The 140,254-nt window shown below is 47.2% G+C and overlaps 5 protein-coding genes and 1 pseudogene across 9 annotated transcripts in view; 4 read left to right on the top strand and 2 right to left on the bottom strand.

Moving 5' to 3' along the window:
• MLXIPL (MLX interacting protein like) overlaps positions 1-7,038 on the top strand; it is an 18,496-nt gene extending 11,458 nt beyond the window's left edge. The window contains exons 8-17 of one of the 2 annotated variants that reach the window (XM_070362493.1): positions 1,499-1,668; positions 3,132-3,672; positions 3,875-3,942; positions 4,021-4,168; positions 4,335-4,447; positions 4,551-4,670; positions 4,826-4,953; positions 5,037-5,160; positions 5,853-5,982; positions 6,268-7,038. In XM_070362493.1, coding sequence (XP_070218594.1) covers positions 1,499-1,668; positions 3,132-3,672; positions 3,875-3,942; positions 4,021-4,168; positions 4,335-4,447; positions 4,551-4,670; positions 4,826-4,953; positions 5,037-5,160; positions 5,853-5,982; positions 6,268-6,386 — 1,661 coding nt within the window. In that variant the 3' untranslated portion in view covers positions 6,387-7,038. Of the gene's footprint in view, positions 1-1,498; positions 1,669-3,131; positions 3,673-3,874; positions 3,943-4,017; positions 4,169-4,334; positions 4,448-4,550; positions 4,671-4,825; positions 4,954-5,036; positions 5,161-5,852; positions 5,983-6,267 lie in introns of both variants that reach the window. The other variant, XM_070362492.1, reaches the window with a different exon arrangement.
• Positions 7,039-14,151: 7,113 nt separating this feature from the next.
• TBL2 (transducin beta like 2) lies at positions 14,152-19,453 on the top strand. 3 transcript variants are annotated; one of them, XM_005892843.3, is made up of 7 exons: positions 14,152-14,334; positions 15,850-15,980; positions 16,239-16,423; positions 17,047-17,198; positions 17,518-17,644; positions 17,991-18,143; positions 18,380-19,453. In XM_005892843.3, exons 1-7 carry the CDS (start codon positions 14,205-14,207, stop codon positions 18,840-18,842), a joined length of 1,341 nt encoding a protein of 446 aa, XP_005892905.1. In that variant the 5' UTR covers positions 14,152-14,204; the 3' UTR covers positions 18,843-19,453. The 3 variants fall into 3 exon arrangements, with proteins under 3 accessions (XP_005892905.1, XP_070218393.1, XP_070218394.1); XM_070362292.1 differs by having other exon boundaries at positions 14,196-14,334; positions 15,757-15,980; XM_070362293.1 differs by lacking the exon at positions 14,152-14,334 and having other exon boundaries at positions 15,852-15,980; positions 16,201-16,423.
• Positions 19,454-26,067: 6,614 nt separating this feature from the next.
• Positions 26,068-43,951, top strand: BCL7B (BAF chromatin remodeling complex subunit BCL7B). Of its 2 annotated transcripts, none has more exons than XM_070362288.1 (6): positions 26,068-26,308; positions 29,397-29,472; positions 39,340-39,436; positions 41,615-41,785; positions 42,560-42,639; positions 42,885-43,951. In XM_070362288.1, the coding sequence occupies exons 1-6, from the start codon at positions 26,217-26,219 to the stop codon at positions 42,975-42,977; spliced, it is 609 nt and encodes a 202-aa protein (XP_070218389.1). In that variant the 5' UTR covers positions 26,068-26,216; the 3' UTR covers positions 42,978-43,951. The 2 variants fall into 2 exon arrangements, with proteins under 2 accessions (XP_070218389.1, XP_014332825.1); XM_014477339.2 differs by lacking the exon at positions 26,068-26,308 and adding an exon at positions 26,615-26,743.
• A 3,886-nt stretch (positions 43,952-47,837) lies between these two features.
• Positions 47,838-102,866, top strand: BAZ1B (bromodomain adjacent to zinc finger domain 1B). The gene is made up of 19 exons (XM_070362779.1): positions 47,838-48,298; positions 58,854-58,970; positions 61,326-61,470; positions 64,951-65,152; positions 68,351-68,472; positions 70,460-70,657; positions 78,714-80,415; positions 82,301-82,439; positions 82,930-83,063; positions 84,686-84,791; positions 85,510-85,608; positions 86,570-86,747; positions 88,609-88,791; positions 94,921-95,068; positions 96,102-96,249; positions 98,047-98,159; positions 100,395-100,540; positions 101,676-101,779; positions 102,034-102,866. The coding sequence occupies exons 1-19, from the start codon at positions 48,192-48,194 to the stop codon at positions 102,389-102,391; spliced, it is 4,449 nt and encodes a 1,482-aa protein (XP_070218880.1). The 5' UTR covers positions 47,838-48,191; the 3' UTR covers positions 102,392-102,866.
• LOC138985565 (large ribosomal subunit protein eL42-like) lies at positions 74,093-75,232 on the bottom strand (annotated as a pseudogene).
• A 5,090-nt stretch (positions 102,867-107,956) lies between the features above and the next one.
• Positions 107,957-110,311, bottom strand: FZD9 (frizzled class receptor 9). The gene has a single exon (XM_070363104.1). It carries the CDS (start codon positions 110,074-110,076, stop codon positions 108,307-108,309), a length of 1,770 nt encoding a protein of 589 aa, XP_070219205.1. The 5' UTR covers positions 110,077-110,311; the 3' UTR covers positions 107,957-108,306.
• Positions 110,312-140,254: the final 29,943 nt, after the last annotated feature.

Here is a 140,254-nt window from a genome sequence, read left to right as displayed (position 1 = left end):
CAGGGAGGGCTCCCTGGGTGGCTTGGGGCTAGGAAGTGACTTCTGCCAACCTAGGTAGGGTGGGGACCGGCTATGCCCAGGGGACCCTGGTGACTCGGGCCGGGCTAAGCTTGCTGGTCTGTAAGCCCCGCCTGATTCTGGGGAGTGGGTGGCAGCTGTGAGGGGGAGCTGCTCTGAGACCCTGAGCATCCCCGTGGTCCCCGTGGGCCTGGGGGTGCGGGGTCTGTGGGCGTTCACCCTCCACCTCCTAGTCTTTCTGCTGAAGGGAGGCTGGAGAATCCTGATCTCGTGGCTGAGAAAGACACGCAGCCAAACACAGACACGAGCATGGGGCAGACATGTACACGCCAAGTCACACCAGGGCAGGTACACACAGGCTCAGACAGAGCAACCAACGGCAGGAGGCAGACAGGCAGACGCTACGTGAGACGGACACAGGCGGAACCAGCCGCCCAGCAACACCTGGGCCCCACCGTCCAGTAAGACGCACAAATAAGACCCCATTGGGCTCGCAGCTTGATGCTGGCTTATCCCACTCCTGGGTTTCCTTCAAGGGGCCCCTGGGAGAAAGCCTGACCGGCTGTCTTGGCCGGGGTGGCTGGGGCCAGTGGGGTCGCCTCTGACCAGACCAGGAGGCCTTGGGAGCTGGTGCAGACAGAAGGCTGCTCAGGGTCAGAGAAAGGTGCCCGGAAGGGAGCGGGTGGGCAGGCGGCGACCAGGCCCGGGATGTGGTTAGGCCGCGGACAGCTGCTTCCCAAAACCAGAATAGCCTGGGGCTTACACAACCCCCACCTCCAACAATCTGCCTCTCCCCCACCCCGCCAGCTCTTTCAGGCCTTCTGGCGCCCCCTCACCCCTGCCCCCACTCTGAGCCCCCCCTCTGACCCTGCTCAGACCCCTGTAGGCCTCTCACCCCCGACTCCTGGCCTCCACCCTTGGAGCCCTACCCACTGATCTTCCAACAGACCCAACTTGTCCCAGACCCACTGCCCTTCTGACCTCTCTCTCCCCCGACTCACTCCGTGACCTCCTGACACCCTGATGATGCCCTTCCCCATCGTAGACCTCCTCCCCTTGGGACCTCGCCCTCTCTCTCCCTGGCACTCTGTAATCACCCCCTCTTCCCCCAATACACTTTCTGTGTCCCCAGCAGGCGCAGACAAGGCCTGGGGCTCCCAGGTCTGGGGGTGTGGAATGGGGTCCTCAGTTTGGGGACCAGTTTGGGGGCTCGGTGGGAGGGCTGCTTCCTGGGGTCCTGCTGACACCCCCACGCCCTTCCCCAGCTGTCTCCCACTCAGGCCCATCCCACTCAAGCCTCCGCCGCTGCTTCCCCTGAGTGAGACAGAAACTCTCCCAGTTTCACAATCTCCCCTGGAAGGCCCCCTTCTCTTGCCAGCCCCCACCCCACCGCCAACCCAGCCCGGGGACAGGGCCAGCCCGCTGCTTCCAGCCACGGCCTTAGCCCTGACGGCTGCCACCCTGTGCGTCTGAATTCCAGATTTCTTCACCAACTACCGCCCCCCACAGACGCCTACACCGTCAAACTTCCCAGAGCCCCACGGCTTCGGGCCCATGGCTGACCCCGTCCTCGGCAGTGGGATCCTGGGCTCGGAGGTGCCCCCTGCCTGCTCGGGCATGACCCACCTCTCAGGGCATAACCGCCTGCAGGTGAGCTCACCCGCCTCACCCCACCCTGCCCAGCTCACCTGCCCATGCCCAGGAGGCCTTCAGGGTACTTCCTGGGTATGTTCTTGGTCCATCAAGAGAGAATGGAGGCATGGTTCAGCTGGGGAGGAAAGACCCTCGTGAAGCAGGGCTGACAAGATGGTTAAGGGGGGGAGGCTGAGGACAGAGGAGCATGGGGCTGGGCTGCTTGTTGGAGGGCTTCCTAGAAGAGGGGGCAGTCCTGGGCTTGGTGAATGAGTCAGGTTTGAGCAGAAGAGACCAGTAGACGGTATGCCGGATATGAGGAGAAGCGTGAACTCATGGAGACGGAAGCTGGGCACATGCCTTTAGGAAGCTATGACTCTTGTCAGTTTGGCTCAGGACCTCCAGGCCCAAATCCGGTGCTGCCCCCCCCCCCAATGCTAGGGTAGCTGCCTTTTTCCTCCATCATCAGACTTTCCCGGCACTGTCCTGGTTTGTTGTTTGGAGGTCTGTCTACTGGACTAGATGGTGGGCTCCTTGCTGGAAGCGCTCTGCTTCACTCACCACATCCTCACACTGGCTACATTGCGTCTTCCCGTCCTGAGCACCGTTCATAAGCACATTCACAGCAGGCAAAGATGGTTGCCCAGTGATTGAACAAGTCGGTGAATGGATGAGTCTGTGAATGGGTGGGTGTGTTGGAGAATAGATCGCTGGGTTGTAGATGGGGGTAGATGCTTGTACAGTTGGTGTATATATAGCTAGGTGAGTGGTTGGTTGGGTGGATGTGCTGGTGGATGGATTTGTAAATGAATAAGTAGTTTCGTGGATCAATAAAGGGCTTCTCTGGCGGTTCAGATGGTAAAGAATCCACCTGCAATGCAGGAGACCCAGCTTCATTCCCTGGGAAGGGAAGATCCCCTGGAGGAGGGAATGGCCACCCACTCTAGTATTCTTTCCTGGAGAATCCCGTGGACAGAGGAGCCTGGTGGGTTTACTGTCCACGGGGTTGCAAAGAGTTGGACACGACTGAGCGACAACCACGTGGTACATGGTGGATCAATAAATGGGCTGGTGGATGGATATGTAGCTGGTGGATAGATGGAGGGAAGTATAGGTGGTTGTATGGATTGGTGAATGGGTTAGTACCTGGAGGGCTGGTGGAAATATAGGTGGACAAGCTAGCTCATAGATGAGAGAATAAATAGGTGGATGGATGGATGGGTTGGTGGATGGACTGATAAATAATTTAGTGCATGAATGAGCAGGCAGAAAGATTGATGCTCTTTCTCGTGCTTAAATTTGTGTATAAATGCGCCCTACTCTTTCCCCTCATTAGATTGTAATGTCCCTGATGTGTGTGTCTGAGGCCAAGGACTATTCAACTCCCACAGTGCCCAATCCAGAGCTCAGCCAGGCAGGAGGCTTCCTGGGAGGCCCCCCAAAAGGCCAGCTCTCTCCCCTGCTCTTTGTCCCCCAACCAGGCTCGGAGCAGCTGCCCTGGCTCCCTGGACTCCAGCACCTACCTGAACTCTGATTTCCTCCTTCCTGAAGACCCCAAGCCCAAGCTCCCACCCACTCCTGCACCCCCACCCCTCCTCCAGTACCCTAGCCCTGCGAAGGGGCTGGGCTTGGAGCCCTGTCCCCCGCCCCCCTTCCCTCCCATGGCCCCGCCGCCTGCTCTGCTGCAAGAAGAGCCCCTCTTCTCGCCCAGGTTCGCTTTCCCTGCCGTCCCTCCTGCCCCGGGAGTGTCCGGGCTGTCTGCTCCCACGGCCTTCCCACCCACCCCGCAGCCTGGCCCAGGCCCCGCCCCCTTCCCCATAGACCTGCTACCCTCCGGCTATTCGGAGACCCCATTTGGGCCTCACTTCCCGGTACCCCAAGGCACGCGGCCCAGAGGCAAGCCCCCTGCCCCGTCCCCCAGAGGGCGGAAGCCCGGCGCCCCCGCCGTGGCCCCTGCCACTGCCAGCCCCACTGCCACTGCCGGGAGCAACAACCCCTGCCTCACGCAGCTGCTGACAGCCGGTGAGTGGGGCCACCGGCGAGATGGGGACCCAGTGCGGACACCGAGAGCCTGTGGGATTAGAGGGTGGGGGGTGAGGGGCTGGCTCAGCCAGAGGTCCTGGGTCCTTAACCCTGAACCCGAAAGGGGTGTGGGCTATTAGGAAGGGAGGGGTGGGGCCTGGGAGATGATGGATGGGGCCCCCAGCATGCTGTCTGTGCACAGCCAAGCCTGAGCAAGCCCTGGAGCCACCGCTTGTGTCCAGCGCTCTCCTCCGGCCCCCAGGGTCACCGGTAAGACAGCGGGCACTGGGAGGTGGGGCTGCACCCCAGGCCTTCACCCCGACTCTCTGCCCTTCTCCACCTCAGCAGGACACTCTCCCCGAGTTCCCCTGCACCTTCTTTCCCCCGACCCCGGCCCCCACACCACCCCGACTGCCTCCGGGCTCGGCCACCCCGGCCCCTCCCAGGCCCCTGATTGTCCCCAAAGTGGAGCGGCTCTCGCCCCCAGCGCCCAGCGGTAAAGAGGGGTTGAAGGAGCTGGTGGTGGGGGGGCGGTCTGCGGGATGGAAGGAGGGGAAGGGGGATGTAGGGGACGACATCTGGGGCCAGGATAAGAGGGACAGGGCCACAGGACTCTCTGCCCTGTGTGGGTCTGTCTGTGAGTCCATCTGTCCCCGGCACAGGTGGTGAGCGGCGGCTGTCTGCGGAGCTGACCTCACTGCCGGGCCCGGGGGCCCTGAGCATCTGTATCTCTCCCCCACAACCCATGCTGAGCCGGGGCCGTCCAGACAGCAAGGTGGCACCCGTTCTTTCCCTAAGGTCTGTTTGCTCTACCCCAGGCCCTCCCGTGCTCCCTCCCAGGCTCACGCCGGCTCTCTTGCCTCTCCCCCAACCGCCAGACAGAAAACCGGCGCATCACACACATCTCTGCGGAGCAGAAGAGGCGTTTCAACATCAAGCTGGGCTTTGACACGCTGCACGGGCTGGTGAGCACACTCAGCACCCAGCCCAACCTCAAGGTGAGTGCCCAGGCCCCCCAGCCGCACGCGGACCCCCACCCACCCACCCAAGGCCAAACCCCCAGGCCCTCCACACACCCACTGGCCTCCGCCCCGCCCAGTGCCTCACCCCGGGGCCCCAGTACCCAAGGCCACCCTGGTTGGTGCCGCCGTAGATGAGCAAGGCCACCACGCTGCAGAAGACGGCTGAGTACATTGCCATGCTGCAGCAGGAGCGCGCGGCCAAGCAGGAGGAGGCCCAGCAGCTCCGGGACCAGATCGAGGAGCTCAATGCCGCCATTAAGTAGGTGGGGGCAGGGAGGGTGTGCAGGGCCAGCAGGGGGCCTGCTGCCTGACTCCCCGCCCTGACCCACCCCGTGCCCCCAGCCTGTGCCAGCAGCAGCTGCCTGCTACCGGGGTGCCCATCACACACCAGCGGTTCGACCAAATGCGAGACATGTTCGATGACTATGTCCGGACCCGCACGCTGCACAACTGGAAGTTCTGGGTAGTATCCTTACTGGGCCAGCAGTCCGGTGTGTGCTGCAGCCAGATCAAGCTGTACCTGATGCAGTCCCTGCTCCCCAGGCCAGGCAGGGTCTCAGGGCTGCTCCTGGAGGAAGAGGCTCCAGTTCTACCCTCTCCTGCCAGCCCCCTGGCACCTTGGCCAGCAGCATTGCCTGGTGATGGGCTGGGAGTGGAGGGAAACTGAAGAGGAGCCACTGGGTGAGAGGACCACAGCCCTGCCCTCAGAAGGTCCTAGGGGCAGTTTGGGAGAACCCAGTACTGAAGAGGGTAGCCATTCCCTTCTCCAGGAGATCTTCCCCACCCAGGGCTTGAACCCAGGTCTCCTGTATGGCAGACACATTCTTTACCATCTGAGCCACCAGGGAAGGCCCAGACTCTGAGTTAGATGACTGGGGTGGACCCTCAGGAAGACTTCAAATCTCTCACTCCCTTACCTGGTCAAGCCCTTGACTGAGCCAGAGCAGGAAGCCCACGGATGGTGGCTAGCCCAGGGAAGGCCATGGGGGAGCTGGCGGAGGGAGCAGAGAGCTGCGGGAGGACCTCGGCAGACGGAAGGGCGGCTTCAGTAGGGGTCCTTGGGGTTCAAGGCTGGACAGTGGTTGGAGATCAGGGCTCCATGTGAAGTGGGTGAGGGTACCAGCCAGAGGCCAGGCCTGCTCCTTGACCTGGCTCCAGTTCAGCATTCTCATCCGGCCCCTGTTTGAGTCCTTCAATGGGATGGTGTCTACAGCAAGCCTGCAGAGCCTCCGCCAGACCTCCCTGGCCTGGCTGGACCAGTATTGCTCCCTGCCTGCTCTCCGACCAAGTATGTGCCTGCCCAGCAGAGTGTCCAAGCCTCAGAGCAGGGGGCGGGGGGCCCACCCTGCTCAGACCGCAGTCCAGCCTGCCCTCAGTATAGCCTAGACTTTTGTCCATCCCCCACCACGCTCCGGGGTGGACCACTAGGACACCCGCAGACAGAGCTCCTAGGAGGGGCTGACTGACAGTCTTGCTAACTAGTTCCTCCCCTGATCCTTTTGTCTTTAGCATCCAAGTGTAGATTGACCCCTGACCCCCGAAAGTGTCTCTCCCTCTCTCTCTCTTTTCCCAGCTGTTCTGAACTCCCTACGTCAGCTGAGTACATCCACCAGCATCCTGACGGATCCAGACTGTATACCCGAGCAAGCCACACGGGCAGTCACAGAGGGCACCCTTGGCAAATCTTTATAGTGCTGGACAGACCCTGCTGCTCACTCAGCTACCCTGGGGCTACTTTCCCTCCTGCCCCGAGTCCTGGCTGTCAAGCAGGGTTCCTTCTCATCTCCCGGAAGCTGGGAAGAACCGTGTTCCAGTCCCTGTTCTACTATAGCAACTAATGCTGTGATCTGGGCGTGGGTGGTGGGGGTGGGGGGTTGCAGGGGCGGGTAAGAGGGGCTCTTCCTCCCTCTTTGGACCTCCAGTTTTCAGTCTGCAACATGGGGATGGGGAAGCTTCGAATGGAAGAGGATCTCAAAGCCTTAGCAGCTGTGGTGCTTGGGAGACTAACCTGGCAACTCATGGAGTTTGAAAGAGGGAAGGGGGTGATGCTTCCTTGTCACTCCCACCTGCTCCCCCACAGGTGGGGCCCCAGCCTGTGTTTCTAATCAGGGAAACAAAGGAAGTTCCTTCTCTGTGCTCCTCCGCTGGTAGGGGAAGAGGCCACAGGGTGATGTCCCCGGATGAAGCCAGGAAAGTCTGATCCCAGGAGAGAGTGGGCAGGGGGGTGACCAAACCAGGGCAGGTATCTGGTGTGTGTGTGTGTTTGTGTGTGTGTGTGTGTGTGTGTGTGTACGTGTGTGTATGTGTATTTTGTAAAGAATTCTTGATCAATAAAAACAGAAAGTGTCAGGGACTGTCAGTGTGTCTCGTTCTGGGATGGAGAGAGAATGGTTGTGGCCTTGTAGAGGGCCTCGCTGGCCACGAGGGGACCTTAGCTTGTCCTCTGAGCTGGAAGCCCCTGGAGGGCTTTGAAGGGTGGGACAAGATCAGAGGGACCTTAATGGGATCCCTCTGGTGGAGAGTTGAGAATAGGCTGCAGGGAGTAAAGGGTGGCAGTAGGGAGACGCTTCCCAGGTGGCACTAGTGGTAAAGAACCCTCCTGCCAAGGCAGGCGGCTTAAGAAACTCGGGTTCGATCCCTGGGTCGGGAAGATTCCCCTGGAGGAGGGCACAGCAACCCACTCCAGTATTCTTGCCAGGGAAATCCCATGGACAGAGGAGCCTGGCGGGCTACAGTCCACAGGGTCACGGAGTCAGACACGACTGAGTGACTCAGCACTTAGCCTGGAGATCCTCCCTCTGTGGTCCCGGGCAGGTTCAGAGAGGCTCGGCACCTGCCACGCATGAGGAGGGCAGGGCCGGGACCACGGGGTGGAAGCGACAGGGCCGTCCGTCGGAACCGTCCAGAAGGAGAAAGGTGCCTTGGGGGGTCGTGACCACCCCACCATGTGAGATAATGCAAGCAGAGGGTGGGTGGTCGCCGGGTCTGGATGTCTTAGCAGGAACTGATGCTGCAGATGGGCAGTTGGGGTAAATGGCCCCAATACTTCAAGCCTTTCATTGATCCTTTTTTTTTTAGCCACACCACGTACCTTGAGCCGTCTTTTAGTCCCCCGACCAGGGATTGAAGCCACGCCCCCTGCAGTGAAAGCATGGAGTCCTAACCCCTGGACTACCAGGGAGTTTCCTTTCATTGACCCATTTAACAAGTATTTTGGTACTTGCCTAGTGGTCCAGTGGCTAAGACTGGATGCTCCCAGTGCAGGGGCCCCAGGTTCAATCCCTGGTCAGGGAGCTGGATCCCACATGCCAGAACTAAAAGATCCTGCATGCCACAACTAAGACTCATTGCAGCCCAGTAAATTAAAAAAAAAAAAAAAATTTCCTGAGGGCCCACTATGGACCAGACAGTGGCCTTGGCTCTGAGGAGTATGTTCACAGCTGTACTGCTCTCTGCTGAGAACTATCATTCAAGCCTGAATCCTCGCATGTCCTCAGGCCATCCAGAGATGTTTGCTGGCTAGAAACAGGAGACAGTTTTCTGGGGGCTTTGACATTTATGTAGAATAATAATAACAATAACAGGGCTAGCTACACCGTTCATCGAGTTCCAAGCATGATTCTAAGCGTTTTATGTATATGCGCTCATTTAATTCTCATCTCACCTACCTCAGTATGCCTGCAGTGAGGACTGCAGAGTAAATATACATACTTACCACAGTCCCTGGCGTAAATCTGATGGAAGAGTTGTCATAATGATTACTATCTACTATGGTCCCCACTTTACAACCGAAAATTTGAGGCGTAGAGAAATTAGCTAGCCCAAGTTCTCATAGTTCGCGAGCTGCTCACCCAGGCTGTCTTACTTTTAGCCACTTTTTACTGTGCAGGTAGAGCTTCCCTGCTAGCTCAGTTGGTAAAGAATCCACCTGCAACGCAGGAGACCCCGGTTCAATTCCTGTGTCAGGAAGATGCCCTGGAGAAGGGAAAGGCTACCCACTCCAGTATTCTTGGGCTTCCCTGGTGGCTTAGACCATAAAGAATCCAACTGCAATGTGGGAGACCTGGGTTTGATCCCTGGGTTGGGAAGATCCCCTGGAGAAGGCTACCCACTCCAGTATTCTGGCTTGGAGATCCCATGGGCACGGGAGCCTGGTGGGTTACAGTCCATGGGTCACAGAGCTGGACATGACTGAGTGACTAAGCACAGCACTATCACAGCAGGTGACAGAGGTACCCAGCCTTTAGGTGCTATTTGCTGCTGCAGACAGAGGCTTATAGGCTCTCAGAAAGGTCAATTCCTGGGAGTTTCTGCTCTGCTGCTTTCACTCACTCATCCTGCCAGAAAGGTCCCCAGAGGACATCCCCTTGACCCTGTGTCCCCCTCTAGATGCCACCTTCCCTTAAGAGAGTCTACACCTGCCTTCTCCCCCTCCTCCCCTCCCACTTGCCTCCAGCCCCTGCCTTTGGGCTCCTCCTCCCTCCCCACTTCCACCCCAGCCTCACCCCTGCCCTGACTCTGCTCTTTCCAAGGTCACTTGGCTCCCTCACTGCCAAATCCAACAACCACTCTGCAGTGCTCCCGGGGCCTTTGGACCTCTTTCTTTAAAAAAAAAAATTTTTTTTTACTTTATTTGGCTACGCTGGGTCTTAGTTGCCACACGTGGAATCTCTAGTTGCGGCATGTGAGATCTAGTTCCCTGACCAAGGATTGAACTTGGGCCTCCTGCATTGGCAGCATAGACTCTTAACCCCTGGACCAGCAGGGAAGTCCCCTGGACCTCCTTTTTGAATCACTCTTTTCCTGCAAATCCAGGCTCTCCTTCCTCCCCGCTGGCAGTGACTTCCAGATCCTGCTGTGGGAGCCTTTTCCCCCAGCTTCACCCCCGGTCCCTTCCTCAGCCCACTTCCCTTCTCACGCTATGGGAAGCTCCAGGCCCTGCCATTGCCTCCAGCCTCTCAGCTGAGGGCTTCCTCTCCTGAATCTGTGCTGCCCTCTCTCAGAGCCACACCCTAACCTCCCCCTCCCCGAATGTACCACAGCTCCGTTAACCTTGAAGGAGCCAAAACAGCTCAGCATTCCCAAGACTACAGTTCACAGTCTTCACCCTCTAACCTGAACCTTTCCATGCTCCCCAAGCCCAGGAAGGGCACCACTATCCAGACACTTGTGCCCTCGGAAAACAGTTGTCTTCAGCTCTTCCCCAGTCCCCACTGCCCTCTGGTGTGTTACCAAGGTCTGGCCAGTTTGCTGCAGGAAAATGGGGCACAAGGAGACGGTCATGTCCCAGGCTTGGGTGAGCCTCTGGGTCAGACCCCCAAGTGAGTGTCCTTGGCTTTGCGCGGGAAAGAATTCAAGAGTGGCCCGGGTAAAGTGAAAGTAGGTTTACTGAGAGAGGTACACATTCCATCTGGAGTAGAAGATGGCAACCCACTCCAGTATTCTTCCTGAAAAATCCCATGGACAGAGAAGCCTGGTGGGCTACAGTCCACGGGATAGGGTTGGACACGACTCAGCGACTGAGCACGCACACACGCACACATTCCCTAGGCAGCATGCAGTCTGCCTGGTCTGTCTCAGAAGGTGAGAGCGGCCTCAGGGCGGGGGTAAGTGGGAAAATGAGAGCTCCCCCAAATCTGGGGTGGTTAGTTCTTTATGGGCTGCATAATTCCACAAGCCAACGAGTGGGAGGGTTACTCCAGCTGTTTTGGGGGAAGGGGTGGAGACTTCCAGGAATTGGACTACCCCGCCCACTTCATGGCTTGAGTGAGTCTGTCATGTAGCATATGCTAACCTATCTCAATGAGTGAGCTGTATTGTGAGGCTCCAGGTCCGCTGGAAGTTGGTTAAATCTTCTGCCATCTTGAGTCTAGTTGGTTCTAACCAGTTTTTGTTGTATCCTCAGTGGCTATGTCATCTTTTTAATGGTTGTACCCTGCCCCCTTCCCTCGTCACTAGTTGATCTTGTAAGTATCTCGTGGCCATGGCCACGGCCCTGGTCTGACAAACATTACTTTTACACGTGGACTCCTGCATTAGTCTCTGGTATCCCTTGCAGCTAGAACGCCAGCTTAAATGTACATCTTAATAAGTTGGGCCTTTTCAAAACCTTCTTGAGCAGGTCTAGTCCAGGCCAATTATATCAGAATACCTGGCTGTGGGAAGGAGACATAAGCATTTTTTTTTTAAGTGATTCCAGTATATGTTCAAGGTTAAGAATCACTGTAATAGAGTCTGTGAGCTGCAAATAACCTACATCTGGGGTTCAAGTTAATTTAAATCGTTGGTTCTTACACTTCAGTGGGCATCAGAATCACCTAACAAGTTGTTAAAATACAGATTTCTGAGCCTTGACTTGTGATCCAGTGGCAAAGACTCCACAGTCCCAATGCAGGGGGTTTGGTTCTGGGTTTGATTCCTGGTCGGGGAACTAGATCCCACATGCCACAGCAAAAAAGATCCCATATATGGTGACTAAGATCCAGCACAGCTAAATAAAAAACAAAAATAAGTATTAAAAAATAAACAGCTTGCTGGGCCCCCACCTCTGGAGTGTCTGAGTTAGCAGATGGGGGGTGAAGTCTAAGAATCTGCATTTTCTAATGATGCTGGTCCAGGGCCCACACATTGAGAACCGCTACTTAAACGATGAGGAAGTGTATCGTTTTACCTGACAGAGAGGCCAGGGGTAGGGAGGGAGGCACCAAGCAAGGCCAGGTGGATCTTCAATTGCAAAATGAAGTTGGGCTTCCGTTGCTTCTCTGGCTCTTGCTCGCCTCTGATGAGACCAGGTTTCTAGCAGATGTTCAAGGTGCCCTGTGACTGACTCCGCTACCCCTCCAGCCGTACCTTTGCTCATGCCTTACTTTCCCTCCTAGAATTCCGTTTTATCCTGTTTCACCTGTTCTAAATGCCCACCCTTAAAGGTACAGCTGAATTTCACTGCCCTTCTGAACCCATCTCCCCCTCCCTGATCTGCCCAGTTTTCCCCCGTTCTGCTTTGTGTCACCAGTTGTCCTTCTGAGGGTTGGTTTTGGATTCCAGTTGGGCTGTAGGACACTTGGGGGTAAAAACAAGGCCGTTACCACAGCCCCATGGCAAGGTCAGATGGATAAGGATCTCAGACTGTAGCAGACCCTAGTTGGACTCTGGGTTTGATTCCTGGCTTCCTTGTTGATGTGGGGTAAGTTACTTGACCAGAGCCTAGGGTTTTTTGGGGGGTCTGGTTAAAATTATTTCATAGCATCATCTGTCTTAAAGGATCAACTGAGTTCATGATGTCAAAGAATCCTGTACTCTCAGCTGAACCAGAGCCCTATTCCTGCTTCTCCTTGTCCCCCACACTGATATATTAGTGTCATAGACCTGCATGTGTCCCCAGGTTCACTCTTCATCTTTGTCACCTCTGGAAAAATCACTTAGTGAGCATCTCTTAGAGCATCAGTCCCCTAATCTGTGGGATGGGAATGTGAGAAGATTCAAAGAAATGCAAGCTCCCGGATCAACAAATGTCATCGGCAAAATGCTTGGTGAATGAAATTCTTAAAAGAACCGAGTTGTCTCTAGGTGGTGGAGAAAGTGGTTCAGGACTGGGCCTTCAGTTCTAAACAGCAAATTAAGGAGGAAAGGCCCCAGAATGCTCTGGACAACCCCCTTCTGGCCCTCCCCACCCCACTGCCCATAGCTGAGTCAATGCCAGTCTCCCCTTCTCCCCTCACCAAGGACAAAAGGGAAGGAAATGAGGCCACTTCATTTGCTCTCTGAGTGGATCTGTTTCCTCACCCGAGGTTGTGGGTGAGTCTGTCTGTCCTCTAGTCTCTGCAGCAGCCTCTGTGCTCGGAGGGTCCTTCTAGAGCCTGAGGGCCCACACTGCCAGGAGAGGCTCCCTGGTGGCCAGGGAAACGTTTGAATGTGGCAGCCCTGACTCTGGTACTTCCACTTGTTTTGGGTTGCGGGGCTGGGAGGCCCATGGAGCACGTTTGTTTCTGGGAACATTCCCTCTACAGCTAAGTGGGTCTGGCCTATCATTAGTCTTTCAGAATATCTTTTTGTGTGTGTGTGTGACTAAATTCTGCCAACTTCCTGGTTTTTGATATTGCACTATAGTTATGTTGCCATTGGGGGAAACTGGGGGAAGAGTCCATGGACTTTCCTGTTTTTTTTTTTTTCCCAACTCCTTTTGAATCTATACTTCAAAATTGAAAGTGTGTTGTTAAAAATATTTCCAGGGACTTCCCTGGTGGTCCAGTGGCTAAGATTCCACACTCCTAATGAAGGGGGCCTGGGTTCGATCCCTGGTCAGGGAATTAGATCCCACATGGTGCAATTAAAGATCCCCCATGCTGCAAATAAGACATGGAACAGCCAAATTAAAATCTTTTCAGCTTCCTTCCTTCCTGAAGGAAGGTGGACTCGGCCACCCCCGAGTCCAGGCTCTTATCACCTCCGTCTTGGACTCTTGCAACCACCTCTTGGCTTTCCTTCTATCTTTGTTTGGTCTTGGCACACACTAGTCCACCCATAGAATCTCCAAGATACCAATTTTGATCTATTTCACCCTGAAATGACTAGCAGAGGCTACTGTTTGCTGGGATGAACTAGCACTCAAGGCCCTCAAACACCTTTCCAATCTTGTTGTTTAATTGCCGAGTTGTGTCCGACTCTTTTGCGACCCCACAGACTGTAGCCCACCAGACTCCTCTGTCCTTGGGATTTCCCAGGCAAGAATACTGAAGTGGATTGCCATTTCCTTCTCCAGGGGATCTTACCGACCCAGGGATCAAACCTGCATCTCCTGCATTGGTAGGCAGATTCTTTACCACTGAGCCACTTGGGAAGCTTCCAATTTCACCTGCTACTTTTTTTTTTCTTGCCTGCACCGCCTGGTTTGCCAGATCTTAGTTACCAGACCAGGGATCCAACCCATGACCCCTGCGATGGAAATGTGAAGTCTTTCCAGTGGTTAACTGGCCTGCCAGGGAATTCCCTTACCGGCGTTTTATTTTACTCATACCCTGCCTCCGCACAGCATCCTCCTGCTCACGTCTTTGCTGAGGCTGTGCCACCCACTAATTCCAGAACTACCCTTTCCCTTCTTCATTAACAGTAAATATTCATCTGAATTTCCCAATGCTAAGACTTTCCCACCTGTTGAACGGGAGTAAAATTTGGACCCTTGCCTCCTTGAAAGGATCCAGTGTGATGACGGCTGGAATAATGCCTTTACTAACGATTATCAGTAAAGTAGTCAAGGGAAGGCCTGAGCCTGGACTACATGCACTACATTACTCGCCCCGAAACGCTTCCGCGACCACATAGCCTCAATGGCCAGGCCCCGCCCTTCCGGGGGCCCAATGATCATGGCCCCGCCCCTGGAGACGCACCAACGACCAGGCCACGCCCCTCGGGACGCGCCAACGGCCGGGCCCCGCCCCGCGTGCGTGCGCGGCCTCGCGGAGACGTGCAGGCGTCCGCCAGGCCAGAGGCTGAGGTGGCAGTGGTCCTGCGGACATGGAGCTCCCGCAGATGCCGGAGCTGATGGGGCTGTCGCTGTTGCTCGGGCTGCTGGCCCTCGTGGCGACGGCTGCGGTAGCGCGGGGGTGGCTGCGCGCGGAGGAGGAGACGAGCGGCCGGTCCGCCGGTGAGTGTGGCGGGGACGGGTAGGGGCGACCCGCGAGACCTCGCTCCCCGGCCTTCTCGGGGGTCCGACGCACCGTTCGGGCTTGTGGGGGTGTCAGTGACCTGCCCTCCCCGCCTCAGTTTCTCCTCTTATGACATAAGTTTCCCTTCCCGAGAGTAGGGGCCGCCTTGCCCGGCCCATCGCGCCCCTTTGGGACGATCTGTTAGAACCTGGGTCCCGCGCGGCAGTGCGCTCTCTGCGTGGCCGAGACCAAGCCGCCTTCCCTCGGAGCACAGCTGAGAGGCCGCTCGGAAACTCTTGCGCGCGCTCCTTGTTCGTTATTTTATGAAAACGAGGAGGAAGGGACAGAGACATCCATTTGTGAACGCTCTGGTCTACCGACATACAGCATTTATTGAATACCTACTACCTCCTGTAGGCTTTGGGGTCTTTTCCTTTGGGGAGTCCATTGTCGGGTAAAAGAACATCCGAAAATGTAAGTGAAAAATACAGTGTCGTGGGTTTCATAGAAAGATCAGTATCAGAATACTAGTACTAGCTCTGTAGTAGTACTCCCACGGGTGGGAGTGGTCAGCCCCGCTTTTGTCGGTGGTGGGCGGGGGTCAAGTAAAGAACCCTGAAGAAGGGGTCTTCAAGGATCCATGTGTAAGGATTTGCCAGGACGACCAAGAGAAGGAGAATACTCCTGGCAATAGCAACGTGCAGGAAGCCAAGGAGTCCTGAAACAGTGTTTGGTTTGACTGTAATGTGTGAGGAGAGAAGTGGGCTTGTTAGACAAGGCTGGAGAGGCAAGCAGAGGGCAGATCTGCCCTTGTAACTGTGGCCTCCGGAGTTTTCTTCCTGTAGGAATTGAGGAGCATCTGTAGTGATCTGACACATGCCCACTTTGCACCTGTCCTGATTCTCAATTAAATTAGCTATTTTATACAAAAATGACTGGCACCCTTTTCAGCACAGGGGACGTGCTCAGCACATGGTGACTACCTCTCATTGCCCGGTTCTCTCTGGGATTCCCTCTGAGCCTTTTTTCGTGCTTGTTCTGGGTACTGTGCTTGTCATTTTGTATATATCATCTCACCCAGTTCTCAACTTTTCTTTTAGAAAAGCCAAGGCCCAGAGCAATTAAGTAACTTAACCTGAGACCAGCGCCAGCAGCTTCTGTAGTGCACATTATCCCTCACTTACAGAGGTCTGGTTAAGAATCTGCTCCCCACTGGCCTTTTTGTGAACCCACTGAGCTGTGCCTGCCCAGAGAGGGTGCCTTCTCTAATGTGCAGTGGGGTGCTGTATGATTATGTTACATATGCTAATAGCAAGCAGCCTCCCCAGGATCACTCAGTGATAGAGACATAGTCCATACCCAGCTCTGATTCCAAAGCTTCTGTTTTTTTCCCCTGTATTCCTCTCTCTTCTCGAGGACAGGGTCATCTCCACTCAATGCCTGGCCAGTCATCGGTGGTCACTGAGTGATGACTGAGCGAGTAAATGGATGGTTGACCTGGCCCTTCCTTATAGGCCAAAAGGCAAACGGATGTCCACCTGACAAGTCCTTGAAATCCAAGAAGCAGAAACTGCAACAGCGGATTCGCAAGGAGAAGCCTCAGCAACACAACTTCACCCACCGCCTTCTGGCTGCAGCACTGAAGGTACACGGGTACCCAGCACAGCATGTATATATAAAGACTCATGGCCCCGCAGACTTCTCCTTTGTAGGATTCTGTGCATGTTACAGACTCCTCTGCCTCTGACCCAGATCAGGGGAGACGCCCTGTCCCATCTCCTCCTGACGTCCCATCAGGAGTTTGCTGTTGATCTAAGCAACAGGGTCCCTGAGTCATGGTTGCACGGGTTTCCACATTTGCCCAGGGGGTTCCTGTTCATACCTGCTGCTGCCCTTGCCCTAGAGCCACAGTGGGAACATAACTTGCATGGACTTCAGCAGCAATGGCAAGTACCTGGCTACCTGTGCAGACGACCGTACCGTCCGCATCTGGAGCACCAAGGACTTCCTGCAGCGGGAGCACCGCAGCATGAGAGCCAACGTGGAACTGGACCATGCCATCCTGGTGCGCTTCAGCCCTGACTGCAGGTGGGACAGGATGGAGCCCCAGGTGTGCCTGCAGAAGCCCTGACCCAGGCCTAGGTCCTTCCCACACCTGGTTTGGGATACTGAGGGGGGGACCCAGGGTCTTCCTTGTGGTGGCAGAAGGGAACATCCAGACAGCTTGAACACTGTCTGAGGCTCCCTGGAGGGTTATGCAGCTACCTAACAAGGAAGTAGCAATGGCAACCCACTCCAGTACTCTTGCCTGGGAAATCCCATGGACGGAGGAGCCTGGTAGGCTACAGTCCATGGGGTCACGAAGAGTCGGACATGACTGATGTCACAGTTAGCAGCAGCAGCAGCAACAAGGAAGTAGAGTAGGGAAAATCTGTTCCTATTTGGGAAGTACCAAAGCCTGACTGATTTCCAGATTAGTCTTGGAAGCTCTCATGGTTTTCTAAACCCTAGAGAGAAGCTAAAGGAGCCAGAACTGAGAGTCCTAACCTTCTAAGGAGTTTTAAGAGATTCTGAATTAAGGGTTATGAGGCTGGACTATAGGTCCTGAAGGGAGATCTTGATTCTCCTTAAAGCCTGCCTAGCGTAGGGCCTCACACACACAGGTCTCTGTGTCTGAAGGAGTGAGAGACTTGTCTGCTCCTCGTTTCTAGAGCATTCATCGTCTGGCTCGCTAATGGAGACACCCTCCGTGTCTTCAAGATGATGAAACGAGACGATGGAGGCTATACTTTCACGGCCACCCCGGAGGACTTTCCTAAAAAGCACAAGGCACCCATTGTCAACATTGGCATCGCTGACACAGGTGAGAGGCATTCAGAGGATGGAGCTTGGCCCAGGCAAGAGGGAATGGACTGTTATATTCACTGAATAAGTGAATGCAGCCTGAGAGGTATGCTCAGTTCTGGTGTGACAAAAGGGACCTTGTTTGGGCTCCCCTGGAGTTCCTGGGAGCCACAGCAAGTCCCTAGGAGAGGCAGGTAATCGCCAGTCTTCAGTCATATCCTTATCTGTGGCGACCCTTGGTGCGGGAGGGGAGCATGATATGAAGGGCAGCAGAGGCCTTCATAAGTCAGTTGATCAGGTCATTGACCTCAGCTCGTGTTACGCCCCCTCACCTCCAGGGAAGTTCATCATGACTGCTTCCAGTGACACGACCGTCCTCATTTGGAATCTGAAAGGCCAGGTGCTGTCCACCATCAACACCAACCACATGAACAATACATATGCTGCTATATCCCCTTGTAGCAGGTAAGGAAGAGGGCACTCTGGCATTGGATGTGGGCTGAGATTGGAGCTGGGGGCTAGGGTGGAGAGAGTAGAGAGCCAGCTTCAAGTAGCAGAAGGAGCAGGCATGTGGAATCAGGATATCTAGATTCAAGGCCTTAGTTTCTACTTATTTAAAGCATATAAAAAGTTGGGGCAGGGGTACTGTGTATCTTATAGCTGTGAGGATGAACTGAGGTCATGTATAAAAGCACTTTTAAAAGACAGTGTTATTAGATGCACGATTATGAACTCTCTCAGGAGTTTAGTGGATCTGCAGAAAAAGCTGCCCTTAAAATTAAGTTTTAAAGCAGCCTGGGTTGTCTGGCAGGTTTGTAGCCTCGTGTGGCTTCACCCCAGATGTAAAAGTTTGGGAAGTCTGCTTTGGGAAGAAAGGGGACTTCCAGGAGGTTGTGCGAGCCTTTGAACTGAAGGGCCACTCTGCAGCCGTGCACTTCTTTGCTTTCTCCAATGACTCCCGGAGGTGAGTGAATCCTCTCTGAGTTCTTACCAGTTTCTTACCAAGACTCCCAGCCCCTCTTGGCAACCAGGAGCCTCCAGCCATTCTGTGCAGCAGCTGTGCAGTGGGGGGATTTCTGGCCCTCAGCAGAAAGTAGACATAGCAGTGGAGTTGGCTTCCCAGCTAGCGTCCCAAGTGGCGTCCCAGCGCCCTCCCCTCCAGGGTGTGTGAGGCTAGAGCCCTGACTTTCCATGCTGCAGGATGGCCTCTGTCTCCAAGGACGGCACGTGGAAACTGTGGGACACAGACGTGGAATACAAGAAGCAGCAGGACCCCTACTTGCTGAGGACAGGCCGCTTTGAAGAAGCGAGCACCGTGCCGTGCCGCCTGGCGCTCTCCCCTGACGCCCAGGTCTTGGCCTTGGCCAGCGGCAGCAGTATTCATCTCTACAACACCCGGCGGGGTGAGAAGGAGGAGAGCTTCGAGCAGGTCCACGGGGAGTGTATCAGTGACTTGTCCTTTGACATCACTGGCCGGCTTCTGGCATCCTGTGGGGACCGAGCAGTGCGGCTCTTCCACAACACGCCTGGCTACCGGGCAGTGGTGGAGGAAATGCAGGCCCTCCTGAAGCGAGCCTCCAACGAAAGCACCCGCCAGAGGCTTCAGCAGCAGCTGACGCAGGCCCAGGAGGCCCTGAAGAACCTGGGGGCCTTGAAGAAATAACTGTGGGAGGAGGGACAGTAGGAAGGATCTGACCTGCTCTTGTCTCCACTGCTGCCGTTTGCCTGGTTCTCCCCCAGTGGAAGCCTTTTGAAAGGAGTGTCCTGATTTTCCTAATGGCAGCTTCTCTCTCCTTTTCCCCACTGAAACTATTCTGGCCTACTCAGATCTCTCTCTCTTCTTGCTGGTGATGATTCCTGGCCCACTTAACAACCTCCCAGGCTAATGACCAAGGTGCTTTTCTTTTTCCTGGGCCCAAGGGGTGGAGTCTCTCTTCACTAGGCACGGAGGAGAGTGGTAATTAGAAGAGAGGGAGCACATGGTCTTTGACCTTGGGACAACACACCCTGCTATCCAAAGGAGGCAAAACCCAGGGAAGACCTGAGTGCTAAACAGCAGTCTTGCAGGGGTGGGAGACTGAGATTCCTTCCTATTCCAGAACTGGGGAGTGGCTCAGGGAAAGGCTGATCTTAACCCAGGCAAAGCGCCTAACTTCATCCAGAATTACGGGATTTCATTCTGTGCCTCAGTTTTCTTACTTGTCAAATGGAGAATAATTATCTTTTGACCTTCCTAGATTTGAAAGAAAAATGGAAAAGAGTCATAATCTGTTATCTGTTGTCGAATATCATTTATTAACTACTGAGTAAAACTGGGACTCAAACAGGGCAGTTTGAATCTCTTGGGAAAGCTAAGCTTCTGGGATTTGATTGATGGTACATTTCATATCTGCTTCTGCTTTAAGTTGGGTGGAGGAATCACAGAATCCCAAGGTAGGGCTCTTCTCTTCCAGGAGGTTATATCCTGTTTGAGGAGAACCTCTTTTCAGGTCATCCAACATTTGCTGGCCTATTCTGTGCCCAGTGCAGCACGGACACTGGAGATAAATATGAATAAGACATGATTTCTGCCATCGAAGATGGCTGGTGGACGAAAGGTACACAAGTCTGTGAAGTGATTTTTGTTAGTTTATTCACAGCTGGAGAAGGCTGTGGTAAAAGTCAAGGCAAGAGAGAGGACTGAATCAGGACAGAGGCAGTGGCGTTGAAGGGATAGATTGAATAGATTGGGTATTTAGAAGTTCACATTTTTGGACTTTGAGGACTGCTTGGATGGGAGAGGTAAGGGAAATGAGGAATCTAGGCAGACTTGAGCCTCAGCAAAATTTATCCAAAATAAATTCTTCCCTCTCCCTAAAACTTGGACCTCCCCTAATCACCCCCAACTCATATAAACATGTGAACAAATCACAGCATTGGAGTTTTCCTCAGTTACTCCCTTTTCTACGCCCCCTCTGCCCTACTACACGATTACCATCCACTCCACCAGAAAATTCTTTGGGTTACATGGCAGTAAATGCTGAATCTGTTACTCCTCTCCATCTCTTCTGATACCATCCTGGTCCTAGCCACTGTCACCTACAGGGCCACTATAATGTAGCTTCCTCATTGGCCTTCCTGCTTCCTGGCTTGCCTCGTTAAGTCACTCTTCTACATAGCAGAGTGATCTCTGAAAAATGTAAAGCAGATCACATCATTCCCAAGTTAGAAACCCTCCCAAGACTCCTCCTCACACTCGGAATGAAATCCAAGATTCTCACTGTGGCATACAAGGCCCTGTGAAACCTGGGTTCTTCCTCCTGTGATCTTGTTACCACTCCCAGCCCTGCCACTCCTCCAACCAAGCCAAGTTATTTCCAGCTTCAAAGGGGACTTGTGCCTCTGTTCTTCCCTCTGCTTAGAAGCCTTTTTTTCCCTTCTCTTGGCAGACTTGCCATGCTTGTCATAATTCAGTTCTCAGTTTCAGTTACACTTTAGAGACCCTCCCTGACCACTCAATCTGAAGTAGCCCTTTCCACCAGTCATATCACATTAGCTCATTATATTTTAGTTTGCATTACTTAATGCTATCTGAAATTATTTTGTTTGGATATTTGTTGGCTTCAGGGGTGTCAGGTGGGTAATAGAAGTAGGTGAGTTGGGCCACAGTTGTCTGGGTGAAAGACAGTAGGAAAAGGTGGGAACTGAAGTCATCTCTAGAGGACCTTTGTCCTGGGTCAGGGGCAGGTGTGGCTGTGACTTAATATTCTGGAATCCAGTAGAAGTTGCCCATTTCAGAGAAGCTAGAAGTTGGCAATTTATTATAAAAAGAAAAATGTTAAGCACTGTAGGAACCAAACAAAACACTAATGGCAGGATGCAGCCCAGCAGTCTCTCATTGGCAGCTTTTGGGTTGCTCATTAAGCCACTGGAATGTGACAGGAATCCTTGTCAGATTTGCTCCATGTCCCACACACACTGCCTGGAATAGAGTAAGCGCTCAATAAGTGTTGAATTCGAACCAGGCAGCTAACAGAAATGTCAGTACCCTCTCTGCACTGCAGTTTGACGTTCCTAAGAATAGACTTCTGACTGATAATACTGTGCACCTGGGTCCTGGTGAAGCTTCGCTTTCTGGTTGTCAGAAGAATGAGACTAAGACACTTTGCATTCCTGCTTGGCTCTGGCTTTGCTCTGATTGCATATCCAGGAGGGGCAGTGATCGCAGGATGTTGAGTTACTGAAGTCAGAAGTCTTTGGTTCCAGTTTCAGCTGGGGCACTTGTTGAACAGACACATCACTTCACCTCTCTGAGTTTGTTTCCTCATCTGTAAAATGGAAATAAATCTGGCCCTTCATGCCTTGCCAGGGCTATGAATTTCTAATAAAATGAATGAAAACACTATAGAAGAGTCATTACAGAGATGTCCCGGGGACAGAAAACAGCTCCTCTCAGTAAAGATGAGGCTGCTTCCTTGTCAGCATGGCGAAAGTTACCTGGATATTCATGTAGCCCAGAGGCCACTATGTTTTTTTGATAAAAAATCCTTGTGTGTGAAGGCAGTGTTAATACTTTAATATTACTATTTCAATTTATGTGGGTTTGAAAGTTTTCAGAATAAAAATTTGGGGAAATTTTAAAAAATGGTATATAGATTATTTTTATCAGTCATTAAAAATAAAAATACTTAAAGCGCAAAAGTGCACATCTGAAGGTCTGTTGATAGTCTTCATCAATTTCAATTAAGGTAATAAGACTTGTCTTTAAAAGATGTTTTATAATTGGAGATTACAGCAGGTAAGTAGGAAACACACACTGTTGTGTTGAGTTATCAGTGATGGTATGCTATAGACCCAGCAGTGCCCCCAATTGGCCATGTGTCTAGAAACTTAGTGATTTGGGATTCATGTTCTCTACAAAATTCCAGAAATGGGAGTCTTCCAGGTGAGCATGACTTGGTTTCAGCACACAGCTCTTGAGACTGAGACCCACTGATGACACAGGTTGGCACTGCAGAATTAGCCGTAGACACTGAAAGCATGATTCATAAACACAAACCTGGGGACGCCTTGTGAGACTGTGACTGTGTGAAGCTTGCTTGCTTCAAGCTTCCAATTCTGATCCCAGAGTTCAGGGCAGTAGGAGAGTGTGCTCTCTAGCTGCTCTCTGTTCAGCAGACACAGTCTGAGTGTGTTTGCATTTTCTTGTTCACGTTAATAGTGGCCCACATTCAGTGCTAAGCCTTCAATCCCTACCATCTCACTATTGTTTCTGCCTCAGGAAACAACCCTATCTTAATGTTTACCTGGTGAACTACCACCTCCCCGAATCTTTACAATTTTTAGAGGATAGGCCTTGACCCTCCATGAAAGGTGAAAGTGTTAGTCGCTCAGTCATGTCCAACTCTTTGTGACCCCATGGACTGCAGCACGCCAGGCTCCTCTCCATGAAATTCTCCAGGCAAGGATGGTAGGCATATAACCAATCAGCAAACTCCTGGACTTTGCTGGACTTTAGAAAAAAGTGAAAATATGTTTAGTTTTCTGCTAGAATTGCTTAGTAAGTAGAATGTAAAGTTGTTAACTGTGTAGTCCTGCCCAAGAATGAAGCCAACAGGAAAGCAGCCAAAGAGACTGCAGGCTGAGGATGCTTGTTTCAGCTGCTGGATCCAGACACACCTGAGGTTGCCACCACTGGACACCAAGTTACTAAGAGCCAAGAAAGTCCTGTGTATGATTGTCAATTTGAATTGGGATACTCTTGCAACGGAGAGAGCCTTGACATCAGCATTATTAGGGAGTCTAATTGCCCAACACACATAACCAATAAAAGGCTTGCCCAGATCTTTGCGTTTAGGCCTATCTAGGAACTCACACAGAGAAGGTGATGGTACCCCACTCCAGTACTGTTGCCTGGAAAATCCCATGGACGGAGGAGCCTGGTAGGCTGCAGTCCATGGGGTCTCGAAGAGTCGGACACGACTGAGCAACTTCACTTTCGCTTTTCACTTTCATGCATAGGAGAAGGAAATGGCAACCCACTCCAGTGTTCTTGCCTGGAGGATCCCAGGGACGGGGGAGCCTGGTGGGCTGCCATCTATGGGGTTGCACAGAGTCGGACACGACTGAAGCGCTTTAGCAGGAACTCACAATAAATACATTCACACAATAAAATACATTCCTTTAACCAACGTGTGTACAGCCAGAGACAAGAATACAGATGGAGAGCCACATGCTGTCCAAGTGTTACTACCTGTTATAAAGTAAGGTGAGCTCCAGTATGTGCTGCCCTCCTACCTTGATGCAGCATCCTGAAAGGCCACGCTCAAATTTAGAACTCTCAGACTCAGGTCTGTGCCGCAGTGTGTTGGCAGAGGTGGCCGTCCCATGATCAAGGCTGCTCTCCTTTTCCCACCGGGTTCTTTTCCACATTTCGAGGAACACCCCAGCCCACACCTCATATGCCATCATATCCCTGCGAGACAAACACCCGCCCCTTGGCCAACAACCACTCAGGCCTCAGGTTGTGCGCCGTGGCAGTGCCACCTCTGTGAGGATGGACCCAGGGGAAAGGCTCGTACAAGCCCTTGAATCAGGCTTGCATCTGTTTGGACAAGGAGTCCAGGGTCTGGTGGATGGGATGGCAGCCGTTTGCACCAGGTGGTCACATCTCCCTGGTCTTTCAACTGTGCCTCGTGGAAGGGGCATGGCAGGGCAGGGCCAGGATGGGTCCCTCTGGAGGAGTCGTCTTGCCCACATCTGACACTGTTAATCATTCTGTTGACCACACTTCATCTTTTCCCTGCAGTTTCAAGTTCACTAAGCTAAACTCTTCTTAACACATCAGAAATGAAAAACAGTATTTTATTGTGAGTTCCTGAACATTCAGCCAGGTATGTATCAGAATTTTTCTTTCTTTTTTTAATGGCCACTCCACATGGCATGAGGGATCTTAGTTCCCCAACCAGTGATCGGACCCACATCCCCTGCATTGGAAACTCAGTCTTAACCACTGGACTGCCAGGGAAGTCCTAAGGGGAGACTTTTTTAAAGAGAAGTATGTCAACAGAGGGCATTTGTGCAGGCTTCGGGGAATAGTTGGCAGTTGCTCATTTTGACCACTCTCTTACACAGAGCTTCGATGGGAGGTAGGTGGGGAATGTAGGGCTAGGTGGACAGATGTGAGCGGGAATCAGGAGAATCGCTGGGTCTTCACAGTGGGGAAGGCCCGAGGAAGGTGGCGACTGACAGGATGGGCTGGAGGAGAGAGGGGCGCAGGAGGCCAATGCTGCTGGGAGGAGCAGTGGGCTGTGGAGCAGAGAAGCTATAGACGAGAAACCTCAGAGGGGGAGCTGGCCAGGACTTGGACAGGGTGAGAGAGAACTTCCTGGGGCTGTGTGCCTAGACCAGGGGGCCCTAAGAAGAGAACCAGAGAATTCTAGAGAGCTGGCCTCTGTCACAACACTTAGCATGCTCTGCCTTGAGTTTTCTTTTCCTGTTGCTTTCCTTATCCTCACCTAAAAGGCAGGGAGTGTGTTTTTCTCATCCTTGCGTCACCCACAGTGTCCACCGCTGTAGGGCATGTAGCAGATACTCAAGATAGCTCTTTGGTTCGGTTTTTTTAATCAATGGCTTTGAGAAACGTGCCACCTTTGATCCCACTATTAGCAGACCCATCCTTCCCTCCACATACTAGTTCAGCTCTTTCATTCCTCAGATGGGCAGACACTATTCCTGGGCTCCTCATCAGCAAGATGATATGTGCTTATTGAGCCATGATATTGGTGGATGACAGAGGGGGAACAGTCATAGACACTATGTCAAGTTCGGGGTTAGTGAGACAGTTCTCTGGGTACACAGAAGGAAGTTTCTCTAGAGGTGAAAGAAGTGGCCACTACCAAGCACTGCAAACTGTCAGCTGCTTCCTTTCTGTTTCTTGAAGTGGTTGCTTCAGGGCCCTCTCTGCATACCGAAAGCATGAATGCCTGGGATGACAGGGGAAGACAGGGAGCTGCAATGAAGACTGAATATTCACCCAAACATCTATTGAGCATCTACAGCGTCTGTGGACACAGTGAGGACTTAGAGCAATTGCATCTACTGTATTCTCAAAATTAAACTTCAAGGTCATTTTTTTCCCAGATGCCTCTGGACACTCTTCATCTAGATCAGGGTTGTCATAGCACCTTGTACAGTACTTCCCTTTAACCTAGCATTTATAAAATGGCATTTGAAATGCTTGTTTTCTGGTCTGCATGGTCTGCTCAACTGGAAGCTCTTTGAAAGCAAAACCCAATTTTGTCCTCAGCACTTTGCATGCCAACTTGCACAGTGCAGGCATCATTTAATCAACGATTGCTGAATCAAATGAGACATTGATGTAGAGTGTCAAGTATGGACAAAGTGGCACCTCAGGATTTCAGGGGGAAGTCTTGTTGGAATTCTAACTGAATGTTGGAAGAGTAAGTGGTCATCAAGAAGAGATAAGAGAATTCCAGGTGAGAACAGAGGTGCGCAAACGTTGGAAGGCATACTGAAGGTGTGAAATTCTCTATAGTTGGAGCACATTGGTGTATCTGGGGAGCGAGGGCCCCAAACAGGATAGCAGTACAGGATAGTGTAGAACCTCGGTAACATTGGTGTCAGTCCATAAAATATAGATTATGGTGGCAGCCTGGCCAGAAAATTAAGATGTTGTCCTGGGAAAGAGCCAGAGACCCCACTGGCAGCGCCTCGCACCTCACCCTGCACATAACACGTGCTGCCAGCTGGCCCGCAGACCCTGGCCCGCTTGGGAGCCCAGTGGACTCTCAGATTCCCAGGGTGGGGCCTGTGGGGTGGGACGCCCAGGGTGGGGCACCTGGGGCGGAGCGCGCAGGCGCGCTGATGCCTCGAGCCCCAAAGGGAGGGCGGGTGCGCGCACTTCTCGCGCACGCGCGCACGGAGGGGGCGACGGCTGCGGTGACGCTGCTGCGCCGGGCGGGCGGCGGCGCGTGAGGCGCGCGATTCTCGGTGTCTTGGGAGCAGTGCCCCGGCCCCCGCCGTTCCCGCCGCCGCCATGTCGGGCCGGTCGGTCCGGGCCGAGACCCGCAGCCGGGCCAAGGATGACATCAAGAAGGTGATGGCAGCCATCGAGAAAGTGCGGAAATGGTGAGGGGCCAGGCCCAAGGGTGCTGGTGGGGGAGGCCGCCGGCCCAGGTCCAGAGCAGCGGCGAAGTGGCGGGCGGGGTGGGAGCCCACCGGCAGGCGCTTGGGGGAGGGGGGAGCGGAGAAGGCGGGAGGAGGGAGCCGCTCGCGTCGGCGTGAGGTCAGAGGGCGCGCCGGCCACGACCAATCAGAGGGCTTCCCGGCCCGCGGGCCCGCCCACCTGCTCCCCCGGCAGCGCGGCGCGGGCGGGGATCTGCCGGCTTCCGGCGACGCCGGGTCTGAGGGGTTTGTTTAGCTGCGGGTCCGCGCGGGCATGCCTGAGGAACCTTTTGCGTTCTGAACTGTCCTGTATACTAACCAACAATCTCTGAGGGGTTCCCGTTGGCCAGACTGAGCACTCTGCGTATTAAGGCGTCTGGGTTAGATGAGAACTTTAAGGCAAGCCACCTGCCACGGGGCTAGGGAGTCATTAGAATAAAAATTCCTGTCTTTCTCCTAATATGGGCTCACGCGCGCGAGCTGGATAGGCATTTTCTCTTGGTGACCTGGGAGCTGTTAGAAGAGTCAGGATCTCCCCCTTGTTTGGAAACGGCTCCTGTCATGTTCATTGCAGGCGCAGGTTGACCGCCTGTTTTGTACCAGGAGTTCCAGTGTTTGCGCCAACTTCTTGAGTACTTTTCTCTAGCTGATTGCTACCGATAACTTTTACTTTACTAATAACTTTAAAGCCGGGTAGGTGTTAGCTCCCTCCAGGAAGCCTTCTCCAAGACCTCCTGCCCTTCACCCTCCGCTCCCTTTAGAGTCATTGTTGTTACTCTTTAGTCGCTAAGTAATGTCCTATTCTTTGCGACCCCATATAGCCCGCCAGGCTGCTCTGTCCGTGGGTTTTTCCAGGCAAGAATACTGGAGTGGGTTGCCATTTCCTTATCCAGGGTATCTTCTCAACCCAGGGATCGAACCCGTGTCTCCTGCTTTGGCAGGTGGGTTCTTTACCACTGAGCCACCTGGAAAACAGGGTCATCATTACCTTGAACTTTATTTATTTGCATGTTTATTTGTCCATTTTGCTACAGGACCAAGTTCCTCATCTCTAAGGACTCACAAATACTAGTTAAATAGTTAATGATCTTCCTCCTCCGAATCTAATGCTTTAGGTTTTGTGAAACCTAGGACTGGGCATCCCTTCCTCTTCTGTCCATCTCTCTCCTCACCTGCAGCCAAGGGCAGTTAAGCATCTTCTGTCACTTGGAACTCTGTCTCACCTAGAACTCTGTACCCGGCTCCCTGTGATCTGCCTGCCTGCTTCAGGACTGGCCCAGTTCCTTGATCCATTCGTTACTTTGTATTTTTCTCAAGTGTGAATTTTTTAGCACTCTTTTGCTTAGGAAATAATGCTTCATTGATCTCTTCTTGTCCTTAGGATAAAGACCAAAAATGATCCTTCATACCTCACTAGACTGGCTCAAACTGCCCTCTTTCGCAAGATGCTGGCCATCTTTCAGTTGGAGCCACACTACCTTTCCTTCCGCCCAGCAACCTTCCTTTACCCACTCCTTCCACTTGCCTAGTTAGTGCCTGGCTCTGCTCTGCAGTTGCTTCCTCACTGAAACCTTTCAAGAGCCCCAGTCTAAATCAGGTCCTGTCCTATTTGGAGCTTTCCACAGTGGCATTAGGTTGAACCATAAGACCTCTATATTTGCCTTTTTTATCTGCAGAAATGGCAGTTTGATGTGGTTAAATCTAATAATCAGGTTTCTAACTGAAATGAGTTGTGTGGTGTCTGTTTACAATTGGAATGCAGGCTCGGGAGAGTCAGGACTGTGTATCTTGTTCCCTGTGTGCTCAGGACCTAGCAGAGGGTCTTGTAGATTCAATACTTGTTGAATAAATGAGGAATAAATGAGTGGCTTGTCCAGGAATTAATTCCAGTTTCTAAGTCTTTAGTTCATTCTTCTTTCTGTTACATCACAGTCTCTATATTTTTGTGATGTCATTTGCTGAATAGCATCATCAGTAACAGCAGTTACTTTTTGGCTTTTCTGTTCTCACATTGGGACTTGAAACATTCAGAAGTCACACTTCAGGCTCCCCAACTCTGGCCATCCGTAATCTGCACCCTTATTCAAGAATGTTACTTGCCTTCCCCTCCCCAGGTATGTGTGGGGAGGGGAGAACAGCTACTCATTTTTTTTAAGGCCTATCTCAAAAGTACCCTCTTCTGTAAAATGAAATCTTAAAGCCATCTTTCCATGGCGCTTGGCCTTCACCTCTTCCAAAAGCCAGTGTAAGGCTCAGTTCTGTTAGCTGAAAGCATCGTATCCTGTTCCTTGGTTATTGGAATTGTGTTTCAACCCAGTTTCCCTGGTGGCTCAGATGATAAAAGAGTCCGCCTGCAATGTGGGAGACAGAGGTTTGATCCCTGGGTTGGGAAGATTCCCCTGGAGAAGGAAATGGCAACCCATTCCAGTATTCTTGCTTGGAGAATCCCATGGGTGGAGGAGCCTAGTGGGCTACAGTCCATGGGGGTCACAAAGAGTCGGACACACTGAGCAACTGATGTACCCAGAGTTTCACGGAGTTTTGCCTTCCATGGAATATCCTGGTCTTTCAGCCTTCTTTCTTGCCGCCTTCACATATTACAATGATTTCTTTACTTATCTTTCATTGCTATGAGTTCCCAAGATAGGGACACTATCTTATATATCCTTTATCCTTATATATCCTATTTTATAATAGGACTTTATAAAATCAGTGGGATTGAATTAATTTTGGGGAGATGAAGAAGTTATGCAAGATGGATACCTGAGTTTGAAAATGTGCTCATACTCCATACTACTGTAGTCTGTGAGGAAAAAAATGGTTTTGGTACACCATGTGAGCAGAGGTGACAGGTGGAAGGTTCGGGGCTAAAGGAATTCGATAGTGAAGTGTTTCTGGAAAGGGTGATTTTGCCTTGAAAAGCAAAGTAGGATTTGACAGTTTATGAAGCATTTAAGGTTGACCACATGATCTGGTGAGAAGTAGAAAAGCACAAGTTCTGATCAGAAAATCTGTTTTATTTTATCGGTTCTGAGAAGTGTCTTTGTTTTAGGGAGAAGAAGTGGGTTACTGTGGGTGACACGTCCCTTAGGATATTTAAGTGGGTTCCTGTGACAGACAGCAAGGAGGTAAGTGTGGAAGAAAATCAAAACAACAAAAAGGTAACGTCTTCTTTCTTTCTTTCTTTCTTTGATTGCCTCTTAGCTGTTATGGGATATATTTCCCCAGAATTGAGTTGAAAATACTTCAGGGACCCGTCTGTCATTGGTCCATGCAAAGCCTCTCATTTTATTAGATTCCCCCTTCTCCCCGTTATTCCCTTTTCTTAACCCATTCCTCTTTTCCAGGGCTTGACCAACTACACCCCAGGCCTGTTCCCTGGGTGTCCATATAGTTTAATTTGAACACGCCTGTGCCCGCTGGTTTCCTTATTTGTGGTGGCTTTTGACTTGTAATGGTAGCATTGAGTAGGCCATAACATCTAATGGCCTGCAGAGCCCAAGATATTTATTATTGGCCTCATAAGAAAAAGTTTATGGACTCTTGCTGCCCACTGCAGCATATTAGATGTGTTTTGTATGTATATATGCCTTTCTAATTCCCCTTCCATGATTTTATTTGTACATCTGTATATTCTTGAAAAATACACAGCTTTGTTTCATATTTGTATTTTCAAAACTTTGCATCTATATATAGCATTGTGCTGTAAACCTCTTTTGTCTTTTTGTGTGAAAACTCAAACATGTTTCTGTAATTGTAAATAAAATTATTATCTTTACTCTTGCATTATATTCTCTTATGTGCAGTAACCACATTTATCTATCAATACATTCCCTGAGTGATAAACTCCCAGATTTCTCCCCCTCTTTTTATTCTAATTGTTTTTAAAAGATCTGAACTATAAAATGCATACAAAGGTATCTAAAACATAATGTACTATACAGGGAAAAAAATATGAAGCTAATACCCTTGTAAAGACCACATGTCAAAAGATAGATGTTGTTAACTCCCCCAGCAGCCTCTGAAACTTGCCATCATCCCTGTTTCTCCCCTCCAGGGGAGATCAGTCTCCTTTTGCTTTTCTTACTACTTCTTTAGTCATGTATGTTTACACATTTCTTGATATAAACAGCATCACAAAGTATCTATTTTTGTGGGTCTGACTTTTTTGCCTAGTGTTATGTTTGTAGAATCATCCATGTTGTCTTTGGAGCTGTTTGTTCCTTTTCCTTGATGTATGGAGTTCTGTTAGAGTACTGTACCATAATTTATTAATATCCATTTTCCTGTAGATGGATATTTGGATTGTCTCCAGTTTGGGATAACAGGAACAAAGCTCCTGTGAACATTCTTATTTTGTATACGGGTCAACATGTGTGCGAGTTTTCCTAGAATATATTCCTAGGAGTAGAATTGCCAAGTCTTAGGATATGTGTATTTTGACGTATACCAGGAATGCCAAAGTGATTGTGCCATTGTATATTCCCAGCAGACATACCAGAGTTCTCACGGCTCCTAACCCTCATCAACAGTTGGTATTGTTGGACTTGATGTATTAAGATAGCTCATTTTGGTTTTGATATGGTGATTTAGGATGTAATTACTGATGAGATGGAGAACTTTTTCAGCATCCTTTGGGATTTCCTCTTTTAGGCAGTGCCAGTTTAAGTCTGTTTGGTTATGGTCTCTTTCTTGCAACTTGTAGGGATTCTCTGTGTTGTGGACACATATTCTTTATTGATTGAATACTGTCTGTACCTTGTTCCATTCCATGGCTTGTCTTCACCCTCTGTTTATGCAGGCTTGATTAGCAGAAGTTTTTTTTAATTTTAATGTAGATAAAGTACTTTTCTGGATAGTGCTTTTAAATGTCTTAAATCTTTTCCTTTTTTGAGGTTACAAAGATATTTTCCCATATAATGTACAAGCTTGTTATTCTGTTCCCATTTATAATATACCTGGAGTTGATTTTTGTGTATTTTGAAGTCAGGGCCCAATTTCATATTTTTCCATGTGGGTATGCATTTGTGCTCCCACTTGAAGAGACTGTTCGTTTCTTCTTGCTCTGTAGAACCACCTTTGTTGCGTTTCAAGTATAGATACGGGTCTGTGTGTTTTGCTGCCAGCTTTCTTGGGTAGCCTGGTTGACTGTGGTGAACAGCCTTCATCCATTCTCCTTGAGGACTTGTGAGAGGTTTTCTCTGGATTAGATGCCCAGGAGTGAGATTGCTCTGTTGTTGGCTGTCCATATATGATTGATTTTTAAAAATATTTATTTAGTTAGTTATTTGGTTGTGCTGGGTCTTAATTGCAGCATGCAGGATCTAGTTCCTGGATCAGGGATTGAAACCAGGGCCCCCTGCATTAGGAGTGTGGATTCTAAGCCACAGGAGCACCAGGGAAGTCCCATACCTGATTGTTTTTACTCGATGTGGCCAGATCTCTCTCCTGAATGGCTGCCCTGGATAGTTACCTCCTGTTTCCCACATCCTCACCAACATTTGGTATCATCTAACACCTAAATTTTTGGGTTCCAAAATCACTGCAGATGGTGATTGCAGCCATGAAATTAAAAGACGCTTACTCCTTGGAAGGAAAGTTATGACCAACCTAGATAGCATATCCAAAAGCGGAGACATTACTTTACCAACAAAAGTCCATCTAGTCAAGGCTATGATTTTTCCAGTGGTCATGTATGGATGTGAGAGTTGGACTGTGAAGAAAGCTGAGCGCCAAAGAACTGATGCTTTTGAACTGTGGTGTTGGAGAAGACTCTTGAGAGTCCCTTGGACTACAAGGAGATCCAACCAGTCCATTCTAAAGGAGATCAGTCCTGGGTGTTCTTTGGAAGGAATGATGCTGAAGCTGAAACTCCAGTACTTTGGCCACCTCATTCGAAGAGTTGACTCATTGGAAAAGACTCTGATGCTGGGAGGGATTGGGGACAAGAGGAGAAGGGGACGACAGAGGATGAGATGGCTGGATGGCATCACCGACTCGATGGACGGGAGTTTGAGTGAACTCTGGGAGTTGGTGATGGACGGGGAAGCGTGGCGTGCTGCGATTCATGTGGTCGCAAAGAGTCGGACACAACTGAGCGACTGAACTGAACTGAGCACCTAATTCCTAAATCCTGTTAGTCTGGTGGATGTAAAGTAGTATCTCTTTGTTTACTCTATATTTCTCTGAACACTAGGGAGATTGATAATTTTATCTCTTCAGATTTCCTTTTTATACATTTAGATTTCCTCTTCTCTGATTTCTTCTTTCTTTCTTTTTTTTATGGCTGTGTGGCTTTGTGGGATCTTAGTTCCCCAACCAGGGATTAAACTCAGGCCCTCAGCAGTGAAAGCCTGGAGTCCTACTAACCACTGGACCACCAGGGAATTCCCCTCTGATTTCTTAAATTTTCCTTATTCTTATATTGGACTTCCTGTCTTTACTTTTCTGATTTGCATTGATTCTTTTATGTTATAGATACAGGAAACTCGTATTAGTTTTGTACATGGCAGTTGTCTTTGTCTAACATGTCGCATATGATAACTTTGTCAGTAATAGCCTTTAATTTTTTTCTGTCAAGTTAACTTTTTCCTTCTGATTTTTACTTCCAGGGTGATGTTTCAAAATTATTCTCCATTTCCTGGTTATAGAGGACTTCTGCATCTTCTGCTAGCTTTTTAATTTTAACTTTCATTTTTAGACCTTTAATCCGTGTAGGTTTTTTTTTTTTTTTTAAAATGGTGAAGATAAGAATCTAATTTTAATTTTCCTTCATGTGATGAGCCACTGCCCCTAATACTGGTCACTCCATAATCTGTCCTTCTCCACTGGTATGTGACGTCATCCCTGTGTGCTGTATTCACATGCTTTTGTTTTTGAGCTTTCCATTTTTTTGTTGTTATGTTTGTATGCTAGATTTATTTACTATGCGTTTAGTGTGGCCTTCATGTAGGGTGAGTTTTCTCTCTTGTAGGTTTTTGGAAAGATAGTCTTTACCAGAATGAAAAATTCCCTCCTCTTTTTAGTTTTCTGAGGCTTATTAAAAATTATGAATAGATAATTTGGACTTAATCCAGCTGCTTTTCCTGTGTTTACTTAAGTGTTCATGGGACTTTCGTCCTTTAATCTATTAAAATGATGAATTTCTGATGTTTGAACCATTGCATTCTTAAGACAAATTCTACTTGGACATGCCTTTCTTCTTTTTTTTCTCATAATATTACATTCAGTTCACAAATAATTGAGGTATTTGCATCTGGTTTGTAAATTGGTCTGTAATTTTCTTTTCTTATGCTATCTTTACCTTGTTTACACCAGCATCCTGAAACAAATTAGGTTAGTTTCCCCTCTTTTGATTTCTAGAACAACTTGCATAAAATGAAGGCCCTACCTTAGTACTTTCTGGGTCTTTGGTGGCGGGAGAGGTGTTGATTATCATTACAGTGGCTCTCGTGGTGATTGATGTATTTAGGTTTTCCTTTTTTCTGTACTTATTTTGCTGTTTTGTGTCTTTGCAAAAAATGTTTCCATTTCAAGTAGGGGATTGTTTCTTTAATGGGGGACAGTGCTGAGTCTTCACCCTTACCCACTTCCCCAGGAGTGTTTAGAAATGAGGCAAGGCACTGTTTGGTTGGCCAGCCATGCTAAGCTTTTGGCAACACACGAGTCAGTCCTATGCAGTGAAGAATTAGTCAGCCTGTCCAGAAGGCCAGCAGTGCCCTGCTGCCGAGCACTGATCGGTTTTCAGTTGTGCTGCTGTGTAGTCATTTATAATGTCCTTTTGTACTTTAAAGCCTCTTGGTAGTTATTTTGTCTTTTTCACATTTGTTGTTTGTTTTTCCCATGTAACATGGTCCTAAAACCTTTATTAAAAGAATCATCGTGTAATTTTTGTTCATCTTTCTTTCATTTTGCTTTTTTTTCTATTTGATTAATTTTTGCCCTTGTTATTTTCCTTTTTTTGTTTTATTCTGTTTTTTCCACTTCTTGGGTTGAACACTTAGCACTCTTTTTCCTGTTTTTCTTTGCTTTTTTTTTTGCAGTCCATTTCACTTCTGTAGTTATCTCCCACAGATTTGGACATACATGAGTGTCAGGATATCATGATGGTGTCATTTAGCTGTAAGATTTTCATAGGTTTCTCTTTGGTTTCCTCTTTAACTCAAAGGTTATTTAATAGAATGATATTTAGTTTTCAGATGTGTGAGGTTTTTGAAAGCTGTCCTTTTAAAATTGGTGCTCTGATTGTATGGAATTGGTAGGGTATTTGTTCTTTGGCATTACTGGGACTTTTTTTGTGATCTGATCTGTAATTGAATTGTGGACAGTTCACTTATAATTAAAACAGATATATACTCTCGATATGAAATTAAACAATTGAAGGATTTGTTATGTTATCCAAATCTTCTGTATCTTTGCCCATCTTTGTATGGTTTGCTCTGTATGTTTCTGAAAAGAGTGTGTGAAATTGTTGGTTTGTTTGCTTCTTCATGGTCTCAGTGCAGTTCAGTCGCTCAGTCATGTCCGACTCTGCGACCCTGTGAACCACAGCACGCCAGGCCTCCCTGTCCATCACCAACTCGCAGAGTCCACCCAAACCCATGTCCATTGAGTCGGTGATGCCGTCCAACCATCTCATCTGTCGTCCCCTTTTGCTGCCCTCAATTTCTCCCAGCATCAGGGTCTTTTCAAATGAGTCAGCTCTTCGTATCTTTCATGGTCTATGAGTCAGTTATCCTTTGTACTTTGAAGCGCTATTTTTGATCCATGTATGTCTATGATTCTTACGTCATCTTGACCTGTTCCTCTTTTTACCAGTATGTAATATCCTTCTTTGTCTCTTTCTCACCTCACATTCTGTTTTATCTGATACTACACTTTATATCCCATCTTCTTTTGATTTGTATTTGCCTGGTATGTCTTGTAATACTGTTTTTCCCCGTTTTACATTTTTCTGCTTATTGGGCATATTAGGATTAGGTTTAGCTGTGCGTGAGGGAAAACTCAAAATAGCAGTGGTTTAAAGCCGTTATTTTGTTCTTAGAGAAACAGAAGTATGCAGTCCCGGACTGGTGTGGTAATTTTGTTCTAAGAGTCCCCAGGGACCCAGGTTTCCGGCACCCTCTCTCCGTTTCTTTTTAGTTTACTTCTAAGGGAGTAGTGGCCTTACTCATTTTACGTTGTTTCTGCTGGGGTAAGATTACATGTCGTGAAGTTTACCGTCTTAACCTCTGCAGCGTGGACAGTTCAGCAGTGTTGAGTGCATTCACCTTGTATAACCCATCTCTGAAACTCTTCGTCTTGCAGAGGTAAAAAACTCTGTACCCATTAAATAATTCCCCATTCCTCTGTTCGTGTTTGACCTTATATTCCAAGTTCGAGCTCTAGTCATCATTCAGCATATTCAAGTTCAGGGCAGTAAGAGAGTGGAAGGGTTGGCATATAGTGTTTTCATGAATTTAAGGAGTTTTCCAGAAGTCTCCTCAAGATGTATATACTAAGTGTTCATAATAACTGTGGCATGTCTAGGCACCAGAAAGGCTGGGAAAGTGTGACCACCTAAAAATTCTATTTTTATGGACAAGGATTTCAGTCATAATACACTTTGCTTTTCTTTTTTTCTCTTCACCTCATGATGACTAGACAGATTTTCTTCTGCTGATCTGGAAGTTCTGCGTTCTATTTTTAATCTTTTTATTGGCAACTTCCAACCTAATAAGACTTACACTAATTTTCCATATCAATGTATAAAGCTTATAAAATTCTGTATTTTTCCTCTGAACCTCTGGTCTCCATCGCCCCCTGCCCCCCACCCTTTCGTCCCTACCCTGTCCTTTGTTTTGAATGGAATTTCATCTTTTTTTGGCCACACCGTGTGGCTTGTGGGATCTCAGTTCCCTGGCCAGGGACTGAACCCTGGTCAAAGCACTGGGCCCCTGAAAGACTAACCACTGGGCCACCGGGGGACTCCCTAAATGGAATATCCTGTAATGTTGACATCTAGCTTTATTTCTTAACTTTTAGTTTGTTTCATCTCTTTATCCTTTCTTTGTATATTCTGACTTCTTCATCTAGTTTTTGCTCACTAATCTTTTCTTCAGCTCTTATCTATTTCTGCTTATAAACTCATTCACCTAATTTTTACTTTGAACAATTTCATTGCTCATACCAAATATCCTTGGCAGTGGTTCAGAACGACTTTCCCGTGTCATCCTTGTCTTTCTGAGGAGAGTTGCCATATTCTATTTAAGTTCTTCTGTCCTGTTAGTGCACTTTCCCTGGCATAGCTTGCTCTGTTAATTCTTTCATGGGTCTGTTTTCCTCCAGTGTCTGGTTAGTTTTCTCTGTGCACTCATCTTTTCCTTTCGACTTTGAGCTGTGTTGGCTAGAAGCATGTAACCGAGGGGAGAACGTGAGCCTAAGCTCCATGCTTTCTCCTCTAAATAGCTGAGGGGATGGGATTAGCCTCAGGGTTCAGCCTTTCCCTTTGCCCCTCTCTCATCTTCCGCTGTCTCCCAGGGAGCTCTCTAGTACCAGTCTCCACATGCTGCCTTTATCTGCGAGCAGCCATCCTTGCCAAGTCCATGGAAGCCGGTGGGTGAAAGTTAGAGGGGCTCTGGGGCCACCCTTTGTTTTTCATCTACCCTTGGCTCTGGTGATGCCAGTACCATACAGGCCACAGGTCAGGCTGCTCGATCTCTTGTGCCGACGCCCCCTTCCCCATTGCTCAAACGGAAGCCCCTGGCCCTTTCCTATTTCTTTTTTTTTCCACTTGTGCCATGTGGGATCTCACTTCTTCAACCAGGGATCAGATTTGCCCCTCCTGCATAGGAAGTGCAGAATCTTAACCACTGGACCTGGGGGACATCCCCCTTTGCTATTTCAGGTTCTGCTTGTCCAGGACCTAGCTCCCTTTGTCTCTCCGAAGGACTTCTCACAGTGTTTGTATTGGTTTCTGAGCTGGACCCTGAGGTCCATTGGTTTATCTACCTTCCACTGGTTTGTGGTAGTGTGCCAGCTTCAAAGGTACTAGCATAGACCTGTTAGGTTAGGAAAAATCGAAAATGATCAAATTGGTAGAGAAGAATACGTGAAGGATGTAAGGGAGTGGGACACTGCTGATGGGAGAATTAACTGGGACAAACTTTCTACAGGTTGATCGTATATGTATACTTAAAAAGCTTAATTAACCAGATGTTGGGAATCCTTTCACAATATATACACATATCAAATTACCCCAGGATATACTTTAAACATTGTACAGTTTTATTTGTCAGTTATACCTCAGTAAAGCTGAGAGTGTGTGTGTGTGGGAGCCTTCAGAATATTTACGCCTTTGATCTAGAAGTTTTACCTCTAGACATTTATCCTCAGGACGTAATCGTGATGTGTACAAGGTACATCTGCAGTGTTGAGTATTCCAGTATTGTTCGTGGTATTTAAAAATTGCAAGCAAAATGAAGATCTTAGCTGTAAAGAATTAAGTTATTGTGCACCTGTATATTGTACAGCTTTGTTACCCTTTTAAAAGATGGTCTGAAAGACTACTCAGTGGCATAGAAAAATGTTTTTAATATGATGAGTTGGGGTGGGGAGCAAGTTATAAGATTGAATCATGGTCCATTTCGATACAATTATGTTCGGGCATCTCTGGTTGTGCAGGTGATTTTCATCTCTTTTCCTGTATTTTCAGAATTTCTTACAGTGAATGCATATTTTACGTGAGCACAGAATCTGAGCACAGAGTCGTTGAACTAAGGAGAGATCAGGGAAAAATAACAGTAAGACCAAAAGTTGGCATGGGTGCTGTGACGCTCATACTCCAAATGTATTGCCAGCCTTCTAGTAGAGAGTAGGGAGGCACAGGGTATTTTAAGAGAAATATGTTTATACTTTCTGATCTAGAAGAATTTTTTTTTTTTGGTGTGAATTTCGCCAATAATCCAGGAAAAATAAAAGTTAAGCATTGTAGATTTATTTCTACTAGTACTAAACAAACACAGTCCTAAATAAGGTAAAGCTAAATGTCCACTAGTTGAGTAGTGATTGAGTGAGTATGATACCGGGAATATTATGCAGCCAGTAAAAATCATGTTTAGGTAGCCTCTGTAGTTAAATGGTAAAGTGTAATTGCGCTAAAATTATGTCTGCATATAAAACAGAAGGGAAGGACTACATACATATATATGTACAGTTGACTTATTGCCGAGTTACGATTGAGAGTATTCACAAAAACTAAGCTGTGTTACTAGTACAATGCGTGTACGATAAAGTGACAAGTATGTGAAGTATGGGTTAGTAAGTTTGGGATTGTCCAGATTTGAAATTCCAGCTGTGAGGATGCTCTCATTTGCAAATGCTTGGGTTGGTGATTGCCTTTCCTGTGGGCTGGTGTGTTGCAAGCTAGTGCTTACCTTCCACTGTGGTTCCCCCACCCATGTGACTTGCATCCCGCCTGAAGGCAGAGGTGGACATGGGAGGTCACTCCAAGTGGATGGGGTGGGTTGGTCAGGAGTAGAGCTTGGAGGGGCCCCTTGTCCTGTCCCTGCTCACATCACATATAAAGTGACTCCTTCCTTTGTCCAGTCAAAGGGCCTTTCTTCTTTCACTTTTTACCCCTAGCTGTGCTCCTGAAACGGATCTTTGCTCAAATGAGTATTTTGTAATTCTCACCCATGTAGGGAAGGATCGAGCAGAGCATTCTGATCAGGGCAGAAAGCAGGAGGGTCCCACAGAGAACTCCAGTGGAAGCAGATATATATAGCTGCCTTTTTCTTGTGAGTCATGAGATTAGCGCTGGAAGGGTCCATTTTACTGATAGAGCCACTGAGGCCCGGGGACACCTTGTCCAGATCCTGTTATTCCTTGGGTCTTAAAACCCCCGTTGTTCCTCATGTTCCTAATCCAGACCTCTGTGGTGTCTCAGCACCTTCTTTCTCTCTTTCTGTGAGTCTTCTGCTTGGCTCTGTCATATTCCTCTTTTTTTCCTTTTCTAGAAAGAAAAGTCAAAATCGAACAGTTCCACAGCCCGGGAACCTAATGGCTTTCCCTCTGATGCCTCAGCCAATTCCTCTCTCCTTCTTGAATTCCAGGGTGAGTTGCATCCTCATGTCTTTCTTGCAGGAAAATGAATATTTAGATGACCCATCAGTAATCCGAAGACTAGCCTCTGTGTCATTTCAGTGCCCACGGTTTTGCTGGTGTCTTGCTGGGCACCTGACAGAAGTCTTTGCATTTCGACTTCACAGTAACCCTGCAGGACAGACGAGTCTCCTCACTTTCCAGTTAAGGAACCTGAGGCTCAGGGAGGCGAGGCGCCACGTCTAAAGTTAGTCACTCGTAAGTGAGGACCGGTGGTAGGTCCTGGTTTTCTGGATCAGAAGCTCTGTTCTTTAGACTGTGCATTTGATGAGAGCGCTTCAGAGGGGCGCCTCCCCCTTCCACCCCCAGGCTGGGGCGTCTGTCTGTCTGTCTACAGTTAGGCCAAGCTCCGCCTCCTAAGCCAGTCTTCGGTAGACGTCCGGCCTGAGTCAGCACTGCACTGAGAGCGCGACCTTTTCTACCTGTGTGGCAGTTCCTGCTTAGGAACACTATCACTGCAGTGTCTCCTTTTTACATTTGCATCAGCCTGGGTTATAAACCAGGCAGTTACCATCGTCCCGATTTAAGGCAACTGATACTTGGAGGAGAAAAGTATCTACCTAAGCTGAGAAGTGACAGAACTCTATTATTTTGTGTAATAAAATGCTACTTCCATTTTAGTGTAGAAGATAGTGGTCATTGCAGGATGAAGACTAGAAAAGGCTTACAGTTTTCTCTTTGGAGCTAGACTGGGAACAGCCAGGTATCCCCTCCTTCCCTCTGCCCTAACCGCCCCTACCCCACGGTTGGCATGGTACAGAAGAGACTACAGGGGGACAGTCCTCCAGCTGCGTGAGCTGTCTCCACAGCATAAAGCTCCGGGAGACATGGGAGGCTCCACTTCTTCAGCTTGGCCACCGTCTCACCCTTTTCATGCCCTGAACCTTTAGTGCGCTCCTGCTGGGTGCCAGGTCCTGTGTACTGTGCTGGAGACTCAAGGACCCGTGAGCCACAGAGCCTGCCTGCACCGGGTGTAACGGAGGGAGACCACTGTGTAACATAGTAAATGCAGGTGTGCACAGCAAGTGGCGGGAGCCTGAGAGGGGGTGGTCGTGCCCACCCAAGGGAGCCTGGGACCCAGGGCTCTGCAGAGGAGAGGATGCCTGAGCTGCCGGTTGGCAGGCATCGGGGCTTTTCAGGAAGATGGGAAGGAGCACGTCATACCAGACACGGTGCTGGTAGCTGCTCTTAGGTTTGGGTCCGACCTGGCTGGAGCCAAGGATACGTATGGAGAACGGCAGGCAATGAACCTGGAGATTCGAGAGCAGTGTTTAGGATGTGATAGGGCCCTCTAGTGGGCAGCAGGAACCACAGAAGGGTTTAGAAAGTTCACCCTGGCAGTGGTGTGAGGTCTGCGGCGGGGAGGCTGAGACCCAAGGGAGGGCAGCTGGATGGCTGTTGCCAGAGGCCAGGCCTGAGCTGAGGCAGTGGGGAGGAAGGAGTGGACACACGTGGCATCAGAGCAGTAGGACAGGTCCGATTTGGTGACTGGCTGCTGGAGGTTGGGGAGAGGAAGGAATTGTTGAGTCAGTTTTTAAGTTAGGTGGTGACTTTAAGCCTTCAACAGCGCTTCCCAGGTGGGATCCAGTGGTCCATGAGGCAGTGAGGCAGAGCCTGGGCAGGTGCAAGGCCTGAGCTGACCACCTCCAGACCCTGTCACCCTCCTTCAGATAGTTGAGAATGGCAGACAGACTGTCATTTTCTACACCTCTTGTGAGAAAGGTTCAGAGGCAGAGCCACGTCCCTCCATTCACTGGATTGTGAGAAAATACCAGGTCCCAGCTATAATTAGTGGATACTAAAGAAGGGACTCATATGCGTATATTAACCTCCTTGACATATAAATGTTGCATAAACTTAAAGATTCTGGCTTCATCCGGTGGTGCTTAGAATATATGTCATAAAATAACATGTACTTAAATTGGTCAATTTAGATTCTGTTGGTAATTTGCGATGTGCAGAAGCCCTGGGAATGTCTGCCCTTGGTTCAGGGGCTGTTTGCAGCTGTGATCGGTATGTGCCCAGCTGTGTCCACGCTGTCTGCAGAGACCCCAGGCCCTTGGCTCTGTACTGAGTCCCCCTCGAGCGTGACCGGCCTCAGCCATTGCCTTTGTCATGTTTGATTTTCAGATGAAAACAGCAACCAGAGTTCTGTGTCTGATGTCTATCAGCTCAAGGTGGACAGCAGCACCAACTCGAGCCCCAGCCCCCAGCAGAGCGAGTCCCTGAGCCCTGCGCACACCTCTGACTTCCGCACAGACGACTCCCAGCCCCCCACGCTGGGCCAAGAGATCCTTGAAGGTGAGTCTTCCCTGGCCCAGGATGTGTGTCTTGGAGGGGCCATGCTCTTGCTTTTGATTTTCTTAGGAGTCACTGGTTAGAGACGGTGCCTCAGAGCTGGCAGCTTCAAGCTGTTTGTCCGTTGTTTGAGGCTCTTTTGGGAAATGGTTGTATTTTCCCCTTTCACAGAATGATGGAAAGAAACAGCAACACGATTGAGTGCCAGGCTCTCCTCAAGGAAGGCACTTTTCATATTTGAGGCCTGGTATGAGTCTTGGGTTTCCCTGGTGGCTCAGCAATAAAGAATCTGCCTGCAGTGCAAGAGATCCGGGTTCGATCCCTAGGTTGGGAAGATCCCCTAGAGAAGGAAATGGCAACCCACTCCAGTATTCTTGCTGGGAAATCCCATAGAGGAGCCTGGTAGGCTACAGTCCATGGGGTCACAAAAGATTTGGACACAACTTAGTGACTAAAACAGCAAACATGATTCTCCTTTCAAAAACCTCATGGAATAGCAACTGTTGTCTTCGTTTATCCATGAGGAAGTTGTCTTAAAAAGTTCAGTTGCTTGGCCACGATCCCACAGCTGGTGGAACTGCCTGATTTGTTTCATTCCTTCTAACTTCGGAGTTAGTGCCCTCTGTACTGGATTCTGCAAATTTCTTCTTAGAACGTATGTTGATTCTATAACCAGTGGATACCCCTTCACCAAGGCGCCTCTCAGGAACACTCCCCCAACCTGGGGGGGTCTCCTGTCCCAGCAGGCCCTGCGTTACACTGAACTTGCTTTTTCAGAGCCCTCCCTGCCTGCCTCAGAAGTTGCTGATGAACCTCCGACCCTCACGAAGGAAGAACCAGTTCCTTTAGAGACACAGGTAAGGAGGTGCTTTGGTTTTCATAGTTTCTAAGGAAAATATCAGGGCTCTGTTGATGTTCACTGGCTCTCTAGCATGGGAGGGATGTAGTGGGGGTTGGGAGGCAGCAAGGGATGCTGGTTAGAAGGTTAGGAGGTAGAGAAGAGGTCCTGTGATCTGTGAGACAGTCGGGGTTGTGATTAGGGTGGAAGGGGAGGTCTGCTTCAGAGGGATGCCTTGTCATTCCATGCTCTGGCTGCGTCTAGATTGCTGAGGAAGAGGAAGACTCAAGTGCCCCTCCCCTGAAACGCTTCTGTATGGACCAGCCTGCAGTGCCGCAGACAGCGTCGGAAAGCTAGCACCACCCTGGCGCCCTTCACCTCCAGGCCCCATGCCTCTATTTATTGCATTCTGGTTCTGGCTGTGCTGTGTTGCTGGGGTAAGGGCGAGCACCGGGGTCCAGAGCCTGCACCTCACAGCCTTCTGGGCTGGAAGGCGGACGCGGGACCTGGGGTCGTAGCATCATCTTCCTGTCCCTGGCACCTTTGTCTGCCTGGTCCTGAGAAGAGGAGCACTCCTGTCCTCTTTGCACCCCAAGGAGGCTGGCGCCTCAGCCGCTTCAGGATCATCTGTCACCTCCAGTAGCAGTCTCTGCTCCACAGCCTCTGGACTGAGCTGCTGGTGCTTCTGCAAGAGGAAAGAGAGGGGGAAGGCACCCTCCAGAGAAGAGCGTGCCGAGGGCTTACTTGAACTTGAACGGAGACTGTAGATTCATGGACTTGCCCATAGGGCTAGGGACCCTGTAGGCTGCTGTTGGAGAATGCCTGAGTGGACTCTGGAGGGAAGGGAAGGGCTTAACTCCACACGACGGCAGAAAAGTCCCACCTAGACTTCATGCTATCCTGGCACTTGGACCCATTCCTGAGGCCGTCCTGCCTCTCGTGGGCTCTCTGGCTGCTGACAGTCCTTTGTCCCCCCACTGTAGCCACCCTCTTCCCCCAACACACACAAACACGCACATACTCGCAGCTGTTTCCACCTGGACATTTCATTCCAGTATCCCCCTGCCTCCTGCCATGGTCCCCAGCTCTCCTGCCGCAGACTCTGCCCCAGCGAGAATTTGAGGTTCTGACAGTACTCATCCCCACAGTACTCCTTCAGCCCAGACTTCCTAGAAAGTTCCCTTTTCTTCGAAATCTGCATGTTTCATCGAACCTTGTGATTTTATTTTTTGTTTCAAAAAAGTTTAAGAAAATGGAAATGGACAACGGTGAGTGAAGACATATTTTAGCACTGAATAGAATATTTTTAAAATTAAACTATTTGAAATATGTCTTGTTGGCAGCTGAGTGTGTCATTCTTGAGGGTTGTGGGGGCAGGGGCTGGTGGTGATGGTGGCTGAGTGCTTGTGAAGTCACTGTGGGCTGGGCCCTGCCAGTTGTCTTGACTCCCACAGAGTGACTTCAGTGAAAATGATTTGGAGACTCTGTTTGAGGTTGTCACGTCCTTGGAGTTATACTTCTGCCCCGGTGTACACAGAATACAACCCTGTGTACATGGGATGTGTTTCCCACAGCTCCAGGTCCTTAGGTGGCTGACTCTTTAAGTTTTTCTTTTAATTTTTTATTATGGTAAAATACACAACCATAAAATTTACCATTTTAACCATTTTAAAGAACAATTCAGTGGCACCAAGTGCATTCACAGCAATGCACAATCATTACCACTATACAGCTCCAAATGTTTTCATTGCCTCAAGCAGAAACCCGTACCCATTAAGCCCTCACTTCCCACTTGCCCCTCCCCCAAGGTGATGGAGGGAAGGGAAATAATAAAAGACAGTGGATTTGGGAAGTTCCGAGGTTTAGGAACCAACAGGACAGGCCGGAAAAGACCAGCCAGAAGCTGAAACTGTAGGGACTTCCCTTGCCATCCAGTTGTTAGGATTCCAGACTTCCGCTACAGGGGACTTAGGTTTGATCCCAGGTCAGGGAACTATATCCTCTTAAGTTGCATCACACAATGAAAAAAAGTGACAGAAGCTGAAACTGTCTAATAAGGGTTTAGGTCTGTATCAGTGAAAGACGAGTGTTAAACTGGAGTCAGAAATGGAGGACAACTGCCAAGCAACAGTCACATTAAAGCTTATTATTTTCTGTTTTAAAATGAAAATATCACTATAGAAAAACATACTGCAAAAATACATGAAAACATAATGAAAGAAAAAAAAAACCACCACCCATAACTCCCATCTCTGCAAGGTAAGCACTGTTCTTTATTTGGAGAGCCACTTCTTAGCTCTCCTTTTCGTGTAGCTACAGCTGACATTCTCTATTCTTAAAGCCCCACCTCTAGTTTCCACTTCTGGCAGGATTTCCAGCTGTTCTTGATGGCTGTCCAGGGTACCTCCAGTTCTTGGGGCTGAGCCCGAGCCCATCCCTGAGCCTCCCACTACATCTCTGCTTTACCAACACCAGGGCTGGGTTCGGTCCACAGCGGCCACAAGCACTGGAATGACTTTGGTGCCCATTCTGATGTGCAACTGGGTGCGTTTTGGAAATACCAAAAATGGCCCCCCGTTTTTCTCCCCCCAATGTTTTTGGAGTTTTCACTCTGCGTGTAGTCTGCCATTAGGTGTCTAGTCCTGCAAGCATCCATCCCGTTAGTCACCTTGTCTGTGCCTCTGAAGTCCGGCCACTTGTCTTCACCGACCTTGCTGACCATTTGCCCCATCACCGCTCCTGCCATTCCCTTCCACGTGGTCACTCCCATTCAACCCTCACATGCTGTGGCAGAACGAGAACTTGCCTTTGCCATTCTCTCTTGATACTATCTGGCTGGAGATCCCTGTGTTTAGGCCCTGAATTTACCACGTCTGCTCTGCTGCTCCTGCCTAGGATGTCCATCCCTCTTTTCTGCCTAGTGAGCTGCAACTTCTCTTCACAATCAGCTCAAATGCCATGGCCTCTGAGGTTTCTCCTAATCCTCTTAGAAGAAATGGCTACTGAAGGGAGATAAGCTCTCTTCACTGCTAGATGGCCTGAAGGGGCTTCAAAGAGCTGACATCTGACTTAGATCAATGGGGGGGAAAATGTTGCCTGCCACATCAGTAAACAAAGATGTTGCAGGCATCAAGCCATCACCTTACAGCGGCTGAAGGAAGGGAACTTAGGATAGAAACAGGATGCCTGCCATCTAGGTCCACTCTCAACACCCCTCCCCAGAAATTCAGGATGAAAAAGCACAGGATACTGGCCCCAGATAGTGGAGGTGCATATCAAAGGAAAGATTTCAATGAGCTGGAACTTTTGCATCTTCCCATCCATAGGAAAGCACTAAATTCCTCAACTTGAGATACTTGGTTTTCTTTTAATTAACAGTAATCTTTCTTGACTTCCCTGGTGGTCCAGTGGCTAAGACTCTTCGCTCCCAAAGCAGGGGGCCTGGGTTTGATCCCTGATCAGGGAACTAGGTTCCACATGTTTCAACTAAGAATTTGCAGGCCACAACTAAAGAGCCTGCATGTGGCATCTAAGACCTAGCACAGCCAAATAAATATTTTAAAAAAACAAACAAAAATCCCAGTAATCTTTCCGTGTTCTGACTACCTGGCTTTGGTTGCAAAAACTCCTGTGTATCCTGGCTCCTCCCTTACCTCTTGCGAGCAGTCTCTCAGACTGTCTGAGATACTGTTGCCCGGGCTTAAGTCCTTGGTTTTGTCTGCCAAATAAAACATAATTCACAACTTTTAGGTTGTGCATTTTTCAGTAGAAAAATGAGAATTTACCTTTTACTGGCAATGATCCTTCTCACTTTAAGGTGAGAAGAAAAGAGAAAAAGGTCTGGCACTGGCATGTTGCCATTCAGGGACACCTAGCAGTTTATTCCTGTCTAGGCTGGAAAGACATGTTCTTGGGCCACTGCAGATTTTTGAACCAAGGTAGTAAACAAGAAGATTCTTGAGAGTCCCTTGGACTTCAAGATCAAACCAGATTTGAATATTCATTGGAAGGACTGATGCTGAAGCTCCAATACTTTGGCCCTCTGATGGGAAGAGCTAACTCACTGGAGAAGACCCTAATGCTGGGAAAGATTAAGGGCAGGAGGAGAAGGGGGTGACAGAGGATGAGATGATTAGGTAGCATCACCGACTCAATAGACATGAATCTGAGCAAACTCTGGAAGATAGTGAAGGACAGGGGAGCCTGGTGTGCTGCAGTCCAGGGGGTCACAAAGAGTCTGATACAACTTAGCGATTGAACAACAAACAATTTAATAGGCATGAATGATTAAAAAGTGTGTTTCTGACTGTACTTGATGGGCAAACAAATTTTGAGTGACTGTGGTCTACTTAGAGTAGCTCAAACGTTCTCACTCTCCAGGCACGGTTATTTGTTTTCCTACTGCACCCTATGAAAGCATTCATCACATAGAACGGTGATTATCTCTTATTTTTTTCAGAGCAGTAGTATCTGTCTTATTTTCTTCCCCTGTTGCCCCAAAAGACTATATGAGTGAATGAATTTATCTTTAATAGACATGTCCTTTAATATATTTTTCCAACGAAGCTTCTATATTATCCTTTCCAGCAAACTCCTAGAAGCAAGCATTATACTAAATACCCCACTCTCGTCTAGAAGTTAACTTTACGGGGACCCAACCTGAACCGCAAGTAATCTCAACAGAACCGATGCCGATAAAGTCTCCGGGTTACTTCCCGCCAACCCGTTCTTCCGTGAGCCCCACCCGCGCATCTCCGGGCGTGGCCGAACGCGGTGCCTTTAAGAAGGGGGCGGAGCCCGAGTGGAAAGACAAAGCCCCTGGCCGCGCGCTCCCCCTCCCCCCTCCGGCGCACCACACGGACAGTGGTGCCCGGATGTCGGTGTCGCCTTCGGTGACAGATGGCGCAGAGTCAGTACATGTTAGAGGGCTTTTCTGGCCTGACCTCTCTGAATTCCCGGCCTTTCGGTTCCCCGTTTTTCCCCACTTTCAACTCCGCCGCCGGAGGCCCGCGCGTCTGTCACTGGCGCTTACATAACGTGACCTTTCACCTCTTCATACTGCCCTCTAGTGAGCTGCAACCCAACTAGGCGGCCCGGGAAGGGGGCGGGACCCAACCGCAGAGCGGCAGCTCCTCTGAGCCAATAGATTTTGGGTGCTGACCAGTTCTCCGCCTATTGGAGCATTCGCCACCGGCGCCACAGGGGAGCAAGTTAGTGTGCGCGCTGGCCGGGCGGGGGGTGGAGGGGAATCTCCCGCCATTTTTCAATAATTTCCTCCGGTGCAGCTGAGGACGAGTCGTGACTGCCGAACGCGGGGACCCGTAGAGAAGGTTGGCCGGAGGCTTCGGGACGGCGCGGAAGTGTGTGAGGGAGTTCTGTGCCCGTGGGTCCCGTTCCATGGCTCTAGCGCGGCGGCGCCAGCAGTGAGGGAACCGAGTTCGCGCCGCCCTCTCACCCCTCCCCTCCCCCACCCCACCCCCGGGAGCCAGGCGCTCGCTCCGGGCCGCTCGGCCTAGTGTTGCGCCGCGGGTCCACTGAGGAGCCGCCGCCTTCCCCGCTGCCTTCGCCGCGATGGCGCCGCTCCTGGGCCGCAAGCCCTTCCCCCTGGTGAAGCCGCTTCCCGGCGAAGAGCCGCTCTTCACGATCGCGCACACTCAGGAGGCCTTCCGCACCCGGGAGTATCCTTTTCCAGCAGCGCCGGCCAGGCCGCCCGCGGGATGGGGTGGGGCGAGGTGGGCCGCGTAGCCCCGCGCTGGTGGCAGCTGTCAGCCAGCGCGGCGCCGGCGGGCCTGCACCCGGAGCCGGAGCCCCGGGCCCGCCGATCCTGGAGTGGGGGGTGGGGGTGGGGGGGTGCGCGGGCGGGCCGGCCGGCCGGCCGGGCTCGGGCCGCCTCCGAGCCTTGCGCCCTCCATCCTTCCCCCGGCTCCGCACTTTGTCCCCGGGCCTCGTTATGGAGGAGCGACCCTCCATCCCACTCCCAGCGGGGGTTGGCGTTAGGCCCTAAGTACCGGGGATGAATGGGTTTCCTTTGCTGCTGCTTTTTTCTTTTAAAATTAAACCTTCCACTTAAGTTTTGGAAATCGTACTTGGGCGGCCTCGTGATCCGGGTTGTAGAAGGAGCGATTGGGTTCTCCCCCTGCCCCAATCTCTGCGGGGACATTTGTGTTTTGCTCCTTCCGAGTGGACTGGAGGCTGATGAACTGACGGGATCAAAATCAAGAATGAATTTCCAGACTTAGAGGAAAGACAGTAAAAAAGTTATCTTGGAGGAGCCGATGCCTTCTATCCCCGGACTTGCACAGATTTGGAATTCTGACGGTGTACAATATCGGTATTTATCTTTAAACAGCGTTTTTCAAAGACACGCTTGCAGTTTTAATGTTGTATTGTAGGAACACGAGGCTCATGTTTTAAATGAGAGGCATCCTAATCATTGCTTAAGGTTTCTTGCTGTCAAGCTTATTGTCAACTCTCTTAGCTAAACTTGTACCACTCTTTTTTTTATGGATGCCAGATGCATCCTTTTTGAATCTTAACCGTAAAAAAGGTTTTTGAATCTAGCATCCTTTAGTGTACAGAAAGCTTAAAGAGTGAAGGCTTCTGTTAGCTTTATCACCGCTTTCCCTTTGAAAGGACTTGATTTCTCAGCAGTGTCTGTTTGCTTCCGTGTAGAAGGAAGTGCGAGTGTGAGCCATATCATTTGATTATATTTGTCTTTGATCCTCCCTTTAATGTAGTGCTTTATGGGATTGTTTTCAGTGCAGTTTGAGGATATTAGGTGCAGGAAGGGACTTGGAAAATGAGTCCGTGCTGTAGGAAGACTCTCGAAGAAATGCAGCCAGAGTACCTCAGAGCGGAACTAGATCCTGGAGATGGTGGGGTTCCCCTGCCTGGGTATGCCTGGTAGGCCCAGACAGTTGAGATCACACGCTTGTAAATGGTAAGAGTCAGGAGGAGAATCCAGTGCTCTTGGTACCTCATGCCTGAAAGTAGATCACAAAAGGAACATGGAATGCTATTCCTTCGCTTTTAATAATGTTAATCCACTGTTTGTTCCAGCTGGTAGCACAAGATGTGTGTGTGTGTGTGTGTGTGTGTGCCCTCAGTGGCTCAGTCGTGTCCGACTCTTTGCGACCCCAGGGACTGTAGCCCGCCTGACTCCTCTGTCCATGGGATTTCCCGAGCCAGAATACTGGCATGGTTTGCCATTTCCTTCGTTAGGGGATCTTCCCCACCCAGGGTTCGAACTCCCGTCTCTTGGTGTCTTCTGCATTGGTGAGTGTGCTCTTTACCACTGAGCCACCGGGGAAGCCTGTGGTATAAGTTACAGTGTGTTTAAGGGAGAGGTTGAAGTGGTAATCTGGTTTTTCTTGTCCTATTAGGGCTTTGGGAGGATTGTTTTGGAGAAGTGCTCCAGCTCTCCCAAACACAGCATTATTCTAAAAGTGCCGGAATTTTTTTTTTTTTTAAATAACATCCCAAAACATCAGTGAAGTAAAAAACTACTTGTGGAAATATACTATATCCTTTTCACATGTCTTTTGAGCAGTTGATGGTTATTCACACGAATATTACTGGATGTTGATTTTCACGTCTGGTTCTAGTGAAGTATAAGAAACTGCAATAGGGAGGAGACACATTCTGAGTCTAATAGGACCTGAGCTCTGTTTAAGAAAAAAAATGGCTGTAGATAGCTAACTTAGAACTGGCAGCCTAGGTTTCTTCGTATCATTTACTGACATTGTTGAAATATAATGGTATATATGAAGTGTTTCTTTTAATGATGACAGTTGAACACTGATACGTTGATACGTGTAACTTTTAAAATGTTGTGTATTTAATAAAAATTCTTCATCTTTAAAATCTCCCCTACCAGTTTTTAGAACTCTTTTAACAAAGGAGTTCATAAATTGTGTTAACCTATTGGGGAGAACTTGCTCCCTTGGGAATGTACGAGTGGAAGTACTTTGAGGATGGTTTTTAAACTATTGTACTGTGTGGTTGGCTGGTTGGCATATTTTTTTATTAGGCTATTAGTGATTTCATAGAGGAGAATGAGGATGTGGTTGGGTAACTGCTGCATTTGAAGTGTTGGTTTTTTCAGTTTTAAGTTTATAGTTACAATTATGTTTTTAATAGGATTTCATACTTTAATTTTCTCCTAATTCCTCCCTTTGGATTGCATGTATGTTCTGTAGCAAATTTGTATGGTATTTTATTGACTTAAAGCTGTGAGCATTGTGTTCTTGAAGGCATTGTTGTATGTCTTCATTAAACTTACAGGGATAATTGTGAATGATGCACACACATTTAATGACTGGGTTGTATATTGACGATTATTGTACTGTACCTTTAAATCTATGGCACATTGCTTCCCAGGAGAGTACTACTACAGGCAAGCGCCTAGATCTTACCTGGAAAAGTTAACTTTATCAGAATCGCTTCTTGATCTGATTGTTTGACAGTAGAAGTCTGCATTGACTATATTTAAGTCAAGATGGATTTTAGGGAGGAACTGAACCTGGAGGCAGCCTGCTGTAGATTATTATTATTATTATTTTTTTTTTTGTATTGCTTTGACTACTCTAGTTTCTAAAGCCTAGAAACTAATTCATAACCTTAGTAGCATCAGTATGAGAAATTTTAGATGGTATAATTAGGAGAAGCTGTTAGAATATACAGTTATTCTGGCTCTAGGTAAGAATAACTTAATTTGCCAAGAAAAACATGACAAGCATTTTAAGAGCTGGGGTTAAATAGTAGTTGCAAGACAGGATTTTATTGGACAGTTGGAATACTGAACTCGTATGTTGATTTTCATAATTTAATTTCTTTAACAAGTTATTACCAGATTAGAGTTATTTTTAACTTAATGACAGGCTGGTCCAAAGAGAGAAAACAGGCTAAAAAGCGAACCTTGTGTTGCTGCTTTGTCTTCTCACTTAGAACTCCTAGGGTTATAGTTATACTTATTTAACCTCCATACTTTTCTGGGCCGCTTCCTTTCAGGCTATCAAGTACTTTGTTGAAAGAAACCATACTTAAAAGGCTAAAGAGAACAAAGAAGCAGCATATGGTGGTAAGGAGGTACCTCTTAAACTCTTGAAAAGAGAGATACATAATGAGTTAGTCTAGGATTTGAAAATATCTTATCATTTATAGCATACACAACCTTTGGAGAATTGCTTTGACATTTTGTCTGCAATTATAAGTACAGCAGTGGCTGGAACATAAAAACTTCAATTGGCATTTGCCCTGAGGGGTTATTTGAGAGTGAGTGACTTATTTTGGTAACCTAAAATCTGAAATAGGATTCAGAGGCAGCTGACTCAATATCCTTCTGATAGGCTTTTTTTTTTCCCCCTCCTTTTTTTTAAAAAAAAAAAACAAAACATAAGTCAAATGAATAACTAGAAAAGAATTATATAAACTTAAAAGTACCTCATGATAGGGGTTGTTGTAGAAATTTCAGTTTTAAACTTTTAAAATTAATCTAATTTGAATAACTAGTCAATTAAAAATTGTGTTGTCAGAGGAACTTCATTCCTAAATAATAAGCATTAGGATTGTACTGCTGTCCTATGGGGAGAAGGCAATGGCAGCCGACTCCAGTGTTCTTGCCTGGAGAATCCAGGGATGGGGGAGCCTGGTGGGCTGCAGTCTATGGTATCACACAGAGTCAGACACAACTGAAGCGACTTGGCAGCTGTCCAGTGTGATGTGGTGGTGGTGGTGTTTGGTCGCTAAGTCGTGTCTGACTCTTCTGACCCCATGGACTGTAGCCGGCCAGACTCCTCTGTCCACAGGATTCTCCAGGCAAGAATACTGGTGTGGGTTGCCATTTCCTTCTCCAGGGGATCCCTGACCCGGGAATTGAACCTGGGTCTCCTGCATTATAGGCACGTTCTTTACCAACTGACCTACAAGGGAAGCCCCAATGTGATGTGAGCCACATGTAATTAAATTTTTTCTAGTGGCCACATTTGAAAAAAAGGAAAATGGGTGAAAAAATGGAAAGAGACGTTTTTCTTATTTTCCAAGATTCAGGCTGAAGGAGCGGTCCCTTATCTGCAGCATCTTTTTCTGGTGGCAGAAAAAACAACAGGAAACTGATGGGTTTTTAAGCTTCTTCCTGGAGGTGGCCTCTGTTCCATCTATTTGTCAAAGCAAGTCATGTGGTCAGACCCAAGGTGGTGATGGCGGGGTGATGTACTTTCCTCTTCCCAGGAGGCGTTTCAAGCCACGTGGTAGTGGGTGGAGATGTATTGATAAAATCCTCTTATGGATTGGAGTGGATATTTGGAAAGAATAGTACTGTCTGCCACATTTTAGGGTTAAGGAAATGTTTCCTGGGGAAAGTTATTTTTAAGTTGAGATCTAAAGGATGGCTAGGAGTTAGATGGGGACTTCCCTGGAGATCCAGTGGTTGAGATTCTGTGCTTCCACTTAAGGGGACATGGGTTCAATCCCTGGTCAGGGAACTAAGATCCTACACAGGACGGATGGCGCAGCAAAAAAAAAAAAACAAAAAAACAGTTAGATGAAGAAGAGGTCTACATCTTTTGAAGAGCTTGTGAGTTTGATGGTTCTTGATTTTGAAAAAAAAATAATTACTAAAAAAATGTTAAAACCTTTTATTTTTTTGTGCCGTTGCACTTGTGGAACCTGGGCAAATTGCATGAAACTCACTGAGTCCTGACCGCTGGACACCAGGGAATTCCCGCTTTTGAGAAATAGAAATCAGCTTCATATGGCTGGAGTGAGAAAGTAGGAGCGAGAGGCAGTGATGAGGTACACAAATGGGGCTGTGCGGTAGACAGGAATTTGGACTTTGCCTTAAATTTAGTGGAGGCTGTTAAAAGAATTTGAAAAGCAAAGAAGCAGGATTTTAGATTAGGAAGATTACTGTGGGTGCAGCGTTGAGAATGGTTAAGAATGGGTCTGTAGCCTCGAGACCAGTGGCAACTAAACCGGTGATTAAGTCATCTCAGCACTAGATAGACAACAGCTGTCTGAATAAATTCACTAGCCCTTGAAGTGGAGAGAAGTACAGTTTGTGAATTTCTGAAATAAGTAGATTTGTCAGGATTTGGTGATTGATTGAGGAGGAGTCAGGTTATGTTTTGGTTATCATTTGGTTAGTGGTGTCCTGTGACATCAGTTCAGTTCAATCACTCAGTCGTGTCTCTCTCTTTGCGACCCCGTGGACTGCAGCACAGGCTTCCCTGTCCATCACCAACTGCTGGAGGTTGCTCAAACTCATGTCCATCGAGTCGGTGATGTCATCCAACCATCTCATCCTCCCTCGTCCCCTTCTCCTCCTGCCTTCAGTCTTTCCTAGCATCAGGGTCTTTTCCATTGAGTCAGTTCTTCGCATCAGGTGGCCAAAGTATTGGAGTTTTGCTTCAGCATCAGTCCTTCCAATGAATATTCAGGACTGATTTCCTTTAGAATGGACTGGTTTGCTCTCCTTGCAGTCCAAGACTCTGAAGAGTCTTCTCCAACACCACAGTTCAAAAACATCAATTCTTTGGCGCTCAGCTTTCTTTATAGTCCAACTCTCACATCCATACATGACTACTGGAATAACCCTAGCTTTGACTGTGACATAGAGGACCCTATGAGACTGGAAGAGGGTGGCCCTGGCCAACCCTTAAAAGACATATCCCCTGAGGACATAAAGTGGTTAGAACCAAATAGGCCCAAGGTGGCAGAAGCCTGGACTTCCAGTAACCTTGAATCTCATTATATATACTCTTTGTAATACTTTAGCATATGGTAAATGACTCCCACAGGCACCAAGACCTTTTGGAGGCTGAGCCATAAAAGGCCAGAAAGTGGGTGGTGGCCCAGTTCTTGGAAATGCCTGCCCCTTCCCCAAAATAGAATGGACTAACTGTGAAAGTGCTGTACGCAGTATGCCAGCAAATTTGGAAAACTCAGCAGTGGCCACAGGACTGGAAAAAGTCAGTTTTCATTCCAATCCCAAAGAAAGGCAATGCCAAAGAATGCTCAAACTACCGCACAATTGCACTCATCTCGCACGCTAGTAAAGTAATGCTCAAAATTCTCCAAGCCAGGCTTCAGCAATATGTGAACCGTGAACTTCCTGATGTTCAAGCTGGTTTTAGAAAAGGCAGAGGAAACAGAGATCAAATTGCCAATATCCGCTGGATCATGGAAAAAGCAAGAGAGTTCCAGAAAAACATCTATTTCTGCTTTGTTGACTATGCCAAAGCCTTTGACTGTGTGGATCACAATAAACTGTGGAAAATTCTGAAAGAGATGGGAATATCAGACCACCTGACCTGCCTCTTGAGAAATCTGTATGCAGGTCAGGAAGCAACAGTTAGAACTGGACGTGGAACAACAGACTGGTTCCAAATAGGAAAAGGAGTTCGTCAAGGCTGTATATTGTCACCCTGTTTATTTAACTTCAATGCAGAGTACATCATGAGAAACGCTGGGCTGGAAGAAGCACAAGCTGGAATCCAGATTGCCAGGAGAAATGTCAATAACCTCAGATATGCAGATGACACCACCCTTATGGCAGAAAGTAAAGAGGAACTAAGAAGCCTCTTGATAAAGGTGAAAGTGGAGAGTGAAAAAGTTGGCTTAAAGCTCAATATTCAGAAAACGAAGATCATGGCATCCGGTCCCATCACTTCATGCGAAATAGATGGGGAATATATTAATATATAATAGTGGAATATATAATTAATATATAATAGTGGAACCAGTGTCAGACTTTATTTTTCTGGGCTCCAAAATCACTGCAGATGGTGACTGCAGCCATGAAATTAAAAGACACTTACTCCTTGGAAGGAAAGTTAAGACCAACCTAGATAGCATATTCAAAAGCAGAGACATTACTTTGCCAACAAAGGTCCGTCTAGTCAAGGCTATGGTTTTTCCTGTGGTCATGTGTGGATGTGAGAGTTGGACTGTGAAGAAGGCTGAGCGCCGAAGAATTGATGCTTTTGAACTGTGGTGTTGGAGAAGACTCTTGAGAGTCCCTTGGACTGCAAGGAGATCCAACCAGTCCATTCTAAAGGAGATCAGCCTTGGGATTTCTTTGGAAGGAATGATGCTAAAGCTGAAACTCCAGTACTTTGGCCACCTCATGCGAAGAATTGACTCATTGGAAAAGACTCTGATGCTGGGAGGGATTGGGGGCAGGAGGAGAAGGGGATGACAGAGGATGAGATGGCTGGATGGCATCACTGACTCGATGGACTTGAGTCTGAGTGAACTCCAGGAGTTGGTGATGGACAGGGAGGCCTGGCGTGCTGCGTTTCGTGGGGTTGCAAAGAGTCGGACACAACTGAGTGACTGATCTCTCTCTCTCTGATCTCTCCCCAAAATAATTGGAATAATCTTCCTACTACTGCCTATGAATTTACCCAAACCATTAAAAACTAACCATCCCGTATTTCAGGGCCTCTCAGCTTCTGAGATGGCCCCACTCTGTGGAGTGTGTGTCTCCCTAAATAAACCTGCTTTCCCATTTAGGTCTTAGGGCAGAGCCTGACTGCTTGCATCCTTCACAAGTGTTCTGTGTTAATAAATCTACTTCTTGCCTATAGCTTTGCTTCTTGCTGAATTCCTTCTGTGCTGATACTAAAGAACCTGAGCTTCATTAAGTCTTGAGACCAGGTGTGCGACTTCAGCAGGGAAACTGGGTTCAAGTCCCATCTGCAATGTAATTGGGTTTGAGTCACAGTCTGAGATGTGGGGTTTCACCTAGAAGAGGATCAGTTGTTTATTTTGACTGTGGAGTCATGAAGTGTTTAGTTTGGACATTCTTACGTTGAATTGCTGAGGCTCTCCAAATGGAGATGTATGTGTTGCTAGTATATATCTATATATGGGCCTGGAGTTCAGAGAGAGGGGACTGAGCTGCTGATAGAAGTTATTAGCATTTGTAGATAGTAATTGAAGTTAATGGGAGTGGATGAGGCCACCCAGAAGGAGAATGCTGTACTGATAAAGATTTTCAAAGGCGGGTGGGAAAGACTTGTATCAGGGTAGAAGGGACTGTCATTACTGTATTTGAAAAACCATAATCAATCAGTATTTGCTATTTGAATATATATTGTTTGAAACTAGTTTCCTTTTTTTTTTCCTTCTGAAAATAAAAATCTTAGAAAATAAAACCCAATAAAATCTTGATAAGAGGTTTTCAGTTCTGTGGGGGGGTCAGAGTATTTTTCCCGTTGTAACATGTTTGCATTTCAAGGGGCCTGAGGGCAAGTGAGATTTTTAAATCAGAAGAAATGGGTTTAAAAGCAAATGAGACTGGGGAGAAAAAGGATGTGAGCGTGAGAAGCACAAAGGACCTGAGAAGAAGATTACCAGTGAGGCCAGTTAAATGTTTTAAAATATTATGAGTGCTTGAGAAATGAGGATCAGAAGCTGGATTTGGAGAATGGCTCTGTTATGGGAGAGAAAGAACTGAACTGAAAAGTATGTAAGTGGTTACAGTAAGGGGGCTCAAGAGGTTAGGATGAGTCCCTGAGTTCTGACTTGGACCATTCAGTGAGATTGGGAGTATCTGTTAAAGAGCACGTTTGAGCAGGAGTGGAGGGGTAGTGAGAGTTTAGAAAAAGTTGTATTTGAGGAATCACTGAGGCATCTGGGTGGTAGCAGTCCTATTGGCCATATGGGTTTTAGTCTGAGGAGAATGGACTTGGCACGTTATTCCAACTATTGAAAGTAACTAATAAAAACGTAATGCTTTCTCTTTAGGATATATTTGTTAATCTCATATTCTCTCTGATGGTGCAGTACATTTCTTCAGTGTAGACGAATGATGTATTAGAATGTTATTAAGCTTTTTGAATGTTTAAATAAATCCACTTACTGATTGTTTTTATTTTACCTCCCCTCCCCAGGTGCAAATAGAGAAACAGAAAACAAACCCATTTTGTTGGTGATTTACTACTGTCCCTATGGAAGCCATGCTAGTCCATTTTCACCATAGGATTTTATAAATTTTCAGTGATTGGATTTGCATAGGGCTCTATGGAAGTCTGACTCCTGGTTTTCACTGGTACTCTGTTTTAATAGTTTAATCATTTAAATATTATCATCACCCCCCTGAGGAAAAAGAGACGTTTTGTTTTTGGCAGATCCAGAGAATGATACAGTGAGAGAAGGTACTTATTTATTGACTAAAACTACAGTTTTGGATTATTTGTGGATTTATCCCTGTCATTTTTCTTTTAACTCATAATAGCCCTAGAAGACCAAGAATCTCCTTTATATTAAAAATGAATTATTTGTTTAGTTGTTCAGTAATATTACAAGAGGAGCTGTTTAAATACTTTTTATTTCAACCAATATAGAAACTGTCACTTGGAAAGTACAGAGATTGGCAGTTAATTCTCTAGTTGTGGTGTCAGTTTTCCTGCATAGCATCTTCTCCTGTGCATAAAAGTAAATTAGTTGCCTGTCATTTGAATTGGAATGTGGCTGGCTGATAATGAACTCCAGTTGGGGTGGTGTGGAAAGTTCCCATGTACAGGCACTAGTTGGATGATCTCTTCCTCCCTCTCCCTCACAAAGATGGACTAAGTACTGGTAAATGACTTGTGAACGTGGTGTTACTGGAGATAACATAACTCTGGATACATACTGCTGCTGCTGCTAAGTCTCTTCAGTCGTGTCCGACTCTGTGCGACCCCATAGACGGCAGCCCACCAGGCTCCTCCATCCGTGGGATTCTCCAGGCAAGAGTACTGGAGTGGGGTGCTACTATGCCAGAATTATTTTTAGGATTTTATGGTATTTATTTTTTAAACCCAAGAGAATCAAGAAGTGTTTCCAAGGTAGACTGGAAGATTATTAGTAAATGGATCATGACCGTGTGTACAGGGTTATTATTCCCAACTGCCTGGGAAACTGGTGTAGCCATTTTATCTTACTGTGGAACTGATTCTTTCATTTGAGTTGTGAATTTCACATACCTTAGATTCTTATTCCTTATCTCTTGGGTTTTATTTTGCCTTAATTCTTTTCTTATAATTCTTAGTTCTGTGGGAGTCTTGTGAAGTGAAATTTGGGTGAATAGTGTTAATCATCTTGCTTGGATTTGCCAGCTGAAAACTCTTGACTTCAGTTTATGCTATGCATTACAGAGAGGATACTGTGGTTTTTTCCATGTATGATAAGTAGTTTGTGGATTAGTCTGTCTGTTGCTTGAGTATCGTTTTCCTGAGCCACTGCTCACAGAGAGTATGAAGCCCGCTTGGAAAGATACAGTGAGCGCATCTGGACGTGTAAGAGTACCGGGAGCAGTCAGCTCACGCACAAGGAGGCCTGGGAGGAGGAGCAGGAGGTTGCTGAACTGTAAGTAGGAGAAGCACTGCCCTTCTAACGCTGTCTTCACATGATGAGGAAAAGGGGACTGTTAACCACAAAACCGTATTTGTATTTAAGTTTATGGGGCGTAAATTGGAATGCATTGTATTGATGTACTGGTGTCTTGCCTCTTGTCATTTTGTGAGTAACACAGTATGTGGGATATACAGTTGTGCGTACACTTAACTTAGGTATGTACCAGGCTTTTGAATATTCTTGCTGTATACTTTTCCCTTATAAATACTCTGGGAATGTGGTTCTAAGCAAAGGAAGCTGATATAATCTAGAAGTAATACAGAGGCAGCGAATTAGCAAAGGATTTTCTGTATTTTGTGGTCATTTGAAATTTAAGACAGTATTTATAGCAGCTATTGAAAATAAATACACAGTTTGAAGATAGTTTACCTGAGTGGGATGGTTAAATGAGGTATCTTAAAAAATTCTGTGTGTGTTCAAAGGGTGTATTTGGGTATCCTTTCAAAGAAAATACTCAGAATTTAGACAACAGATGCTTGCAAAAATAAGTAGGAACTAGGGATGATAAAACACTACTTTTTTTTTGAAAATGAAATATAGTTGATATGCAGTTTTATATGTTTCAGGTGTACAGTATGGGGATTCATAATTTTTTATTTTTTTAATTTTATTATTTGGCTGCTCTGGGTCTTAGTTGTAGCATGTGGGATCTAGCTCCCTGACCAGGGATCGAACCTGGGCCCCCTGCACTGGGAGCTCAGAGTCTTAGCCACTGGACCACCAGGGAAGTCCCTGATTCATAATTTTTAAAGATTATGCTCTGTGTAGAGAAAGCGCAAAGTAGCCAAGGTGGTGGTAGTCAGGCTCTCTCGCTCTCACCCCACGGTTTGTAAATACATGGTTCTGTAACAGCTGAGAGTAATACTTACAGCACTGCGCATGCGCATCACGATGGGTCCCTGCTTGGGCACAGGCCACTTTGTTCTGTAAACGTATATAAGCTCCACGTGAAAAGCCCTTGCAGCTTCATTATGGCCACGTCCACTAGGTCAGAACGGCTGCCTCACGGCTGCTGTGCCAACCCGGAGAAAATAAACATGTCTGTGGTTCCTATGGTTCCGTAAGTTTTCTTCCAGCTTCCCTCATCACACCTTGCCTACCACGGGTTCAGCGAACAGTGAGATACAGTGAGACAACTATTTATAGTTATTATAGAGAAACAATACCCTTTTGGAAATTCAGAGTAAAAACGTTTTCTGTGGACTTCTCATTGACTTCTCTTAATAGTATATAAACAGAGAGCATACAGTTTAGTAATGAATACCATTCTGCTCTTTTGCCTGTGTAACAGAGCACTATCTTCACTTGAGACCTGGGCTCTAGTAATGGCTCCATCACTGATTAATAATTAGTCAAGTCTGTTAACCTGGTGCCTGTTTCTTTGCTTGGGTCACTGACGTTGTTCCGTTTTGAATTAGCGTTATTTATGTTTATACCTTTTTAGTGTACTAGACTCCGGGTTGGCCTGCCTTTTCTGTAAAGTGCCAGTTAATATATTTTAGGGTTTGTGGGCCATATGGTCTCTGTCTCAACTATTCAACTTTGATGTTGTACAGTGAAAAGAGCTATTGATAATACCATAAATGAATGGGAGTGACTAGGTGCCAATAAAATTTTATTTACCAAAAAAAGTACTGGTAGCAGGGTGGAGTTGGCTCATAGGCTGTTGCTGACACCTATAGTAGCCTGTAAACTAGAGGGCAGGTGTCATGTTTGATTTATGCTAAAATTCATCACAGTGCCTAGGCACAATCGTTTGTACTGTAAAAACATGTACAATTTGCTGTTTACAAAATAAAGATAATGCTACCTTCTGGATGTGTTTTTGGGTGTATAAAAGTTCTCTTCGAATGACAGATGATAACCATTAACCTATAGCAAATAAAGAAAATAAAGAGTAGTAAGGGGGAGATCAGTTATTGTTGCTTGTAATATGATGATGTACCTGGATAACCCAAAGACAATCAGGTGGACAGCTGTTAGGAACAGATCAGAGAATTGATGAAAATAAATTGCTCTCCTTCACACAAAGAAATAAAGTACAGTGGGAATTCAGAGGTTAGCAAGACTAACTTAGAGTTGCTGGGGAAAACTCCACGAGATTTAGTGAAGAAGGTGACACTTGAAGGATAGTCTGTGCCTGGCTGCAGAGGACAGGGTGAGGTGTTTATATTTACTTCTATGAATAATCTTTGTATTTTCCAGTGCCTTGCCTGTATGTGCTAAAGGACTTTTTCAGTTGACCCGAATAACTCTCTGGATAGTCTTTTCCGCATTTTCTTGGAAACTGATGACTTGTTTGTTTAGTTTGAAGGAGGAGTTCCCTGCCTGGTATGAGAAACTTGTCCTGGAAATGGTTCACCATAACACAGCCTCCTTAGAGAAGCTAGTGGATACTGCTTGGTTGGAGATCATGACCAAATACGCAGTGGGAGAAGAGTGTGACTTTGAGGTGAGCGCCTGTTTTTACTTATTTTTTTAATGTGATTTGATTCACTAACCAGATGACAACATTATTTCTTTGTGAGTAATATTGAAGTCCCCTTTACGTAATAGTATCAAATATATTTTTAAACATTTAAGTATTTTAATCACTAAGTTTTAGAACTATGTAAAAGACTCAGCTATTTTTAGTCCAAATCTATGGAATCTAAGGCAAAAGATTTCCATTTCCCTACAACAGTGGTTGAGTTGACTTCTTTCTGTATAAGTTTGTTTAATTTTCCAGCCCATTACTAGAGGATAACTATCACTGAAGTAAATAGGTAGGGTGACTATTACTATTACTAAAGGGTTTACTAAAGTCATAGGTAAACTATTTACATAACACTAAAGCAATCCCTACATAGTCCTTTGAAAGTTTAAAATAAGATTCATTTGTTGAAGTTCTGTATGTACTGGATACTGGGCTGGTTGCTTTATATAATATCTTATAGAATCTGCACAGAAAGGCTGAGGCGGTAAACAGGCTTAGATGTTTAAATAGCTTGTTCAGGTTGATACAGTGTACTAGTATGTAATGAAATAGCTGACTGACAGTGGCCAGGACTTCTCAAAGTTTAGCCTAAATAAAATTACTTTGAGGGTTTATGAATATGCATTCTTGGGCCCTGTCCCCTGAGACTTTACATGGAGGATCTAGGGTAGGACCTGAGAGTTGGCAGTTCTAACACCTCCAGGATGTGATGATATGAACACCTGGGGGACAGCCGTTTTGGGCAGCATCAGCTTAACCAGTGAAGACAGTTGATTATCTCACATAATAAGTCTTAGAAGCGGGCAATTCCAAGTTTGGTGTAGAGGCTGTCCTTGTGCCTTTCTGTTCTGTTCTTGGTGTGTTTGGTTTTGTCCTTATTTTCGTTGCCTCTTGATTGTAAAATTGTGACTACTCAGAGCAAGCAAATGCTTGTCTAAGCATAGTAAGAAAATCTTTATCAGAAGCATATTCTTCCCCATTCCCTTTTATCTTTACATGTTATTGACTATACCATGGCTTACATAACCATCTTCAGCCACAAGGGGGCTAAGAAAGTGAATACTCCCTTTTTTTTTTCTGCCTTTTTTTGAAGCCTCAGAAGGAGGGAGAAAAGGAGGAGGGTGATGGCTTAGGTTAACCCAGCAGTAGCCAGTAAGTCCTTGTCTGGTTCCAAAGTTCTTGTTCTTTCCTCAGTTTACTTTGACTCCCTGTATCTCCCAGCTACTTTTTATATTTGTAATGTCTGTGGAATCATCATTGGGTTTTAATCACACACTTTATATCATTCAGTGTTCTGGCAGGAAACAGATGGTATTATTCAAATGGTGTAATTGAATTGAGTTTGAAAAAGAAACTTCAGATCACAGTCTGATCTAAGTCAAGGAAAACCAACAAGGAAAGGTTAAGTACCTCATGGCAGTCAATAGTGGAGAGGCTTTACTGCTTCTAAACTCCAAGTAAATGAGGGGAAGGGAAGGTTACTGGAACTAGGAGAGAATGATGTAATTGTAGAAAAGTGCTTTGGTATAGCGAGAAGCAGTCAGCCTGCTGAGGCTGATAGTCAGGAGATGCCAGTGTCACCCTGGTGTCAGCTTTCTTTCACCCTGTGATTTTCTGCTTATGCTCCCCATGGGTTGAACTCCTCAAAACCTAGGGAGAAAGGAGCCCTTTGATATAGTTCATTAAGATCAGCCTGTTTAAGCACAGAGCAAGGTCGAGAAGACTGAGATGGACTTGGAGTGGTGAAAGGAAAATACTGCAAGGTGGAGGAGGAGGAGTTCCAGAAGAGGGAGAGAGGTGTGTCTGTGAACGTATGAGAAGACGTTTATATTCATCAGGAATCCAGAAAGTCAAATGGAAACCACAGTGAGATCATTTTATACACATCTGATTAGTGAATAAAGAAAAGTTAAAATAATGCCAAGTTTTGACAAGACTGTGGAGCTGCTCATCCATTGCTAACTATTTCGGTAACTGCTTTGGCATTATTGAATACAATATGCCCTTTGACTAGGGTTTTTATTCTTGAGTATTTTCTCTTTTAGTAACTGATAATGTTGAGCACCTTTTCTGCTTGTTGTTACCTTTTATTTGTGTTTCCTTTGGTGAAATGTCTGTTCAAATCTTCCTCCATTTTAAAATTAAAATTTAATTTAAATTGGATTATTTTCTTGTTTTTAAGTTGTGAGACTTATTTGTATTTTCTGGATACAAATCCTTTGCTATATATATGCTTTTTTTGTTCCAATCTAGGACTTGTATTTTGATTTACTTAACAGTGTCTTTAGAAGAGCAGACATTTTTAGTTTTGATGAAACTAAATAGAAAATATGTAACCATATCTATGCTGCTGCTACTGCTGCTAAATCGCTTCAGTTGTGTCCGACTCTGTGCGAACCTATAGACAGCAGCCCACCAGGCTCTGCTGTCCCTGGGATTTTCCAGGCAAGAACACTGGAGTGGGTTGCCATTTCCTTCTCCAATGCATGAAAGTGAAAAGTGAAAGTGAAGTCGCTCAGTCATGTCCGACTCTTCGCGACCCCATGGACTGCAGCCTACCAGGTTCCTCCGTCCATGGGATTTTCCAGGCAAGAGTACTGGAGTGGGTTGCCATTGCCTTCTCCAACCATATCTATAATTGTATGTAACATAAATGTTCTAAGGTGAAAGTTGCTGAGTCGTGTCCAACTCTTTGCAACCCAGTGGGCTGTAGACCACCAGGCTCCTCCATCCGTGGGATTTTCCAGGCAGGAATACTGAAGTGGGTGGCCATTTCCTTCTCCAGAGATAAATATTTTAAAGCTTCAATTAAAAGATAGAGATTGTCAGATTGGATAAAAAATTTCAGAGTGATTGTAATGCAAAGAATCTAGCCAGAACAACTTTGAAAAAGAACAGCAAAAGTAGAATCCTGATGCTCTCTGGTTTTGAACCTTATTAAGATGGTATAATTTGGTATAATTATAGGCAGATATATCAGTGGGACAGAACAGCATCCAGAAATAGACACATATGCACACGCATGCGTGCGTGGGCACACACACATACAGTCTGCTGAGTTTTGATAGAGGTGGAAAGGTAATTAAAGTGAAGAAAAGATAGTCTTCAATAAATGGTTCTGGAATAATTGGATATCCGTATGTAATTTATTTTTTTAGAAAATGGAAATTCTTGAACTTTATTTACACGTATCAGGTTTGTATAGTAGTTACGGTTTGGCCTTAATACGTTGGTACATGAATTATGAACTAGATGGTGATCATTTTATTTTTTTAAGATGTCCTATTTCAAACTAGAGGTCTGGGAAATAAGGTTGGAAAAAAAATCACTGTACTTGGCTCCTTTAGAGTTTTTGTGTACTTTTTTGGTCAGGTGATGTGGAATGCGTATCACCGTTACCTTTAGGTTTATAGTTCTTAATTATTATCTTTGACTCTCTCCTATCTTTTCTTATAGGTTGGGAAGGAAAAAATGCTCAAAGTGAGGATTGTTAAGATTCATCCTTTGGAGAAAGTAGATGAAGAAGCCACTGAGAAGAAATCTGATGGCTCCTGTGACTCTCCCTCAAGCGACAAAGAGAATTCTAGCCAAATTGCTCAGGACCATCAGAAGAAGGAGGCAGTTGGGAAAGAAGAAGAAGGAAGGAGAGAGAGTATTAGTATGTATGATACTGTCTTTCCTCATTGAGCTATGCTACTCTGTTTATTTTATTATGCACAAATCTTTTTTGAGTTCTCTAGCAACTCAGTTTGTAATTGAATTTTGTTGTTAGATAGACGTGCTTTTGTTTGTTTATGCTTTGGAAAACATACCTATACTGTCACTCAGGATTTAAATCTCCTTTCACAATTAAGGGATTTGGAAGTCATTTCCTCTAGTTGCTTAGAAATCTGTGTGCACATATCAAGCTACTCAAGATGGGAAAGAAGGTTTGCCTTCTTTTTCTCTTTAAGTTGGAATTATCTGTATAGGCTTGGAAGTGGGGTGATCTGAGTAGGAGGGATAGATTCTAATCCCTGTTTCTTCTTCACATTGCAAGCCAGTGCAATGGTTTTGAGGTACTTCCTTTTGTCTGTTATCTGTAACTCACATTCCTTCTCAGATGGGAACTGCCAGAATTCTGAAGCACTATGGTGTCTAAAAGTAGGGACCTGGAGACCTAACATAATGTTTTGAAAGTTGAAGAATTGAGACATTACACATTGGGAAAATTATTTATCCTCTGAGGTTTTCCTCCCCCCTTTTAAAAAAATCTGTGTCAGTTAGGAATTTAACTGGAATAGATTTCTTCTATATATGAGTACTGACAGGGTTTGAGTATGTTGAGCTTCTTCCTCTTGACTGTCAGAGGATCACATTTTACCTCATTATGTAACTTATGAAGTTTGAATTAGAGCATTTTATTAGAGCATATGCTGTATGCTTCCATTCTGTTTTGTGTCTCCTTATGTTTTGGGCGTGTGCAGATGGTTTTAAAGGGGTGTCCTTTTCTTGTCCCAAGGAAACTTCTGAGACTGTTGTAATGAGTCCACCTCAGTTGTTGATGCTTCAATTTTTTCACTCTGTATTATTAATGCTGATATCAGTGTTTTTCAGTTTCTCTTTTCCTTCTTTTTGATACTGAAGTTTTATTTACATACCCAAGACTTGAGGTTGAAAAGTGTTTTGGTTAAGTGTTGACTGATGATACGTCCTCTAACACTACTAGAATCAGATCATTGAAAGGGACTTCCCTGATGGTCCAATGGTTAGGACTCTGTGCTTCCACCACAGGAGGCAGTGGTTTGATCCCTGATCGGGGGAACTGAGATCCCTCCAAGCTAGGCCAAAAATAAAAGATCACAGAATCAGATCATCAGAATACCACTAATGTGTTACAGCTGTTAGCTTTATTCCTTAAGCATTGTGTACTTAGGAACCCCTAGTTTTAGACTTTGGCTTCTTTTTTAGGATGTTACATGCCTTAGTTTAGGTTTCAGTTTTGGGATATAATGTTATTGCTAGTCTTTGGAAAGAATGGTAGGCGGGCTCAGTTCAGTTCAGTCGCTTGGTCGTGTCTGACTCTTTGCGACCCCATGGACTGCAGCATGCCAGGCCTCCCTGTCCATCGCCAACTCCCGGAGTTTACCCAAACTCATGTCCATTGAGTCGGTGATGCCATCCAGCCATCTCATCCTGTCGTCCCCTTCTCCTCCTGCCCTCAATCTTTCGCAGCATCAGGGTCTTTTCAGATGAGTCAGTTCTTCACATCAGGTGGCCGAAGTAGGCGGGCCAAAGAATGTTACAATGTACTCTGAATGTTTTGCATTTCCACAGAAATATGATAGACAAATTCCAGTATTCAAAATGTTTTCTTACAAGGTAGTCTTCCTTCTACTTTATGGGGGGAAATGTATTAGGCAGGAACTTTTCAGCTTTGTATTCTTAACCTCACTGTTACGAATTTCTGTGTTCCTCTATCAGAAAAGAACTGTCCTTCCTCTTGGTCACAATACCTGCTCTGAATTCCATTCCTTCCTGCTTTCTCAGGATTGGGTTAACTTTATTATTCTGCACTGCAGTGCTCTTGAATGGTTATTCTCAACTTATAAATGAAGTCCCATTTCCCAAAAGCAAAACGTCCTTTTCCTGGACCCTGTTCTCTTTCTGACTGACTCACTCAAGCCAAAGTTCTTGAGAGTGTTGTCGCCGCTTTTGGACCATGAGTTTATCCTCACGTGTTAATTAACTCGTGCTTCTTTACTCCTGAAACTGTCCCTAGTCGGGTTTTAGGTGACCCCTGACGGCCAGATCCACTGCTTGCTTCTTAGTGTGCTTTATTTACTTTCATATTTTACACTGCTGGTCACTCTCATTTTTAGTTTATTTAATATCAGGGTCTCCTCTTTCTCCCACCATTTTTCTGTTTGCTTCCTCTCCCCACTGCTGTCCTTTAGATTTTGTTTGTTTTCATATGATTTTGTTCTGTCTCCTTTTCATTTTTCAACACATCTGCTTGGTTTCTAAGGCAGAACACTGGGAAGCCTTTAGCATCTCCCACATCTAGTTGGTTTCCAGGTCTGTCGTCTCAGCTGATTGCTTCACCATTCCTGATACATAAATTCAGATGTTTACGATTATATCTTCTGATTTCCTGTCTTCAGTCTCACCTTCCCATTTTATTCATTTTCTGACTGCTGAAAGTGTCTTTTTCCTCTTCTTAATTTTTCACATTAGTTCTCTTTCCAAAATGTACATCTGGTTAGTTAGATCAAAAATCCTTTGTTTCCCTATGCCCGTAAGACAAATTCCAATCTATTTAAGTGTTGTGCAAGGTTCATTATAATTTATAAACCTCTACTTACCTCTTTAGGCTAATTTCTTTTTTTTTGGCCATACTAGGTGGCATGTGGGATCTTAGCTTCCTGACCAGGGATTGAACCTGTGCCCCCTGGAATCTTAACCACTGGACCACCAGGGAAGTCCTGTAATCTGATTTGTTTAAAAAAAATTATAATGTAGATCATATTCACTCGTATCTCATTATTTGTAGTCTCTGAACAGGTCATGTTCTTTCTAGGTCTTCTCTGCCTATCTTCCAGGCTAAATTCATACTTCTCTCTTTTTGAGTATTTTTCTCCCTGTAGTAATTTCCTATACCAACCTCTATTATAGTATTTTCCTCCTTGTAATTATTACTGACTTCTCCCATAGACTTTAGCTAGTTGAGGTAAAGGCTTTACAGTTTATGTTTGGGTCCCATCACTCGGTGCCTGGTTGCAGAGTACGTGTTTGGTAAAGTTATTGTTAATGAATGAATGGGCAGAATTAAAAGAATTACTTTTTTTTTCCACTAATTTTCTGTTTATTTGACTAGATGACAGAGCACGCAGATCTCCACGAAAACTTCCTACTTCATTAAAAAAAGGAGAGAGGAAATGGGCTCCTCCAAAGTTTCTGCCCCACAAGTACGATGTGAAGCTGCAGGATGAGGACAAGGTTAGTGGCGCTTTGTATTGAGCCTCTTACACAGAGTGAATGCTGTGTGAGGAAGGGCCCAAGAGCTAGTTTGCTCATAGATGTGCTGTGTGAATGAATTTGTTTCTACAACAAATTCTGAGTGGTTTTCTGGTCTTCGTAATTATGACTTTAAGTTAAATTGAATTTTCTTTCCTAGGAGAGCACATGCTTTTTCCTTTCTAATAGGAATTATTAGAGTGTAAGAGTAATTTGCGTTTGAGCTTCAAAGTCAGTTGTCTGAAAAAAATAATAATCTGTTTCCAGTGGTTTTGGACTTCTGAGGAAATAGCTCTTCCCAATTAAAAGTAGAGCTATTTGTAATAAAATAAGCTCAAAAACTGAGTTAACTCTAACCAGTGCTTTTACAAGGAATCTGTGGAGCTAATCATCTAAAATGGTAAATACCGTTTAAGTAACTTAGTACTATGTAGTACTGATGCTGAGATGTTCAATTTCCATATTTTTACATGCCCAGAATCAGGATGTATCCTTTTTTTTTTAATGGAAGTATAGTTGATTTACAGTGTTGTGTTAGTTTCTGGTGTACAGCAGAGTGATTCAGTTACACATATATATATGTATATTCTTTTTCATTGTAGTTTATTAAAAGATACTTAATACAATTTCCTGTGCTATACATTAGGACTTTACCTATTTTATATATAGCCGTTTGTATCTTTTGGAATCAGGATGTATCTTAATATCAGTTGGCAATAATTTTTTTCTTTGTGGTGCATAATGTGTCTTTCTTTCATTAATAACATCTTAGATTTCATGAAACATGGCATGTGGCTTTCAGGTACTGGTATTTCTGTACATATAAAATCTTATTAGAAAGTTTTGGGGCAGCTAGGTGTGGAAGGCAGCTATACACTGGTTTTTTTAATAGAAGAAGGAGCTGAGGCCTGAGAAAGCCTCTTTTAGAGTGTTGTTTCTTTTCCCCACGTCAAAAAGTTGACAAGTCTTATTTCATTTTGAATCGTTTGTTTTATAGATAGTGATCTGAAGACTTAATTGCATTATCAGGATTTCTTTATATTTTAAAATTGGGTGTTAAATACAATTTATTTTACTAAATGTTTTATGTCCCATTCAGCAAGGTGGGTTGTTAAAACATTGCTAGCAAGTCTCAATCACTTCCCTAATTAACGTTTGTTTTCTGATTAATGATTGTAAATAGTTTGGTTTACATGTAGTAAGTATGGTTTACTGTGAAATATGGTTTTATAGAAAAATAGAAAATACAAATAAGAAAAAAGATATCTCTGATCCCATACTTAGAGATGATCATTGGTGAATATAGATGTGGTTAATGGGTGGTTAGTCTTTAAATGACTCTCAAAAATGGGACTATTCTGTATATAATATTTTGTAACTTGCTTTTTTCATTTACTGTATGAGTATCATTAAATTTTCTTCCAAAACAGTATTCTCAGGTTGTTAAGTACGTATGATAGTCACCAAGGGAGTTTATTAAAAATGCAGATTTCCAGACTTCACCACCACAAATTCTTCTGATTCAGTAGCTTTGGGATGAGGCCCAAGCATTTGCATTGTAATAGCACCCTGGATGATTCTATAACTGTCCTGGTTGAGAAACTCTTTGCCCCGTTGTCTGCATAGTGTCTATGTGGATATTTTAATTTGAAACATGAGTCCTTTATGGATATACCTTTATGTATTTTCCCTTCCTCCCCACCCCCTGCCTTTTGTAAGCAGTTGATGATGACTCTCCATTTATTTCTAAGTTCTTAATAAGAGGAACTGTGGGCAATGGATAGACGCATTTTTCAGACTTTGATACATGTTGACAAATTGAGATATATTAACCTTCTGTCTCTGAAAAAGGTGATAACCCTATTGTATAGGTGGAATTAGGAGTTCTCTGGAGAAAGTATAGATCTTTGTTCTCATTGGTAAATTGCTTTTGACCCCAGTAATGAGTTATTTTTCTTTGTTAATCTAGATCATCAGTAATGTGCCAGCAGACAGCTTGATTCGTACAGAACGCCCACCAAATAAGGAGATACTTCGATACTTTATACGGCACAATGCGTTACGGGCTGGTACTGGTGAAAATGCGCCTTGGGTGGTAGAAGATGAATTAGTGAAGAAATACTCCCTGCCTAGCAAATTCAGTGACTTTCTGCTTGATCCATACAAGGTAAGGCACCTTAATTTTGGACAGAAGGATAGGACACTGTTAAATGAATTTATTTTTTCTGATGGCTCCAATAGGATTAGATTTACAGTAGATTTTAAACTCTAATTTTAAATAATGAATTCAAAATTTTTTCACATGTATCTGTTTCATATAGGTGGTGATAATGGGGTTGGTAGGAGAGAGGTTGCATTGAATATCTCCTCTTCTAATGTGACTTATTTTTACTGTGATTGCATAATTAAAACAAAGAAACATTACATGCATGTGCTTTTTTGTCTCAGATCTTTCTTGGAATGAGGTATGGTGTTGAAAATATTTTGAAAATTGATTGCTAAAAATGAAAGCTGATATTTGTATTGTCAGATAAGGTCAAATATACTAACATCTTTGAAAAGAATTAGTAGAAAATCTAACATTCCCCTCTGTTTTTTTTTTCCCTTTATTTATCTCACTGGGTTTTCACAATATTCTGATGAAGTTATATGGTATATCTGTATTAATCTTACTTTCCAGATGGGAAAACTGAGACTAGTCTAATTAGAACCAGCAGAAAGTAAACGACAGAAGCTAAGACATTGGCCTTGGATTTCTTATTGCCTTTTCCATCTCAGGGTTTCTTCAGTAATATTTTTTAAATGTGGGTTTTGAGGGTATTTATTTCCTTTTGTTGATAAAAATTACTTATTTACATACTGATATTTCATCTTGATCTCTGGGCCAGAAAGTGATCAGGAGAGGGCTGCTGGTGCATTAAAACTAAGTCAGAATTCAGGATTTCTCTTTTTATATCTTCCTTACAATTATGAAAAACTAAGGATATCTTACAAGTGAGTCATGAACTAAATTATGTCAATCATCTTATGTTGATATCGCTAGCAAAAGTATATTGAGAAATATATATATTTTTTCAAACCTTGGAAAAGACCTCCAACCATGGTTTAGCATTACCATGTTTTCTTATTCTAGGCCAGCATGATCAAGCAAAGATAAAGAATTCTATATAAAATCATCTGTAAATGAGTTTTAAGACTCTTGAATCTTTTAAGTCCTTAAATATTTTCCTTTTAAAATTTTACAGTTGTATTTTATGTATTTTAGCTTAGTGATTCAAATAATATGAATAACATAAAAGGTCTCTGGGTTTTATTAGAACAAAAAAACTGATCCACACTTATTGTAGGAGCCAGAGACTTAGAATTCCAGGAATTTATCTGTTGAAAAGCAATTTCTGAAGAAACTGGCTATTCTGAAATTTTCTAATGAGGGCTTAAAATATTAACTTAATGAAATTTGGCTGTAATTCAGATGGAGACTAGGGAGTACAAGCTTGTTTAGACAACTGCCGTAAGAAGACAGTGATTCTACTTAGAGAAATGGGGAGTCATGTAAGATAACCAGTCTACAAATTAAGAGCGTATACTTATCTTATTATGTATTTTGCATCTCTAAAGAGTAATTTCTTATTCCCCAATATTATTTGATATTTCACTGATCCTTCTTTTTTGAGTTTATGTATGTTTCTTTTTCCTTTTTATAAAATCAGCTGTCTTAAAAAACTTTTTGGCATCACAGCCAAGACAGAATATACTTAAGGCACAGATAAGTAGACCATGAAAGAGTACTTTGGATTCTTTCCTGATACAAAGGAAATTTAAAATAATTCATGGAGAATTAAAGTTGATCACTTGTGATCTGCCTGTCCCCAAAGGCAATGGGTTTGTGCTTGCTTCAGTAACACATTAAAATCAGAACCAAAAGCAATAGGTTAAAAATTTTTTTGTCTTTGGTTTAGTAGAATTTAGTGTTTTGGGAGGCTGCTGAATACAACTACTGTAGAGAGAGATGAGGTCTGGAGAGAGGAAGCAAGTTGTGAGTAATAGTGTTAGGAAAGGACTGGCGGGGAGAGCTTAAGTGGGAGAGAGAAAAATTATTTAGAAAAGTAGAATTTTTTAGTGTTATCTGAGCAGAGCCTGATATGGTGATAGGCATGTGTTTGTGGTCTTGTAAACCTTAGAACTGTACAAAAAAGGTCTTCATGACCAAGATAATCACGATGGTGTGATCACTCACCTAGAGCCAGACATCCTGGAATGTGCAGTCAAGTGGGCCTTAGAAAGCATCACTACGAACAAAGCTAGTGGAGGTGATGGAATTCCAGTTGAGCTATTTCAAATCCTGAAAGATGAAGCTGTGAAAGTGCTGCACTCAATATGCCAGCAAATTTGGAACACTCAGCAGTGGCCACAGGACTGCAAAAGGTCAGTTTTCATTCCAATCCCAAAGAAAGGCAATGCCAAAGAATGCTCAAACTACCGCACAATTGCACTCATCTCGCACGCTAGTAAAGTAATGCTCAAAATTCTCCAAGCCAGGCTTTAGCAATATGTGAACCGTGAACTTCCTGATGTTCAAGCTGGTTTTAGAAAAGGCAGAAGAACCAGAGATCAAATTGCCAACATCCGCTGGATCATGGAAAAAGCAAGAGAGTTCCAGAAAAACATCTATTTCTGCTTTGTTGACTATGCCAAAGCCTTTGACTGTGTGGATCACAATAAACTGTGGAAAATTCTGAAAGAGATGGGAATATCAGACCACCTGACTTGCCTCTTGAGAAGTTTGTATGCAGGTCAGGAAACAACAGTTAGAACTGGACGTGGAACAACAGACTGGTTCCAAATAGGAAAAGGAGTACGTCAAGGCTGTATATTGTTACCCTGCTTGTTTAACTTCTATGCAAAGTACATCATGAGAAACGCTGGGCTGGAAGAAGCACAAGCTGGAATCAAGATTGCCGGGAGAAATGTCAATAACCTCAGATATGCAGATGACACCACCCTTATAGCAGAAAGTGAAGAGGAACTAAAAAGCCTCTTGATGAAAGTGAAAGAGGAGAGTGAAAAAGTTGGCTTAAAGCTCAACATTCAGAAAATGAAGATCATGGCATCCAGCCCCATCACTTCATGGGAAATAGATGGGGAAACAGTGGAAACAGTGTCAGACTTTATTTTTTTGGGCTCCAAAATCACTGCAAATGGTGACTGCAGCCATGAAATTAAAAGACACTTACTCCTTGGAAGGAAAGTTATGACCAACCTAGATAGCATATTGAAAAGCAGAGACATTACTTTGCCAACAAAGGTCCGTCTAGTCAAGGCTATGGTTTTTCCAGTGGTCATGTATGGATGTGAGAGTTGGACTGTGAAGAAAGCTGAGCGCTAAAGAATTGATGCTTTTGAACTGTGGTGTTGGAGAAGACTCTTGAGAGTCCCTTGGACTGCAAGGAGATCCAACCAGTCCATTCTGAAGGAGATCAGCCCTGGGTGTTCTTTGGAAGGAATGATGCTGAAGCTGAAACTCCAGTACTTTGGCCACCTCATGCGAAGAGTTGACTCATTGGAAAAGACTCTGATGCTGGGAGGGATTGGGGGCAGGAGGAGAAGGGAGACAGAGGATGAGATGGCTGGATGGCATCACCAATTCGATGGACGTGTGTATGAGTGAATTCCGGGAGTTGGTGATGGACAGGGAAGCCTGGTTTAATATGATTCTTAATACATTTACAAAGTATTTTATTTTGAAATAATTTCATGCGGAAAAAGTGACATATACTACAAAGAATTTCTGTGTATTCCTCAAGTAGATTCCTTGAATGTTAATATTTACCACATTTTTTTTTTTGTCTTCACACACATTTTTTTCTGAGCCGTTTGTAGTAGGTTATAAGATAGGACGCCATTTTGCAAAATACTTGGATATGTGTTTCCTTAAAGACAAGTATATTTTCTATTAATAACTATAGTACAATTACCAAAATCAAGAAATTAGCATCAAAGCAATACTGTTATCTGATCTAGAGTTTTTTCTTTTAAATGGCCATAATCTCAAGATTTTATCATCTTCATAATAAAACAAAATAAGAAGCTTAGAACTGAATCACTTTGGATCTTTCTCTTCTTACGTCCTCCCAGCTCAACATGCATGTATCTTAATAGCCAGCATTCTCTTAGATCTGCAGTTGGGCTCAGTGCATTCAAGCCTCTGCAAAATCTTCTTTACGGTTTTAGCCTTTCTCTGGAAAACCGACTTAGTCTGTCCACCATAGCCACTCTGCTTCCTGTTGTAACTCTTCTTTCCCTGGAGAATAGAGAGACTCCTTGCGCTTCTTGGACTGTGTCTCTTTGTGGGCTGGTGCTTCTGGCACTGACCACAGAAAGTCCAACTGGTTTTAGGAATGGTCACCATGTCTGCGAGAGTGCTGTCAGTGTGGGAAGAAGTGAGCCACAGCTTTAACTCCGATTTTGCTAACTGTCTCTGTAGTCTTCCCTAATCTCAGTTCCTTTGTCTTTTAAAAACCTTGACATTTTAAAGAATTCAAGTCAATTATTTTGCATAATGCTCCTCAGTTTGAGTTTATATCCTCATGCTTAGAAATACCACAGAACTGTTGTTGTATTCTTCTCAGTGAATCATATCAGAAGGCATGTGGTGTAATTTTGTCTCATTACTAGTGAAACTTAATTATTGTACGTTTTAGAAGATATTTCTTATCTCTAATAACTGAAATTTCAAGTGTTTATAGTCCTAAAATTTTTCTTTGAATAAATTTTGGTGTATAAAGTTTGGTTATGAATTAGAGACTAGAGCTGAAGTACTTTAAAAAAATAAAGTGATTTTCAGAGCACTTAAAACTATTTTATAGTAACACATTTCACACGTTTGCCAGTAAAAGCATCTGGAAATCAAGAGGAACCCACTCTGTGAATGTTATCTTGAAGCTCCGAACAGGTTCCTTGGGCAAATGAGAAGAGTGAAATAAGAATCAGAATGTAGATTGCCAAAGTGTTCTAATTCAGGGTTCTTACTGCTAACTATTAAGTTAAATTTAGAATCTGAATGAGCTGCTATAAATATGTTTATTCATTTTTATCTTATTAGATTTCCTTATTTATGGTGGTGGTTTGTTCCAGGTGACAGGGAACAAGTGTGGAATTATAGACACAATTATGGAATTGTATAGCCTCTTATGTTCCTGAGACATAAATAATTTTTTCCTGTTTATCAGTTAAGAAGGGCCTTTGCCAGAAAAGCTATAATACTGCCAATCCAGGTGCCCATTCTTTTCTCCCTCTCTTTGCACTGTTCTAGTAGATTACTTTTGCTGAATGGGGGACAGGGTAGACCCTTAGCACATACGTGGTTTTATACTTTTTCAGATTCCCCCTGAGCCCAGCCATGCCGGCTCCCACTGGCTGTGGCTGCCCAGCATGCCCTATGCTGAGATGATCCAGTTACTGAAGGACTGCTCACGCGGGGAGCCGGCCTTTTGGGAGGGGGTTGGGTGAGTTAATTTCTTTCGTTTTTAAGAAGAAAAAAAAAAAAAAAAAAATATATATATATATATATACACACACACACACACACACACACACACACGGTGTGGCTTGGCAAAGAAACACACCTTATAAATAAAAATGGGCTGCTGGACCATCTCATGGCTAAGCCATCCTCCCAGCTCTTTCTTGCATAATCATTTCTGCGGAATACAGCGCTTCTAAGTAGAAGAAATTTATGCTTGAGTGGCTTTTTGAATAAACATGTAAGCAGTAAATTAAAAAGTGGCCCAATTATCATAGATCCTATTAAAAGATATCTATTAAAAACAGTAAAAATGAAGTCTCATACTCATCTCCTTTTTAGTGATAAATTTTTGGAATGACTTTAGAGATAATCTATTATCCTGCACATTAGAAAAAGCATCAGTTTGTTATGTCTATACTCTAAAGATTTTCCAAGTCTAGCTGAAGTAGGATATGTGCTTTTGGAAAGCACGTATTTATCTTTAATCCCTGCCAGGGTAATTTTGGGCCTTAGTCTGTGATTTGTAGGGTGGTCTCTGAAATATTGTTTTTTTTGAAGTTTTGTTGCTATTCCGCCCACAACTTACATGTTACCTTTGCTTATTGTTTTTAACATTTTGAAATAAGAGTTATGGGGAACTAGAAGTGGGAAATTCTTGCCTCTGGGGAAAATGTGCCCTGAGTCACAGATAGTGTATATATTCTATAAACTATGAAACCTTTTTATCAGCCCATACTGAGGATAATTGGGGAACAGAACATCTAGTTTTGGTCAAGGAATGAAAACACCCTGCTGGGGGATGGTAACCTGTAATTGCTTATAGTTCTTAAAGGGCAGATTGGCCTTTAAAGTTAGAGAATTTAGCCAGAAGGATTGCTTAAGTATAGCCCACTCGTTCATTACAGACTGTATCTCTACCTCTTCTGTGACTTAGGGTCTGTGAGTTTGTTTCTCTGATGATCGTAAATCCTTGATGTTTAAATCTTATTTGGCATTATAGTACAGCTTATTAAATTTTACTGTACCTGTTTTGTTTACTTCTAACAAGAGCATAAGTGTTCTGTATGATCACTGAGACTTGCTTCACCATAGCCGTTTCGCTGTTGGCTTTTCAAGGGTCCTGATTTCATACTTGATGGTCTCCAGTGGTTCCTTGCCTGTGGTCTCATCTCCCCCGAGTCTGTCTGCTCCCCTGCCTCCAGCCTGCTTCTTTACAAGTTAGTCTGTTAAAGGCAGAAACTTGAAGTTACACTCTTCTGTGTCTCAGTGCCTTCTGTGTGCTTAACTGCTTTTGGTAATAGAAATCAAGGATTCTAGGGGTTATCTAGTCTTTCTCCTAATCACTTAAAACAGTAAAATTTTTTTGAATTGATGGTACTTTTTCATTGCTTGGTTATTATTTCATGTAGTTTATTTTAACTGCCAGGCTTTTCTCTTTGTAATTATATCCTTTCAGAGCATCAAAATCAACAGTGTTTTTGTTTTAATAAACACTTAAGTAGAAACAGTGGTATCATGACAGGTTGACTGGGTTCTAACCTGTTAAGTCATTCTGTACGATTGGAATAAGTTGGAGATCTAAAGTAGGTCCACACACTGTCCTTGTGTCTTTTATTCTAGTTACGTTTAAGCTCAACATATGCAGGCTAGGACCAACTAGATACGATAGAGCAAGGGAACTGTAGATTTATGCAGGGTTGATTGGAATGGCTGACTGGAATTTAATCTAGGTAAAGGATGAAGAAGTGAGATTGGTAAAAATGTTATAGAATTAATGGATTAATGAATTAATGGTTCTGCTGGGATTGAAGGATTGTGGCGTTGGGTGCTAAAGGGAGTGAATTTGAAAGATGTGAGAGGATAATCAAGGAGAGAATTGTATGAGGTTGAAAATTTATCAGACTTGTAGTTAATAATGTATTCATGGGAGTGGGTTCTTGAGGTGTGGGGAGCCCGAAAGCCAGGGATCGGGAGGGATTCCTATTTATGAACAGTGTTTTGTTGTTAATATACTTACTGATACTCTTAATAAGGAAATATGCTTCTGAATTTAAACAAAAATACTTAAATGGTATACTTTCTCTCATCCTAAGCACAGAATACCACCAGTTGTAACAGAAGTTTAAAGGATAAAAATCCAAATCTGTCTCGAGCAGTAAATATTAAAATTTCTCAGATGTTGCCATTATCCAGATCAGATGTCCTTAATCTAGGTCCCATGGACTCTGAAATTGTGTACATAATTTTTCTATGTTTCCAGGGAAAGAGTTCACAGATTTCTTTAAAGTATTGAAAGGCTCAAAATCTATATGTAAGAAAGTAGTCTCATACCAGAAATGCCTAATATTATAGGTTTTTTTTTTTGGCCATGCGGCATGGCATGTGGGATCTTAGTTCCCTGACCAGGGATCCAACCTGTGTCCCTGCCGTGGAAGCATGGAGTCTTAACCACTGGACCTCCAGGGACATCCTGGAGTATAGATTCTTAAGTCTCGGTGTGGAGAATTTTGTGTGGAGAAGGCTAAATAAAATATTAGCTAACATTGATGGCTTTGTTTTCTCAGGGATGGAGTGTCCATTAAGAGAATGAATGTGTAGCTTTACCTGAGTGGATGGGAAGAGGGCCTTTAGGATGCTTAAATAGTATTTCTTTAAATTAGGTTTTAAAATTAATTTTGCTTCTGTTCTTAAATTCTAGTATATGACTCTCAACCCATCTACTAAGAGGAAGAATACTGGATCTCCAGACAGGAAGCCCTCAAAGAAATCCAAGACAGACAACTCTTCTCTCAGTTCACCACTAAATCCTAAGTTATGGTGTCACGTACACCTGAAGAAATCCTTGAACGGCTCGCCACTCAAAGTGAAGAACTCAAAGAATTCCAAATCTCCAGAGGAGCATCTGGAGGAAGTGATGAAGATGATGTCGCCCAACAAGCTACATGCTAACTTTCACATTCCTAAGAAAGGCCCACCTGGCAAGAAGTCTGGGAAGCATAGTGACAAACCTTTGAAAGCCAAGGGCAGAGGCAAAGGCATCTTGAACGGACAGAAATCCACAGGGAATTCGAAATCTCCCAAGAAGGGCCTGAAGACCCCTAAAACCAAAATGAAGCAGATGACTTTGTTGGACATGGCCAAAGGCACTCAGAAGGTGACTCGAGCCCCGCGGAATTCCGGGGGCACCCCCAGGTCCTCTAGCAAGCCTCATAAACACCTGCCTCCCGCCGCCCTGCACCTCATTGCGTACTACAAAGAAAACAAAGACAGGGAGGACAAGAAGAGTGCTCTGTCGTGCGTGATCTCCAAGACAGCTCGTCTCCTCTCCAGCGAAGACAGAGCGCGTCTCCCGGAAGAACTGCGGAGTATTGTTCAAAAACGCTTCGAGCTTCTAGAGCACAAAAAGAGGTGGGCTTCTATGTCTGAAGAGCAGCGCAAAGAATATCTGAAAAAGAAACGAGAGGAGCTGAAAGAGAAGTTGAAGGAGAAAGCCAAGGAGCGGAGGGAGAAAGAAATGCTCGAGAGACTAGAGAAACAGAAGCGGTACGAGGACCAAGAGTTAACTGGCAAAACCCTTCCAACATTTAAATTGGTAGATACCCCCGAGGGGCTGCCCAACACACTCTTTGGAGACGTGGCCATGGTGGTGGAGTTCTTGAGCTGTTACTCCGGGTTACTCCTACCAGATGCCCAGTATCCCATCACTGCCGTGTCCCTCATGGAAGCCTTGAGCGCAGAGAAGGGTGGCTTTTTATACTTGAATAGAGTGTTGGTCATCCTCCTGCAGACCTTGTTACAAGACGAAATAGCAGAAGACTATGGTGAGTTGGGAATGAAGCTGTCGGAAATCCCTCTGACCCTGCATTCTGTGTCAGAGCTGGTTCGGCTCTGCTTGCGCAAATCTGACGTTCAGGAAGAGAGCGAGGGCTCAGATGCGGACGACAATAAAGACTCTGCGTCATTCGAGGACAATGAGGTCCAAGATGAGTTCCTAGAAAAGCTGGAGACCTCTGAATTTTTTGAACTCACATCAGAAGAGAAACTGCAGATCTTGACAGCCCTCTGCCACCGGATTCTCATGACGTATTCCGTGCAGGACCACATGGAGACCAGGCAGCAGATGTCTGCAGAGCTATGGAAGGAGAGGCTCGCTGTGCTGAAGGAAGAGAATGATAAGAAGAGAGCAGAGAAGCAGAAGCGGAAAGAAATGGAAGCCCGGAACAAAGAAAATGGAAAAGAGGAGAATGGGCTGGGCAAGGCTGACAGGAAAAAAGAAGTCGTCAAGTTTGAGCCCCAAGTAGATACGGAAGCTGAAGACATGATCAGTGCTGTGAAGAGCAGACGACTGCTTGCCATTCAGGCTAAGAAGGAGCGGGAGATTCAGGAGAGAGAAATGAAAGGTAAAATCTTGTGGAAAGACGGAAGTCACTAAGATGTCATGGTAGTGTCTTCATGTGTCACAACTGTTCAGTTATTTTTGTGTGTGATAACCCAGATCCTCCTCCGTGAGTAAGAGTCTTGCTGGAGTGTTCAACCAGGCATTCTGGTTGACAGGCACAGCTTGACTTGGATTGGTGTGATGGTGGCATCTTTTCCGGCTCTAGTGAAGGACCAGATCCACAAGGAGACGTGCTGGAAACAACGTACGACTTGGGAATGGGCCATCCTGGGTTTACACCCCACCTCTGACTTAGCTATATGGTTCTTTGAGCAAGTTGCTTATCCTCATATGCTCAAGATTGCTCTAACAATTGAATGACAAGGTATTTGAAGCCCTCAGTTTGGTCGGCACCTCAGATATTAATCTTTCCTTTATTAAGATGTAAGGAAATAAAACCCGGGGGCTTCCTAGCACCGTTAAGTCTGAACTTAAAAAAAAAACAGCTTTATTAAAAAATAATTCACACACTATACATCTCATCCATGTTTATTGTACAGTTCATTGTTTTAATATATTCACAGATATGTGTAGTCTTTATCACAATCAATTTTAGAAGACTTTCATCACCTCAAAAAAATACCTCATGCCCTTTAGTTCCCGTGATCCCATCCCGCCCAGTCCTAAGCAGTCCGCTCGCATGGCTGTGTCTCTGTATTTGCCTGCTCTGTTACATCATACCAGTGGAGTTGATATGTGGTCTCTTGTGACTGGCTTCTTTCACTTAACTGTGGTTTCAAGGTTCAGGTTGTAGCGTGTTTCAACGCTTAATTCCTTTTTATGGTTAAATATTGTTCCACTATTCGGATATGCCACATTTTGTTTCTCCGTTTATCAGTTGATGGACATTTGTTTCGTTTTACTCTTCTGGCTATAGGCATTGCTGTACAAGTTTTTGTGGGAACATATGTTTTCATTTTTCATGGGTGTATATACCTAGGGCCCACAGCAGTGAAAGTGCCAAGTCCTAACTGCTGCACCTCCTAGGAATTTCCCTGTATTGGTTTTAAATAGATGAAATTTGTCTTAATTTTTTAAAGTAACATCTCTAGACTGATGCATTTTCCAGTTTCTTGCTACATTGTAGGTGTTACAGTCAGTAGAGCAGTAAGGTTTCTGGCATTGTAAATAGCAATACCTTATTTATAGTATCAAAGTTTGTGACAGTTGTGGAAAAACTTAAAAGGCAAAATTCCTGGGCTGCTTTCTTTGTTGAGGGAGATTTCTATCTAGATAGAATAAACTTAGGAATGACCACAAGTAAATGGATTAAAAATTTTTTTCATCTTTGACAGTGTTAACTTGATGAATAACTTGATAAATTGTAATAAGTAGGCAGTAATTGCTATTATCTGCCAATGCTTCCCTGCTCTTGCTTTCTCAGTTCTTTTTTTCTAAATTCCTCAGCACTGATACACTGTGCTGTTTTGTGTTTTGAAATAACTATTCTGGTCTTATTCATCCTGATCATTTTGAGGATCCTGTGGCTAGTCTTGTCAGAAAATGTTTCAATTAATTCCACTTGAGGACTGTTTTAAGGTTACATTTAAAGTTGTCAATAAAGTAAAATGAATTTATTATAAAATTAATAAGACATTAAGTTTTGGAGAAAACAGATTTTGCACTGAGTTGATGGCTGAGACGTCACCAAAATTCAAAGACCATAGAAGGACCAGATAGAAATTGCTGCCTTACATGTTATTTCTTAACAACAGGTCAGAATAAAGAGAAGGAAATGAAGGTTTGATGAATATCTGCTTTATACCAGGCACTTTTCACTCCTTGTTTAAATTTGTAAGATTCGCTAGAAAAAAAATTTAATCATTGCTTCTTTTTACCTTCAACAGTGAAACTAGAGCGCGAAGCTGAAGAAGAACGAATACGAAAGCACAAAGCAGCTGCCGAGAAGGCGTTCCAGGAAGGGATCGCCAAGGCAAAGCTAGTCATGCGGAGGACTCCAATTGGCACAGATCGAAACCATAACAGGTAAGTTATTAGATTCAATTTTTATCATCTCTTAGGGCTGTTATAGTGTTGCTAGTTAGTATTGAGATTAGACAGGCTTCCCCTTTTGTGGATGTTGGACACAGATTTGCTCATCGCTCATTTATTTGTATATTACTGGGCCAACTGCTAGGGTTATGAATCTAGATAAGACATGACCTTATCCTTGAAGACTCAACAGATAGGAAGCTTAAATTGTGGTAGGAGAAATGTAATCCTAATAATCCTTTAAAAATAGTAAGATATTTTAACTGCGTACATTGTGTGGAACCTAAAGCAGAGAAATATTAGTAGTTATAAAAATTATAGATAGGAAGTGAATCTCAAATTCCTCAAATTTTCGTATGCTGTGCTTTAGAGTTTGTATCTGCTCAGTGTTCAATGACATTCTGTAATCATCTTGTTCAACAAGGAAGTTATCCTGTGCTCACGGTGTTTTATTATTATATTAACATTTGGTTGTGATTTATAGATACTGGCTCTTCTCAGATGAAGTTCCAGGTTTGTTCATTGAGAAAGGCTGGGTCCATGACAGCATTGACTACCGATTCAGCCATCACCGGAAAGACCACGCAGACTCTCCTGATGAGGACTACTGTCCCCGGAGTATGTATATCTATTAGTTATTTATCCTGCTCAAGACCGTCTTTCCTTTGTCACTTTTTTTCACTTGGTAAATTTCTTTTATCATCTTCTTAGGTAGAATTATTTGAGTGAGGTGGGAAGATGTGAAATGCCTAGAAAAAGGAAGAAAACTTGATTACCAGCTTTGTAAAACTTGAGTATTAGGATATTTGGGTATTATATTTATACAAGTAGTTTTCAAACTGTGTTCCTTGGGAGTCTCTTTGTAGGTACTTCAAAGGCTGGAATTAAGGTAATTCTTTTTTTTTACCTAAGAAATAAATTAAAAGAAAAAATTTTTTAAATTTAAAAATACCAGATGGTTAGATCAGATTTTCTCAGCGTCACTGTTGCTAACGTTTGGGGCCAGATAATTCTTGGTAGCAGGAGGTTGTCTTATGCGTTGTAGGTTGTTTAGCCGCATCCCTGACTTCTGCCCATGGGATGCTGTTAGTGACAACCACATGCCACAAGATACTGCCAGATGTCCCCTAAGAGGCAGCCTGGCTTTCTGTTGAGAACCATTGCATTAGATGATCCATAAGCTTCTTTCCAGTTGTACTTTATAATAACCTAATGAAAATTGCTCCTTAAAAAGTGTTTTCTTTCATTTTAGAGAAACTCATAATCCAGATTTTAAACTCACAAAATTGTTAAATAATGAAATTAATGTATATCCCTAAACTTCGAATTCAAGGCATTTTTCATGTTGAATTACGTTGTGTGTCCAAATGTGGCTCTTAGTAGAAAAATCTAGTTTGGGCAGACTTTGTAAATATCCAGGTGAGAGCAGCAACTGTGAAGTGAGAATCTTCAGACTTGAGAGTGATTCCAGGGGGATGAAGGACTGTGGTTTTATTATGTGTCTCAGAAAATTAATGGCTATTTTTAGAAATTCAGTCCCACAGTTACAGTTTCTCCCGAGAGGAGGTTGTCATCCATATTTCTTCACTTCTAGAGCATCCTGGTGGATGTTGTTCCTTCCTGTTGTCTAGTTCCAGCATGGCAGGGTTTCTTCAGAACTCCCTGATAGAAAAGACACAACAAGGTTACGTGTTAATGTTGCAGGGAAGATGTGCAGGTTAAAGTGGGAGAAGGGGAGCAGTGGGGAGAACCAATTGTAGGAGAACCAATTGTAGGATTAGGTAAAGCCTCAAGTACTGGCTTTAGGTCTGTCTAGTAATGTCATATATTCGGGTACAGAAGCTGGATTACAAAAAAGTTCATCCTGTTTGACATTTGCAGCCACTTCCAGGGCTAAACTAGTAGTAGTTGATATATTTCAATTGTGTCTACTTCACCACAGATACCTTTGTGCCGAACAGTGTCATGTACCAGGAGCAGATTATGTATGTGCTCTGAGATATTTAGTCGTCTCTCTCCCTTCTAACTTGTGATACTCTTAAACCTTGACCTGTACAACTGTTCAGCTGTCTAGAGAGCAACTATCTCAGATACTGTGCTGTCTGTAAGATGTTTAAGAGAAATTAACATCTGTTGTACATGTGGATATATTCAATAGGCAGTGTCTGTGTACTGCTTAGATTTAAAACTAGGAGTGGAGTTACTTGCTGTGTTCAGCCTAACGTGTACATTTTTTTTAGGTAAGAAAGCAAACCTAGGCAAAAATGTAAGCACGAACATGCACCATGGCCCAGCAGCAGAGATTGCCGTCGAGACCACTGTACCCAAACAAGGACAGAATCTATGGTAATGTGAGCATTCATCTGGCTGCTCTTTCTTCTTCGTTTTCAGTGTTAAGGAAATATTTGATACAGTGACACCAGTGAGTTAGTTATTCACTATTGAGAGTGTTTTGTGTGACTCTGATTTCTTGGATATGTAAGCTCATTGCTTTAAAAGCAGACTTGATTTTTTTTTTTTATAAGAATATATTTGTTTGCTTTAAGGTTTAGAATTTATTTTTCTGTTGTAATGTAACTATATTATAGGACAGATCTTATATAGCATTGAAAATGCCTTTTAGTCTGCTTGGGAATAGAGCAGGATTTTCATCTCTATTAAAGAGTAAATAATTATAAATACAGCCATTAATCTTCCTGTGTGCCTGTTCTGCTTTAAGCTGGGAACTAGGTTTTGGAGAGGGTCCCTTCTACTTTGTGATCGCATCAGCTGCTTTGGTTGTGCTCACCTTTGGTTTTGGATATAAGTTTACTCTTTAAAGGGGTAGGGACAAGAGTGAACTTCGTGAATTTGTACACTTGTCTCATTACATTTTAGCAGAAACATTGGCTCCAGTGTCCTGGGATAAAGTTAACATTAGGTCTTATGGCAACAGTAAATTTTTCTACTTCTGAGCAAGGTTGGAATTCTGCTTTCCCACTCCCACCACCATAGTGTTTGATTCCACCCTCCCCCCCCCCCACACACACACAGAGTTAACAAGCTTTTTTTTTTGCCCCTGCAGGTTTTTATGTGATAGTCAGAAGGAACTGGATGAGTTGCTAAATTGCCTTCACCCTCAGGGAATAAGAGAAAGTCAGCTTAAAGAAAGACTAGAGAAGAGGTAAGGGTTTTCATCTTGCTCTTCACATCTTCTTTTCTGCATTAGATATTATACATACTTTGGTGGGGGGGTCGTTGTTTAGCCATAAAAGCTTAAGTAAAATTTTAAAAGCCTGTAACCCTCTTATGTTGTTTGGTATTTTCTTGACACCTCATAATTATTTGGAAAATTAGGCTATTAAAGCATGTGGATACAGGGTAGCAAGGTTTTTCACTAACGTGCCACATACCAGGCCGAGAGCTTCACTGGAGTTAGGTAGCCTTGTAAACACTGTTCCGCATCAGTCGGTATTCAGAAGTATTCTGCCAGTATCCAAAATAGCCATAAAATGAAAACAACCTCAATTTTATCAACTGATGGATGAATAAACAAAATGTGGTGTATGCATAAATTCAACCATTAAAAGGAGCAAAGTGCTGAAATATGCTGCCACATAGATGAACATCATGCTTAGTCAAAGAAGCCAGACATAAAAGGGCATGTAGTGTGTGATTTCACTTATGTGAGACATGCACAGTAGGCAAATTTATAGTCAGAAAATAGATTAGTAGTTGCCAGGGGATGACGGGTGGGGGGAATTGAGTGTACAAATGAACATTCTCTCTGGAGGAGCACAGCTTCAAACCAGGCCTCAAAGAATTTCCACAGATACAATTCTAAGAAACTCATGGTAAAAAAAAAAAAAGTTTAAAAAAATCCACACAAATAAGGTATCATGAATGAGAGGTAAAGAAACACACAAGATACTGGAATTACCATGTGCAGAATACAATCAGTGTGTTTCTAAAGAGTCAAGAAAAATAAATTTGAGATTTGTGTAAGAAACAGATTGTTAAAAAGCAGAGCTAAAAAGATCTAAATCAGTCTTGTAGAAATAAAACATGTCATTCAAGTCATTGGAATCTGTAGATCATTTTTTAAGTTCCTTTATTCCTCCTCCCCTTTCTCTCAACTTTTCTAGGTACCAGGACATTATTCATTCTATTCATCTGGCCCGGAAGCCAAATTTAGGTCTAAAATCCTGTGATGGCAACCAGGAGCTTTTAAACTTTCTTCGGAGTGATCTCATTGAAGTTGCAACAAGGTTACAGAAGGGAGGACTTGGTTATGTGGAAGAAACCTCAGAATTCGAAGCTCGGGTAAGACCATCAGGAAAATACCCTTGAAGTCTGTTAATTTGGAATTGTTCCCTGATACTCTTCTTGGCTTCCCTAGATGACCCTGGGGATCATATGTTTATTTTGAAAGACACATGTGGAATCCTAAGTTCTCTGTGTACATATAGTATTTTTTCCCTTTTCATCATTTGCTGGTTTCCAGAAAAATCTAATAGTTGGCTCAGAACCTTTGTTAAAAAAGAGCTTTTCTGTTAAGTTGAAAGAAGACTAGTCCTGAAGTCATAGTCATAACATTGTTTAACCTGTCCATTCCCACGTGATGCCTGTGCTTTAGGGTAGGAAACGTTTGTGTATCCCGCTTTTGTCCATTCTCTAACCTCATCACCTCAGTGGAGTAAATCTTGTGTTGGGCAACACTCATGCTGCTAAATAGGTAATTTCAGTGAAGGTATACTTACTGCTCAGAAGGACCCTAAAGTGTTACAGGTGACCCAGTTCAAGAGACACTGTGTCCCACATTAGATAAGTTTAGGTATCAAAGCTGGAGAAAAGATTGGAAAACACTGTCCATCAGTTATTACTATGGGGCTTCCCTGGTGGCTCAGATGGTAAAGAATCTGCCTGGAATGCAGGAGACCCAGGTTCCATCCCTGGATTGGAAGATCTCCTGGAGAAGGAGAAGGGCATGGCTACCCACTCCAGTATTCTTGCCTAGAGAATTTCGTGGACAGAGGAGCCTGAGAGGCTAATTTTGTGTTAATTTTAAATAATGAAATCCACATAATTCCAAACATCAATATTGGTGAGTCTTTTCAAATTTTTAAATATGCATTATATGTGTTAATAGTTATATGATTTTTATGAGCAGTTGGGGATCCCCCCGCCCCCCCAGTTTTCCCTCCTTTATAGGAACTTTCCATTTCTTCTAGTCTTTGTATCACTTTGGTGTACATAATAAGCCATGGAGTTGATATGGTAAATCTTTTATTGTCAGGCTTCTGTTTTTTTCTTTGCTATTTGAATCAGCAAATCATAATATCATCTTATATATGTAACTTTTTTTTTCATTAGCTCTGTTATGAGTTCTTGGTACATTCCCTGGGAATAGGATTGAAACATATTTATTGTTCAAATTTGTTTTGGTTTTTAATAGGAATTATTCAACCAAAAGGATTCTGCCAGTTTCAAATATTGTAATTGCTTTTTTATTTAGCAAGTATTTATCAGTTGCCTACTTTGTGCCAAACCCAGACCCATACCTTGCTAGCATTGGATTATCATCATTCTTCTCTTTTCATACTGTTCATGGGGTTCTCAAGGCAAGAAGACTGGAGTGGTTTGCCAGTCCCTTCTCCAATGGACCAACTTTTGATTCTCTTCGTAGTTATAAAAGGGTACTTTTAAATCGGCATGTGTTGTGTGACTGAGAAGGTAGAGCATAATTTGGATCAAAGTGATCTAGCTTATATTTCTCCATTCATAAAATCAATGTGAGGCTTCGATGAGATCGTCATCTAAAACGTATTAATGGCTTAGAGTTTGTAAGCTAGTGGGTTGGTAAATTTTTACTTTCCTTCTGTTCTTCTTTGCCTTGAGACTCATTTGTACTTAGTAGGCACTCGGTTGCTGAGTGAATGAATGAGCTCAGTAACTTCCTTAAGTAGAGCAAGTTTCAGCATCTCATGGGTCCCTTCATCAGGGATATCCAAGTAGTCTGGCTACTTTCAAATGTATAAGCCTTCCATTTAACTGAGGCACCCAGTTAAATTAATGTTACGTGACCAGTTTCAGTTTAGGTTGATTTGAATTTAATTGAGGATAGTCTGCTTTCATCTTTCTCTTGGCCTTTCACTCAGTCTAGTCTTGAAATCGTTTTCTGTAGGTGATTTCACTAGAGAAACTGAAGGATTTTGGTGAATGTGTGATTGCCCTTCAAGCCAGTGTCATAAAGAAGTTTCTCCAAGGCTTCATGGCTCCCAAGCAGAAGAGAAGAAAACTCCAAAGCGAAGATTCAGCCAAGACTGAAGAGGTGGATGAAGAGAAAAAAATGGCAGAGGAAGCAAAGGTATTTTAGCTAATGAAGATGTCATTTTATGACTGTAGAAGTATGTAATCTGCTGTTAAAATTATCTAACCCTGTGCCTTGTAGCTGCATAAACACTGTTCCCTGAGCCAGTGTCTGATCTTTATCCCTTTCTCCAAATGTTGTTTTCAAACTGGTCTGTGGAGCACAGCCCTGCCTACAGTGCTGGATACTGTGTTAGACACCCCCAAACCCCCAACACACACACCTTTTACCTTTACCAAAGCAAATTCCATTTTTAAAAGGGGTTTGGGTGTGTGTTCAGTCATGTCTGACTCTTTGCGACCTCATTGCCTGCAGCCTTCCAGGCTCCTCTGTCCGTGGGATTTCCCAAGCAGTTTCCTCCTCCAGGGGACCTTCCTGACCCAGAGATCAAATTCATATCTTCTGTGTCTCCTGCATTGGCAAGTGGACTCTTTACCACCGAGCCATTTGGGAAGCCCTTTTTTGAAAGGTGGTGGTTTTTAATGTTTTTTTAATTGTAAAATATACATAATGAACAACTTTGCCATTTTTACGTGTAATCTGTGTCATTAAGTACGTTCACATTGTTCTGCAACTATTACCACCATCTGTCCCCAGAATTTTTTTTATCTTCCCAAACTGAAACTGCCCATTGCACACTAAGCTGCCCACTTCATCCTTCCCCAAGTCCCTGGCAGCTATCGTTTTCTTTTTGGATTTGAGTACTCTAGGTATCTCATGTAAGTGGAATCATACAACATTTGTCCTTTTGTGACTGGTTTAACTTCTTCAAAGTTAATCTGCGTTGTAGCATGTGCCAGAATTTCCTTCTTTTGTAAGACTGAGTAATATTTCATTGTATGTATAGACCGCATTGTGCTTATCGGTCCATCAACAAACACTTGAGTCACTGCCACCTTTTGACTATTGTGATTAATGCTGCTGTGGGCCTGTAGAGCTTGTCTGGAGGTTCTGTTCAGGGAACACAACTACTTGTGCACGCTGGGCAAAGAAAGACCCTCCTCTGTCAGGGAAGGTTGTCTTCTTTGACCAAGGAGAGAGGAGGGGAGGGAGAAGAGTGAAAACAGGGGAAAGTATTCCACTGCATAATGGCTGGGACTGGCTTGCCTCTGCTGGTCAGTTTGAATAGTCTGGGGGTTTTGGTGATGAGTAGAAGCCAGAAGTCCTTGCCCTCAAGACCTGTATGAGAGATGCTTAGAGTAGTGTGACGAATATGGAGGAAGACCAGTCCATGGCTCGCCTGTGAGGGATCCAAGGGCCACTTAACACTTGCCAGAGGAGAGAACCTGTTAGCTGGATTTTAAAGAACAAGTAGAAATTAATCAGGCTGTGGAGAGGGGTGGGCGCAGTGTTAGTCTGAGCTGGAGTTGCTGCTCATCACTGACCACTGGTCCCTGTTTCGTCCTCTGAGTTGACATGGAAGGAGTTTACTCTCTGAAGCTCCTCTGGGAGTTGTACACAGTTGTCATGTTGCCCCCAAGTTTCTTCCTAAGACCGAGAGTGATATATGATACAAGAAACATTTTAGGTGAGAGGTGAGCAGAGAACTAAGATTAGATAAAGTGAACTAAGTTAGATAAACTTTAAACTTAATTCATGACACAGACTCAGCTTTCACACACATGTCGTTGTCTTACAGGAATACAGCATTTAAACTATTAATTCATGACACAGACTCAGCTTTCACACACATGTCATTGTCTTACAGGAATGCAGCATCCAGGTAACCTCTAGGTGAAATAAGACATCAGACAGCTCATACTCTCCTTTGCTGAATCTCTTCTCATTAGGCATACTTTCAGCCTTGCTGAATGCTTCATGGGTTTCGTTTTTAACCCAGTTCTATTCAGAACAGTCTCCTCCTTGATGTGATCTTTCCTTGCCATTCCTTTACTCATATTATTTATTTTCTTCTCATTGGGAACTAGTAGCTATATAGCGTTCTCATTAAGTTCCTTTTTAGTATTCAACCCCATAGTGAAGTAACATCTTTTCAGTTTGTCATATGAGACGACTCTTAGCTTGGTTGGGGAGGAAAATATGAGCACTTTTTTAACCTTGGGGCCCAGACACACAGCACACAAATGGAAAACATGGAGGAGTTTCTTGGAAAATCAATTAGGGTGCCGACTAAGTAGTTCAACAGTGTTCTCCATTAAAATGGCATTATGCCCTGCAGTTCCCCACCGAAGGTCAGCCTTGCCACAGCTCTGAAATTTTCCACTGTCCTTTGCTTTGAAGGTTTCCACTTAGCACGGGCCAGGGTTTTTCAGCTGGCACTAGGCTGTTGCATTGAGCTAATGTCAGTTTCTAATCTGTGCTTCAGTTTCCTTATTTGTGAAAGTAGATTATCTCTTAAATCCCTTCATGTGGTAGTCAATTATTTCAGTTATTTAATGTTTATTTCATTTTCTGGCGTTCAGTGGGAAAGATGTTTTATAGTTGGGCGAAATCCTGGGTTCTGTTAGGCTCTCTGTTTACTTTGGATGCGTTTGTCTTGACAAGCTGGTTATCTGTTTTTCCATTATAAACATTCTTTTATGGAAGAATATGGTCTGATGCCTCATTATATTCTTGTCAAACTATGATGTTGTCTTTTTAGTGTTAGGTAAAGGGAATTAATAGTGGCTTGCCCATAAGCTGGCTTCCTCTTAATTTTGTTATATACACTTCTGCTGTTTCTAACTAGGGCCCAACTTGGCTTAAATATGTTGGAGAATTTGATTTTTTCATCAGAATAATGTGTCTGGCTTCCCAGCAATACTGCAAGACAGAGCATTGACATGATGGCGCTGTGTTGACTGTAAAACCTTTATCTAGCTGCTGTTGATCTGTTTTTAAGTCTTGGATAATGTGGTTTTTGTTTTTATTTAATGTTCTAGACTGGAATTTTGTGCAGTGGGAGGAGACTAAGATGTTCTTTAAAATGTTGAGTGCCAGTTGTTTTTGTTTTTGAAATTAGAGGCTGGTTGAAGACAAGGCCTTTGATGCCAGCAAAGGTCCGTCTAGGTCAAAGCTATGCACTTTCCAGTAGTCATGAATGGATGTGAGAGTTGGACTGTAAAGAAAACTGAGCGCCAAAGAATTGATGCTTTTAAACTGTGGTGTTGGAGAAGACTCTTGAGAGTCCCTTGGACTGCAAGGAGATCCAACCAGTCAGTCCTAAAGGAGATCAGTCCTGAATGTTCATTGGAAGGACTGATGCTGAAGCTGAAACTCCAATACTTTGGCCTCCTGAAGCAAAGAACTGAGTCATTGGAAAAGACCCTGATGCTAGGAAAGATTGAAGGCAGGAGGCAAAGGGGACAAGAGAGGATGAGATGGTTGGATGGCATCACTGACTCGTTGGACATGAGTTTGAGCAAGCTCCAGGAGTTGGTGATGGACATGGAAGCCTGGCATGCTGCAGTCCCTGGGGTCGCAAAGAGTCAGATATGACTGAGCGGCTGAACTGAACTAAACTCAAGACAAGGCTGGTCTGGATGAATAACACAGTGGATAAAACAGGACCTAATGTTTAAATGCCAGCAGCGCCGGATGGGGGATCAGGAGACCTGGCCCAGATTGCTGAGATCTTGGGCAAACTTTCTTTTCACGAAAAATAAACAATGAACATTCATACAGATGTGCACAAACATTCATAGCAGTCTTACTCAGAATAATCAAAAAGCGGAAGCAATCCAAGTGTTTGCCAGCTGATGAATGGATAAACAACATGGATGTATTACTCCGCAGTTTAAGTGGAATGAAGTACTGTTACATGCTGGGATATGGATGAAGCTAGAAAACATGCTCAATTAAAGAAGCCAGTCACAAAAGGCCACATGCTGTGTGAAACGTCAGAATAGTTAAATCTATAAAGCAGAGGAAGATTGTGGTTGCCTCGGGCTGAGGAAGTGGTGGGATAGGATAGGGAATTGTGGGTTAGGGTAGGGATAGGAAATGGCAAGTCTTTCTTGGGTGGTAAAAATGTTCTAAAATTAAGATTATGTTGATAGTTGTAAACCTCTGCAGATATGTGAAGAGCCATTGACTATACGTTTAATAGGGAGAACTTATTAATATATATCTCTAGTCTATTTTCGGAGAAGGCAGTGGCACCCCACTCCAGTACTCTTGCCTGGAAAATCCCATGGGCGGAGGAGCCTGGTAGGCTGCAGTCCATGGGGTTGCGAAGAGTCGGACACGACTGAGCGACTTCACTTTCACTTTTCACTTTCATGCATTGGAGAAGGAAATGGCAACCCACTCCAGTGTTCTTGCCTGGAGAATCCCAGGGATGGGGGAACCTGATGGGCTGCTGTCTATGGGGTCGCACAGAGTCAGACACGACTGAAGTGACTTAGCAGTAGCAGTCCGTTTTTAAAATGAGGTTTAAATAAGCTTATTCTCAAGGTCTCTTCCAGTGTTTTGGTGTGTTTGTTTTAATGAGGCCACATGTGCTAGGTGCTCAGATTTTATAATTTATAGGAAATGTTTTTTAAATGTTGATAACTTGTGTCCATCTGACCACTAGAGGACACCAAAGCCCATTTTAGCTGTTCCCTGGCTGTTGTCAATAACACTCTTAGGAACTGAACCTAAAATTCTTAAATTTATATTCCATCGAATGAAGAAGATTTCAGTTTCACTACAGTAGGAGACTCTCTGGTACCACACGTCAGCTCTCATTACATTAGGGTTGAAGACCAGCGAGTCAGCCGTGATTGTATATCTTACATCCTGCTGAGGCACTCTGAAAAGGGAAGGAAGGAAATTGTATTTCAGAGGCAGATGTTGAAATATCTGCACTGCAAGTTGGAGTAAGGAATGAGTCAGTTTTCACTAGAACTTGAGCAGCCTCTTAAATAGATGTTTGTGGTGTGTTTGTGTTACTTACCGTGGTTGTTCATAAACTTACACCCAAGGCTCCTGGTTTCTGTGAGAAGAAGACAGCCTTTGTTCCCCTCCCTCCTCCTGCACACCAGGGCAGTGTGGAGCTCAACTGTTGTTTTCCCTCGGCAGCTTTGTTTTAAGCCTGTGGCCTTCCGTGTAAAGGCCATACGGCCTTTCTTACAGGAGGGAGACTATTACTTGAAATAGGCCTTTTTGCTTAGGACAGGGCAGTAAAACCCAGCAGGGGTGGTGTCAGTCAGCTGGAGCTAGCCAGGCTGTGAAAGTAGCCAGCATGTCTGACTTCAGTTCAGTCATGACTGACAGCAGAATGACCTCCACAAGGCTCTCGGCTCCTGGTGGACTGCCTGAGCGTCACCTTGTCCAGTTCTTGTGTTGTCTGACTGTTGAGAATGATGCCGTCTATCATGCCATTTAATCATTTAGGCTTTCTAAGTGCTTTGAAAGTGTCTGCAAAAAATCACCTTTCAATTAATAAAACAGCAGTACAAATACATGAGTTATTCTAAAATGGTGTTTTTGTTCCGCCTCAGAATGTGTGTTTTATTGAGAGGGTTGAAAGTTCTTAATTGTATTTTTCTCCATCACAACTCTTTTGCTAATACTACATTAATTTCCATTTTTTGATGATGTCAGGAGACAGTGGGTTATGCTGAGTAACTGCCCAGAATGAAATCAGACCAACCTCCAGCGCTTTACAGTTGTCACTTCAGTTAGAAGTTGGTGATCAAGTCAAGAGAAATGTCACATATCTGTGCTTCATACTTTTAAGGACTGTAGAACGACTCATATCACTGGTATTTCTAGGCCCTGTATCTGGGATCGGGGCACATACTGGTGCAGAAAGTGATACTCTTGTTGACCACAGTTTTGTTAGCTCCATGACATTGCTGCGTACTAGCGTTATTTACACAGTGTTTCTGCTTTTAAATGACACTGAGTCTTTTAAGTGGATTTCACTAGAAGAGACTCGTCTCTAGTCACCCGCCCCCCGCCACCAAATTCTTTGTGTGCCCTTTGGAACTTTTTTGCACCCTTTAAGGCCTTGGTTTCTTCTGTAAGAGAAATGGGTTAGACCGGAGGGGCCCTAGAAGGTGAGTACACTCGGGATTCTCCCGTATCTTTACCTGATCCCTCTCTCAGCGTGTGCTCTGTCAGTGTGCTGTGAAAGGCCCATATCCTGTGCCTTTGCGGTCACTGTAGTAATGCTGGCCTGCTTTGGTCTCTGTTTAGGTCGCATCTGCTCTGGAAAAATGGAAGACAGCTATCCGCGAGGCTCAGACTTTTTCCAGAATGCATGTTCTACTTGGGATGCTTGATGCCTGTATCAAATGGGATATGTCAGCTGAAAATGCTCGATGCAAAGTTTGTCGAAAGAAAGGTATATTTAAATCAGAAAGAAAGGTATATTTAAGTCAGAGTGGCTTATCTGAGTGTATTAGGCACTTGGGCTTCCATTTCCAAGTTCTTTTCTCCCTAGAGAGTTCTGTGCACACAGCTTTTAGATGTGGGGAGACAGATTTCACCTTCTGAGAGTCCATAAAATGCTGGTCTTTAAAGTCGAATGCCCACAAATCAGAGCAGCCCTTTTGTGCCTCAGTTTTGAGTATAAAATAAGAACAGTTGATCTTGCCAAGCTTTAAGTTTTCTCTAAGGAGCAAAATTAGTTTAACCCAAATTTAAAATCTGAATTTTACTCTTCTGTGGTGCTGCCAGTAGAGGGCAGTATTTGGACGCTATGAAGAAGGAAGTTTGGACTTTATATTTTGGAATCCTGCAGAGCGAAGCATGTGGGACTGTTTAATGCTGGAGCTTTTAGGAGCCCCGTTATGTTCTAAAAGCCCCTCAGTGATTGACTTCTCAGTGTCTAAAGTTGTGGTGTGACAGGTTAGGATATACTTTCCAAGGATGAAAAGACCTCTCTAAAATCATTTAGTTGCTCTAAAAACTGAAGGTTGGAGGGGGAAACGATCATTTAAATTGGTTTGGTGTATTTTCAAATGTAAGGGAACCAAACCATAATAGATATGAATCGGGACGCATTTGTCTGGTCGGGGCAGAGGAAGGAGGGCAGAAAGGTGTACTTTGTTGGGGGTTCATTTCTCAGTGGAAGAGGGGGCAGTGAAATCTCCTGCTGGTGCTTGAGTTTCTGCTGCCCCCTAGTGAATGTTAACCATCTATTCTAGCCCTGAGTCGATTTGGGGATGTAAGTTAGAAGCCCCAAACCCTAAATCACCTGTGGTCTAGTTAATACTGCATTTGCTTTCAGAAGATGACTGTGCTCTTTAAAACGGGGTCGCACTGCACTGGAACGTTTTGTCTTCTGTCGGGTTGACTGAGGCTGGCAGCTCCTTCTTACAAGTCGCTGACTGTGGCCGTGCTCCCGATGTGCTGTACATGTTATCTCCTTGCAGGTGAGGATGACAAGCTGATCTTATGTGACGAGTGTAATAAAGCCTTCCACCTGTTCTGTCTGAGGCCGGCCCTCTATGAAGTACCAGATGGTGAGTGGCAGTGCCCAGCTTGCCAGCCTGCTACTGCCAGGCGCAACTCCCGTGGCAGGTGAGAATTTCTTCTTCTTTTAAAAACAAATAAATTGATAAGTAGCTGTTGTGCTTGAGCTTCAGTTATTTAAACCGAATGAGCTGGGGAGCTTTAAGTTCATCTTTTGTGTGCCGACCCCCTTATTTAAGGAACTGCAGTGGGTCGGGGAGTGGTGCTCAAAGGGCTCTGATTTAATTTTCTCATTGTGGACATTTCTAGTTTTCATTACCAGCCATGTTTTATATTTTCTTGGTCATCCCTTCTTTTCAAATAACATATCTCCCTCTGTCTTTTATTTCCACTTTGCCCACTTCTTAATTTCTGATGACTTCTGCAGCCACCTGCTGCTAAAAGTCATGAAACTTATTACTTTCCTTACCTGTACCTACTCTCTTCCTTCCTTGGCGTGGTTAGAATTTGGGTGTCAGCTTGGACATCTTCCTCTCCCCTGTCTCTGTATTGCCAAATGTTATCCATTCAGTGTCTAGATGTCTGCAAGTCAGCCTCCTGCTGTCATAAGGCCCTCCTGCATCGCTCATCCGGCTTCCTCCAGTGGCTTCTCAACTCGACCTCATATCTTCCTCCCTCTTCTCTTTCCAGCTTTGTGGTGATACCAGAATGGTTTACAAAGGACAGAGATTTGCTTATATCACTATCCTCTTGAAACACCGTGGTCTTCCCACTGCCTCTAGAATGAAGTCCCTGGACTAACTTTTGAGACTGTTCTTACACAGCACTAGCTTACGATTTTATGAACTCTTATTCCCTTCTTGTGTGCTTGTTACAGGCTGTTTATTGGGCATCCTTGCCTCTGGTGTTTTCTTCCCAGAGGGCCTATTCCCTGGCCCCAGAACTCCTGCCTGGCTCAACTGCCTTCCGCCTACCTAAAGTTGCACTGCTTTCTGGAAGCATGCTTATTACATCCTTAGGATTATTTCTCCTCTGTGTAACAGCTCGGCTTCTGATGTCTATAAAGTGGAATACTGGTGCATCTCGCCTTTTTTGTCAGTTTCTCCCCAGCTCGCTGTCTTCCTTGGGATTGTTCCTGCCCTGAGAGGAGAGGTGGAGCTGTGCCCTTCACCCTCACCAAGTGAGGCCGGCCACAGGGCCTCATAGAGGAGACGCCTGACACTTGCCAAAGTTAATACCGTTGTTTTGCACGTTGAAATTTGAAGTTGTAAAAGAGCAGCATGTAGGCACTCTGGCTTGGTGTCTCTTTGAAAGGACAGAGCTGTTTGATCCCAGCCCTGCCTAACAGCATTACTCGGTTATTTCTCACTCCATTCCAGCTACACTTAGAGAGGGGAGGCCGCCGCTTGGAGTCGGTGGGGCTTTGGACCAGCTGTTCTGAGCTGGGATTACCAGTGCTTTGATGTTTCGGTCATCTGCAAGCTGTTGCAGCTCCTGGAAGGGGGCATCCAGGTGGAGTAACACCTGTCTGGGCTGTTTATCCTTTCAGTCCGCCCCAGCACTGGGGACAGCTTTTATACCTGAAATGTTACATTATCTGGCTGTTTTTGTGAGACAGAAGGAACGGTTTTGTGTGTCCAGGGGTGGGGTTGCATTTGGGTCTTGGTTTTTTGTTGCCATTCATGTTTCAGCCACCGTGTTTGGGGCCTGGCAGAGGAGACACGCGGTTAAAGCTTAGGTTTTCATTCTGCTTCGTGTCCTGGCCTCAATTCAGGTTCCCTCCCCTTATGAAATCTGTCTCGTCTGTGAAGAGGGGGAAGGTTGCCATGATTTATGTGGGACTTTACCTGTCTTTGGACCCCTTTGGCCTGGATCCATGGTCTCTACAAGTATTTTCTCCCACAGGAATTATACTGAAGAGTCTGCCTCTGAGGATAGCGAAGATGACGAGAGCAATGAGGAGGAAGAAGAAGAGGAGGAGGAGGAGGAAGAGGATTATGAGGTGGCTGGTTTGCGACGTGAGTATCTGGTTTCCTGACGTGAGTATCTGGTTTCCTTTCTTAGTTAACCTCATTGTCTTCTCAGCTGACCTGGGTTGGCGAGAGATGCCCAACACCACCAGCGTGCCATTTTCCGTGTTGTGGCAGTGGGCTGGCTCTGCTGCCGTAGCTCAAATGGGTTTTCAAGATGCCAGTTAACTGCCTGCCTAGTAGGAGGTTGGGTGGCTTGGTCTCAGAACATCAGACTGTGGCCAAGCCACTTGGTCCACGATTTCTTGGCATTCCGGGCCCAGGTGTGTTTGTGACAGGTCTGCTGGCTCCGAGCCCCTCCTGCGGGGCTGCGGCAATGGGAGTCCAGGCCGCTGCTGTCCCTTGCCTTCTCTGGCCTCTGGTGCGGTGTTCCTTTGAGAGAAGGCATTTGTCCTCTGGTGACAGTGATTTTCTCCTCCCAGTAGTGTGCAGGGCTGCAGAGTTGCTAGTCTGAAAAGAGGAGACGTCCCCCCATGGTTTGGGCATAGTTATTAGGAGGTTCAGATCTGTTTCTCACTAGATGTCAGCAGGGAAAAGGTCTCGTCACTTACCCTCACCTTGTTGACTCATTCTCTCACGTTCATTTTTCATGAGGCTTTGAGAGTTGGTCATTTTTATTCGTTAAACCATTAAGTCCTACAGTCTAGCCTTTTAACAGGCAGCCTTTCCTGCAAAATATACCTTTCTTTGTAGGTTACTACAGCTACAAGATTCTGATGAGCTTTTGAAGGAGGAAAAAGCTCCTCCATGATCATACTTGGCGCTGGGAGAGAAGGCTTGCGTGCCAGGCCCGGTCCTTACTGTATCGGTGCTGCCGAAACCCGAGGGCTCTGGGCTTGTGCCCCTGATCTCCATCTCCCCAACACTGCAGAGGGTTGGTTTGGGACACCTGTGTTCCTCTCGTTCCTCTAGGGCTCCTCTTGTTCACAAGGCATGACTTTTCAGGTATCTGAGGGAAGGAGACTAGGGGTCTCTGAGCCTGCGTTACACAGAGATGGCCGAGGACTGCCCAGGTCCTGATCTGGATACTTCCTTGTCTGTGAATGGATTCTGGATGTAACCATGTACTGATTTTGTTTATTTTCCAAGTAATGGTTTCCTTCCACTTTGAAGTTACTGCTTTTTCCAAGGACTTGTTCCCTCTCCAGGTTTCTAGGACCTCATCTACTGAAAGGATCCAGGAAGTTTTTGGTGGTTCAGAGCCTCTTGTCTGCTCTGCCTTTTAGGGCACAAAGATGTGGTTCCCTAGTGCAGTTCAAGGCCCTGGGCTGCTGGCTGTTCCGTGCATCCTGTGTTTCATCCTTGGCATTAGCTTCTTCCTCTCTCCCTCACCTAGTCTCAGAACTTAGAAAACCTAAGATGATTGGTGAAGCGTCCTCTTGGTCTAGAAGTAGAACATCAAACGCCGCCTCTGTGTGCCCTTAATTCTGGTCCAGGGCCCCTCCCCATTTTCCAGGGAAGTGTTTGCTTAGATGAGCAGCCTCGAGCTAACGCAGACGGGGCTTTGTTTCTCGGGGACGTGTTGAGAGGCGCTGGCCACTCTGACGGTGAGCGCCTGTTGTAAACTGAGAAGCGGGCAGTCCTGTGCCTTTGTAGTTGCTCTTCTCTCTCGGGGGGTCCTGGGCGGGGCTCTGGTAGAAGTGGCCTGGCCTACTACTGTCTGTGCTTTTTAGAAACCAAAGCCTTAAGTTGGATTCATTGAGGAAGACTTCACATAAGTATCAGCTTTTCACTGAGCAGACTGTGGTGGTGAGTATAGGATAACTCTGGGAATTAGGAAACAGGATCTGTTCCACACTCAGATTCCATCTCTCATGTAAATACATGCGTTCTCAGGCTGAGCTTGGGCTGAAGAAATTCCAGGCAGACCCATCAGCAAATGGCCTTGTCTCCCGAGTGAGTCAGTTTACAGTTGACTCCTTCCAGCCCTCATTCCCTGTGGATGGGGTGGGGACAGAGGGTGCATGTACCGAAGGAACTGGCTTTCTAAAGAGACTCTTCAAAGGTCTTGGGCAGTTAATGAAAGATATCCATCCATTCGTCATCTGCTGCCGCTGCCCTTGATGTGCCCTGTGAGGTCAGAGAACAGGAAACGGATGGCATGAGCCCCACCCCCCGCCAACGTGAGGGTGTCACCGCTCTGCTCATCCAGAACATCACCCTTTCCTTGGGCATGCTCCCTTCATCTTCAGTTCTTCTCTGAATGCATGTGTTTAATTTCAGTGAGACCGCGCAAAACTGTCCGGGGCAAGCAGGGTGTCATCCCCCCTACAGCACGGCCCGGCCGACGGCCAGGCAAGAAGCCGCATCCCGCCAGGAGGGCTCGGCCGAAAGCTCCACCTGCAGATGACATGGAGGTGGACGAGCTGGTAAGAATCATTCTTCCTCCGCGCTCTAGCATCTCAGGTTCGTAACCCCCACTCCAGCATCAGGAATTCACCAGGCAACAGGTGGAGCCGCCCCTTTGCTCCCTCCCCCGCCCCCCACTTTGGAGACTGATAAGGCAGATGGATGGGCTTGTAGGCAGACGGGGCAGCAGGCCCCCGGGAGCAGCTATGCCCGGCATTCCGCTACTGCAGCCTGCAAACATCTCCTCTAGTTAACGGGCAGCCTGCGACTCGTTAAGGACTTTAAAATAGTATCCATGTGTCTCCCGGGGCTCAGCGGGGCTGGGTCTCTGTGGTGGGAATGTCAGCAATGTCGGAGCCTCGCTTACTCGGGGCTTTTGCCGACAGTTGTCACGGGAGGGACGCACCCTCCCCTCTGCTCCCCAGCCAGTGTGATCTTAGCAGTCTTGCTTTGGATTTCACTTGAGTTTTAAAGAACAAAAAGCTTGACAGATCAAATTGGAGTCGGAGGTGGGCTGGGGGCATTAAAGCAAGCCATCAGGACGCTCAGCGGGCACCCTGGGCGCCCTTCCTGTAGGCCCGGCCCTGATCCCTTCAACTGTGCTTCTGGCTGAGTGCACACACCTATTCCTGCCACGTGGAGGGGCAGCCTACCCCTTTCTTTGTAGCCTCTTAGCGGCTTCTCAGGAGAGCCAGGACGAGAACTCTTACTTTTCTTCCCTCAGACACCCCCACCCCCACAAAATTGACTTCAGGTGGTCCCCATAACCCACCTGGCATTCTGCAGTTGCTTGTATAAACTCATCCACGGCATGACTGTAATCCCAGGTCCACCTGCTGTCAGACGGCTAGCTTCCTGGGGACAGTGACCCTCTCTAGCTGGCCCCGCCAGGGCTGCTGGGACCCGGCCACTGCTGCCTGTTCTCTGTTTTGATCACTGTCCACCAGGGAGGAGGCGGGTGGGCTGATGCCCACCGCTTAGAGCGCTCTCTGGATGGAGTCAGATGATCTTGACCATCTTCTCTGTTCCAAGAAGACAACTAAACTTTGCTCTTTGCTTTTTTAAGCAGATATAAAAACACTTTTTAAAGTGTCTTCTGTCCTGTCTACTCTGCTCTCAGACCTGCAATAAAGTGTCTTTTTTCTTTGGCTCCAGGTACTTCAGACCAAACGGAGCTCCCGGAGGCAAAGCCTGGAACTGCAGAAGTGTGAAGAGATCCTCCACAAGATAGTGAAATACCGCTTCAGCTGGCCCTTCAGGTGCGCTTGGGCTCAGGGGAGTGGGCCAGCCTTGCAGCTGAGCCCCTGGGACATATCTTAGTGGCAGGCGGGGAAGTGACCTTCCAGACTTGCAGAGTCCACTCTGAGCACAAGTGAACACCCCCGCTCTGCCTGCCTGCTGGTGGGCTGGGCTCGGCATTCTGGTGAGACGTTTGATGATGTCCGTGGTTTGATAACCAGGTTTCTGTCTGGTTCAAGGCTGCGCTGACCTCTCCATTTGGTTCTTCTCCCAGGGAGCCCGTGACCAGAGATGAGGCTGAGGACTACTATGACATCATCACCCACCCCATGGACTTCCAGACAATGCAGAGCAAATGTTCCTGTGGGGGCTACCGCTCTGTGCAGGAGTTTCTTGCTGACTTGAAGCAAGTGTTTACCAATGCTGAGCTTTACAACTGCCGGGGCAGCCACGTGCTGAGCTGCATGGTGAAGACGGAACAGTGTCTGGTGGCTCTGTTGCATAAACACCTTCCTGGCCACCCGTATGTTCGTAGGAAACGCAAGAAGTTTCCCGACCGGCTTGCTGAAGATGAGGGGGACAGTGAGCCAGAGCCCGTTGGACAGTCCAGGGGACGAAGACAGAAGAAGTAGAGAGGCAGGGCCCTGGTAAGGGAGCTGAGGTCGGGGGGACTTGAGGGAGAGAGCGAGGGAGGGGGGAGGGAGGCGAGAGAGGAAGCTGGAGAAAACGTGGACGGGAGGAGGTCAGGGGGAGCCCGGGAATGCCTGTCACCCGAGCTCACACGCATCTCCAGAACTCTCCATGGGCCTTAATCAAGCAGCGCACTTTGGAGAGCCTCTTGCTGGGTCGGTGGTCTTCGCCCAGAAATCCTGTGGGGAGAGGTGGCCTTAATCCCCCTTCGTGAGGGTTTCCAGGAGGAGTCCAAGGCTTTTCTCGTGAACCCAATTCCTTTTCTTTCTTCTTTGCTAAGGTCCCTCCCACTTTGGCCACCACAGCAGTGCCAAGCCCTCTGGTCTCTAGGGGAGGGGTTACTACATTACGTAGAAGGATGAAGGGTAATCAGGCCAGCTGGGGAGGTAGTGTCGGTTTTTTAAATCTATATTTATACACAGTCCTGTTTCTTTAAGCCCGCCCGCCCTGCCTCTCAGGTGGCAGTATCAGTGAGTGCCACAGAGTTCTGTGTTCACCAGCATCAGGAGACAGTTGTGGTCTGTTGAGTTGATCTTGGCAGAGTAAAGGGACATGTCCTACAGCCATTCCTGAGTACCCCTCCCCTTCTTTGTGACAGCTCTCTCCCCGCCCCTGGCCCCCTCAAACAAAACCTAAGGCACTTCACTCAGAGCCTGGAGCCCTGCTTGTAACCATGCGTATAACCTTTCCTTTGATGGGTCTGGCAGAGGGGTGTTGGAGCCCAGCCCACCCACACACCAGACAAGCTCTTAGGGGAGCAGAAGAAAAAGCAGGAAGAATTTAAATGTTTAATTTTTTTTAAATTGACTTTTCTAGTTATTAAAGGTTGCTTGTTTCAGCAGTGATATTGTATAAAGAACATCTTGTAAAAAGATCTCTGTCATCTCGCTTTGGCACATGTACAGTACGATTTCTATGATAACGTGTTTGCTTTCCTTTGCCGGTCGCTTCCCTCAGCCCGTCCTCTCTCTAGAGCAGGTGGGCTGGGGCTTGGCGGGGCCGGCGGTGGGGACCACCTGCTCGTGGGCGGTCCCTCTGCCGCCCTGGCGGCCGCTTCGGCCACCTCCGTGTGCAGCGCCCCTGCCGCGCTCCTCTGGCCTCAGACTCGGACCCCAAGAACCCAAGTCGCAGCGCTCAGTGTCGGGGTCGGGGGGGCGCTCTGTGGCCCTTCCCGCAGCGCGTCTAGCACTAGTCGTCACGTGTAGGCCAACCTTTGTGTCTTCTTTCCCTTTTATGGCAGATTTTGATAAAAAACGCAGAACAGGGTTTAATTTTCTTTTCTGTCAACTTTGAATTTGGAAAACGTGAGCATCTAAGCGCTTCCGGACCGATTCAAATGAAGGGAAAAGAAGTCCACCAAGGGGACTGCAGCTTGCAGAACTAAAGCCTGTTAAAGTGAAATGTCAGGGTGTGGGCCCCGTGCCCCGGCCGCCTCGGGGTTTGCCCGGGGGCTGCCGGCTGGGCTCCCCTGGGCTTGGAGCCAGCGCTGGCGTTCCAGCATCACAGCCCCGCGCCGACACCGTCCCTGCCTCCTGCCCTAGAGCCAGTCTGTTTCTGTTAACAGTGAGAATTCTGTGTTCCCACTTCAGTGACACCTCAGTTACTTGTTGTTTTTTAAACTGTCTTTAAGGAGGAAGGGCCCTATTAAAGGGTAAACTTGTAATAAATTGGACTTTCAAATAAACATTATGTACTTGTGTTTATAAAGAAGTGACAACTCTGGTGAATTTTTCTTTGTGCTCTTGGAGGTCTTAGTGGACAGCAGTACGTCCCGAGCGCGCTTTCCCTTGGGCTCTTGGAGGCTGTTCTTCAGGAGAGGGCCTCTGGCTTACGGTCTTTTAACCACAGGTCAGATCCATCTACTGGATTTCTTTGCTTCCAGGACAGCGTTCTGGTGCCCTGGGTAATCGAAGCCATGGCCTTCAAGCCTCTCCTGGCTTTGTCTCCATCTCAAACTCACACCCCACCCTACCCAATTCTATTGGAAACTTCTAGGAATTAGAAGAAACTAATTTTTTAAGGCTTCACTGTGGGAATTTGTGGTCCTTCAGGACTTAATTTTGGGGAAGCTTTGGGTATTTTACAGTAGTTTTCAAGGAAAACTTGAAACATGCACAGCGGAACTATGACAAATTCCGACCTACTCAGCTTCAGCAGTTTTACTGTGTAGCCAGTCTTGTTTTACTCATGCCTTCATTTATATTTTATGCTGGGAGTCTGTCTTTGGTCAGACTGATTGATTCGAGTAGGTCACTGCTGGCAACCTGCCCGTGGAATCCCAGGGTTTGAAGGCCACTGCGTGATCCCAGTGACAGAGCAGCGAGACCACCAGTTCCTGACCAGCTGCACCAGGGATGGCAGAAGGTAAAAACAGGACGAGATCTGAGGAGAGACCTAAGCGCTGGGTGTGGGCTCTGCCACTGCCTGCCTCTGTGGCCATGGTGAGCGTGGGCAGTGAGCCAGGCCTGAGTGCTGTGGGAGTCTCAGTTCCACAGGGAGGAAGTGGTTTGCCCCCAGGTCAGGCTGGATTTGAGCAGCCCTCAGGCTCTGGAGGAGCTGTGCTACCTCTGAGTGGTCCCTGCAGCCCCAGCTCACCCGCATCTGTGAAGTCCTGTTTCTGGGGTGGTTTCTTAGGCCACACGAGGACAGCGCCTCTGGGGCCCCGTCACCTCATCTGGGGTCTGTGTCCTGATCCTAGTCCACCAGCCCAGCCCATCCGTCCCTAGCAGGCTATGACCTTGGGGGAGACGCCTGATTTGGCTTCACGACTGCAAATGGAGACAAGACAACTTTGTTCCTGAAGACCGGTCTGACCGTTACACTGGCGATCAAGGGAGACCTCTCCCTTGTCCTGCCTGCTTGTCTTTCTCCTCACACCCTGTCCCCGGGGCAGGGAGCAGTCAGGTGGTGACTGGATTCCAGTGCAGCTACTCCAGGCAGTGCTTCACTAGGGAAGCAGGCCCCCACTTCCCTGAGAGCCAGGGTCCCCTCAGCAGGATCCTGAGGCAGACGCTCAAACCGGGCAGGAGGAGGTCACTCCTCATTGCTCCCCCTGCCCAGGATGCCCAGGCCTTTTCACACCAGGACTGTTGGGAGCATCCTCCTCCCGGGGCACTGAGCAGGGAGTGAGGGCAGCTGCTGACCCCCAGGACCGCTCAGTCTGACCTCAGTCAAGATTCCCCCTGCTGACTCCAGGGAACTTGGCGTTGTTTCCCAGGAACTTCTGCTGACTGCGATCTGAGCTCACAAGTTCCGTCACGAACAAGCTCAGGCTCGGCTGGTGTGGACACACGCACAGATATGCTGCTCTGAGGGGCCCTGTGTGGGGCTGCCAGGCCCCTGAGGGAAGTGGCAGGGACACGCAGTGTGCAGGCTGGAGGGTGACGGCTTCTGAGGAACTTCTCTCGGGGTCTAGAGTCTCTTTTTGGGAATGGGGAGAGGTCCCCCCACGGGGCAGGTTCCTCTGGATGAATTTGCCCTAGATTGTAACACCCACCGTGTCCATCTCACCCAACGCCCCAGTGGAATCCGTGGTGTGAGGTCACAGCACCTCTGGAGGCCAGTCTCCCTGGCTGTGTGCTCCTGAGCCAGCCAAGGCCTTCAGGCACTGCCCTTGTCTGAAAATGGACAGGGGAGGATGAGATGGAGGGCTTCTGTAAAAGGTCTTGAGTCAAATGTTTCCTTTGTATCTGTCCTTCAGGGTCTGGGAGTTTTCATTAGTGTCATCCCAAGCTCCCAGGCTGAGAAGCCCTAGCTGCCAAGGCCTGCCCTCCTCTCCTTCCTGGGTCCAGGCCTCTGTGAATCATCTTAGCCTCAAAGCAAAGCTCCCTTGGGGTCCGTTCTGGTTACACTGCCTCCCCTTCCGGTCCCAGTTGTCCTGGAAGTCAGTCTTGTTTCCACTGAGCAGGACACAGCCAAGTGCCCTCCACCCGCCTTGTGCCCTGACTGGCAAGGGATTGGGTGAACCGGCGCCACTCCTGATGCTCGCCCTGCCATCCACCCTTGGCCCATACACATCACTTGCCTTTCTCCTCCCGTTTCAGAATCCTCCTGTGGCTTCTGCTGCCCCCGCCCGACTGCAGGCCTGTGAGCCCAGCCCAGTGCAGCCACGGCCCCTCTCGCTCCCAGCTTGGGCCCCCTCACCTGCAATAAGCTCCTTCTGTTTCTCAGTCATGGACCTTCCCCGGAAAAGGTGCAACATTTGGGTCACTTGACTTTGCTGGTCAAAGCAGGCATGAGGACATGAGGACTTAGCTGTCTGTGCTCTATGAGAATGGAAGGACTGAGGGGGGCGGGAAGGATTCCACCTGCATGAAGCGTAGTGTAAGGGTTGCAAAATCCCCTTCGGGGGGGTCAGTGCTGTTCTTGCGGGGAGGGACCACCCTCTCTCCATCATCTCTTGAGGGAGCTGACACCATCTGTTTGATCTCCACTGGATGTCCGTTTGTTCCTGTGATTGGTGGTTGGGGCAGGAAGGGCTCTGGCCAGAGAGGCCCTGGGTTTGGGGGCTCAGTCCTACTGTATGAAGCAGTTGGCCTTGGGCTCCCCTTGGCTGGCAGCAGGCTGGACCCCGGGGCCTCCTGTCAGTGCCGCTGAACCAGGGACAGGAACCAAGGCTCTCCCCTGGCTGGAGTCACAGCGGCCACAGCCCAGCCTAAGATAGTGCCAGGGTTTCCGGGATGGCCACACTAGGAGGTGGCGCAGGTCCCGGCAGCCCCAGGGCCACCCCAGCATGTAGGTCAGCACAGCACCTTTTCCTCTCTCCGTTTGCGGTCGTGGGAGCTGCTTGTGGAGGGAGCCATGCGCACGCACCTGCCCCCTTTGTCACTGCTGTGCTCAGCACCTCCAGTCTCTCCACAGCCCTTTAGGAGCTGGGGACCCAATCCCCACCCTCCTCCAGGGCTGTCTGCCCGTGCCTGCTCCCAAGATGCCCGTGTAACACTCCAGCCCCATCTCCACCCAGAAGGACGGGGGTTAGGGGATGCCCTGACTGGGGCCCCAAGGAGTGAGCGGCCACATCAACAGCAGTGAGGACTGTCTTGGGCCCCGACCCTCAGGCGCAAGGAAGAACAGGAGGGGCCAGCCACCCAGTGGGAGCAGACATTAAGCCTCCGAGGGAGCCTTCGAGAAAGGCTGACGCCCTCATTTTTTTACGCAAATTGAGGAGAGCAGTGTTACCCACAGCTCCCAAACTGGCCAGACTCACTGGGGCCAGAGTGGGGCATGTCATCCCAGGGGATTCCCTGACTTCTCCCAGCAGACATCCCAGTCTCACTCTGGGAAGCAGGAACCCAGGGCTCAGGCAAGCCCGCCACTGAAAGGGGCCAAGAGAACACACCCACCCACAGAATCTGGGGCTCCTGCAAAACACAGCTGTTTCCCCGGCAGGATGTTCTCCTGATTGACGGAAAGCCAGACTACCCACTCCCAGCTCCGCTCGCAGGGGAAGGCTCCCCCAGAGCCCTCACCGTCCTACCGTCCCCTTTCCAGTCCACAGAAGACGAAGCGCTGCCACACGGGGGTTTATTCCAGTCACAGCTTCCAGAGAAACTCAACAATAAATTACATCATTAAATAAACTCTGCTGGACCACACCCCCTTCTGCCCCTCCTGCTCTCCACGTGCTCCCTCAGGTCCCGGTGGGGACGCAGCCAGGCCCACCCCCTTGCACTATGCGACAGGGGAGTAGCCTCAGTGGGTCCCGACGAGTAAGGGTTGAAGGAGGCTCCCCGCCCTGCTCCTCGGCCCCTCGCACTCACTTGCCTGACCTTGACAGCTGGGCAGCTGCTAGTCAGCTGTCTCCTCCGGAGGGAGTGCCGAGGAGGGGGCCACAGCCGCCCCAGGCAGGCCTGTGTCCCTAGAGGTGTGTAGGGTTCTCCAGAGAAGGATCTGTCTTAGTCATGTGCAAGACCACAGTGGGGGCCTTATAGTGGCCGTGGGTGCCCCGGCCATAGCCCCCAGGGGCCCGGCAGGCCTTTGCCCGGGCCCGGCCAGCTGCCATCTTGCGGTGGCACAGGCTCTGCCAGGTCTGGAAAGTCTTGGAGCTCCACACCCAGACGCCGCTGGTGATGCCCACCACCAACGACATGAAGATTTTGAGCATAAAAACAGCCACGGTGGGCACCGAGCCCCCTTGCAGCGAGCAGTCCCTCCGGCCGCCGGGCGTGGTGGCCGCCGAGCAGGCCTGTTCCGTGGCCCGCAAGCGCCAGAAGTCCATGTTGAGGCGTTCGTAGACGTAGCACACAATGACGCAGGTGGCAGGCACGGTGTAAAGGATGGAGAAGACCCCAATCTTGACCATGAGCTTCTCCAGCTTCTCCGTGTTGGTGCCCCCGGTCTTCATGATCTTGCGGATGTGGAAGAGGGCCACGAAGCCAGTCAGGAGGAAACTCGTGCCCAGCACCAGGTAGCAGGAGAGGGGCACCAGCACGAAACCGGTGAGCGCTGCCGCGTCCATATTGGCCACGTAACAGAGCCCGGTCAGCTCATCCCCCGCCACCTTGCGCAGCGTCAGGATAACAATGGTCTTGAGGGCTGGCAGGCCCCAGGCTGCCATGTGGAAGTAGCTGCCGTGGGCCTCGATGGCCTCGTGGCCCCATTTCTTGCCGGCGGCCAGGAACCAGGTGAGGGTCAGCACCACCCACCAGAGCGAGCTGGCCATACCGAAGTAGTAGAGCAGCAGGAAGACGAGGGTGCAGCCCGTGTTCTCCAGGCCCTCCTGGATCACGTAGAGCGCACCCGCCTCCTGGTCGCAGGCCACGCTCTGGGCCCCGGCCACGGCCCGGATGAGGAAGGCCAGCGAGTAGACGTTGTAGCACATGGAGAGGAAGATGATGGGACGCTCCGGGTACTGGAAGCGGTGCGGCTCCAGCAGGAAGGTGAGCACGGTGAAGGCGGTGGAGAAGAAGCACAGCGCCGACCACACGGCCATCCAGACGAGCGCGAAGTCCTTGTCGCGCCGCGACCAGAACACCTCGACGCCTGGCCCGCAGCGCGGCGCGCACGAGCGGCTCTTCTCTACGTACTGGAACTTCTCTGGGTTCTCGCAGGTGCCGGCGGCGCCCTGCAGGGCGTCCTCGGCGGGCCGCGCGGGCCGCGGCGCCACGGGCAGCATGCCCAGGCCCTTGTGGGGCTCGGTGGGGCCAGCCGTGGCGTTCTCGGGCGCCTCCATGCAGAGCGCGTGCGGGTCGTTGCGCGTGGGCAGCCGGGCGCAGTCCAGCGAGTCCGGCCAGCCGAAGTTGAACTGCTCCATGATGGGCGCGCAGCGCAGGCGCGCCTGCTCGCACATGGGCCGGCAGGCGGGGATGGGCGTCGAGACCTGGTCGGTGCACATGGGCGCGTAGAGCGAGCACAGGAAGAAGCGCAGGTGGCTGTGACAGCCGTACTGCACGAGCGGCGCGAACTCGGCCAGCTCGGCGGCCGCCTCGCCCTGCGACGTGTGGCCCAGCAGGTTGGGCATACGGGTCAGGTTGTAGCCGATGCCGCGGCACATGGGGATCTCCACCACCTGGCACGGCGCCGGCCCGCGCCCGCGCTCCGGGTCGAAGCGGCCGATCTCCAGCGCCGCGCCGCCCGCAGCCAGCAGCTGCCACAGCAGCAGCGCCCGGCGGAGCGGCGGCACGGCCATCCCGGGCGGTCCCGGCCGAGGGCGGGGAGGGCGGCCCCGCCTCACTCGGGCCGCGCCGTCCGGCGCCCCCGTGCCCGCCCGCCACGTCGCCGGGTGCGGGCCATAGCGGAGCCGGTCGCGTGTGTCCCTGCGCGGCCGGGCGCCCTGGGCAGCGCGCGGAGAAGCCGCCCGAGGGAAAGGAGGCGCCGAGCCACCGCCGCCGCCGCCGCTACTCGAACCGCTGCCGAGCCGGAGCAGGCGCCGCCTCCCGGGGCCGCGGGTACAAGCCTTGGGGCGGGGCGCCTGCTGGACACGCCCAAGGGCGGGGCCTTTGCGCGCCCGACACGCCCCCCGGCCGGGCTTTAAAGGCGCCGCGCCTCGCAGCTGCGCTGTACGACAGGACCAACCCGGGCGCGGTCTGGCTGGGCGGGGTGTACGAGTAGTGACCTCGTCTGCCCGCTCACAGTCTGTTCTACCCTTTCTGAGGAGTTGCTGCCCAACTTCTCTCCGGGACAGCACAGTCAGCCGGAGGATTTCCCTGTCCACCCCGTACCGCGTCACCTACGTTTTTCCCCAGGCGGGACCATTTCTAAGGCTTCTACTCCTGGGACGCCTCGACCGTGGACTCTGGGGCAGTTCGAGAGCAGCCTCTCCGCCTCTTCACTAGTAGCATGTGGCTCTGGGCCCTTCGCTCTGAGCCTGTTTTCGTTTCTGTAAAACAGGCAGATAATCCCGTCAAAATGAATTCACCTGTGGCTCGCGCGGGCTGCTTACCCGTCACACTGCGCACTTGAACTCATGGTCTCTTCGCAATCCACCTGCCCCCTTGACACCTCGGGACTGCTTGAAAACCCAGTCTCCTTCTGCCCCCTCCCCTCCTCTGCACTCCCTTGGTACAGGGTCTCCCCTAAGAACTCCTCTCTGCCCAGGAAGCCTGCGGCTTTCCGCCATCCCCCTCCCCTGAGCCCCCTGCTCCCTCCTGCGCCTGCAGAGTAGCGGCCAGGTACAGTGACAGCCGAGGAACATTTCAGTTCAGCTCACACCCGCCTCACCTAAACCTGACAGCTGTCAGGATGCCACCAGACTATTGCTCAGCCTGCTTCCATGGCGGGACCTGAATAGGGGGAGGAGAGAGGCCAGTTCTTCCCTTTGCACAGATGGAACCATCAAGGCAGTCCTAGGCTCAGCCTGCTGGTAACAGGTGACAGCCAGTGAGTGGGGTCTGAGACTGTGACCCCTGAGCTGCCCACATAACACCCCTCATCCCCACTCAGGTCGGGAAGGTGTTTCTGAGAGGCTGGGATTGCCGGGGGCTTCCTGGGGCCCCAAAGGCCCTCTGCCCTCCCACCTCTGCCCAGACAGGGTTCCACCACGGTTCCCAGGTAGCTTTCTGGGTGAAACCCAAGTGCCATCCAGGAGGCCACCCAAGGGGCCCTGTTCTGGTCTGGAGTTCCCTTAGAAACTGCCTCCCTCCTCCCCAGCCCACCCCATCTGCCCTCACCCGCTTGGCCTAGATGTACCTGGAAGACTCAGATTCCACGTGAGCTCTTGGCATTGGTCCAGCCCCAGCAGCTGCTCAGGGGTGCTCAGTGGATGAAGGGCTGAGGGAGAGACCTGCACTGCAGGGGGCCTAGGAAACTGGTCGAAGACCTGAAGTGAGCCAGGTGGGCCCCGGGCCAGGGGCTTTACACAGTGAACTTTTAAACTCTCACAACAGCCAGGCAAGGAATTCTGTGCCCATTTTACAGATGAGAAATTGAGGTTCAGAAAACTCAAGACATTTGCCTGGGAATACACAGTTCACAAGGGTCAGGGTTGGCATTCAGGCTCTTCCACTGCATAAGGCTGCCTGTTGCCACCAGCGCAAGGGCACCTGCCCGACTGGCCCTGCTTGATAGCCTGGTACATAGCGGGGGCGGTGTGCAGCATGGAGCCGGGGCAGTGGTTGTAATTGGTGCTCACCTCCCCTGGAGCAGCGCTGGAGCAGGGAAGGGAGGAGGAGGACCCGAGAGGTTGGGACTCCGTGGAGATGCAGCCAGCCCTGTTCTCAGCATGAGACACGTCCTCAGCCCACCTGGGCTGTGACAGCTGAAGTGGCAAGCTCCTGATCGTCCCAAAGAGGCAGCACAGAAATAGGGTAACTTTGAAACAAGGACCTGATTTTGATGCTCTAGTCAAGGAGGTTCCCAAAATGCCAGTGACAGCTTCCCATGGCCCAGGGTGAAGGCCATGCCCCTGGGGATGGGCAGCAAGAGCCCTTCCAGGTATAGCCCTGGCCCAAAGGCCCTTTTCTGCTGTTGGGCACACCAGCTTCCTAGGGGCAGACCCCAGCTCTCGGGGACAGGGCTGGAGGCTCTGTTCTGTGGGCCCAGAGTCCTGGCCCACTCACCGTTGCCACTTGTACACTCACATGCTGTTAGCCTTCCGTTCATCCCCCACTCTGCCCCAACGCCAGCAGCTGCTCAAGGACCCTAGGGACATTTTATTTCTCTCTGTGTCTTGCCCCAAGGAGGCACAGATGCACGGATGAGAGTGGTGCATGGGCTAAGCCCCCACCTCACAGGGTCTGTAGGAAGCTGGGGTTTTGGAGCTGCCCCGCTGCGGGCAGCCGGGTTGAGAGGCGGAGAAGGCTGGAGGCTTCCCCCTGCTACGACTGGTCTGGGATCCAGGCTTTTTTGTGTGCCTCTGCCCCCAGCCAGGGTGAAGAAGAGGCCGGGGGCCCTTCCTCTGGCAGCCATAGTGGGGAGGACGCCCCAGGAGCCATGGGATGCCAGGCTTGTCACCATGACAACAGCTGCTCCTGGGAAGTCAGAGGTGGGGGGCTGTGGAAAAGCCCCTCCCCCATGCAGATGCTGCCTTGGAGAGAAGAGGCCTCTTGGGCCGCCTGCCCACCCACCCTGCTTTGTCACCCGATCCCCCTCTTTACAAAGGCGGAACAATACACCAAGCACTCACTGAAAAGGAGACTATGAGAGGACTGGAGGGGACCAGGAGGAGGGTGATTGCCATCAGTGCCCACCCCCACACCCGCTCCCTGGGCAGAGGGGCCAGAGTCGGTGAGGTGGGAACAGACCCCTCCTCACTCCTCCTCCTGCGGGAGAACACTCCCTTCCTGGGGGCCCTTGGCTATGCGCCAGTGAGCTGCCCTGCCCAAGTGGGAGGGAACACCCTCCTGACCTGTGTCCCCCACCCCCACCCCTCTAGTCTTCCCACGCTCCCGGAGGCCCTTGCTACCACCCTTCCCTGATCATAGCCATCACTCACCCCCACTGGGCACACCCTGGCCCTTCCCCAGCTTGACTCTGATATGCCTCCTCCTGCCCTACGGCCCTGGTGCCTGCCTCCACCATAGCCATGCCTGTCTCCCCACAAACCTGAGAGTTTCTGGAGGTCAGGGGGCTGGGCCCTGCTCCTGGGTGTCTTGGTGCCTAGCCTAGAGGAGGCGCCCGTAAATGTTTGTTGAATCAAAAGGATGTCATGAGGAGGAGGTGACCGGAGATCCTTCTGGAAGAGGCTGCATGCAAGTGGGGCTTGAAGCTGGGGAAGGATAGGGCCTTGGGGGACAGAGTTGTCTGTGTGAGGAAGCAGGAACCAGGAGGAGGGCCATCCCGCACCTCCTCCAGTGCCCAGGACACCCCTAGAGGGGCTGCTGACGGTGATGAGGGGCCCAGTGGGTGCAACACTGACAAGCCTGCTCGCGGCGGGCGGGGGGCACCATGGCCCGGGCAGACAGCAGTGGGCGCCGACATGTGTGTGCAGAGCATGTGGGTCTGGGCGCAAGTTAACTGTGTGTGCACACACTCACCCAGGCCAGGGCAAGCTCCAGCCCTGGATCCGACTCAGGGTCCCTTTATTGGGAGGTCAAGGGCTGGACTAGACTGTTCCATTCTCACTAAAGAAGCATTTAAAAAATTTCCGTAACTAATTCCCCTGAACCCTTGCCTTCAGGTAATCAGTATCAGGGGTTGAAGTACCTCTTGCTGAATTTCCAAAAGAAACAAACAGAGGGCTTCCCTGGTAGCTGAGAGGTAAAGAATCCACCTGCCCGTGCAGGAGACACAAGTTTGAGGTCTGGTCCAGGAAGATCCCACGTGCTGCAGAGCGACTAAGCCCGTGCGCCATAACTACTGAGACTGTGCTCTAGAGCCCGGGAACAGCAACTGCTGAACCGTGTGCTGCAGCTGCCGAAGCCCGGATGCCCGCGTGTCCATGCTCCGCAGCAAGAGAAGCCGTCGCAGTGAGAAGCCTGAACCATGTGCTGCAGCTGCGAAGCCCGGATGCCCGCAGGTCCGTGCTCCGCAGCAAGAGAAGCCGCCGCAGTGAGAAGCCTGGGTACCTCAGGTAGAGAACAGCCCCCTCTCTCTGTACCTAGAGAAAAGCCCGCACAGCAACAAAGTACAGCCAAAAATAAATAGGTAAAATTATTTTAAAAAGCAACAGATCAACCAAAAAATGGGCAGAAGATCTAAATAAACGTTTCTCCAAAGAAGACATACAGATGGCGAACAGGCATATGAAAAGATGTTCAACATCCTGAATTATGAGAGAAACACAAACCAAACTGCAAGGAGGTATCACCTCATGCTGGTCAGAATGGCCGTCAGGGACTTCCCTGGTGGTCCACTGGTTAAGAATCAGCCTCCTAATGAGGGGACACGGGTTGGATCGCTAGTCTGAGAAGATTCCACATGCAGCCCGTGCAACACAACTACTGTGCCCTCGCCCTAGAGCCTGTGCTCGGCGACCAGAGAAGCCGCCACGAGGAGAAGCCTGTGCGCTGCAACAAAGACCCAGTGCAGCCAAAAATCAATAAACTAATCAAGTAATTTTTAAAAATGACCATCATCAAAAAGTCCATAAATAATAAACGCTAGAGAGAGTGTAGAGAGAAGGAAAGCCTACTGCGCTGTTGGGACTGTAAATCGGTGCAGCGGCTGTGGAGAACAGCACGGGGTCCCTTAAAAAACTAACAATAACCATACGGCCCAGTAATCCCACTTCTGAGCGTGTATATGGAAAAGATGAAAACTCTAATTTGAAAAGATACACGCACCCCAATGTTCATAGTAGCACTACCTATAATATAGCAAGACATGGAAGCAAATTAAATGTCCATCCACAGAGGAATGGAGATATATATTCTTTATATACACAATGAAATATTATATTCATGATGGAATATTATATACATGATGGAATATTACTCAGTCATAAAAAGGATGAAATATTGCCATTTGCCACAACAGGGATGGACCTAGAGATTATCATACTAGGTGAAGTAAGTCAGATAGAGGAAGACAAATATCTGATATTACTTATATGTGGAATGGAGGAAAAATTATACAAATGAACTTATTTACAAAACAGAAGTAGACTCACAGACATAGAAAACAAACTTATGATTACCAAAGGGGAAAAGGGAGAGGGTGGGATAAATTAGGTCTGGGGATTAACAAAGACATACTACTATGTATAAAATAGATAAATAACAAGGACCTACTATATAGCACAGGGAACTATATTCAGTATTTTATAAAAACCTATAATAGAAAAGAATCTGAAAAAGAATATCTATATCTATATAGTTCAGTCACTCAGTCATGTCCGACTCTTTGCGACCGCATGGACTGCAGCATGCCAGGCCTCCCTGTCCATCACCAGCTCCTGGAGTTTATGCAAACTCATGTCCATTGAGTCAGTGATGCCATCCAACCATATCATTCTCTCTCGTCCCCTTCTCCTGCCTTCAATCTTTCCCAACACCAGGGTCTTTTCAAATGAGTCAGCTCTTCGCATCAGGTGGCCAGAGTATTGGAGTTTCAGCTTCAACACCAGTCCTTCCAATAAATATTCAGGACTGATCTCCTTTAGGATGGACTGGTTGGATCTCCTTACAGTCCAAGGGACTCTCAAGAGTCATCTCCAACATCACAGTTCAAAAGCATCAATTCTTTGGCGCTCAGCTTTCTTTACAGTCCAACTCTCACATCTGTACATGACTATTGGAAAAACCATAGCCTTGCCTAGACAGACCTTTTGGCAAAGTAATGTCTCTGCTTTTTAATATGCTGTCTAGGTTGGTCATAACTTTCCTTCCAAGGAGTAAGTGTCTTTTAAAAATTTCATGGCTGCAGTCACCATCTGCAGTGATTTTGGAGCCCCCAAAAATAAACTCTGCCACTGTTTCCCCATCTATTTGCCATGAAGTGATGGGACCGGATGCCATGATCTTAGTTTTCTAAATGTTGAGCTTTACGCCAAATTCTTCACTTTCCTCTTTCACTTTCATCAACAGGCTCTTTAGTTCTTCACCTTCTGCCATAAGGGTGGTGTCATTTGCATATCGGATGTTATTGATATTTCTCTCGGCAATCTTGATTCCAGCTTGTGGTTCATCCAGCGCAGCGTTTCTCATGATGTATTCTGCATATAAGTTAAATAAGCAGGGTGACAATATACAGCCTTGACGTACTCCTTTTCCTATTTGGAACCAGTCTGTTGTTCCATGTCCAGTTCTAACTGTTGCTTCCTGACCTGCATACAGATTTCTCAAGAGGCAGGTCAGGTGGTCTGGTATTCCCATCTCTTTCAGAATTTTCCACATTTTATGGTGATCCACACAAAGTCTTTGGCATAGTCAATAAAGCAGAAATAAATGTTTTTTTGGAACTCTCTTGCATTTTCAATGATCCAGCGGATGTTGGCAATTTGATCTCTGGTTCCTTTGCCTTTTCTAAAACCAGCTTGAACATCTGAAAGTTCATGGTTCATTTATTGTTGAAACCTGGGTTGGAGAATTTTGAGCATTACTTTACTAGCATGTGAGATGAGTGCAATTGTGTGGTAGTTTAAGCATTCTTTGGCATTGCCTTTCTTTGAGATTGGAATGAAAACTGACCTGTTCCAGTCCTGCGGCCACTGCTAAGTTTTCCAAATTTGCTGGCATATTGAGTGCAGCACTTTCACAGCATCATCTTTTAGGATTTGAAATAGCTCAACTGGAATTCCATCACCTCCACTAGCTATACTATAGCTATATAACTAGCTATAACTATAGATATATAGTTATCTATATAATTGAATCACTGTGTTTCACACCTGAAACTAACACAACATTGTAAATCAACTATATTTCAATTAAAAAAAAAAGTCAGGCATCTCTTCTAATAGTTTTTTCTAGACTTTACAAACATAAATATACATAGTGCAGTCTTTTTCTGATCTTTTCTTTTATTGAAAATGAATTAATATTGTACATTTTACATCTTATTTTTCTCACCTAAGAATCTATCATGGAGACATGGGGGAGACGATAAAAGGTAAGTGTAGTAAAATAATGGTAGAATCTCATGGTGGGCATTCAGGTGGTCACTATGAACTTTGTTTAAATTTTCTGTATATTTTTACATTTTTTGCAATAAAATATTTGAAAAATAATTTCTCATGAATGTCTTCCCAGGTCAACACACAAGATCCACCCCATCATTTTTAATAGTTATTTTGATTTCCACAGTGGGGGTTTATTATGAAGGATTCAGCCAGTCCCCCATGAATAGATAATTAGGTTGTTGCTGTTATGATCTCAACATGGGTAGATGTATCTAGAGTCAGGATCTGCAAACTGTGGCCCATAGTCTAAATCTGGACTGCTGTTTGTTTTTATAAATAAAGTTTTATTGGAATACAGCCATGCTCATTGGTTTATGTATACTCTATAGTTGATTTCCAGTTATACCTGCAGAACTGAGGAGTTATGATAAGAGACCAAATGGCCCCAAAGCCCAAAACATTTATTATTTGGCCCTTTACAGAAAACAACCCCCTGACCTGAGTGTACCTGTGCTTTTATTTGCACAGCGTAGAGTCTGAGAACTTGATGGCTCAATGGGTCTTTGAATTGTTTTACAACATTACTGAGGTGCACTTTTCCTGGTGGCTCAGATGGTAAAGAATCTGCCTGCACTGCAGGAGACCCAGGTTCAATCCTGGGTCGGGAAGATCCCTGGAGAAGGAAATGGTAACCCACTCAGTATATTTGCTTGGAGAATTCCATGGACAGGAGGAGCCTGGTGGGCTACAGTCCATGGGGCCGTAGAGAGTTGGACACGACTGGCGACTAACACTCTTTATTAGCTTGCACACATTTAACGTGTGCAATTAGCTTGCATGTATTTAAAGTGCACAACTGGATGAGGTGTTTTTTTTTCCCAATTTGATGAGTTTTGACATAAGGATATCCTTGGGAAATCATCACAATTGATCCAGATAATCAATATCTTCTAGTTAAAATGCAACTCTCCTACTGTGAAGTTGTACATTATTAATAAAACGTTGTGTGTGTGTGTGTGTTAGTCGCTCAGTCACGTCTGTCTCTTTGCCACCCCCTCGATTGTAGCCCACCAGGCTCCTCTATCCATGGGACTCTCCAGGCAAGAATACTGGAGTGGGTTGCTGTTTCCTTCTCCAGGGGATCTTCCCAACCAGGGATTAAACCCAGGTCTCTTGCATTGCAGGTAGATTCTTTACCATCTGAGCTACAGGGAAGTCCCTAATAAAATGTTAATAACTTGTATATGTATTAATATATGGCCAGTATAGTATGACATGAGCTTAAGAAAACTACCATTTATTATTCATTTACATTTCAATTTAATCCTCATAACACCTCATGAAGTGGTTACTATCCTAAATGTCAGATGAGGAAACAAGCTTAGAAAGGGTGGAAGAAACTCGCTTCAGGCAAGTGACAGCATTGGATTAAAAAAAAATCACATTCTTCCCCTCTGAAAGTTTTTTGTCCCCTCCCTCACCTCTTCAGGTGGCCACGAACTGCTGTCACTACAGATTAGTCTGCATTTAGTTTCTGTATGTGGAAGGCTAGTGTGACGCTATGGGAATCTGAAACAGGAAACGTTAATTGGGCACCTCCTTTGTGCCCTCACAGCACAGACTGGGCTGGGCTCTGGGTGCCCGAGGTGAACCTGCCCTCTGTGTGCTCACGGTCAGGTGATGAGTGGTCATCACTCTGGGGTCAGCTGGTGTCTGTGGCTGCAGAGAAGCCAGGGCGGGCATCACGTAGCCCGGGGGGGAGGCTGGCAGGAGACGGGGGTGTTCCGGACAGAGGGAACAGCCTTTGCAAAAGCTTCGGAGAGAAAACAAAGCAGCCTCCTGGGGCCCACAGCCGAGGGGCCGGAAAGCCGGGATTGACCCTCCGGCCGCGGGAGGAAGGTTTAAGGGAGGGAGGGCTTTACACGGCCTGCGCAGCGTGCTGTCAGGGGCAAAGGACACGCATGGGCTCTGCTGGGGGCGGGCTGGGACAGAAGAAGGGACAAGCGTGTGGGTCCTGGAGACGCGGCAGGCGTGTGAGGCCGGGGCTCCAGGGGAGCTGCTGGGAAGGAGTGTGGCGTCTGCGAGCCCAGGGGCTCACCCCCACCTCCGGGGAGCCCCATCCTGCATGCCCCCCAGCCCTGCAGGGGCGCTGTGGCCACCCTGCGGCTGGGATGGGCCTGCCACTTCTGAAAGCTGCTTTTGTGCGGCCGCTTGGGCTCCTGTTTCGTTGACCTTGGATCCTGCTTCTTATTTATCCAACTCGAAGAGAAATTCAGCAGCAGCCGAGGGGAAAAAAATAACCTCAGCTGCCGAGCTGGGAGGAAAGAGGCCCAGCCTGGCTTCTGCCGGCCCCACCCCTGTGCCCGGCACCCCCAACCCCTGCGCCCAGCCCAGCCTGGGGCCCCAGACGGAGCCCAGGCTCTCCCGGGAACTGGGGGCCTCACTCTGCTCCCAGAGGTGTGTGTGTGTGTGTGTGTGTGTGTGTGTGGATGCCTGGAGGGTCTGGGACTCCCACCCTATCTGAGGCTGCTGGCTGGGTGGGAGCCCCCGTGGTTCCTCCCAGGGGAGGTCACATGCCTCCAGGATACCTGGGCCCTGACCGTGGCCTCAGCTTATCACCCTGCCCTGACACTGCTGGGGGAGGCTCCAGGGGAGCTGTCCCTAGCATATTCTGGAATGCTTCCCTTCCCTTCCTCTCCCCCCAAACCTGCAGCCGACGCAGGCCCTGGCTCCAGGCCACTCAAGGGGCGAGGGCAGAGCCCAGTGAGACCTGTCGGATGCGGAGGGTGACCTTTAACCCTCCCCAGACCCTGTCGTCCCTAAGAAGGGTGGATGTGGGGAGGGAAACGTGTGGATATTGCCCTCAGGGTCCCCCTCATGCAGCCCAGCTCTCCACGGCACAGTCGGCCTCCTCTTCCTTTCGTTGCACAGTCCCTGTGCCTGGTGAGGGAGGCCCTTTCACCCCCATGACCTCGTCTGCCCCCATTTTACAGAGGAGGAGACTGAGCCCTGGGAGGCTGTCAGGTGGAGCTGGTTCCCTGGCCTCCTGACCCTGGGCCTGTGGCCCGCCTTGCTTCTCTCTGAGGTCAGCCCGCCAGATGGGTCCGCTGCTCCCCAGCCCGGGCAGTGTGTCTGAGACCTCGCGGGTCTCTCCGCTGAGGGCTGCAGCAGGAGCTCACACCGGCAGATGGGTCCCTAACTATCTCGGCTTCTCCTGGCCTTTGCCCCAGTCCAGGCTTTCCCTAGGTGTGCAGTGGGGAGAGGCAAGGGGGAGATTTTTTCCAGTGAAGGACAGAATCCCCCCTCCGCCAGCCCCCTGCCCACAGGTATTTTTCTGTTGCTGCTATTACCATTTCTGCAGGCGCCCACACAGGGAACACCTCGAGTGTATCTTGGAGGTGTGCAGGCCATGGGAGGCGATGACACAGTTTCTGGACGCGGCGGCCTAGCAGCTGTCACCTCAGCTACTCTGCCCAACCTCTCTGGGCTGTACTTTTCCTGGCAGTTGAGGGAACACTCTGGCCATGCCCACATCTCAGGACTGCCGGGAGGGTTGGGTAGATTGCCCAGCGCGGCCCCGGGCTCTGCAGGAGAGCGGTGCCGCAGTCACGGCCGGCCCGCGCCCCGGCGTGCTCTCACCCCCTCCCCGCACGCACGCTCCTCCGCTCTGCTCTCCAGGACCCGGGCTGAGCTACCGACTCAGGCTGCCGCTTGAAGCCCGGCGGTCGTCGGGGCCGCATTGTGAAAATTTTCACGGGCTTCAGGCACTTGTGCTTTCCCGGGTCCCTTCCTCCAATAAAAGTAAATTTTTAAAAATTGTATTTTATGACCACGCTAGTACAAAGATGAATATATTATTTATAAAAACACTTTCTGACGTAAAATTGATTTACCTTTTTCTCAGTTTTAAGAGAGAGTCTTTTGGTGGGCCCCCAGAAATGCTGCAGGCCGCGTGGTGCCCACGGGGCCCAGTGCACAGGCCTCTGAGGTGGATGCTGGAGCTCCTGGGCTCATCTCGAGTCGTCTTTTCCATCTAACATCTACCCCTTGATCTTTTTAGTGGGTTCCTGGGAAGTTTCGTCATCTTTATCTTTCTAGCTTGTGTTACTATTTATTTCTCCTTCTCCTTTTCACTTTTAACTATCCTATTTCTAATTTGCAACAGCCCTTTCTTGTTCTCCACTTTTTTCTCTTACATCATCCTGTTCTTGTTTCATTATAAATTTTCTTTAGAGTACATCAAGAAAGAATCTACACAGCAACGAAATGCAGCGACGGGCACCAACACAGCAAGCCTTTCAATCATACTCCTGAGTGAAGGATGCTGAGCCAAACAGAAAGCATGATTTGTTTATACAAAGTTTGGAAATGGGCAAAATTAAACAAGATTGATAGTTATGGTTAGGTGTTAAGAAAATGCAAAGAGGCGACCATCGTAAGCATCCGGCAGGGTGTGGAGGTGGGGTCGGGGCAGGGGTGGCAGGTTTGGGAAGGGCAGGTGGCAGCTCCTAGGGGCTGACAGCATTCTAGTTCCTCAGTGGGTAGGGTCACCCAGGTGTTCATTTGATGACAAGTTTTAATGTGAACACTGACGTCTTGTGTACTTTTCTGTGTGTCGTATTTTACTATTTAAGAAGGAAAAGGGCCATGAAATATATGAGGCGAAGAGGGAAAGTCCCATCTGCAGGGAATGAGCAATCGGCCAGGTGGCGGGGGTCAGGCTCTCTCACCTCACTCCTCGCACGTCCTACAGCTGAGCGTTTGTGGCACTGTGCACGCCCATCGTGGTGTGCTTACTTGACTGTCCCATGTAAGCACCACCCGAGAAGCCCTAACGTTGTCTTCCTTGCTGCTGCCTCAGGCCCTGGAGAGTAAAGCATATCTGCCTTGCTGTTGTGAATAAAGAATGTCTGTAGTTCCTATGGCTCCTCACATCTTCCAGCTTCTTCCTAGCTCGCGCCTTGCCTCCCCTGGTTCAGTGAACAGAGAGACACCATCCTTCTCCCCTTTGCGGAGGTTAACGACGTGGGTCTCATTTCCTTTCCTTCCAGACAATTTTCTGTGCTCGTACATCCCTAATCACATGTGTACATGGGTTAGGAGTTTTCCTGTGTTTCCTTTAAAAGATGCAGATGTCATTCTATACCGTTTTTTCACTTGATGGGTCTTGCTCCCATTGGAAGCTCAGTGGGCCATCTTCTCTATAGCAGTAATATATCGTCGCAGGTTTCCTTGGTGGTACAGTGATCAAGAATCTGCCGGCCAATGCAGAGGACACAGGTTTCATCCCTGGTTTGGGAAGATCCCACATGCCACAGAGCAAATAAGCCTGTGCGCCACAACTACTGAGCCTGAGCTCTAGGGCCCAAGTGCTGCAGGCGCCTAGAGCCTGTGCTCCACAACAGAAGCCACGGCAATGAGAAGCCCCAGTGCCGCAACAAAGAATAGCCACCGCTTGCCAGAACTAGAGAAAGCCCACACACAGCAACGAAGACCCAGCACAGCAAAAGAAAAAAATCATATATATATGGCTTCCCAGGCGGCACAGTGGTAAAGAATCTGCCTGCCAGATTGACTCAAGGAGACACAAGAGAAGTGGGTTTGATCCCTGGGTCAGGAAGATCCCCTGGAGTAGGAAATGGCAACCCACTCCAGTATTCTTTCCTGGAAAATTCCATGGACAGAGGAGCCTGATGGGTTACAGTCCATGGGGTTGCAGAGAGTCGGACATGACTAAGCATGCATGCACTCCGATTTTATATACACACACACACACACACACATAGAATCGCTGGACTGAATTAGTAACACTACTTACGGCAGGGGGCTGATGTGAGGATTAAATGAGATACTGGAGGCAAAGTGCTTAGAACAGGGCCTGGGGCAGACCAGGCTGGCCTGGAGCCAGTTTCCTTAGCTGTCCCCTGTGACTAATTCGAGGGTCAAGGGGTCAAGGAGGAAAAGCAGCTCCTGACAGTGTCTGGCATAGGTAAGGGCACCACAGCATTAGCGGCGAGAGCAGGAAATAAACGTGCAGGGACCACTCGAGCACTGCGGTAAACGTGCGGTCTGCTTTTCTACTAGGGGGGCAGGTTCCCTGTCTCTGTTCTTATTTTGATGGCTGTCTGGGCTCCCCTCCCTCATTTTCTCTTCTAGATGAACTCTGTCATTCAGTCCCAGAAAAAATCCTACTGGATTTAGAGATTAACTCACTGAAGTTTACAGATGACTTTGGGGGGAAGTGATACCTCTACAACATCGAGCCTGCCCACCTGCAGATGAAGACACACACGAGTGGCGTCGGCCGAGAGGGCAGCAGGGCGGGAGGGACAGCGGTGCCCTCGGTGGGGTGGGGGCTGGCAGTTCAGCTGGGAGGGGCGGTTCTGGAAGGACGTGGAGGCGCTGGCCAAGTGACAGCTGAGCGCGTTTCTGGTCTCAGGTCTTCATCCCCGTTCTGAGGTCCCTCGGACTCCCTTCAGGCTGGAAGGACAGGCCCACCCAGAGCCCCTCTCCCCCAGTGCCAGGTGGGAAAGATCCATCTCGCTTCTGACCCCCTCACTTCTCCGTTCCTCCCACTAGCCTGGTCACTGGTGGTCACGGGCCTGAGGGGCAGGTGAGGCTGAGCTCAAAGGGCCTGTGAACCTCTATCCAGGAAGGAGCAGGAAGTCTCTGAAGACCTTGAGGCGGGAGTGACATAATCAGATCTGCATTTCTCACCAGCATCCTGGGATGGGGGGTTGGGGGGGCCTGGGGGGTGCTTGGAGTAGGCTGTCTCTGCAAATTAGGGCAACAGGAGGAGAGCGGAAGGGAGCCATGTATTGAATGAATGAATGATTGGAAGATCGGCCTGTAGGGACACCAGCCTGCTGATGGGGAAGAGCCTAGGGGTGGGGGAGGGCCAGCCCCCTGCCCCCACCTTCCCCCATGACGACATCAAGCCACCTGCCAGCCTGGGTCTCATCAGACCCAGCCGGGCTCTGACCACAGGACTCTCTAGCCTCTGGCTCCCGCCCGGCAGGGAGACCTGAGTTTGGGCCAGCTGCCTGGCAGGAGCTGGGCAGGGGAGGGGGAGGCCGAGGGCAGGCCGTCCCTCAACTGAGGAGTGACGTCTGCCCATGAGAAGCTGGGGGCACCAGGGCCAGGCAGCTCCTGGGTCTCTTCCCTCCACCCGGGGCTGGCAGGTAGGGGCCTGGTGGGCTCTAGGCGGTGCTGAGGGGCCATCCCCCCAGCAGCATCCCCGCCTCATCCTCTCACTGGTGGGGTGGGGACCCAGCAGCCCCTGTCCCACCCCTGCACAGAAGCCCTTTCATGGGCGGGCTGGCTCGGAGCACTGGCAGCCCCTCGGCCCCACGCCCCCTTCCTGCCGGGCCCCCACGCTGGTCCCCCTCTCTGGGCTCCTCGCAGGCCCAGGGTGGGGAGCGGCCGGGCACGGAGCACAATGTGGCTCCTTGTTCCCCAGCCCAGCCCAGCCTCCTGGAATTGGCCCGTTTCCTGCCTGGGCCGCGGGGCTCTTTCCAACGTAAATAAACAAATACGGAGAAGTTGAGGCCTGGGGTGGAAAGCGGGGTGTTGGGGGTTTTGCCCCCCTCACCCCAACCCCACAGCCAGTTGGTCTGTGGCCGCAGGGCTGGGATGGGGAGGCCTGGTCTGCACCCCCTGAGCATTGCTGACCCCTGGGGGAGCAGGACTCAGGAGAGGGTTTGGGCCGCTCTGCACCCCCAAGTCCCCACCCTCAGCCAGGGGCTGCCCCAGAGAGGAAGCCCAGGAGCCAGGGACCCCCGGCAGGGATTCCCGGGCAGGGGAGACGGCAGCTGACGGCGGAAAGGGCTTTGGTGGGGGCGGCAGTTCCCCGGGCTCCCGTCCCAGCTGCGCCACCTCGGAGGGCTGTGACCAGGGGGAAGGAAGTGTACTGCCAGCTGCAGCCAGGGCTGGAGGTGGGAGGGGCTCCTGCCTGGAGGGGCCTCAGCCCCAGGGGCAAGGGGACGGGCGCACGCGTCAAACGACAGAGAGGGGGCTCTCAGACGTCTTCTGGGGGAGGATGGTGATGCCAGCGCAGTTACTCTGCAGGGCAGCGTGAAGGTGGGGCAGGGGGCTGGAGGCTGGGGTGCGGCGGGCAGGCATCGCGTGTACTAGAACAAAGCCCGCCTCTCTGAGAACCGCACTTTGCACACGTCTCTTCTCTGTCAGAGGGTGACCTGGATGCAGGAAGGGACGGGCGGTGAAGGGTCCAGCCTCCTGCTTGCCCAGGGCTGATGCTGGTGCCTGCCCGTGTCTGTGAGCTGTCCCCAAGGCTGACCCCTCTGGCTGTTACCCCAGGGCTCCTCCCGCAGGACCCAGGGAGGGACCTGGAGAACTCCGCATCCAGGGCGTCCCCGGCCTGACCAGGCTGGCCACCTGTGTCTGCCCCAACATAGCCGAGTTCCCGTGGGGGCCCCTTTCCACTCATCCCTCACAGCTGCTCTCCAGGCGGAAGCCAGGGTGGGGGACCCCAAACCAGGACGCCCAATCCAGACACTTCCTCTCCCACGATTCCCAGGAAGACTTCGCCCCTTCTTCTTGATGGGATCCTCTTCCTCATAATAACCTCTATGGAAAACTTGTTTGCCAAGCCTGGACCCTGGTCACTTACAGCAGAAGATATTGGTGTTAAGTTCACTCTGTTTTCAAGAGGGCAGAATTGTCTGTTTGAACGTCAGAGGTGCCCCCGTGTCCCCTTTTTCTTTGCCTCCATAATAAATCCTGGTCTCCCCCAGGCTGACCAAAAGATGTGACTCAGAAACGCACAAGGGTGAAGCCCGTGAATAAGCGTCTCCCCTGCCACTCTACCCACCTGCAAGAATCCTCACGGCTCTGGGTGGAGCTGAGTTGGGAGGTGTCGCGCTCAGTCAGCGCCTTCTCTCTCTCCCTGCCCCAAATTACATCCACAAAAACCATGCAGCACAGGGGTGGGAAGTCAGTTCCCTAGATTATCAGTCAGCAACAGTCACTCCCTCCCCTCCAACTCTCCTCCCTGGGAGATGGTGGTGCACCCCCACCCCATCAAGGTTAGGCTTGGCCATGGGACTTGATTGGGCCAATGGGACGTAAGCAGACACAAGCGGAGGTTTGGAAAGCGCTTGCCCCACTGGGCTTCCTGCCTTAGCTATAGGAAGCACATGCCCTGGCCAGCCCACTGGTCCTAGGAGGTTGAGAGATCCATGGAGAATCTGGAACCCAGCTGGGCTTAGAGCCAAGCCCAGATGTCCGGTAGAAACACAAACAAGAAATAAACACTTGAGTGGTTTGTTACACGGCGTTACTGGGGCAGTGTCTGACCGGTACTTTTAGATGAACTCTGAGCCCCTGATAGCTCTCAGCCTCTGCCAGGGGACCAGGCCTGGCCAAGTTTGGTCTGGACTGGATGCTGCACTGAATGAGTCCTGCTTGTCAAGAGCGAAGGAACTGAGGCCCAGAGGCTCGTGGAGAAGCAGCCCTGTCTCCGCCCCCGCTTCCCCTGGGCAGAACGGGGGTGGGGGTGGGCTTTCTCTCATCACTTGATTCTTTTGTGCCCTTGCAGATGAGGGACCAGGGCTCCTGAGAGGAAGGGCATGACACCAGACGCGGGCCACCTGCTTGAATATTCACTCCCTTGTCCGCCCCGGCTGGCCTGAATTTCACACGCATCAATCCAGCAGGCAGGCATCTTTGTGTCCATTTCCTTCAAGAAGGAAAACTTGAAGGTCAGAGAAGTTGAGGGACTTGCCCAAGACCAAGTGGACCATGTCAGGGCACTGTCTGCCTATCTCCAGCAGAAGGAAGGAGGTGGGCAGGGACCAGTCCTGGGCCAGAGAGGCCCCGCTCCATCTGGCCCGCTGCATTCCAGGAGGGGACACTGGGCAAATGGTTGCATGCTGGGAGAGAGGCAGAGTTCTTGAGCCTAGCTCCCTCCTACCTGTGCCCCTTGCCCATTCCTGTTACCCAGACCCAGACCTTTCAGCGTGAACCCCAAGTTTGAAGCCTCTCTCCTTCTCGTCCCCTCATCAAAGGAGCTTGCAGATAACTGTCACTCCTGAAAAGCATCTGAAAAACCAGCTTACATGGAGGCCCTGGTGACCAAGAAGAGCTGGGCCACCACAGGGGACAGCTGCATGGGGAAGGACGTCCCCAGGAAGGCCACGTGTGGACAGGGCCCAGGGAGGCGGGGAGGGAGGCCGGAGAGAGGACAGGGGCTGAGCGTCCCCTCCAACGGAACAAGAGCTCGGGGCCAGGTGTATTTATAACACAGCCCTGAAGGGGGCCAGGCCTCCCATAAATCACACTGTTTCCTTGACAGGCATAAAAATAGCCCCGTGGCATCCTGCACATGCTTGTGCATGGAACAGCGCCGGCCCAGCCAAGCCCTCGGCCCCCGGCCCCACCCTCTGGTCATCGGGACGAAGTTTCCACTCCTCCTCCCCGCTGGGCTCCAGGCTCGCCACCTGCCCCTCGTCTCCACAGAGGGGATGCCCCAGGTGGAGGTTTCCTCGGTGGGCCCCCCAAAGCCCTGCCCACCAGACCAAGGCTGCTGCTTCTGGGGCTGGCTCAGGCCAGCCACAGGGGGGAGGGCACACGTCCTCGGCCAGGTCAAGACAGGGACAGGGTCAGAGCCCGGCAGAGGGTGAGGAGGAATAAGGGTCAGTGGCAGGGGACGTAGGCTGAAGACCCCAATCAGCACCTGAGATCAGCACAAGGGCTTCCACTCCCTGCCTGCTGATGGAACGGAACAGAAAGGAGGGGCTCGGCCCTGAACCAGGCCTGCAGCTGCGGGGAGCCCCGCCAGCCAGTGCGCCCCAAAGGGCAGTCTGGAGTCTGCATCAGAGCACCTTGTGGTGCTCCTTACGATGGAGATTCCCGGGCATGGACTCTCGGCTGGGGAGGGGGGCTGCCTTTTAAACCAGACCCCGTGGCTCTGAGGCCCACTGCCCCTGCCCTAAGCCCAGGACTCCCCGCTGTGATGCACCCCACCATTTTAGACTGGCGCCCCGGGGGTGAGAGGCAGGACTCGGGGGCGGGCCTCCTTCCACCACTCCTGCGCTGGCAGGCCAGCCCTCCAGCTGTCTCCGGGTCAGCAGAAGTGACCCTTCGGTGGATGATCGCACCCAACCAGCATCCCAACCTCTCTCTGGGAAATCCACTCCACTGGGCTGGGGGTAGCGAGAGGCCACCTTCTCAGGGATGAGACCGGGCTCGGGTCTGGGAGGAGCCCAGGGCGGGAAGAACCTGCCTGCGAAGAGCTGCCTGTGTGCATAGTTCATCAGTCCGCACAGCCAACTTTCCCCGCAGGTGACCATCACCGGGGTCTGAACTGGGCTCTCTCTCACAACCCGGGGTCCAGGTTCCTGTGTCCAAGCTCAGCACTGTCACAGAGCTGCCTTCAGCATCTCTGTCTTGTGATGTCCAAGACATGGGTGACTGGTCTGGTCCAGACCAGGGGCGTGGCTGGGTGCCCTCCCCTCCTCCTCACTGGGCTCTGCCTCCTGGGAGCCCTGCCCATCTTCCTGGGCAGCGGCCTCTGCCTGGTGGGACTTGGCCATGCCCTGGGTGCCGAGGCACCCTGGCAGAGACTGCAGGCACTTAGTCCACCTCATTAGCCCAGGGCCGTGGCTCCAGCCGCACCATGCCCGGAGAGACCTCAGAGGAGTTCCTCCTCTCTGAGCCTCCTTTGTACAGCAGACACTTGGTGAGCACATGTCCACTGAACAGCCTCCGCGGACCGGCTCCAAACTGGGGACTCTTTCACTCATCCTACAAGTGTTGATGGAGTACCGCTTACGGGGAAGGCGCCCTTCCAGACTTGGGGGGCAGCAGGGGCATGGCAGGCCAAGATCCTGTCCAAACAGCACTTATGTCCCAGGGAACGTCACAGTGCCACAGTGACAGGGGTAAGGGCGAAAACTCTAGAACCATCCAGGTTCAGATTCTGGCTCTGACCCTCACCTAGCTGTGTGACCTTGGACAAAATACTAACCGCTCTGGGCCGCAGCTCCCTCATCTATAGAGCGAGGGCAGTGATGGTACCTGCTCTGCTGTGGGGAGGATTCAGTGAACTAACGGCGCGTGGCGTCGAGTGCTGGCTGCAGCCCCTGTCGGTGCCTGACCCAGGGTCCTCCCGGGAACACTGGGAGGATGACAAGACATTAGGCATCAAAGTGGGAAGTATCATCATTAGTCCTGTGGCAGCCCCAGCACGTTCCCTCTTGTGAGTTCAGCGGGACCTGCCCTTGCCTTTTCCTCTTGGGTCACAGCCTCCTAGACAACGGATACCCTCTGGATTCTTTATGCAGCTGGAAAAGGGCTTGGAAAAAGCAGCAGAAACATGCACCCCGCCTCCTTCCTGACCTGGTTTAGCTTGGTGTCTTGTCCCGGGTGCTGCTGGCCCTCCCTTGTCCAGCCCTGTGGGAACAGAGGGGCCCTGCGGCCACAAAGCCGAGCACCTTTGTTCCCAGAGAGGACCAGAGTGGCCTTCGGATCGGCAGGGGCTGGCGCACCAATTTGGAAAAGCAGACAAGATGGTGGGGCCTAGTTAACAACCCTGTCTGGATGACTTCGTCTTTCCTCAGCAATTGGCCTGAGCTACAAGTGGACCAAGAAGCAATAAAAAGAGACAGCTGAAAATGCTAGAAAATCTAGTCATCTGGGTTATTCCAGTGAAAGGGCAAACGGTATTAAAATTTTAACACCTGAGAATATCCTTATATTGAGAAAAACCTTGGGACATATTAATCATAAGACTAAGGCTGTTTGGAAGCCAGACACTATTCTCAGTGCTTCACAGATGTTAACGCAATGCTCCTGACAACTCCGCAGTGGGGTAAATACTGCTGTATCGTGCTACTATTTATCCCTGTTCATCAGGAAGGATAGCTGGAACAGCAGTTCTTAAAGTGTAGTGCCTGAACCGGCTGCCTCGCCTTTACCTGGGAACTTACTAGACATGTGAATTCTCTGGCACCAACCCAGATATGCTGAATCAGAAACTCGGGGCATGAGGCCCAGCACTCTGTACTTTAACAAGCCCTCTGGGGGGAGTCTAACGCACGCCCAAACTTGAAAACCATTAAGCTAGGTCTGCTGCAGTAACAAAAACTCCCTAACAAAAACTCAGAGGCTTCAGAGAGTAAAGGAATATGTCTCCCTAATGCTACCTATCCACTGCTGGTAGGAGGAGGCCTTTGCTTATCACAACACTCAGGCACCCTTTGGAAATGGCCCTAAAGGCCTATAACAAATGAATAAACATTTATTCAAGAAACTCTACTAAAACTTGCTAAGAACAGAGTCTGTGGTATTTGAATAAGATCTCCCCCTACCCCCACCCCCCAGCTCAGCAGGATGGAAATTCTACTCCAGGCTGATGCAACATAGCACACAGAGGTCCTTTCCCTTCAGCTCCAAGTCAGAGGTCATCTTCCCAGAAGAGGCTGAAAAATCAGCATTTCTCAGCCTGTCCCCAGTTACTTGTTTTTGAGGCTTTGTTCTGGGCAAATGTTGCCGAGAAATGGGAGCTCCCTTCTTCTCAGCCCCTACTCTACCATGGGCATGGCACCACTGAGAATACTAGGCCCCAGTCCCCTTGCTCTGGCTAGGCAGAGGTTCCAACCTGGGAAAGGCAAGCCCAGAAAGCCTGAGGTTATTGCCTTCCCTCCTCCACTGGGCACTCAGCCCCTAAAGCATGGGTGTCATTCAGAGAGGAGCACACCCTTGTCCCTAGTCCCAGCTTCAGAGTTTATGGCAAAGAGATTCTGCTGGTAAGATGCAGGCTACAGAATGGAGAGCTCCCAATGTCTTCCCAAAGGAACTGACCTCATTTACAACAAAGTGTGGAGAAGTTCGAGCCTAGAGGTGCCTTCAACAGTAGTGGAGGTGGTTCAGTTCAGTCATTCAGTCGTAGCTGACTCTTTGCCACCCAGTGGACGGCAGCCAGGCCTCCCTGTCCATCACCAACACCTGGAGTTTACTCAAACTCATGTCCTTTGAGTCAGTGATGCCATCCAACCATCTGATCCTCTGTCATCCCCTTCTCCTCCTGCCTTAAATCTTTCCCAGCATCAGGGTCTTTTCAAATGAGTCAGTTCTTTGCATCAGGTGGCCAAAGTATTGAATTTCAGCTTCAACACCAGTCCTTCCAATGAACATTCAGGACTGATTTCCTTTAAGATGGACTGGTTGGATCTCCTTGCTGTCAAGGGACTCTCAAGGGTCTTCTCCAACACCACAGTTCAAAAGCATCAGTTCTTCAGTGCTCAGCTTTCTTTATAGTCCAACTCTCACATCCATACATGACTACTGGAAAGACCATAGCTTGGACTAGACAGACCTTTGTTGGCAAAGTAATGTCTCTGCTTTTCAATATGCTATCTAGGTTGGTCATAACTTTCCTTCCAAGGAGCAAGTGTCTTTTAATTTCATGGCTGCAATCACCATCTGCAGTGATTTTGGAGCCCAAGAAAATAAAGTCTGTCACTGTTTCCATTGTTTTCCCATCTATCTGCCATAAAGTGAAAGGACCAGATGCCATGATCTTAGTTTTCTGAATGTTGAGCTTTAAGCCAACTTTTTAACTCTCCTCTTTTACTTTCACCAAGAGGCTCTTTAGTTCTTCTTCACTTTCTGCCATAAGGGTGGTGTCATCTGCATATCTGAGGTTATTGATATTTCTCCTGGCAATCTTGATTCCAGCTTGTGCTTCCTCCAGTCCAGCGTTTCTCATGATGTACTCTGCATATAAGTTAAATAAGCAGGGTGACAATATACAGCCTTGATGGACTCCTTTTCCTATTTGGAACCAGTCTGTTGTTCCATGTCCAGTTCTAACTCTTGCTTCCCGACCTGTGGAGGTGGTGGTGGAAGGCAACTGGGAGGGTATTGGTAGATTCATTGGAGATGTAGGCTAGTTAGTTTGTCAGAGAGAACCAGAGAGAGAGAGAACTGTAAGGAGCCTTTCTGGGTTCAAAGCAAAATCTCAAACCCTGACCTCAGGAAGGATCCCTTCAAAGGAGTCCACATTTGATTGGATTGGTCTAGGACCAGTTTATGCCACAGGGCACTGTTGAAAACAATGGTGCAATTAAGTGGCAATTAGTGGTGCTCAGCAGATGGGCTTGGTCAGGGAAAGAGAGAGTTAAGGAGAGCCCTGCCCAAACCACTGTCATTCCAGGGTGACTGTGGGCACGCCCAAGGCTGCACTCCCTGAGGAACAATATCAGCGCCTCCACATTAATGGCAGAGAGTAGAATGGACTTTGCTAAATAATCCGTCCAGTCGCTAAAGAAATAAACAAGCAAATAACAGGAATGAAACCCAGGGGAGGGGGATCATAATTGCTACAATATATCAATATTATCTAAAATGCCCAGTTTCCAACAAAAAATATGAGACATACAGAGAAATGGGAAAGTATGATTCATATGCCAGGAAAAAGACAAGTAACAGAAACTGCCTATGAGAACGACCAGATGTTGAATTTGACAGACAAAACTTCAAAGTGGCCATTATAAATATGTTCAAAGAACTAAAAGAAACCACAATAAAAGAAGTAAAGCAGCTATGATGAGCCATCACATAAAGAATATCAATGAAGAGACAGAAATTATAAAAAGAACCAACTGGAAATTCTGGAGCTGAAAAGTACAGAAACTAGAAGGAAAAAATTCAGAAGAGAGGCACCACAGTAGATTTGTGCTGTAAGAAGAATTAGTAAACTTGGATGATCGAGATTCCACAGTCTGAAGGACAGAGGTAAAAAAGAATGAAGAAAAGTGAACAGAACCTCAGAGGAATGTAGGGCATCATTAAATACACCAACATACGTGTAACGGGAATGTCAGAAGGAAAAGAGAGAGAAAAAGGAGCAGGAAATTTTTTTCAAAGAAATAATGGCTGAAATGTTTACAACTATATTGAAAACATTAATCTATAGATTCAGGAAATCTCAACAAACTCCAAGTAGGACAAACATAAGTAGATTCACAAACAGACACGTGATAGTGTAAGTGCTGAAAGCCAAATACAAGAGGAAAATCTTGAAAACTGCAAGATGAAACAGCTCTTCACTCAAGGGACCGGCAACAAGATCAACAGCTGACTCGCATCAGAAATGATGAGGGTCAGAAGGTGCTGGAACAACATTCAAAACGCTCAGCAAAACTTTCTTTCAAAATTCAAGGCAAAATAGAGACATTTCATAATAAATAAAAATTGAGATAATTTGTTGCTAGCAGACGGCCTTATGAGCAGTACTAAAGGAAGTTCTTAAGGCTGAAAGCAAGTGACACTGAAACAAGTGGCAGTAGCTCACATGAAAAAGCACACGAGTAAAGGCAATTAAGAAACTATGGAAGTGTAAGGGAATGTGCCTCCTCTGAGTTGACTTAAAAAGCAATAATATAAAATAATACGTATATAATACATTGTTGGGGCTATACAGAAATGCAATATTTTTGCCAATAACAGCATATAGGAGATGGGTGGGAGCAAAACTGTATTGGGCTGAGGAAATGACTCAGAATAGAAACTTATATCCACAGAGCAAATGAAGATATTCAGAATAACAGTGTTAAGTCATAGATTGGAAGACAATATTGTTAAAATACTGTAAAAATGCAATGCAATCCTTATAAAAATTTTAACTGCCTTTTCAGAAATGAACAAGCTGATCCTAAAATTATATGGAAATACAAGGGACTCAGAATAGCCAAAATAATCTTCAAAAAGAACAAAGTTGGGGAACTTCCTTCCTTCCTGATTATGAAAATTCCTACAAAGCAAAGTAATCAAGAATAATTATGTAGGTTAGCAGAACATAATTGAGAGTCTGGAAACAAACCCATGTATCCATGGTCAACTGTTAACAAGAACGCCAAGACAATGCAACAGGGAATGTATGGACTTTGAACAACTTGTATTGGGACAACTGGAGAGCCACATGCAATAAGATTGAAGGGGGAGCCTTACCTCACACCATATATAAAACTTAACTCAAAATGGGTCAAAATATGAGAGCTAAAGGATAAATCTCTTCAGTTCAGTTCAGTTCAGTAGCTCAGTCGTGTCTAACTCTTTGTGACCCCATGAATCGCAGCATGCCAGGCCTCCCTGTCCATCACCAACTCCTGGAGTTCACTCAAACTCATGTCCATCGAATCGGTGATGCCATCCAGCCATCTCATCCTCTGTTGTCCCCTTCTCCTCCTGCCCCCAATCCCTCCCAGCATCAGAATCTTTTCCAGTGAGTCAACTCTTTGCATGAGGTGGCCAGAGTATTGGAGTTTCAGCTTTACCATCAGTCCCTCCAATGAACACCCAGGATTGATCTCCTTTAGAATGGACTGGTTGGATCTCCTTGCTGTCAAGGGACTCTCAAGAGTCTTCTCCAACACCACAGTTCAAAAGCATCAATTCTTTGGTGCTCAGCTTTCTTCACAGTCCAACTCTCACATGCATACATGACCACTGGAAAAACCATAGCCTTGACTAGACGGACCTTTGTTGGCAAAGTAATGTCTCTGCTTTTCAATATGCTATCTAGGTTGGTCATAACTTTCCTTCCAAGGAGTAAGCGTCTTTTAATTTCATGGCTGCAATCACCATCTGCAGTGATTTTGGAGCCCCCAAAAATAAAGTCTGACACTGTTTCCACTGTTTCCCCATCTATTTGCCATGAAGTGATGGGACCAGATGCCATGACCTTAGTTTTCTGAATGTTGAGCTTTAAGCCAACTTTTTCACTCTCCTCTTTCATTTTCATCAAGAGGCTTTTCAGTTCCTCTTCACTTTCTGCCATAAGGGTGGTGTCATCTGCATATCTGAGGTTATTGGTATTTCTCCTATCAATCTTGATTCCAGCTTGTGCTTCTTCCAGCCTAGCATTTCTCATGATGTACTCTGCATATAAGTTAAATAAGCAGGGTGACAGTATATAGCCTTGACGTACTCCTTTTCCTATTTGGAACCAGTCTGTTGTTCCATGTCCAGTTCTAACTGTTGCTTCCTGACCTGCATACAGGTTTCTCAAGAGGCAGGTCAGGTGGTCTGGTATTCCCACCTCTTTCAGAATTGAAGAAGACATAGGGATATACCCTCATGACTTTGATTAGGCAACAGTTTCTTAGATATAACAATTAAAGCATGAACAACAACAAAGAAAATTGTTCTTTATCAAAATTTTTAAAAATCTGTGCTTCACTAGCAAATAAGTGACAGAATGGGAGAGTTTCTGCAAAGCACATATCTGAAAAGGGAGTTGTATGTACAATTATAAAGAACTCTTACAAGTCAACAATAAAAAGACAAATAGCCCAATCTTAAAATGGGCAAAGACTCTGAAATGACATTTCTCAAAAGATATACAAATGGCAAGAAGCATATGAAAAGACGGTCAACATCATTAGTCATCAGGAAATGCAAACCCCAAACACAACAAGGTACCGCTTCACACCGCCAGCATGGCTATAACCAAAAAATCAGGTAAGTCTGAATGAGGCTCTACAGGAATCAGAACCCTCAGGTACTGTTGGAGGGAGTATAAAATGGTACAGTCACTTTGGAAAGCAACCTGGTAGTTCTTCAAACAGTTAAAACATTCAGTTACCGTATGATCCAGCAATTCCATTTCTAGGTATGGAACCAAGAGAAATGAAAAAATATGTCCACAGAAATATCTGTATATGAATGTTTATAGCAGCCTTATATAGTAAGCAAAAGATGGAAACAGATCAAATGATGAATGGATGAACAAAATTTGAGCGATTCATACATAAGGATATTACCGTTCAGCTATAAAAAGGCTTCCCCGATGGCTCAGCTGGTAAAGAATCCACCTGCTGATGCAGAAGACATAGGAGACAGTTCAGTCCCTGGATCAGGAAGATCCACTGGAGAAGGAAATGGCAATCCACTCTAGTAGAGGAGCCTGGTGGGTTACAGTCCATGGAGTCGCCACGTATCAGACACGACCGAGTGCTTGCACACACATAAAAAGGAAAGAAGTACTAATACATGCAACAACATGGATGAATCTTGAAAACATGCTCAGTGAAAGAAGCCAGTTACAAAAAAGATGCATGAGGTGTGATACCATTATATAAAATGTCTAATACAGACAAATGTATAGGAAACACAAAGTAGATTAATTTTTACTTAAGTTTGGGAGAGATGTGGGTTAAGGGAGAGATAGCTAAAGGTTAGGAAAAGGCAATGGCAACCCACTCCAGTACTCTTGCCTGGAAAATCCCATGGATGCCTCGAGGAGCCTGGTAGGCTGCAGTCCATGGGGTCACTAGGAGTCGGACACGACTGAGCGACTTCACTTTCACTTTTCACTTTCATGCACTGGAGGAGGAAATGGCAACCCACTCAAGTGTTCTTGCCTGGAGAATCCCAGGGACGGGAGCCTGGTGGGCTGCTGTCTATGGGGTCACACAGAGTCAGACACGACTGAAGCGACTTAGCAGCAGCAGCAGCTAAAGGTTAAAAGGTTGTTTTGGGTTTTTGTGTGGTGTTCAAAATGTTTTAAAGTTGACTGTGATGATTGTACATATTTGACATACACAAATACAATGAATATACTAAAAATTACCAAGTTGAATACTCTAAATTGTATATTTTGTCAATTATATCTCAGCTGTTTTATGATATACTCCCTAGTAAGATTTCTTTTTTTGCATGGCTTGCAGGATACTAGTTCCCCCACCAAGGATTGAACCTGGGCCCCACCAGTGAAAAGTGCCAAGTCCTAAAAACTGGACCACCAGGGAACTCCCCTTAGTTAAGATTTTTTTAAAGTTTGTGTGAGCTTCTCAATACGCAGAACAGATGGAAGTGGTACTTTATTAGTATACTTTTTATAGTGTCAAATTTATTTAATTACAATAACAATCATTTATTGACTTAACCTTTAGGAATAAGTTTTGCTTTGTGCAAACATTAGTAATAAAGTACATCTGAGTATTCATGTTGCTCTTTGTAAATAGCCAAATTTTTTTTTAACTAATGTGTTAGGCATTCAGAAAAGGATTCAGAAAAAAATTATATAACCAACAGTTAATACAATCCAGCTTTGTTAAATCTGCACATTTTGTATTATTTGCTACAGAAATAAAACAAAACCAGTTGAAGTTCTCTGTATAAATCTCTCCATCTCATTTTCCCTCTTCTCCTCCTGAATTTTGTGTTACTCCCATGAATTTCTTTCTAACTATATAAATATGTATCACTATAAAGTATGGTTTTGCTTGCTTTTAAACTGTGTAAATACTGTAATTTTGAATATATCATTTTTCCAACTTGCTTTCTTTTCACATTTTTTTGCAAATGTATGCTAAAGAACCCCCATGAAAATAGAAAAACCCCATGGACACAATACCCTGGCTTCCACACGATCAGTTATGGCTACATGTACTTCATAAAAACCCCTATCACTTTCTGTTACTCCCCTCAATTATTTTAAAGCAAAACAGAAATCGTGCAATTTCATCTGTAGAAACTGCAATGTGTATCTTTAAAAGATAAAGACACTTTTAAAAAAACCAGTAGTGTATTTTACATTTATCCATGTTGGCACATGTAGCTCTACTCTGTCATGTTAACTGTGATGTAAAATTTTGTCACACGGGGAAAATACTTGAATTTCTTTACTCACTGACTTATTTATGGATGCTTAGGTTGATTCCACATTTTCACCAAAAACAGGGATTCAGATTAAGGAAATGCTCTTGTGTTTGTGGTTTATTGAGAGGGTTCTTTTTGTTTTTGTTTCTTAAACATAAGTGGGTGTTATTTTATCAGTCGCTTTCTCTGCATTTATCACATTCATTTGGTTTTTCTCCTATAATCTGGTTACATGGTGAATTATATTAATAGATCTTTCTAATGGCATCTGGTCCCATCACTTCATGGGAAATAGATGGGGAAACAGTGGAAACAGTGTCAGACTTTATTTTTGGGGGCTCCAAAATCACTGCAGATGGTGACTGCAGCCATGAAATTAAAAGACGCTTACTCCTTGGAAGGGAAGTTATGACCAACCTAGACAGCGTATTGAAAAGCAGAGACATTACTTTGCCAACAAAGGTCCGTCTAGTCAAGGCTATGGTTTTTCCAGTGGTCATGTATGGATGTGAGAGTTGGACTGTCAAGAAGGCTGAACACTGAAGAATTGATGCTTTTGAACTGTGGTGTTGGAGAAGGCTCTTGAGAGTCCCTTGGACTGCAAGGAGATCCAACCAGTCCATTCTGAAGGAGATCAGCCCTGGGATTTCTTTGGAAGGAATGATGCTAAAGCTGAAACTCCAGTACTTTGGCCACCTCATGCGAAGAGTAGACTCATTGGAAAAGACTCTGATGCTGGGAGGGATTGGGGGCAGGAGGAGAAGGGGACGACAGAGGATGAGATGGCTGGATGGCATCACTGACTCGATGGACGTGAGTCTGGGTGAACTCCGGGAGTTGGTGATGGACAGGGAGGCCTGGCGTGCTGCGATTCATGGGGTCGCAAAGAGTCGGACACGACTGAGCGACTGAACTGAATTGAACTGAACTGAATGCTGAACAACCTTTGTATATCTGGTATAATTTCCAACTTGGTCATAATGTCTTTACTTGGATTTAATTTGCTAAAGTTGCTCAGGATTTTTGCATCTATGTTATTAAGACAGGCTGATTTATAATTTCCTTTTTTTCCTACAGTTTTTGTTTGATGTTGGGTTCAATACTATAACAGTCTTGTAAAAAGAGTCAGTTGAGCACCCCATCTTCTTCTCTTCTCCAGAGTATTTTGTTCATGACTTGTACTTTACATTCCTTGAATACCTGTAAGAAATCGCCTAGAGCCACCTAGACCTAGCATTTTATTTCTGAAGATGTGAAACTACCAGCTCAATTTATTTCATGACTCTGGGTCTATTGAGCCTTTCTATTTCTTCAGGCATCAGTTTTGCCTCTGAGTTTTGGCTATCATGAGTAATGTTGCTATGAATATTTATGTATGTACTTTTGTGTGAACACGTTTTCGGTTCTCTTGGTAACACACTTAAAAGTGGGATTTCTAGATCATAGGTAACAGGTCACTGTAACCACAGAAGCTGCCCCGTGTTACATTCCCATACAGTCATGTATGACGGTCCAATTTCTCCATATCCTTTTACTGTTTTTTTCTTTTTTAAAAAAATCATAGCCATTCTGGTGGGTGTGAAGCGGTTTTTGTGGTTTTGGTTTGCATTTCCCTAGCGACTAATGACGTTGAGCATCTTTTCATGTGCTTACTGGCCATCTGTATGTCTGCTTTGGAGAAATATCCATTTAGATCCTTTGCCTGTTTTAAACTGGGTTGTTGATTTATTCATTGTTGTTTTTTTTTTCTTTTTGCTGCACCGTGTGGCTCGTGGGCTCTTAGTTCCCCAGTGAGGGATTGAACCTGGGGCCACGGCAGTGAAAATGCAGAGTCTTGATCACTGCACCGGCAGGGTATTCCTTAGAGGTCTTCATATATTCTGCATATGGATCCTTTATCAGAGATATGATTTGTAAATGTTTTCTCCATGCTGTTGGTTATCTTTTCACTTTGATGGTATCCTTTGCAGCACAAGGTTTTACTTTTGATAAAGTCCGATTCATCTATTTTTCTTTTCTTTTGTTGCTCATGATTTTGGTGTCATTCTTAGAAACCATTGTCAAAAAAATTACCTGTTTTCTTATAAGAGTTTTATCAATTTAGTTCATATATTTTTATACATTTGAGTTATTTTGACCGATTTTTGTTTGTTGAACCCCTCTTGTATTTCTAGGATAAATCCCACTTGGTCATGGTGTATAATCTTTTTTATATGATGCTACATTGTTTGCTTGCATTTTACTG

The sequence above is a fragment of the Bos mutus genome, chromosome 25 (genome assembly GCF_027580195.1).
Source record: "Bos mutus isolate GX-2022 chromosome 25, NWIPB_WYAK_1.1, whole genome shotgun sequence".
In the NCBI taxonomy this organism is placed as follows: domain Eukaryota; kingdom Metazoa; phylum Chordata; class Mammalia; order Artiodactyla; family Bovidae; genus Bos; species Bos mutus.
This window is presented reverse-complemented; position numbering and strand designations above follow the sequence as displayed.

What these genes read in the sequence shown, in the direction of transcription:
- FZD9 (XM_070363104.1), bottom strand. Translation starts at nt 110,076, where the DNA reads ATGGCCGTGCCGCCGCTCCGCCGGGCGCTGCTGCTGTGGCAGCTGCTG.
- TBL2 (XM_005892843.3), top strand. Translation starts at nt 14,205, where the DNA reads ATGGAGCTCCCGCAGATGCCGGAGCTGATGGGGCTGTCGCTGTTGCTC. An exon ending in TTCTGGCTGCAGCACTGAAG is followed by an intron (nt 15,981 to 16,238) that starts GTACACGGGTAC and finishes CCCTTGCCCTAG; the next exon opens with AGCCACAGTGGGAACATAAC. An exon ending in CATTGGCATCGCTGACACAG is followed by an intron (nt 17,199 to 17,517) that starts GTGAGAGGCATT and finishes CCTCACCTCCAG; the next exon opens with GGAAGTTCATCATGACTGCT.
- BCL7B (XM_070362288.1), top strand. Translation starts at nt 26,217, where the DNA reads ATGTCGGGCCGGTCGGTCCGGGCCGAGACCCGCAGCCGGGCCAAGGAT. An exon ending in CTGTGACAGACAGCAAGGAG is followed by an intron (nt 29,473 to 39,339) that starts GTAAGTGTGGAA and finishes TTCCTTTTCTAG; the next exon opens with AAAGAAAAGTCAAAATCGAA. An exon ending in GGGCCAAGAGATCCTTGAAG is followed by an intron (nt 41,786 to 42,559) that starts GTGAGTCTTCCC and finishes TTGCTTTTTCAG; the next exon opens with AGCCCTCCCTGCCTGCCTCA.
- BAZ1B (XM_070362779.1), top strand. Translation starts at nt 48,192, where the DNA reads ATGGCGCCGCTCCTGGGCCGCAAGCCCTTCCCCCTGGTGAAGCCGCTT. An exon ending in ACAGATCGAAACCATAACAG is followed by an intron (nt 82,440 to 82,929) that starts GTAAGTTATTAG and finishes TGTGATTTATAG; the next exon opens with ATACTGGCTCTTCTCAGATG. An exon ending in AAACAAGGACAGAATCTATG is followed by an intron (nt 84,792 to 85,509) that starts GTAATGTGAGCA and finishes TTGCCCCTGCAG; the next exon opens with GTTTTTATGTGATAGTCAGA.